At 30.2% G+C, this 144,179-nt stretch overlaps 9 protein-coding genes across 9 annotated transcripts; 4 read left to right on the top strand and 5 right to left on the bottom strand.

The window, feature by feature from the left end:
- The first annotated feature begins 26,951 nt into the window (after positions 1-26,951).
- Positions 26,952-30,835, top strand: CarT (Carcinine transporter). Its single transcript, XM_065500657.1, has 8 exons — positions 26,952-27,299; positions 27,362-27,586; positions 27,775-27,948; positions 28,135-28,393; positions 29,384-29,750; positions 29,817-30,038; positions 30,100-30,319; positions 30,381-30,835. Exons 1-8 carry the CDS (start codon positions 27,216-27,218, stop codon positions 30,813-30,815), a joined length of 1,986 nt encoding a protein of 661 aa, XP_065356729.1. The 5' UTR covers positions 26,952-27,215; the 3' UTR covers positions 30,816-30,835.
- Positions 30,836-34,976: 4,141 nt separating this feature from the next.
- Positions 34,977-40,606, bottom strand: TM9SF2 (transmembrane 9 superfamily protein member 2). The gene is made up of 7 exons (XM_065502300.1): positions 40,449-40,606; positions 40,281-40,384; positions 39,988-40,171; positions 39,465-39,659; positions 37,739-38,727; positions 37,494-37,653; positions 34,977-35,641 (listed from the first exon to the last, which is right to left on the bottom strand). Exons 3-7 carry the CDS (start codon positions 40,159-40,161, stop codon positions 35,138-35,140), a joined length of 2,022 nt encoding a protein of 673 aa, XP_065358372.1. The 5' UTR covers positions 40,162-40,171; positions 40,281-40,384; positions 40,449-40,606; the 3' UTR covers positions 34,977-35,137.
- Positions 40,607-41,474: 868 nt separating this feature from the next.
- LOC135951471 (aquaporin AQPAe.a-like) lies at positions 41,475-42,283 on the bottom strand. The gene has a single exon (XM_065501124.1). It carries the CDS (start codon positions 42,281-42,283, stop codon positions 41,483-41,485), a length of 801 nt encoding a protein of 266 aa, XP_065357196.1. The 3' UTR covers positions 41,475-41,482.
- A 1,584-nt stretch (positions 42,284-43,867) lies between these two features.
- Positions 43,868-49,863, top strand: Fs(2)Ket (Importin subunit beta Fs(2)Ket). The gene is made up of 7 exons (XM_065499480.1): positions 43,868-44,380; positions 44,460-44,558; positions 45,533-45,774; positions 45,837-46,865; positions 46,932-47,858; positions 47,930-48,493; positions 49,657-49,863. Exons 2-6 carry the CDS (start codon positions 44,501-44,503, stop codon positions 48,329-48,331), a joined length of 2,658 nt encoding a protein of 885 aa, XP_065355552.1. The 5' UTR covers positions 43,868-44,380; positions 44,460-44,500; the 3' UTR covers positions 48,332-48,493; positions 49,657-49,863.
- Positions 49,864-58,465: 8,602 nt separating this feature from the next.
- Positions 58,466-60,014, bottom strand: Amacr (Alpha-methylacyl-CoA racemase). The gene is made up of 2 exons (XM_065501341.1): positions 59,787-60,014; positions 58,466-59,699 (listed from the first exon to the last, which is right to left on the bottom strand). Exons 1-2 carry the CDS (start codon positions 59,892-59,894, stop codon positions 58,653-58,655), a joined length of 1,155 nt encoding a protein of 384 aa, XP_065357413.1. The 5' UTR covers positions 59,895-60,014; the 3' UTR covers positions 58,466-58,652.
- A 748-nt stretch (positions 60,015-60,762) lies between these two features.
- On the bottom strand, positions 60,763-62,579 carry JMJD4 (jumonji domain containing 4). The gene is made up of 2 exons (XM_065501555.1): positions 61,908-62,579; positions 60,763-61,786 (listed from the first exon to the last, which is right to left on the bottom strand). The coding sequence occupies exons 1-2, from the start codon at positions 62,546-62,548 to the stop codon at positions 61,018-61,020; spliced, it is 1,410 nt and encodes a 469-aa protein (XP_065357627.1). The 5' UTR covers positions 62,549-62,579; the 3' UTR covers positions 60,763-61,017.
- A 6,560-nt stretch (positions 62,580-69,139) lies between these two features.
- Spn28Dc (Serpin 28Dc) lies at positions 69,140-75,300 on the top strand. The gene is made up of 2 exons (XM_065500882.1): positions 69,140-70,125; positions 73,706-75,300. Exons 1-2 carry the CDS (start codon positions 69,455-69,457, stop codon positions 74,934-74,936), a joined length of 1,902 nt encoding a protein of 633 aa, XP_065356954.1. The 5' UTR covers positions 69,140-69,454; the 3' UTR covers positions 74,937-75,300.
- A 2,698-nt stretch (positions 75,301-77,998) lies between these two features.
- Positions 77,999-102,437, top strand: Wwox (WW domain-containing oxidoreductase). The gene is made up of 7 exons (XM_065499742.1): positions 77,999-78,130; positions 78,198-78,285; positions 78,352-78,861; positions 78,921-79,100; positions 100,358-100,487; positions 101,325-101,453; positions 101,901-102,437. The coding sequence occupies exons 1-7, from the start codon at positions 78,127-78,129 to the stop codon at positions 102,114-102,116; spliced, it is 1,257 nt and encodes a 418-aa protein (XP_065355814.1). The 5' UTR covers positions 77,999-78,126; the 3' UTR covers positions 102,117-102,437.
- A 2,241-nt stretch (positions 102,438-104,678) lies between these two features.
- Positions 104,679-105,723, bottom strand: Sirup (Starvation-upregulated protein). The gene is made up of 2 exons (XM_065501319.1): positions 105,437-105,723; positions 104,679-105,308 (listed from the first exon to the last, which is right to left on the bottom strand). Exons 1-2 carry the CDS (start codon positions 105,498-105,500, stop codon positions 105,031-105,033), a joined length of 342 nt encoding a protein of 113 aa, XP_065357391.1. The 5' UTR covers positions 105,501-105,723; the 3' UTR covers positions 104,679-105,030.
- Positions 105,724-144,179: the final 38,456 nt, after the last annotated feature.

Here is a 144,179-nt window from a genome sequence, read left to right as displayed (position 1 = left end):
GCACGTACAGTAGATTCATTGACAAATTCAACTTTAACCTCTTCTTAAAGAAGATATTTTTGGTTGGGGGGAGAAATTAATTCGTAACTTGTTCATAGATTTATAAAAAAAAACTTGTTAAAGAATCTGTTTTATGATTAGATGCTTTTGAAATATGGAATACTAAATATTTCATGGGCTGATCGAGTTTCGATCGCAGAACTTTTTAGATTTCATGTCAAGTGAACCAACTTTTGAAATCGATGTCTTCCGATCGGAATGAAATTTGCACAGTAATTCAGATACAATTTTTCAACAAGATCGGTGGAGAACTCTCTGAGTTAGAAGGGGTAAAAATTTGACAATTTGGCCAAATAGGTGTTTTTTCACATCTATGTAACTTATTACCTATTGTTCTTAGCAAAATGTGTCCCAACTAAAAAAAAATTAAAAAAAAATTTAATTTTTTTTCCGAAACTAAAAACCTTTTTGACATTTTTTCGAAATGGGCCCTTTTTCTCAAAGTAAAGCTTAGATATTTTCCTTGAAGACCTCTTTGGTCGCTTATAGAGATCCGAGTGGGATATTTATCAAAATTAATATTTTGTAACTCAAGACATACAATTTTTAACTTTTTTTTGCAAAATTGGATTGTAAAATGCTAACTTTGAATAACTGGAGAACTGGATCTGTTATAGTTAGAGTCGTCTAAATTTATTTTTTTTGTTTCGATATGTCGATTTTTTTTAATTTAAAATAAAGTGCGGCTGAAGCACACCGATTGCTTAACAAAGCTTATGGTGAATGTGGTTCATCGGTTTCAACTTGTGAAAGGTGGTTTGTGCGGTTCGCAAGTGGTGATTTTGACACGGAAGACACAGATCGTCCTGGCCAGCGAAACATTATTGAAGACCAAGAGTTAGAAGCATTACTCTAAGAAGTATTCAAAAATTGATATTTAAGTGAAAACAATTTCAAAAGTTATCAACACATCGATTAAAAGTCCTTGCGATCTATATAAGTTCCAATTTTTATTATGATATTTTAATCCGTTCGAATTTTACAATAATTTGAATTTAAAATTTTTCTTCACGAAAAATCACAAAATTATGAAATTTCAGATTTTTATGGTAAATGTTATTCTCAAAATTGATAGGATACATTTTTATCTTTAAAATGTTAATCCTCTAGTCCTAAGGTTTTCAATAATAACAAATACTTGTTCATAGTGCTTATATCAACACATCAGGGGACTCAAAAACCTTGCCTTCCATTTAAATTTTTAATATAAAATTTTACACTTACGTAAATCGGAACCTCCTTTAATCATTGGTTTGATACCCCATGCCATTGTCTGTATGTAAATTCCTAATTTAAAATCTTGGCTCTACCTTTTTCAGAAAATTTTAGATAAATTTGAAATTTTCCTATTGGCCCTATTCCCTTAATTGAATCAATTTATATTTTACACGTATTTACGTTAGGTTTTCTTTCTGCCCGAAGAATTTTGTTTTCTATAAGAGAAATAATATTAAGACATTTTTGAGAAAATATGTCCTATTTTTATACAAATATAAATTTGTCATTCCGTTTGTAATTTCCCCAATATAATTTTCCGACCCTATAAAGTATATATATTCTGGATCCTTATAGATAGCGGTGTCGATTAAGCCATGTCCGTCTGTCTGTTGAAATCAATTTTCTGAAGACCCCAGATATCTTCGGAATCCAAATCTTCAATAATTCTGTCAGACATGCTTTCCAGAAGTTTCCTAATTAAAATCAGCAAAATCGGTTCAGAAATGGCTGAGATATGAGGAAAAAACCATAACAACCTCGATTTTTGACCTACATATATCTGGATCACTAAGACAATATGGATATCTAATGATAGACCATAGTAAGTTGGACCTATATATATTAAGGGTATATATAAGTTTGTCACTCCGTTTGTAATTTCTACATTTTTCATTTGCGACCACACAAAGTATATATATTCTGAATCCTTATAGATAGCGGAGTCGATATAGCCATGTCCGTCTGTGTGTTGAAATCAACTTTCTGAAGCCCCCAAATAACTTACATACACGAATGATACATCAACATCTCCGATATTCTTCCGGCTCGGTTGCTATTTAAAATCGGAAAATCGACAAATTGCTGAGATATAAGGAAAAAACCAGGACAACCTCGATTTTTGACCTATTTTTGACCCATATCTGGATAACTAAATCATTAATGTAGACAATATGGATATCAAATGATAGATATTTCAAAGACATTTGCAACGACGTATATAAGACCATAGTAAGTTGGACCTACAATGGGTCAAAATCGGAAAAAATATTTTTTAACCCGCATTTTTTTTTTCACCACAAACTAAAAAATTTTTTTTTTTAAATTAAGAAAAAAATATTTAAAAAAAAATTAAAAAAACAATTTCGAAAAAACAACTGGAAAAAAATTTAAATTTTGTTTACCTAAATTTGGTGAAGGGTATATAAGATTCGGCACAGCCGAATATAGCTCTCTTGTTTTTTACATGTTTTTTTTTAAATTTAATAATTTTTTTTTTAATTTTAAAATTTTTTTTTGGTTTTCTAAATTTTTTTTTTTTGGTGAAAAAAAAAATCGTGTTAAAAAATATTTTTTCCGATTTTGACCTACATTGCTCACGTGGGAATGAAAAGGATATAAGAAGATTCATCAGTCAAAAAAAAATATCCAAAAAAATAAGTCCTAATAGTGGAAATTAATCAGCTCCACAAACTTTAACGAATCTACTTTTTCCCCATCAAAACAAACTTCAAACAATACATTTTACTAAACCATCAGCACAATAGATCAAAGATGTTGTCAATGTTTATCTTAAAAACTAACGATTTTGTTTGTTTCAAATACTGTCACACAGACAGAGTACAATCCCCTAAACCCATTTCATATATATTTAACAACAATAAACTAGAAAATACCCCCGACCTGATACAAAAACAAAAGCAGCAACATCAAATATATATTGGCTTATAAATAAAAATTTGTAAATATAAGCTGCATGAGAAATACAACAAATAAAATTTTAGGGAACAAAATGTGCAGCGTGTCTAATCACGCCTTTGAATTGTTTAAATTTTATTTCTTCTTCTTCTTTTTGTTTTTTATCTATTTTTAGCAAAACTATGCAGACAAGCCTTAAAAAGAAATACAAAAAAATAAAAAAATATTTATACCTGCCAATACATCTAAAATGATTTTTTAGTTTTATTATTTTATTTATTTAATTTTATTTCAGTTTAAACGTTGACGTTTTTCTATTTACACTAAATCAAACACAGATCATCGCCTCGGAACATTAATGTTGTCGAGCATATAATACAAAAAAAGTAAAAAAAAATCTGCAGCCAACAACTTGAAAATTCCGCTTAAGACTTGTCTAACTATTAACTTAACAATTGGGGGGCGCAACCGCAGCCACATTAAATAACACACAAACAGAATACAGATGAAACAGTGACGTTTTGTTTTTAAAGTCATATTGAATACATTTAAGAAGAAAATATAAAAATATAGTTTTTTTGTGTAATAATATTAGCAAATTTATAATTTCATACCAAAGTAGGCAAACTAAATTAAACAAAAATGTATTGAAATTATCCTAGTGACTGTGGGGGGCAAACTAAGGCCCGGAGAGTAATTTAAACATATGGATTCCGTGCCAAAATAACTTCTCATAACTGCTTCGAGGCTAAGAACGAATCAAGCCAATTTCGGATACTCTATTCTGAAGTGAAGCGTTTCCAGAGAGAGCGTGGGAAGGTCTGGACTATCAGGCGAATGAGGCAAAACTTCCCAACCACTTCTTTTTAAATAGTGTTTAACACACAGAGAAAACAGATTCGTGATAGCAACCGAATTTATTGCCAAACGAATGATTCTACCTTAGTGACCGAATTTTACAGCTGTGGCTACAAAATTTTGGAAAGGACAACAAAAGTTTGGTTGCTTCAACTGACTTTCTGTTGATAGAACTGAAAAATTCGATGTGTGCAACCGAAACATTCGATTGGCAAAAATTCGGTTGCTATCACGAATCTGTTTTCTCTGTGCAGGTATTGCAACATGTGGCCGAGCGTTGTTATGATGGAATATTACAGTTTCATGTCTGGATGTTTTTCGGCCAATGCTGGCTTCAAACGAATCAGTTGCGTTCGGTACAAGTTCCCTATGATGGTCTGGCCAGATTTTAGCAGCTCATAATAGATTGAACCCAAATACAGAGCATTACCTTAGCGCCATGGATATTTCGCTTTGTCGATTCACATACGATCAAGTTGTCGATCAATTTTTCATAGTTCAAGCTGCATTTCGGACATGCAAAATCGTCTTCCCGCATTTTGCGTTCGGTACAGGTTCCCTGTGATGGTCTGGCCAGATTTCAGCAGCTCATAATAGATTGAATCCAAATACAGAGCATTGCCTTAGCGCCATGGATATTTGGCTTTGTCCATTCACATACGATCAGGTTATCGTAACGGATCAATTTTTCATCGTTCTAGCTGCATTTCGGACATGCAAAATCGCATTTCGGACATGCAATTGAGTGATTTCAATACTTTTTGCAGTATTCCAAATGCTTGGTTTGCCTTTTTGATGCGATTTGTATTATTTCAGATAAATATATAGACTATTGTACATCTATTTGGAAATTTTGGTATTTAAACGCAAGACCTTAGTCATTGCTATGTTAACATGTAAGCCAGCATCACTTGCTGTAGTCTAGGTTATCCCAGATACATGTTGAAGACACGGTTTAAATCAATCAATTCATGTGAAACTCCTTTGCACTGTAGCGCTTGCCAAATAGCCTGATGGTGATATTTGAACATCTCTCTATTTTGTGCTAACGCCTTCACTTCTCCCCAACTCTTGCTACTGCTATTATATACTTTGGCCTCATTGTGCCTCCTCCATGTATTAGCTGGACGTTCCCTTCTTCTGTTCCTTTGCGGGTTCCAGTCTATGGCAATTCTAGTGATGTCGTTAGGTTGCCTTCTAAGGCAACCTAACGACTAGTAGCAGCGTTCCAAGTTTCGCAGCCGATTTTACATTGGCATTGAAGATTGCAATTTTCATAGGCAGAGATAAAGATGGTGATCTCCAAATAGGTTTTAGGCGACCAAATCACGTCATTTTGTTCCATTATTAGTGAAATTTATTAGAGCGAACTTTGCCAATGCTGATCCAATAAGGAGAATGTGTATGGAATTTAATAAATTTTACATGTTAATTGATTTTTCATTACCCCCTGTCTATACTTGACAAATTTTTATCATGATAAACGTCAAAATGGTTGTCAAGATAAAAAATTATCAGGTATAGTCTCCATATATTAGTATTATTGCTTCGTTATGACAAAATTGTTAGTGCTTTTGCTAAGACAACTTTGTCTTGACAACAAATGTCATTTATTGTTATGATAAATATTTGTCAAGTATAGACAGGGGGTTAAGTAACAATTGCCCAATTCACAACTGGTGTTGTAGCGTTGTATCGTTGTATGTCGTAAATATTTTTCAAACAAATTTTTCGAAACAAAAACAAAACATTAATAAAAAAAATTACGACATACAACGATACAACGCTACAACACCAGTTGTGAATTGGGCAAATATAATTAAAAACAACATTATTGCTTATTTGAATTCATAATTTTTATAATAAGTTTTTTTATTACATTTATAAAAATAATTGTTAATTGCCTGCAAGGATAATTTTCCATAGGCTAATAAATAATAAACATAAAAAAAAATGTTTGACATGCCTTCTGCAAGCGATTGTCGATGTCTATGATATAGATATAGTGGTGAGTGAGCGCCACTTATAAATTGCGCAAAGTCTATAAATATGCAATATAGGATCGCCATACCACCGATTGTTCGACAATAATACGAAGGCTGTTCACATGATCTGTGCATGAGTTATGTGCCCTAAAACTATCCTGCTCAGATCGAAGTTGGAAAGACAGTTAAGATGATAATATGTCGTGAAGGATATGCGCCAGTACTTTGCAAATCATTGGCAATAAATTTATGCCCCTCCAATTTCGAAATTCCGTCACGTCACTCTTTTTTGGTAGTTCATATATGTACACCAGGGGTTGGCACTCATATCACAACGAGGTCAACTGTTTAAATATATACAATACGAATGGGAGCAAGTATTATTAAAATTATGGAAGGGAAATCAAATTACAGGTTGTGCATAAAAACACAATCAGAAAGTTAATTTTATTCAACATAACAATACAGTGCGGTACGTTCTGTTTGTGACGACCACTGATATACTCCAAAATGTTGCGCGCTACACAAAATTTAAAGGTTGGCTACATTTTGTAAAAGTTTTTTCTTTTGTTTAAAGAGTTATTATTGTTCTGCTAAGTTGTTATTACATTATTAACTAATAGCAAACGACACACTTACAGACCAACAAGCCATCTCAAACATAAAGAAAACCATGATGCTAAACTTATAATATCAACACGAAACACCATCCCCGACATTATTACATCATAATTTTTTTAAAAAAGAAAAAATCCTGGCCAAATACGAAAAAATTGTACTTTTTTTGTGAACATGCAAGAAATTTTTCAATACACGAATTTCATATTTTTGCAGACAATTAAGAAATTTAAACATAATTTCTGTTAACAATATTTTATTTATTTTTTTTTGTACAATGCAATGTAGTCCCTTGAATTTAAGCAAATATTATTAATAAAATTTATACCAGCATGTCTCATCCATCTATCCAAGAGATAACAACAATGTTATGATTAAGGAGCGTTCAGCCAAATACAACAAACAATTGTTATTTGTTTCTAACAAATGTGATTTGTTTGCAAAAGCATTTAGTATGGTCGTTTGCAAGGCATCTTCGCTGATTAGTTTTTAATATTTTTGGAATTTCCCTGCACTTAACAGGTTGTCTGTATGTCTGTCTGTTGTTACCTGGATGCCAGTTTAATTTGTTTCTTTTTCTCATGCAACCACCAACCACAAACATCAAGAACTTAGATGCCGACACTAAGAAATAAAATAAATTAATTGTTTGTAGGGGTATTAGCATTAATTAACCCTTGAAAGGTTGTGGTTTATTTGGGGTGACAATTATAATGAAATTTTTAAAAGTAAACAACTAATCATTTCAAAAATATCAAAAACATAGGCAATTATTAATTAATTTTTATTAAATAAGTTTCAAATAATTTTGATATTGAAGCAATTACTCTGGTATTTGAAAACAAAATTCTATTATACTTATTTATATTTACATTTTGAGTAACTAAATATTCAGTTTTTATCAATTATATATAAAATTTTGTCCATTTGTAGAATTGTAATTCAAACCAGAATTTTGTTCAAAAGGTCTCCATTTCTATAACACTGAGTATAAGGTGCATGTAAGAATACATCACTTTTGAAACAGGTTGACTACCGTTAAGCTATCGTTACCAAAATAAACGCAAAACATACGTTTCCGAAAACATTTAAATTATCGTTACCGTTTTGAAATTTGACAAAAATCTTAAAACATTTCTTTAAAATTTTCAAATATATTCCATTTTAAATCAATTAAAAGCTTTGCACATACATAATTATTATAATTTTTACATTCAGCCTCTCTGCTTAAAAACAATTATCTTTTGCTGTACAGCAGTAATACTTTTTTTAATTTTTGAATTTATTAAATTCAAATTTTGCCCCCCTAGTGGGTTAACATAATTTACGTTGCGGATTTCAAGAAATTATTAACATGTGGTTTTCAATTTATTTGTATGTTACTTGTACTTAAGTTTATGTATGTAATATTTTCATTTAGCCAATTTTAATTACTCACCTTTTTTATTTGTTTTTAATAAATAATTGTTGTTTTTTCTAACATATTTTATTGTTTTTAATATGATGTAAGATGTCATTTATACAGATTTATGTACAATTAAAAGAAACAAATTTAATCAAATGATGATTTTACATATTTTGTAGGAATCTAACGATTTGTTTTATACTACACCGCACATTGGGTAAAATACTAATATGGCATATTATAAAATATTTTAAATTTGGATGATATATTTCATAAGTATAAAACGGCTGGCTTTAGTATAAATGCGATTGTCTTTAGTATAAAGATCACTGTCTTTAGTATAAAGATCACTGTATTTAGCATAACGATCACTTTCTTTAGTATAAATACCACTATCATTAGTATGAAGATCACTGTCATTAGTATGAAGATCACTGTCATTAATATGAAGATCACTATCATTAATATAAATATCACAGTCATTAGTATAAAGATCACTGTCTTTAGTATAAAGATCACTGCCATTAAGTATGAAGATCACTGTCTTTAGTATAAATATCACTGTCTTTAATATAAATATCACTGTCTTTAGTATAAAGATCACTGTCTTTAGTATAAAGATCACTTTAGTATAAAGATCACTGTCTTTAATCACTGTCAAGCTGGATTCTCTAAAAGCATTGAAATTGGGTACCATACGAATTGAAGCCGAGAGACCTTGAAAGGAAATCATTTTTGTACCGAATCATAACTTGCGATGAAAAATGGATCCAATACGATAACCAAAAGCGTAAGAGATCATACGTGAAGACCGGCCAACCAGCCGAATCGACACCAAAGGAAAATATCCATGGCTCCCCATTTGAGGGGGGGGGGGGTAAATAAAAATTTGTTACACATTTTTTTTATATGAAAACTTTTCGGTTTTGCGCTAAGGTAATACTCTGTATTTGATGGAAGCAAATACAGCTGTTATTATGAGCTGCTTAAATCTGTACAGACTATCACATGGAACGTGGACTGAACGCAACTGCTTGAGACCTAAGTGCTTGAGACGAATACTATTTGTAATATAATTTTTTTGGCCCAAGGACGAAACTGGTTGAAATCGGTCCATTATTTCACCTAGCCCCCATACAAATGTCCTCCCGAAATTGGACTTTATCGGTCATAAATGTTTAATTTATACATGTATCTCCACGAAATTCGCTCCAAATAAGTTGTATATATACAAAATTCATGTCACGAAATTTTGTTACGATCGGTCCATAATTAGTCATAGCTCCCATATAGACCCGCTTCCGAAAATCACTTTAACGTGCATAAATCGCTTAAAAATTTTGGTATACACACAAAATTCAACATAGTTAACTTTAATATAGACATAAATCACACAACCTAATTTCATGGTGATCGGTCCATAATTGGTCATAGCCCCCATATAAGGCCCACTTCCGAAAATCACTCAAAAATATAAATTATTGAAATTTTAAAAGAAAAATGTTTTTGCTCTTTTTACATTTCAAAATTTTTTTAAACGAAATTTCAAAAAATTAAAAAAATTATTTACGATTTTATAATTGAAAATGTCTAGAGCATTATTAATTTGTACACTGTAGATATTAGATAAACACATTTCTATATATTTCTTTAACATTTGTCTTAACCAAAAACTTATCCCATTTGTATTACCCACTGTATCTGGAGCCTTTGGCTCAATTAATCTTCCAACAAACTTTATGAAGTTTAATTAGTTGTCTCATCAGCACTTCTGCAGTCATCCATTCTAATCCAATTAAATTGGGTAAAACCGATTTTTTTGAAAATAAAAAACAATAAAAAAATTTTCGAACACCAATAAAAATGACATTTTATTAAAGTTGCAAATACAATCGAATAGGTACATTCGCGAAGTATAAAACAAAACAAAAAAACAGAACAGCACAAAAACAAAATTGCAATTAGATGCGGCTAAGAAGAAAAAAAAATAAAAGCGAAAGAATAATAAAATAATAAATTATTTTAATTAAAATAGCACTACATATAAGCTGAAGTCATAAATTTTCAAATGATTTTAATTTAAAACGAAGAGAAAGAAATAAACGATGACGGCAACAACAGCAACTACAATTTAATGAAGCGCACCTTAAATGCAGTAATAACAACAACAAAAAACGAAACGAACGAAAATCATGAAACAATCGTAAATTCCGAAAACAATAACAAAAAAATCACCGTTACTACATGCAATTGTTGTTATTAAACTCACTTATACTCAGACAATTATGTTTCGTTCCCTTTCAGTTTTATTAGTGGCAATTTTAGTTCTCTTAGGCAGTCATTTTTTTTGCTAATTTTACTTATATTTAGTCACATGTATGGGCCCCTTGTAATGCAAAGAGAAGTCAATACATTACCTTACACATCCCAAGTAATCTAGTGTAGATTAAATTTTTACTAGGGACACTTAGCCCTATTTTCTCAATCTCTGGTTATCGTTTTTCGTAACGATATACCTCTAATTAATATAATTTTTGTATGAGAACTGTCAGTATATCGCTACGATAAAAAATAACTAAGTGTCATTTTGTAACATAGCTAATTCGGTAACCAGTATTGACCCTAAATAGTAGCTAATATCATTAGTTCGGTCCCAGTCTCCAGAACTGCTGGAACAGTTAAGAGATGAACAGTTATACTATGTACAGTTTAGTGCGAAATCGAATTCATATTTATTATCTATTTATATTTGTTTATTTGTGTGAGTAAATTTGTATTGTTTTAAACAAATTATAATGGTTGTTATTGTTTTCATTGTTATGGTTATTGTTGCTGCTGTTAGTGTAGAATTTTGATATCTGTATTAACTACAACAGCAGCAGCAGCAGGAAGCATTTTTCTAAACCAAACAAAGAAATAAACCTACACACAGTCATATACACAAATCCACTCGTATTCGTTTAAACATTTAAACCAATAAGATCATTTTCAATTGTTGTAATACGATGATTATGCTTATTACTGGTATAATAATGTAAATAAACAAATAGACTCATTCATACATAATTTTCAGATTGTTTGTGTTATTTAATTTTAATAAGTATATCGCACAGTGGGTTGCCAAGAATACTGGGGTTTTGTAATTAAATGCAAATATTATTTAAATATGATTTTGATAACATTACAAAATAAACAAGTTAGATTGTTCTATTCGGCTGTGCCGACATGAAACCGTAATATTTAATTAGGACAACCATCGTCCACATGTTGCAATACCTATTTAAAAGTATTTAGAATGAAATGATTGGGACGTTTTGCCTCACTCGCTTTATTGTCCAGTCCGTGTACCGTTCGATCGATGCAGAACGCTCTCTCTGGGATGGAATGATTGTTGCCATTTTCAACAGAGATTGTCCTTTTATTATAGGAAGAATATGTATGTGTAAAATTTCATGGCAATATATTTCAAGAAAATAGCAAAACATTTTTGAAAAATGGTACTACTTAGCCAATTTTGTCCATTATCAATACCAAACATTTCTAAACAACAGAAAATATTTAGAACAAATTTTATTCCCTAAGTCCTTCCCTTAAGCCCTATCGTGCCAACAACAGACGGATGTACATAACTAGATCGTCTTAGAATTTTATAAGTACCAAAAATATAAATACTTTTTGGTTGTACGAGCGATAATTCGATTTGTTACAAACGGAATGACAAAATCATGGTGAATATAAAAATTATTTTTTTTTGTGTTTATTTAAATTTTATACACTGGTTTATTTAATTTTTAACATAGTCCCCTTTGCGCTCTATACACATTGTCCAACGTTCCTCCAGTAAGTAAGATTTGACGATGTCATGAAAATAGGTATTTGTTTGTGAGATGATTTCATCATTGGAATCAAATATTTTTCCGCAGACACATTTCTTGAGGTTTGGAAACAAGAAGTAATCGGTACTGTGAAATAGCTCCCAAATGAAATAACTCCCAATGAAATAACTCCCTATGAAATAGTTCCCATCAAAAATGAAATAATTCCCAAACTTGAAAAATGAAATAACTACCAAAGGGTAAAATGAAATTACTCCCAATAATCGGCGGTTTCATAATTTTAAAAATATTACTCCCAAAAAAGCGAAATAACTCCCAATGAAATAAATCCCAATAGAAATTAAATAATTCCCAATCCGAAGCAATTTATTTATGTAATCTAAAAAAGAAACTTCAAAAGTGAAATTATTCTTCGCTTACCAAACAATTTTTGCATTGCGCAAAGTTTTACTCCTCTGGGATGTGTCAAAAACTGGCTTCACTCAGAAAATTTTTTTTGCATTGTCGGCCTACGGCCGGTCGCTAAGGTTTTCTCCTCTGGGGTGTATCAAAAACTGGCTTCGCTCAGAAAAGTTTTTTGCATTGCCGGCCTTCGGCCGGTCGCTAAGGTTTTCTACTCTGGAGTGTATCAAAAACTGGCTTCGTTCAGAATAGTTTTTTGCATTGCAGAAAGGTTTTATAATATTTCAGAAAGCCGATTTTCATTTCGCAAGAAATGAAAATCGATTAAGAAATCGTTGCAACCTGACAAAGGCTGACGATGTAAAAAGAATCTTTTCTAAGCCGGTTTTTGATTCACCCCAGAGGAGAAAACCTTAGCGACGGGCCAAAGGCCGGCAATGCAAAAAACTTTTTTGAGCGAAGCCAGTTTTTGATACACCCAGAGTAGAAAACCTTAGCGCCCGGCCGAAAGCCGCCAATGCAAAAAACTTTTCTGAGTGAAGCCAGTTTTTGATATTTATGGGTTCTGCTTTTGCAAAGTAGAACCCAACAAAAATTAAATAACTCCCGATACAGAGAAATAACTCCTAATTCTAATAATAAAATTAAATAAAACCCAACAAAAAATCCATTGAAAGTTGTTTCATTGGGAGTTATTGCATTATGAAATAACTCCCAACAAAAAATTATGAAATAACTCCCTGTGCATTAGGAGTTGTTTCATAATGAAATAAGTCCTAATTTGTATGAAAAATTTGTTGGGTGTTATTTCATCTTTTCGTGGGGAGTTATTTCATTTGGGAGTTATTTCACGGTACCGAAGTAATCATTTGGAGGTAAAGCCGTAGCCTAATTCATGGATTTTTGACATGGAAACTGCACATGTGTGGACTCTTGCAATGTCCTGGAGAAGAAGAACTTTTTTCTTGGAAAAATTCATTCGTTAGTTTTTTCAAATCCTCATTAAATAGACCCAATAAGTTGACATAGTATTCGCCATTGATTGTTTTAACCTTTTGAAGGTAGTCAATGTTGATTATAATGTGTGAATCCCAAAAAACAAGCGCCATGACTTTATTGCCTGACAAACCCACCTTGGACTTCTTTGGCGGTGATTCACCCAGAAAAACCCAATAACTCGTCCATATTGCGGTTGAACAACGCCAAAAATTCTTGCGAAATTGTCAGACGATTGCGTTTGAGATCAATTGTGAGCAAACACGGCACAAATCTTGCGGAAAGCTTTGTCACAACCTAGTGCTCATTCATAATTGAAGCCACTGAGTCATGGGAGATTACTATAGCTTCCACAATCCCTTGCACTTTCAATCTCCGATAGTCCAACACCATATCGTGAATTTGTTCAATTGTTTCGGATGTAGAGACCTCAACTGGGCGTCCAGAACGTTCGGCATCTTCCATGCTTGTACAGACACAACGAAATTCTGTAAACCACTTTATTACCATTGAAACTGATGAGGTGTATTAAGAGGCGGGAAAGTCAAAACGTCACGGACTTATTTACAGATACTAGGATCTTTTAAAACGCTTTTTACAACTTTTATGGCAATTTTGAAACTATTTTTTGTATTGTGCATATCTAGAGAAAATAACCTTTTAAACCATATATTAAAACTGTACCACAAAAAAAAAACGTGTGGCCTATTTATATATAAGATTTTACGATGTTACGATTTTCCGAATCGTAGGTTTAATTTATTAATAAATTGTTTTTACGCGATATAATAGCCAAATGAAAAAAATCTGTAAATTTCACTAAACAAAATATTCTTGAATGTTCTGGAAGGTGCTATTCCTAGGACTCTGACATCAAATTAAACCTTTTTGAATTCCAACATTTTTTAAATGCTTATTTATGATCTGTAAAAGAAAACTGCAAAATTATAAAAATTGGTTTAATTTTGGTTTAATTTGTATACCACTGCCAAAATACATTAACATAATTTTATAAAGACTATAAATGTGTCTAAAGTTTAGCTGCTATAATTTATGTTGGATGGAATCTGTAGAGAAAAACTGTGAATACAGATATCAAATACATAAAGTATAGTTTAAGGTATATACTTTGAAAAGCTGATTTAAACAAACTCCGATATTTATAAAGATCCAGAATATATACTTTACGGGGTCGCAAATGAAAAATGGTCGCAAACGGAATGACTGAATGAACTCATATATACCCTTACCACTCATGAAAAAGGTTATAACTAATACAAACTATCGCAAGTTTCAAAGCATATTTTTATACCTACCTTAACAAAAAAAAATATGGGGGCTATATTGTTTTTGTCATTCAGTAAGTAACACATCAAAATATTTGTCGCAGACCCACATTATCCATGGGTCCAAATAAGATTCTAAGGCGATCTAGCTATGTCCGTCCATCAGTCTGTCTGTTGAAAATAAGACATTGCCAAACAAAAGGAGCAAGAGTATTTTCCACAAATACTCGCTGTTGATAAGGTTTGTTTGGTATTGAAAATGAGTAATATCGGTCATTAATTTCACCATGTAAATGTCACCCAGGATTGTTATTGATTATGTGGCAATTCTTATATAATGTTGCACAAAATAGTTCTAAGTACTTTGAAATTATACTGTACAGTATGGCGAAAATCGGGCAACATTAGTCAGAAAATGACTTGAACATTCATAATTGTCTTAAAATAATTAATATCGTGATGAATTTGGACATAAACTAGTTGTGTGTTTGATTTTTTATGTTATATTTAAAAATACTGAGTGACATGTTGAATAATCCTTGGTTATTAAATTTGTGATAAAAAGCTTTTAAAATTCTCATAAGCAGGGCAACCAAAAATATGCAATATCATATTTTTTGCTGTGCGTTGTATAAACATATGAGTTAATTATTTATCCGTTTTAGACAATTTTAAGAATTTTGGCATCGATTTGTTAGTGCATATTTTTGCATATTTAACTCTTTACTGCATATTTTAGCATATTTTGCGTTTTATAGCATATTTTTGCATATTTGACTCATAACTGCATATTTTCGTTGCATATTTTCTTTCTTTTCATTAGTTTGTTCTCTTAATACAATTTTAAAATATACATGGATATCGATAGACGAAGCAATGGATGAGAAAGGAAGAAAAATAGGAAATGTCATGGTATTTTGAGTCCCAATCATAAAATTCCAACAAAAATATTTCTTTAATTGTCACAGTTTTAACTAGAACAAGTAAGAAAGTATGGTCGTTCAAGCCCGACCATATAATACCCTACACTAAGTAAAAGAGCAAAAACATTTTTCTTTTAAAATTTCAATAATTTATATTTTTGAGTGATTTTCGGAAGTGGGACTTATATGGGGGCTATGACCAATTATGGACCGATCACCATGAAATTAGGTCGTCTGATTTATGTCTCTATGAAAGTTTACTATGTTGAATTTTGTGAGTATACCAACATTTTTAAGCGATTTATGCACGTTAAAGTGATTTTCGGAAGCGGGTCTATATGGGAGCTATGACTAATTATGGACCGATCGTAACAAAATTTGGTGACAAGAATTTTGTATATATAAAACTTATTTGGAGCGCAATTTGTGGAGATACATTTATAAATTAAACATTTATGACCGATAAAGTCCAATTTCGGAAGGACATTTGTATGGGGGCTAGATGAAATAATGTATCGATTTCAGCCATTTTCAATAGGCTTGGTCCTTGGGCCGAAAAAATAATATGTACCAAAATTGATCAAAATATCTTCAAAATTGCGACCTGTACTCTGCACACAAGGTTTACATGAACAGCCAGCCAGCCAGCCAACCAGACGGACGGGCGGACATCGTTTAATCGACTCAGAAAGTGATTCTACTTTAAGGTGGGTGTGACTAATATTTTTGGGCGTTACTAACATCTGCACAAACGCATAATACCCTCCCCACTATGGTGGTGTAGGGTATAATGATATAAAAGTGATTTTTATAGCTTTTTGTAGAATAGAAATATTTCGAGAAATTTATCCGAAACATCCGGAACATGGGGCACATGGATTGAGCAAGTAAAATATACCACTACTTACAAAAACAAAGTTTGAAGTATAAGGCAGTTTAAAAGATGAGACAAATTAACTCTACGGAAATCTAAAAAAAGATTCAGTTTGAACATTTAAAACTTAAGAAAACATATAGTAATTTATTGCTAAATATAATAAAATTAATTGAATCAAACTTTCATGTAGTGCAAAAGACAGGACAATCGAAATTTAATCCTATAATAAACAATTTTAATTAATCAGCTCAGTATTTTATTTACTTCTTATATATTTTTTAATAAAACGTTAAAGTCAAAAAGTAACCAACTATTTTTAAGTGCATATTTTTTATATTTTAAGAGCATATTTTTCGTTTATAAGTGCATATTTTATGCGCATAAAACACTTTTTTTAGAGCATATTTTTGGTTGCCCTGCTCATAAGGATAGATTTTTGTATGAATCTATACTGTATATCTTTTACGAATATCTTTTATATTCATGTACTCCACTGTGCATAATTTCGAATACTATTTTAAATAGTAAAAACCAAAATGGGGGCCAACATTTAGGGTTAGTCATACCATTATAATTGAATCACCACAAATCTATGCAAGCTACATAATGGCTAATGGAGAGAAGAAAAAAAAGATGATAATAAAAATAACTAAATAAAAAGATTTAACCTTGTATGTTCCTTAAATGGGTTCATTATTTAAAGAAAAAAATACAAAAAACCATACACACTTACAATTAATGGTAACGCGACATTCTCAAGCGATTAAACACCACAATCTGTACATATGTAAGTCCAATAAACATACTTATGTATTCGCAATACTGAAAAAAACAACACAATAGCATTCGCAAAAATATTAAAAAATCTATATCTAAATACTATTATTTTAATGTTTTTTTTTTTAATTTATTTATTTTTTTGTTTGTTTTGTTTCAACTTAAGGATTGTTTGTTTGTTTGTTACATGTTACCAGCAAGCAACCAACAATTGTTTCTATTCTTTGCGTTCAGAACATTTATTATTTTATAGTTTTTTAATGATCAGGTGTCACATTGATCTACTAGTAGCCATTTATTTTCCAAAACCAAACTATTAGACATTTACGAGTTTGGCCATATTCGCAGCAGTAGGAGAAGATGAAAATGTTTTGGGAAAAAAATAACTGCACACAATGCTGCCATGGTGGCCGAAAGTGAGTGAGTAATTGGCCATTAAAATGCAACAACATAAACATGACACTCAATTCCACTCAATACCAATCTACCGAACTAACCACTGGTCATGTTCGACAACTATATAGAAAAATAGTCGCAACGACACCAAACGACAGACGTACAACAAGAACAATTTATGCAAAATTCAAAAGACAAGTAAAAGTGTTTTGGGAGTTTGGTAACGAATTTGAAGTACTCTATTCAAAATAATAAGATAAATACTTAGTTTTAAGGATGGTTTTAACGGTATCAATTTCTATTTTCGACTATTTTCGGTCTATAAAGTAAAAGTATATTTTTAAACCATTTTAACTAAAAGTACCCTTTTAAACTAAAAGTACCGTTTTAAACTTAAAGTAGAATTTTTAAACTAAAAGTATCTTTTTAAACTGAAAGTACCTTTTTAAACTAAAAGTACCTTTTTAAACTGAAAGTACCTTTTTAAATAAAAGTACCCTTTTAACCTAAAAATACATTTTTCAACTAAAAGTACCTTTTTGAACTAAAAGTATCTTTTTGAACTAAAAGTACCTTCTTGAACTAAAAGTAATTTTCTGAACTAAAAGTAATTTTCTGAACTAAAAGTACCTTTTTAAACTAAAAGTACCTTTTTAAACTAAAAGTACCTTTTTAAACTAAAAGTACCTTTTTAAACTAAAAGTACCTTTTTAAACTAAAAGTACCTTTTTAAACTAAAAGTACCTTTTTAAACAAAAGTACCTTTTTAAACAAAAAGTACATTTTTAAACTAAAAGTACCTTTCTGAACTAAAAGTACCTTTTTTAACTAATAGTACCTTTTTTAACTAATAGTACCTTTTTAAACTAAAAGTACCCTTTTAAACTAAAAGTACCCTTTTTAACTAAAAGTACCTTTTTAAACAAAAAGTACATTTTTAAACTAAAAGTACCTTTTTAAACTAAAAGTACCTTTTTAAACTAAAAGTACCTTTTTAAACTAAAAGTACCTTTTTAAACTAAAAGTACCTTTTTAAACTAAAAGTACCTTTTTAAACTAAAAGTACCTTTTTAAACTAAAAGTATCTTTTTAAACAAAAAGTACATATTTAAACTAAAATAATCTTTTTTAAACTAAAAGTACATATTTAAACTAAAAGAACCTTTTTAAACTAAAAATACCTTTTTGAACTAAAAGTAACTTTTTGAACTAAAAGTACCTTTTTAAACTAAAAGTACCTTTTTAAACTAAAAGTACCTTTTTAAACTAAAAGTACCTTTTTGAACTAAAAGTACCTTTTTAAACAAAAAGAAGCTTTTTAAACTAAAAGTACCTATTTAAACTTATATACTTGGATACTTGGATACCGCAAGTATATATGTAAATAATTGAAAAAAATTATGGTAAACATGTTCAAATATGTTTTCTCTCTGGGTGTACACAAGATTCGGCACAGACGAATAATTCAGAATTAAGATTTTGTTAATTCTGTATTAAGATATTAATGAATTAAGCATAAACTTAAATAATAATAAATTTGAAGCTCTGATTGTTGTTTAAAGTTATTTAATTCTAAATTATCTAAGATAATAAAGAAACAATGAATAATTTGAATTTACATTACAAATCCAATTGCCAATTGACCATTGCCAATTTAACATGACGTAGTGTATATTAACATTATTCAATACTCTATATTTTACAATATTATCGATGGTGTTAGACATACAAGACAAACGTTCTTCTTTTCTAAAATCTACATTTAGTTACTATCTTTATTTTCAGAGTTTTGTTTTGGTTTCATTTCGATTCGCAACACTTCTTATTTGGCCCTGAAAGCATAAAGTCATCGTCGTTTGCCACCATAACTATTATTATTATTATTGTATATGCCGCATCATAAATTAATCAATTAAATGTCTTTACCATTGGTCTAACAAAGTGTTTTTTGCGAAAGAAGAAAAAGCTAAAAAAAAGTGTTTGATGGAGGGGAAGTAATCCTAATAAAATATTGGGTAATGATTTTAAATGATGGGAAGAAAAATAATTATAATATAAGTACATCAAAATTATTGTTAATCTTCTCTATATATAATTAGCTAACTCATCACCCACTAAAAAAAACTCTTACAACTCCCTTTAAAAAATGTTTTTTCCGGAAGAAATTTACCGCTTGACAATTAAAGAGTACCTTGTTATGAGTTCCCACTTCATATATGATTAATATCAGGTTTCTAGGTCTATTATTATACAATTGAAATAAAAAAAGTACTATTAGTTCTAAATTTTTGGTACTTTAATACCATTAAGTCCCCAATTATTGATTCTTACTTCACTCAGATGCATAGTCATAGTCTATTAGAAGCATAGTCAGCTAACTTTTTTTTATCGATCATTTAAATAATTTAAATTAGTAAAAAAAAGTGCCATTAGAAAAAAAAAGTACCAATTTCACTTTTCCCTCTTGAACACCCGTCAAGTTTGAAATATTAAACACAATTATGTCTCAAATCTATGTTCATGTGCTCAAAAAAAATATGTTTTAAAAAAGTACCAAACGGTTTACCAGGATTTGGACAAATTTACACCTTCACACTCGAGTTCCAAATAATAACCTATTAATTAATTTGTGTATGACTGGAAGTACCAATGTTTAAACTTTAAACAACATTGACTTAATAAATTTTAATAAAATATATTTTCCCATTTGTACCCCTAGTTGGTACTTTTTGTTACAAATTTTATTCAAATAAATTTCAGTATCGTGGTGGCAGCTCATAATAAAATATTTATCTGTCTATGAAAATTTATAGAAAAACGTATTTTATGAAACAATTACCAAAAGTAAATACAATTTTTAGACCTTAGGGATTGCCTTTCCAAAAAGTACCAAATCTATAAAATTTATTTATATTTTTATACCCTCACCACCATAGTGGGGAGTATTGAAGTATACCGATCGACTTAGAATCACTTTCTGAGTCGATTAAATGATGTCCGTCCGTCTGGCTGGCTGGTCGGCTGGCTGTCCATGTAAACCTTGTGCGCAGAGTACAGGTCGCAATTTTGAAGATATTTCGATCAAATTTGGTACATATTATTTTTTCGGCCCAAGGACGAAGCCTATTGAAACTGGCTGAAATCGGTCCATTATTTCACCTAGCCCCCATACAAATGTCCTTCCGAAATTGGACTTTATCGGTCATAAATGTTTAATTTATAAATGTATCTCCACAAATTGCGCTCCAAATAAGTTTTATATATACAAAATTCATGTCACTAAATTTTGTTACGATCGGTCCATAATTAGTCATAGCTCCCATATAGACCCGCTTCCGAAAATCACTTTAACGTGCATAAATCGCTTAAAAATGTTGGTATAAACACAAAATTCAACATAGTTAACTGTAATATAGACATAGACAACTCCCATATAAGGCCCACTTCCGAAAATCACTCAAAAATTTATATTATTGAAATTTTAAAAGAAAAATGCTTTTGCTATTTTACTTAGTGTAGTTTATTATATGGTCAGGCTTGACCGACCATACTTTCTTACTTGTTATTAGTATAAATGATACATTGGGTGCTAAAAAAATTAAAAAAACATAATTTTTACACGTTTTCTCTATCTACTAAAATGTTCGAATTTCTGCTAATTTTTTCAATAGATAAATATGCATTTTAAATTTTGTTTGTATCTCTATTAGGTTTGAAGATATACGGTTACCGAATTTTTTCCCCCCCAAACCATAGAATTTCCAAAAATCCCTTCTTTTTGGATCTACATAGGAAGAAGGGAACCTATAGTACAAATTGCATGTCTCTATATTTTAGCGTTTGCCCTGGGCAATGTTTAATCAGTAAGTCAGTTAGTAACGTTACTCTTTTATATACGAGAGCTGGTCAATAAGTCCCTTACTTTTCGAATTTCCCTCCTCTTAACTGAAAGAGCAACACTGCTGCTGTCAATAGTCATCTGTCAAAATTTGAACAATTTGCATCATTTAGTTTGTGTTTGACAGCCATTGACAGCAGTTGTCTGCGTGAATTGAGAAGAACATGGAAAAAAGTGAATTTTTTGCGGAAAAAACTATCAATCAAACCAACGCTAAGCTTGATAAATACTATGGCAACTCTGTACCATCAATTTCAATGGTAAACAAGTGGATTACTGAATTTCGTTGTGGCCGTACAAGCATGGAAGATGCCGAAAGTTCTGGACATCCAGTTGAGGTCTCGATCGGAGATTGAAAGTGCCAGATATTGTGGAAGCCATAGGCATCGCACATGGCTAAGTGGTTTCAATTTTGAATGATCGCTTGGGTATGAGAAAGCTTTCCGCAAGATGCGTGCCGCGTTTACTCACAATCGGGTACACAAAAGAGTGCACACATCTGCAGTTTCCATGAGAATAATCCATGAATTATGCTACGAATTGCTCCCTCATACTCCCTATTCTCGGGATTTAGCCCCAGTGACTATTTCTTATTTCCAAACCTGAAGAAATGGCTCGGCGAAAAGAGATTTGACTCCAACAATTACTATTTTGATGACCTCGACAAATCTTATTTTTAGAAGGGATAAACAAATTGGAGAAACGTTGAACAAAGTGTATAGAACTCAAAGGAGACTATGTTGAAAAATAAAATGAGTTTCTCATCAAAAACCTGTGTCGTATATATTTAGATAGATTTCTAGAGCGTTGTTATGCATATTTGCTTCTTCCAAGAGCTTTTTATCGATCTTCGAAGACCAAGAAAATGGAAATTCGACATACTTATAATTAGAGTTTCGTGTTCGGTTTTAACCGAAACCGCGGTTTTTCAAGGCCTAAAACCGAAACCGACAATTATTCATCGGTTTCCACTTTTAATTTATTTTCAGTAGAAAAATTCAAAATTTAGAAATGAAAAACAAACTTTTTCATTCAATGATTCATCTAATTTCTCTAAAAACAACTCAGTTAAAATATCTTAAGATTTCTTTAAATTTTTTAAATTGTATTACAATAATTGCTTTTGGAAACTCTACTTATAATACTAACTAAATATTATAACTTAATACTTAATTTCGAACAAGTTTAATATATATTTAAAAACATTTCCTGAAATTTTCTGATTTAGTTAACAAACCTTTTTAGTTTTATTTACATTTCTCTCGCCTACTTCCCTCATTTTTTCAATTCACTTCTATTGATCTTGCCTTGCCACCATTAAAATACTATTTGTAGCACATACAGCAAAACAACTAAAACTAAAGAAATAAAGATACAATTTTTACACATGCATGCAGTTTATTTTTCTAGAGCTGGTTCAAAGTCAATGGTTATACAAAAAAAAAAACATCTCAACTAAATGTTAGTAAGTAGTATGTTTGAACATACAAGTACAAGTCCAACTTACTACGTAACCAAGTGTTTGAATTTCTGTTACTCTTTAAATTAAAGTTATCCAGGTGCTGCTAACAGCAAACACACATGTGTTTGCAACTAAATACATATTGAATTATGTAGCAAACAAATACTGTCTACTCTGTAGGCTTTACACTCGTTCATTTATTGAGTCTTTTAACGTTTAGTCATGCTGTTAACGGCTGCTGTAATAGCAATAATATAATGTGTCTTTGTGTATTTCGTATCTTAACAAGGAAATACTACTACATAGTTGTCTTTAGTTTAGTGGATGAGTACATAAATTATATTGAAACCCTTTTGAGGTAGAATTTAGAAATATTGGAGAGGTGAGTAACATGAAAATTTATATTTATTAAAAAATGTTAGGAATTTGTCATTCACTTATACTTTTTTTACTATTTTAAACAAAAAATTGGCATTCACAATTTTTATTTAATTATAAATTAACACTTTACAATTATTGAAAGAAAAAAACAAACAAAAAACTTAAACAGCAAACCTTATTTTCACAAAAAAATATCTGTAGGGTTGTTCGTTAAACTAAAAAGTTCTATCGGATTAGATTCTATCGAGATTCAAAGTTAAAATATTATATAAGAAATAATAGTGCTGTAAAAAGTCGATACTTTTCAAGTATTGAGTAAATACTTAATATTTTAATGTTTACAAGGTTTACATGGACAGCCAGCCAGACGACGGACATCGTTTAATCGATTTTTATATAAGAGGTCGTTAATAAGAGGTCCTAGAGGAAAAACTAGAGGAAAATATTCTGTGATCACTCATATTTCCCACCAAATATCGATTTTTATATGAAAAATATAAAATCACTCATAGATCGGAAATAAGACGTCCAAGAGGAAAAAGGACAATATTCTGTGATCACTCATATTTCCCACCAAATATCGATTTTTATATGAAAATTATAAAATCACTCATAGATCGTTAATAAGAGGTCCTGGAGGAAAATGGGCAATAATCTGTGATCACTCATATTTCCTTCCCACTAAATATAGATTTTTATATCATAGATCTTTAATAAGAGGTCCTAGAGGAAAAACGACAATATTCTGTGATCACTCATATTTGCCACTAAATATCGATTTTTATATGAAAAATATAAAATTACTGATAGACCGTTAATAAGAGGTCCTAGAGGAAAAACGGCAATATTCTGTGATCACTCATAGATCGTTAATTAGATAGAGGAAAAACGGCAATATTCTGTGATCACTCATATTTCCTACCAAATATCGATTTTTATATGAAAAATATAAAATCACTCAAATATCGATTTTTATATGAGAAATCTAAAATCACTCATAGATCGTTAATAAGAGGTCCTAGAGGAAAAACGGCAATATTCTGTGATCACTCATATTTCCCACCAAATATCGATTTTTATATGAAAAATCTAAAATCACTCATAGATCGTTAATAAGAAGTCCTAGAGGAAAAAGGGCAATATTCTGTGATCACTCATTTTCCCACCAAATATCGATTTTTATATGAAAAATCTAAAAACACTCATAGATCGTTAATAAGAGGAAAAACGGCAATAATATTTGATCACTCATATTTCCCACCAAATATCGATTTTTATATGAAAAATTAAAATCACTCATAGATCGTTAATAAGAGTTCCTAGAGGAAAAAGGGCAATAATCTGTGATCAATCATATTTCCCACCAAATATCGATTTTTATATGAAAAATCTAAAATCACTCATAGATCGTTAATAAGAAGTCCTAGAGGAAAAAGGTCAATAATCTGTGATCACTCATATTTCCCACCAAATATCGATTTTTATATGAAAAATCTAAAATCACTCATAGATCGTTAATAAGAGGTCCTAGAAGAAAATGGGCAATAATCTGTGATCACTCATATTTCCCACCAAATATCGATTTTTAAATGAAAAATCTAAAATCGCTTATAGATCGTTAATAAGAGGTCCTAGAGGAAAAAACGGCAATATTCTGTGATCACTCATATTTCCCACCAAATATTGATTTTTATATGAAAAATCTAAAATCACTCATAGATTGTTAATAAGAGGTCCTAGAGGAAAATGGGCAATAATCTGTGATCACTCATATTTCCCACCAAATATCGATTTTTATATGAAAAATCTAAAATCACTCATAAATCGTTAATAAGAGGTCCTAGATGAAAAAGGGCAATAATCAGTGATTACTCATATTTCCCACCAAATATCGATTTTTATATGAAAAATCTAAAATCACTCAAATATTGTTAATAAGAGGTCCTAGAGAAAAATGGGCAATAATCTGTGATCACTCATATTTCCCACCAAATATCGATTTTTATATGAAAAATCTAAAATCACTCATAAATCGTTAATAAGAGGTCCTAGAGGAAAAAGGGCAATAATCTGTGATCACTCATATTTCCCACCAAATATCGATTTTTATATGAAAAATCTAAAATCACTCATAGATCGTTAGTTAGTAAGAGGTCCTAGAGGAAAAAACGAGGATATTCTGTGATCACTCATATTCCCACCAAATATCGATTTTTATATGAAAAATCTAAAATCACTCATAGATCGTCAGTAAAAGGTATTAGAGGAAAAATGACAATATTCTGTGATCATTCACATTTCTCACTCATAGATCGCTAATAAGAGCTCCTAGAGGAAAAAGGGAAATAATCTGTGATCCCTCATATTTCCCACTAAATATCGATTTTTATATGAAAAATATAAAATCACTCATAGACCGTTAATAAGAGGTCCTAGAGAAAAAACGGCAATATTCTGTGATCACTCATATTTCCCACCAAATATCGATTTTTATATGAAAAATCTAAAATCACTCATTGATCGTTAATAATAGGTCCTAAAGGCAAAAAGACAATAATCGGTGATCACTCATATTTCCCATGAAATATCGTTTTTTATATGAAAAATCTAAAATCACTCATAAATCGTTAATAAGAGGTCCTAGAGGAAAAAGGGCAATAATCTGTGATCACTCACATTTCCTCCCGAAATATCGATTTTTATATGAAAAATCTAAAATCACTCATAGATCGCTAATAAGAGCTCCTAGAGGAAAAAGGGAAATAATATGTGATCCCTCATATTTCCCACTAAATATCGATTTTTATATGAAAAATCTAAAATCACTCATAGATCGTTAATAAGAGGTCCTAGAGGAAAAAGGGCAATAATCTGTGATCACTCTATTTCCCACCAAATATCGATTTTTATATGAAAAATATAAAATCACTCATAGATCGTTAATAAGAGCTCCTAGAGGAAAAATGGCAATAATCTGTGATCACTCACATTTCCCACCTAATATCGATTTTTATATGAAAAATATAAAATCACTCATAGATCGTTAATAAGAGGTCCTAGAGGAAAAAGGGCAATAATCTGTAATCACTCATATTTCCCACCAAATATCGGTTTTTATATCTAAAATCACTCATAGATCGTTAATAAGAGGTCCTAGAGGAAAAAGGGCAATAATCTGTGATCAATCATAATTCCCACCAAATATCGATTTTTATATAAAAAATATAAAATCACTCATAGATCGTTAATAACAGGTCCTAAAGGAAAAAGGGCAATAATCTGTGATCACTCATATTTCCCCCGAAATATCGATTTTTATATGAAAAATCTAAAATCACTAATAGATCGTTAATAAGAGGTCCTAGAGGAAAAACGACTATTCTGTGATCACTCATATTTCCCACCAAATATCGATTTTTATATGAAAAATCTAAAATCACTAAAATATCGTTAATAAGAGATCCTAGAGGAAAAAGGGCAATAATCTGTGATCACTCATATTTCCACCAAAATATCGATTTTTATATAAAAAATCTAAAATAACTCGTTAATAAGAAAAATGTAATTTCTTAAACAATTATGCTCGTGTTACTGTAAATGTAGATCGTTACCTCACCATGATCAAATGATATTTGCACAATACGGTGGATATTTCCATACATAATGGCATCGATAGGCATTTCAAACGAATAAACAATTTTGATAATATCTCACACACACTTTGTTTTATTTTAATTTAAAGATAGGAAGCGCTTAGTGAAAGACCCTTTATTAAAATGCCAGTGTTTATTTATGTATATAACTTGTAGGGATTCAACTCCCACATTAATAACACTCTCAAATTACTTTTTCTATAACTTGGATAACTTGCACCCTCCTTTTGCATAGTGTATTCAATTGTTCATTTTAACATCGAAATGCAATGGAATAAACCAAAATAACCATACAGAAATTGCAATTTTAAGCATGTTGCTTCTTTCAGCAAAATGTGGATAAAAGAAAACAGCAGAATATAAACAAGACCTTAAATGTCATTCTGCAGTTATTGGTCTTCCTTGGTTGTCTTTTTCCAACCATGTACAAGACAAATGCCAGTTTTCATTAAATTTTCGTACAAATAAGTTAAAAATTTCAAGTTTGCAATGTCTTTAGAAAATGATAGTGATTATGGAGACGAATCAATGCATAAAAAGCCAGCAGCCAAACCAGTGCAAGATGAGGAAGATGTAAGCCTAAAAGGGTTTAAGAAAATCATATAACATATTGAGTAATAATGGTTGTTTTGTAGGAAACTTTTGATCTGGATGACATACTGCCAACAATTGGAGAATTTGGCAAATATCAGAAGCTATTGGTTTTTGGTATATGCCTGCCTGCTTGTATACCTTGTGGCTTTTGTGCCTTCAATCAACTGTTTATGGCTGATACCCCTGAAGATTATTGGTGTAAAATACCGGAATTACTTAATATATCATTGGAACAAAGAAAACATTTGGCTTTGCCACCAGATATGGTAAAGTGATTCATGGGAAATTTACAAGAAAAAGGAAGCCATAGTTAGAAATTGACATATGTAAATTTTGACATTGACATTGTGTGAATGAACTAGAAAGATACACTAGAAAGTGATAACTATATGCAGTAGTTTTGTTTACAAATTTCAAACTGTTTACATTTTTTTGATATTGTTTTTGTTTACAGGAACATGATACCGGTTTGCATAGCAAGTGTTTTCGCTATGCGGTCAATTGGAGTGAAATACTTGAAAATACCAATATAAAGGACTTGGAACCAAATGCCAGTTGGCCTGTGGAAAAGTGTAAACAAGGTTGGGAGTTTAACACCACGGAAGTGTGGTCTTCCATAGTAATAGATGTATGGAATCTGGTTTTTATTAACAAAACATCATACAAATCATTAACAAACATCTTAGGTAATGCCAGCTAAATATTCATGTAGTTTTTGATTTCGTTCATTCATTTTAAATAGCTTATCTGTTGCCTATTTCAAAGATTTGTTGGATATTTATGTAATTAGCGTAATATATTTCATTTTATTTAGTATGATTTAGTTTGCGATCGGGATATTTATCCCACAATTGGTTTGGCAGCCTTAAATGTTGGCGGTCCTATTGGTGTTTATCTATTTGGCTTGCTAAATGATCGTGCTGGACGGCGTACTTCATATTTTACCTGTTTGGCAACTTTGCTGATCGGCAGCTTGATCACTTCTTTGAGTAAGGATTTTTGGACTTGGGCTGGTAGTCGGGTTATAGTCGGTCTAACCATACCAGCTGTTTATCAAATACCATTTATTATTTGTAAGTATTTATGTTTAAATTCTATACAAAGATACAATTTCGAGTTAAGGGCAAATTTGAGACGATACCAAACCATAAGAGATCTTAGAGCGTCCAATTCATTCCGCAAAAGACAGGTTTGGTGTGGATTGTTTGGTATTTGAGAACGATATTGGCCAGGCATCGATGAGCGCTATAGGTCGATGATTGCCAATTCATTTTGGACTGGATGGACACCTAAGACATGTGTTTCAACAGGACTGCGCTACGTGCTGGACATCTCATGCCACATTGGACATTCTGCACGAGCGATTTGAGAGCATGGTCATTCCACGTGTAGGTGATGTGAACTGGTCTCCGAGATCGCGTGATTTGACCCCGTTACACTTTTACTTGAGGGGTTTATTAAGTTGCTGGTCTGTGCGAATAAGCTACAAACCACAGCGGCACACAAAGCTAACATAACCCATGTCAGCCTGATTTATGCGCCTGAGTCATGGAAAATTTGACATTTCGGAAGCGCACGACCCAGCGACGTCGCGGCGTTCACTTGAACGATGTTATATTCCACACATAATGCCATAGATAGGTCTTTCAAACGGCCCTTTAGTTCTAGAAATGTTATCCGCAGGTCAAATGAGGCCGCTCTTGGAATACTGTTCTCTTTTCGTATGAATCCAAATACAAATTAAGAGGAAGTGGTGGGAGAACAATTGACAACTGAGTTAGGTCTTTGAAAGACGAAATATTTGGATTTAAATTAGAGTAGACTTTTTATGCCTTTTAGAGTTGGAAATTTTTTAAATAAGCCTGGAATTTCTCTATTTTTTTAACATCATAATATATGTATAACCCCCAGTAACACGAAGTCTAGTTATGTATTAACTAATAGTTAAACTGACAGTTTTCATACAAAAATATTTTTAACCGACAGTATTACTATTAGTTAGGCCATAACCAGGCTTCGTGTTAATGGGGGTAATTGAAATTGCATAACTAATTTTATTTTAGCTCTCGAACTGGTTGGCGAAAGTTATCGTTCATTTGTTACCGTTATGACTTGCACCTTCTACACTTCGGGCATTATGTTACTTTCCGTGGTGACCTATTTAGAAAGGGATTGGGTTAAACTCTCCTATTACACCTCCGTGCCTTTCTATATATATTTTTTGTACTTATTTGTAATGCCAGAATCACCAAGATGGTTGCTAATGCGAGGACGGCTAGAGGAGGCTTTAAAGATATTGGAAAATATGGCAAGAGTGAATGGCAATCAGTTTCCGGAAGCAGTTAAAATAAAACTTGAGGCACAAATATCGCGTAATAAACTAAAAGAGAAAAAGAAAACTGTTAATGCAGGTCTAGCTGATTTGTGCAGGTGAGTTTGAGTTTGAAACTTTACTATGTTAAAGAATAAAGGATTTAATTGAAAATTCTTCTTTAGAACTCCAAATATGCGTTTGAAAACCATATTAATAACATTAAGCTGGTTTGCGAATGAAACCGTGTATTTGGGTTTGAGCTATTATGGACCTTCACTGGGCAGCAATCAATATGTCAGCTTCTTTCTATCAGCTGTAGTGGAAATACCAAGTTATTTGGTATGTTGGTATTTAATGGACTGTTGGGGTCGTAGATGGCCTTTAAGTTTATCCATGATATTGGGGTAAGTTTTTGAAATATTTATAAAAAAAAAAACAAAAATAAAATAATTTGTTTCCTTACAGAGGAGTGGCCTGTGTTATAACTGTTATGATACCCGATGATGCTGTCGATGAAACATTAATCTTGTATTTAGTGTCCAAAGCTTTACTTTCCGCTTCATTTTTAATTATATATCCGTTTGCTGGTGAATTGTATCCTACCCAGGTGCGTGGCATAGGCATTGGTGTATCCAGTTATGTGGGAGGTCTGGGTCTTATAGTTATACCATTTGTAACATATTTGGTAAGAGAAATTTAATGAAATTTTACATATGTTACATATTTAATTTGTGTTCTTTTCCTAGGGCAAAGAAAATCTAAAATTACCTTTGGTTATCATGGGCTTTGTTTCCATGCTAGGTGGTATTACTGGTCTTAGATTACCTGAAACTCTGCACCATCGTTTGCCACAAACTATCGAAGAAGGCGAAGAATTTGGCAAAGACTGGAACTTAAATGCCTGCCTTCATTGTCGATCAGCCGAAACTACTGCTTCTCAGCCCTCATCTTATGAAAATCTTGATGTTTTACACTCAAATACCGCCTCAGATGTTGAGCTGGAAATGAATGCATCGACTAGCGGTAGGCGCCAACGACCCAAATCTATTGTAGATGAACGTACACCTTTGGATGGTAGTCGTCCAAGTCGACCATCTATGAGACGCTTGGTACGCCAAATGAGTGTAATGGACACTCAAAGGACAGAAGATGGTACTATGCAGTTAACTCATTGGATTTAAAGGAAGGAAGCGTTTGTAAAGTTAAGCCAATCAAAAATCATCAAGACTAAAAGTCAGTATTGTGTGTATTGTTTAGTTTTAAAGATTCAGTTGTATGTAAATTAGTTGTTAGGTTTTAACTAACCATATACGCGAACAGTTTATTTAAAAAAAATTATATTTAACAACAATTAAAATTAATAAAGAATATGTTTATCAAGAAAATGTGTCTCAAAAAGGCGAAAACTCAAACAATATATGTACAAGAATTTACGTTCTTTATTTTATCAGTTACTTGGTCTTCAATTTGAGAAAAACACCCAATTCTATAACTATTGAACTTTGGTTTTGACATCTCGCCATTATGAATGTTATATAAACCCGGTATTGATTTTGAATCTATAAAAACATGGTCTGTTCGATTGCCTGCTAGTTATTCACTTCTACATAAGATGAAAGATTATATCGTCACCTAAAATGCAAAACAACGTCACAACAAAAATTCCAAAATCTAATGTTTGATAGATAATGATGAATGACATAAAAAATAATAAAAGAAAACTAAATCTTAATTTCAAAATGTATGTCGTTGTGTTTAAAAATTAAATGAGATATTCACCCTTATCGTGGTTGTCGTAAATGTCATACGCCTACGACAGTTTCGTACTAGATTAAAGAAACAGTTTTCATTTTATCTTTAATCTAGTACGAAACAGACGTAGGCGTAAGACGTTTACGCCAACCACGATAAGGGTGATTAAGTTTATATCAGCGATACTTTCCTTTTGCAATGGTTTTTAGCCGATCACTTTAAAAATTTTTTAAATGATGTTACGTTATTTTGCATTTTAGGTGACGATATATAAATTTGATATTCAAAATATTTCAAAACGTTTGCGAACTGCAGGATTCATCCAAAAGCAGGGAAATTTGGTACCATACGAATTGCCATACAAGCCGATTTTGGATTTCCGAAATGATGTTCGAAGGCTATAAAAGAAAATCATTATTGCACCGAATCATTACATGCTATGAAAAATGGATCCATTACGATAACCCGAAGCGTAATAGATCGTATGTGATCGTTCATGGCGCTTAGGTATTTGATGGGACCAAAAGGGTCCTGTCTATTATGAGCCAGACCATCACAGGGAACCTCTACCGAATACAACAGATTCGTTTGAAGTGAGCATTGGCCGAAAAACGCCCAGTGGTTGGGAAGTTTTGCCTCACCCGATTTATATTTTGGACCTTGCCCCGTCCGACTACTACTTGTTTCGATTGGAGCAGAATGCTCTCTCTGGAATACGCTTCACTTTGGAACAGAGTATCCGATATTGGCTTAATTCGTTCTTGCCATCAAAAGAAGAGCAGTTCCATTGGCTCGTAATCCATATGTTGCCAAAAAGATGGGAAAATGTCATAGCTAACAATGACCAATACTTTGAATAAATTTATATCGAACAAATGTATCAAAATAAAAGCTAAAAATTTTAAAAAATACCAATATATTCCGGATTCTTATAGATATGTAAGTTGAAATATCGAAGTATGTACGTCTGCCCATCTGTCCGTATGTTAACTTAAATCTACTTTCCAAAGGCCGCTGATATCTTACAGACTCCGGACCAATATATCATGGGCCAAATTATCGCATTCGTGATCGAATGAGCTATCGTATCGAAAAATGATTTCGATATCAAAATTATGATAAAATGTACTAAATTTCTTGCTGGATATCGAATGCCATAATCTCAAATAAGAAAATTACGATAAATTTTACTCGATATCGAAGGCGGTAATTTGGAACCAGATACATATATGTTCGAGAATGACGGTATTGAAAATCCACAAAATTGGTCCATAAATGGCTGAGATATAAGCAATTGAATATTTATGGATTGTGACCTATTAATTAAATATTTGTAAAAGTTTTCTTTTTATTGTCAACAACTATATATTCTGGATTTGTCTGTTGAAATCAACTTTCCGATATAGAAATTCGGAAAATGTCGAAATCGGAAAAAATTTAAACCGCTTTTTTCACAAAAAATTAGTTTTCTCCAAAACATTTTGATCATCAACACACTTTTTTCAAAATATAAAATGAAAGGCATTCGGACTCATAATGAGCCAATTTCGAGAGGAACAAAAATTCACTAAAAATACACTAGGACATTATCAACCGAATATGTATAACTTTTAAAATTCCCTTATAGATTAGTATTTGTATCAATATTTTATACCCGTTTCTATATCCCAAGCGAGTGTTTCGTGTGAAAATTTATCATGTTTTGTTATTGTAACAATCAAAACTAAATTTGAGAATTGGACGGCTCTTTTTGTCGTGCAATTCTTGATAGAAAGGAACGCTTGTGTTATCATTGAAATTCACAAAAATTCCCCGGGAGTTTTTTCCCTTTTCTCATTTATCCTATTCAAATTCTATGTTAAAAAAACGAGTAAGGGAAAAAACTACCGATGAATTGTTTTTCATAATTAGGCTGATAATAAAAGTAGCAGGCAAACAAACATACTGCTTGTTTCCCCTCTAGCAGAATTTTACTTTTGGCAAAATGACTTGAACAATTTTACCTAATATTATTGAAATTTAATTTATTGTTTATAACAGAGATCGAAAATAACTCGTCCATATACCAAAAAACCCAAATTGTGATTTATATTTTTGTGATAAAAATAAATCACTGAAAATAACAGTTATAAAATTAATTCTATTTAAATGGTTTGGTATGACCTTTATTCGTTTTTGTTGTTTTTTAATGGTTTGGTGTGAGATAAACAATTCATTTGTTCTTGTTCTTAATAACTGTTACTTTCTCTTTTATTTACATACAATAACATACTGTTAGTAATCTTTAACAAATTATGGAAATAATATGATAAGTATGAAGTAATGAAGTCTGAGTAACAGAAATGAGATTTTTTTTTAAATTGGTATTAATCTTTTGATAAATTGTATATATTTAAGCGTTGATTTGCATCAAATGCATTTTTGCGATTTATTTTTCATGTTCGCAAATAAAAGTCACATGCTGACCTTTACGCAAAAAATAAATTATAAATCACTCATCCAGATTATTTGTGTTTGTTTCTTTTCTATTTCTCTCAACCCCAAACCTAAAATATTCTCGAATAAATCACTCTCTCAGTGATATCTCAAAAAAAATTATTTTTAAATGGCTGTGAATGAGAATTTACCATTGAAATGAAAGTGAACCCGTTATTTTCGGTCTCTGGTTTATAATTAAAATAATAATAAAAACAAAACACACCAAATTATTTAATCTATACATTTTTTATTGTTATTAATTTATTATTTATTAAATATAGTTTAAATACTTTAAACTAAATTCCATATGAAATAATTTTAATTATAATGGGACAATAAAACAACGTGGAATATGGTGATTTCTTCAATGCTCCATAGTTAAAATATTCAAAACGAAAATTGAAAGCCAGTTCCAGTTAGAACCAAATTTTCTTTTGCAAATTACAGAATTTTAATTTTTATTAGTTGTTTTTTTTTCTCATTAACAAAATTCAAATTGTTTTATATTTCATTTCACTTGTGGTTTATTATTGTAAATCTTTAATGTTAAATTGTCAATTACAAAACTACATGGTAACCGTTTTTGGTTATTATCAAAAAAATTAATATAAACAGAAAGAGGAATCAAACTACTACATAATTATTGTATCAATTACGCAAGAGCCACTAATTAAAATCATTTTGTAGTTTTTATTGTTAATGTTGAAATACCTTCTTTGTTTTTTTTTTCTCCTGTTTATTTTTTTTATGATATACATATAAAAATATTGACTCAATTATTAGTTTCAAATATTATTTGCAGAATGGGAACTTAAACTAAAAAAGGGGTTTTCTTTCACTTTTTTACTTCAATAAAAATATTTATGTGTATAAGAAAATATGGAAAGTAAATTTTATAAATTATGTGTTAAATTGTTAAATTAATAATAAAGGGATATAATTTATTGCGCGTTTTTTTATGTTAAAGATATGTGTATGTATGACTTTTTATTCATTCTTTCTTTTGTTAAAACTACTATGTATACATATATCATCTGGCCTATTGTTATGTAGTTTCACAATTTCTTTGCAATACATGCTGATGCTGATTTCGTATGACACACATATCTAGGTATTATTATATTTCTTTATTATTTAAAAGTTTTCTAAAGACAAAAAATAAATCACAACTTAATTATAAGTGTATGCTAATTATTCTAAGGTTTCAATCCTTTTGAATATTAGCATAACATAGCTTAGAAGCTATAAAGTAAAGCCATACTTGCATACAAATTTAATCCACTTTGACAACACTGTAAATTTTGCGTATAAACCAAAAGCAGGCAAAGAAGCCAATGGAACCGGTCAGCAAGAAAAACAAAAATACCATTATCGAAGTATATCCAAAGTACAAGAATGTTGAGGCTGCATCCTTTATAGACAATTTCGTTACGAAATAATGACAACAGTATATAAACAGATATACGGCTGTAAAACCCGATGTCAAGAACGATCGCCACCACCAGTGATAATCTTCCGCACACAGATGGAAATAGCACAAGAGGATGGTGGTCTCCGAGCAAGTTATAACCAAAATGACAAAGACCAAGAATAGGAAACCGAACATGTAGTACATTTGATTGGACCAAATCGATGAAAGTATGAAGAACAATTGAATGAAAATACAACCGAAAGGTAAAACGCCTCCCATAATGATGCCGGGCACGGGTTGTGTATAAATCGACTGATCGGGAATTTGACGGGGAATTTGATTAGTACGTACGGGATGTTCCAAAGACTAAGAAATGGGAAGAAATAGAAATAAATGTAAATTAAATAACGTAAACGATATTGAGTTATAAACAGAAAATTTCATAAAAAATTTTGTCTGAAATGAAAAATAATGAAAATTTCATTATTTGCACTAAAAAATTTAATGAAGCGAATTTTTATAGGTGAAATGTTCACATAAATATTGATTTAACTTAATTCCTTAAGTAAAATTTTCACTAAATATTTCGTTAGTGAAATTTAAAAAAAAAATTTCGAAAGCAAAATTTTCACTTAAAAATCCGTTATTGAAATTTTCACAAATAAATTTTAAGAATTTTCAATAAAAATTAGTAAAATTTTCGCAAAAAAAATTAGTTACTGAAATTTTTTCCAAAAAAATATGTTTTAATGAAATTTTTTACCAGTGAAGTTTTTTCCAAAAAATTGATTTTAGTGAATTTTACCAAATTTTTATTTTTGTAAAATTTTCAATAAAAAATTGATTTCAGCAAAAAAAAATATTTAGTGAAATTTCAGAAAAAAATTGATTTCTATAAAATTTTCACCAAAAAATTGATTTTATTTAAATTTTCACCAAAATATTGATTTCACTAAAATTTCACCAAAAAATTGATTATGCGAAAATTAATCAAAAAAAATTGACTTTAAAGAAATTTCACAAAAAAAATGATTTTAGTAAAATTACCAAAACATTGATTTTAGTGAAATTTTAACCAAAAAAAGATTTTGGTGAAATGTTTAACAAATAAATTTACTTTAGTGAAATTTTCACCAAAAATAGATTTCAGTGAGATTTTCACCAAAAAATAGACTTCAGTGAAATTTTCACCAAAAAAATGATTTCAATTAAATTTCACCAAAAATAAATATTTTATACAATTCATACAAGAAATTGATTTTAGTAAAATTTGTGAAATTTTCTCCAAGAATTTAATTAGTAAAATATTCACCAAAAAAAGACTTTAGTGAAATTATTGGCAAGCTAATTTCTTTAATGAAAGTTTTTGTGAAAAATTGATTTACAAAAATAATTTTTTTGGTGAAAATTTAACCAAAAAATTGATTCAGTTAAATTTTCACCAAAAAATATATTACAGTGAACTCGCGATAATATATACTAATTAAAACCAGGACATTCACTTTTTCAGGATTGTTCATATTTGCGAATGGTATCTAATTCCCACCTACAAACATTTTTTCCACACAAATCCCCAAATTATTATGCAATTGAATTAAAATTTAGCCACTACACTATTGATTTAGATTTCAACTCTGTGTAGATAGATAAAAATCCGATAAAGAAACAAAAATATGCTGTTCATATTTTAAAGGTTTTGCAATAAGTTAATATTTTAGAGTAGCCAAGGAAGTAAAAAAGTGTTCATATTTTAAGGTATTATTATCGCGAGTGCACTGTATATTGATATTTCACCATAAAAAAATTATGTTAGTGCAGTTTCACAAAAAAACAATTTTAGTATTTAAAATTACCAAAATATTGATTTTAGTGAAATCTTTTACTTCAGTAAAATTTTCACCAAAAATATACTTCAGAAAAATTTTCACCAAAAAAATTATTTCAGTGAAATTTTTACCAAAAAAAAATTATTTCAATTAAATTTCACCAAAAAAAATTATTTTAATTAAATTTCACCAAAAAAAAATATTGTATAAAATTCGTACAAGAAATTGATTTTAGTAAAATTACTTTGTGAAATTTTCTCCAAGAATTTAATTAGTAAAATATTCACCAAAAAATTCACTGAAATTTTTCACTTTGGTGATAATCAGAAAACAGTTTTTAGTTGTTTGTTATTACAAAAAAAATGTAAAATATAATAAATGTGAAAACTTACCCTCTTACGGAAACCAAAGTAAGCTCCAACAAATGTCAAGGGTACCGAAACACCAAACCACAAGGCCAACAAAGCAATCAATGTACTGAATGGCACAGCACCCGAAGACTGCTCACCCCAAAGTACAAGATTCATAACGAAGAACAAGCAAAATACCACACTAAAACAAAACAAAAAACAGAAAATTAATTACCACACACAGACTGCAAACAAAAAACACATGCATAAAAGCATTATCAACTTACCCTGGACATAGCATAGATGTTAAAATAACATTACTCTTCCATTTGATGCCACCAAAGCTCTTATAAATACGAGCCGAAACATAACCAGCTGGAGTGCCCAAGGCTACATACAATACCATAGAGCAAGTCATTAAAGCACCACGATTGGCAGGGGATAAGAAACCCAAACAGGCAAAGGCCAACGTAATTAGTGTCATGCAGAATACTTGTACACCAGAGCCCAAAAATACTGACAGTAACATGCCTTTACGAGGTGGACGAAATACATCACCATGTACCAATTTCCAACCGAACTCCTCTTGAGCATCTTCACCACTTTCCATTTGATTGTAACGAGCAATATCCTTGTGCAAAGTACGCAACATAATCATGGCAACCATACCGGACAGAAATAGAACAATAACCAAGGAATTTAAAATAGAGAACCATTGGATGTTGGTGTGTGGCATAGATTCCAATATATAATCCCATCTGGATGACCATTTAACAGCATCATTACGTACAAATTCCACACTATAGGTATAAATGATGGATAGTTTTTCGCCGGGTGTTAATGGACTGCCCTTAACAGCCAATGGATCGGTATTCTTACAATCCAATTTATTCGGATCAACATGATTGATAGAGCTGGGCGTTACTTTAACTGAAATAATACGACCGCCATTGGCACGGAAACCAACACCCCACTCCTCGGTTTGTCCACTGTGATAGGTAATTTTCAAATCCACATGATTGAAGGGATAATAGAAGCCACGTCTATTATAGTTGGGATTAATAAGACAACCAGCATCACTATCACTGCGTACCAAACAGCCCATGGGGAAACCAGTACTACAATATTGTTTGTTATTTTCCAGAGGATAACACCAAGTAACCGGCATATTGTCGACAATCCAATGATGTTGATAATTCAAACTGATGCCTTTCTTGAGTACCATCATACGTCTGTCGCTGTCAGATTCGCCACCGATATAGTTTTTAATACAAACCTGTAAGGTAATTTATTAAATTGAAAAACAAATGCAAAATAAAAAGTGTTTCGTAGAAATAATTGAAGCTTCAACTTTTTCAAGCATACTAAATCTAATTTGGCAAGTTTATATTTCATTCTGAAGTTGTAAAGCATGTTTAAGTATACATTTTAAATATGTAAAGGGAAAAGTTCTTTGGGAAAAGGTTTCCTGATGATCTGACCTAAGTAACCAAAATTTAAGGAACTAATCAAGAACAGTTTATATTTTTATAATTTTTTTTCTGTTAATATTCATATTTTCTATATTGCCAGACTTCGGCCGGGCGAAGGGACTTTAAACTCTGGGGTGTATCGATCACCGGCTTCGCTAAAATTACTTTTTCTGAAAATTTTCTGAAGTACTGTCATATAAATTCAAAAAGGAATTTTTGGTTCACAATATTAATAAACAGTTCCATATTATATATCATATTAAAGGTATTTTGAAGCACTATTCAATGATACCCATAATGATCAGATTATTTTCCAAATACATGAGAAATTTACTATTATATATATTGACTTTAAATGCCTATAACTCTTAAACTAAGAGAGAGCAGGCAAAAATTTTAACATTTTTATTAAAATGCAAGCTGTTTCGATGATCTTGATTTATGTCAAATTTACTAAAACGTAAATTTTATATTCCCATAAATAACTTTTGTTTAAAATAAGTTTTCATTAAATATATATTTACAAAAATAAATCACTTACCGGCTTACATTCGACGTCTTCTAAGAAATTAACCTTATAGGGACCGGGACGTATACGTTCTCCAAAGACCACTTGGCCCAGATTTTCAACAGGAGAGTTATTTTCATTGCCAATACAAAAATCGAAATGATGATATTCATAAGGAATAACAGACTCCTCGGTATTCAAACGATTTACGTAAAGAGTAACATTAGACTAAAATTTAAAAAAAATAATAAGAATTAGAAAAATAATAACAATTATTATCAAAACGAGAAATTTATTGCACAAACAAGTAAAAATACTATATGTAGAAATGAATTGTAAGACTATGACGAACCAATCATACAAAACAGTTGTCAAGATAAGAAACATTAGCACATATTTTTTTTTGGATACCAATGTTAGTTTCTAAAGTTCTTACAGCTTTTAAAAAAAAATTACAAGTAAAAGCATCATGTACATAATTTTTATATAAAATTAAAATTCATGACAATTTTCGTATCAATTTAGTATATATTTTGCATTAAGATCCATAACTTACCTTACAATTACTGGATGCATCCGATTTTATGCAATAATTAACTGGGGCCAAACCCGGCAAATAGAATTGCTCACTAACACCAATGCATTGCAACAATAGCAGTAAATTGATTCCCACTATAGCCAAAGAAATATTTGGCTTACGCCAGCCCTTTTGCTGGCTCACACCACACATTTTAGCAAAACTATAGATACAAAACTTCAATTAATTATATTCTTTTGATGACGTTCTGTTTTTCGTTCCAATGTAAAAAAAAAAACAAATATATTATTGATGATTCTATTTATCCATACACTACTATGTTTAATTTCTGCGAATTATTGCTGCCCTCTGCTGGTCTTGCCTTTTTTCCACTTTTTTTCCTCTGCCTTTTATGTTGTGTTTGTTCTTTGTTGGTCTACGTAGACAGAAACGTGTTAATCATCAATTTCTTGATGAAATTCGAACAATTGTTTACATACCAATCAATTATTTTTGTTGTTGTATTATTTTTTAATGTTTTTTATATTTAAAGTTAATTAGATTTACTTATTTTATAAGAAAAACTCGTTTTTAACGTCGTTGAAAATTACTATTTTTTTCTATTCTATACATGTCAGAAACGTCACCAACAGAAAAAAAAATAGTAGAATGCAAAAAACACAGTTGCTATAGCATGGTAGTAAATCGAAAAGGAAGGAAGAAAAAGGTAGTACTATGAGATCGGCTCTATCTGAACAAAACTATTTTTTTTATTATTGTTTTTTTCTTAAATAGAAAAGGGGGTATTCAAAACGGCATAAATCAAGATCATCGAAACAGCTTGCATTTGAATAATTTTTTTGGTGTTTATAGCTCTCATACTTATAAGCACAAAAATGTTAAAATTTTTGTCTGCTCTCTATTAGTTTAATAGTTATATGCATTTAAAGTCAATATATATAATAGTAAATTTCTCATCTATTTGGAATATAATCTGATCATAATGGCTATCATTGAATAGTGCTTCAAAATACCTTTAATATGATATATACGGCAATACGAAAAATATGAATATTAACAAAAAAAAAATTATAAAAATATAAACTGTTGCGGGGATCTTGATTTGTTCCTTCAAAACTATAAGTCCGTTTATGTGTAAAATGTTTAATCGTGAGAAACATGAGACACAGTTTTTCTACTACTAATTTTTACAGCCGTTTAGCTGTGCAGCAGCAGTGCTATTAACAGACCTAGTTTTACAACCCTCGACAGGCGGATCTACGCACCGGAAATTTGAACCCCAATAAAAGATAAACCAAAGCCTATTTAAACTTAAAATTTTGTCAAATGAAGCTCCCTAGTACAACTCAATGTGCAAGTCTACTTTTAAAGAAATTGAATGCGGAAAGAATTTTGAAAAATATACAATTTATTTTTTAAGGTTTACAGTACAAAAAAATTTACAAATTTACACTGTTTAATATATGTATAACTAAACGAACATTTACATTTAATCAACAAATAACATTAAAACTTAAGCAAAATCACCAGATTTTTCGAATTTTTTCATTTCTCTCTCATAAGCGTGGATACGATATTTATCCGATGCCTCCGGAGCTTTTGGAGTTTCAGCTGGTTTTTCCAGTATTTGTGTATACACTAGAGCTGCAACGATACCACCCATAATGGGACCAGCCCAGTAAACCCAATGGGAATCCCAATTATTTGTGGCATAAGCTGTGCCAAATGTACGTGCTGGATTCATACTGGCACCCGTATAACGTATAGTACCCAAATGGCCCAATGTAACCGACATGCCTATAGCAAATGGTGCCGTATACCGCGAGTCCGGTTTATTTGCATCACATGCTCCGAAAACTGTTAGAACCAGAACAAGGCCCAAAAAGAATTCAATTCCAAAACCCTGTAACTCTGATATGTTTTCGGCCAGATTTGTGTGACCCAAGCCATTGTGATAGGCCTCATCGATAAATGCTTTCACAGCACTGGTAGCCACGGCAGCTCCTAGGCACTGGGCAGCAATGTAGAAAAAACTTCGAATGAGGCTTACACGTCCCGTTAGGAGCATAGCTATTGTAACAGCAGGATTCACATGTCCACCACTAAGATGACCCACTATTGTAATGGCCATAAAAACTCCCAAGCCAAAAGCTAAAGACTTAAATGTACCATCTTCAGGTTGAGAACAAGCACCACAGGCAAAGAAATTCAAGATCAAATTGCCAATAAACTCTCCAATTGTAGATTTCCATAAACGCTTTTCTTTGGAGTGTAACTCTTCCAATCCCAAACTATATGTTATGGTGGTGGACATATTTTGTAAGTTCTTTTAAGTGATAATAAAGCTAATTGAAAATCTGTGCAAAAATAATACACGTACACGTTTTCCAAAACAAAAAATAACTAACGGTAATTATTGGAAAGAAGAAAATTCGAAGAAAACACATTGTTACATAAAGTGTTGCCACATTTAAGTTGTATACAACAGGGCAACATGTACATTTTTAATACATGAAACGAAAGGTATAGTTGGCTACACTATTAAAGGTATTACCGTTAATCTAATTTTTACGTAAATTTGTGTTTGTATCTTGATTTATTTATATTAGAAGAAACAAACTTAACAAATTTGAGGAAATTTTATTAAACCCTTTATAAACCTTTAATTTGTAACCACAATTATGAAAATTAGACAGAGAAGTGTATTTTAGTATAATCCACTAAAATATGTACACTAACTAGTGGTATGAAGAGCTTATACTCATTAACCATTTCAATGTTTAAAGTGGATTAATTGATTTTAATTTTTTGGAATCCACTATTAAATGTGAATTCATAAATGATATACATAAAATAATAAATTCACGAAAATAATTTGTTATTGGAAAATATTCGCTTAAAATAGGCTTCAAGAAAATCAAAATATGACATAAACATTTAAAAAATATTAACTTATATTTTTGTGCAGAAACATCACATAAATAACTATGGATCGCTCAAATCCTAAAAATGACACCACATAGCTCCTAACAGATAGGACTCTTCAAATTGTATTAAACATTTTTTTTTAATTATAATTTTTTAATACCAAAATATGGAACAAATCAAGATCCGCGTAACAGTTTTTATTTTCATAATTTTTTTTCTGTTAATATTCACATTTTCTGTATTGCCGGCCTTCGGCCGGGTGAAGGGACTTTTAGTTCTGGGGTGTATCGAACACCGGCTTCGCTAAAATCACTTTTTCTGTATATCAAATTTTTCTGAAGTACTGTCATATAAAATCAAAAAGGAATTTTTGGTTCACAATATTAATAAACTGTACCATATTATATATCATATTAAAGGTATTGTGAAGCACTATTCAATGATACCCATAACGATCAGTTTGTTTTCCAAATATATGAGAAATATACTATTATATGTATTGACTTTAAATTCATATAACTCTTAAACTAAAAGAGAGCAGGGAAAAATATTAACGTTTTTGTGCTTCTAATTATGAGAGCTATCAACACCAAAGAAATTATAAAAATGCAAGCTGTTTCGCTGATCTTGATTTATACCCAAAATATTTATCATGTGTAGACATGGCATAATGGCTTTGTTAAAATTAAAATACATACACATTTTCAATTATAAAATATTTTTTTGTCGAAATTTTCAGTCAGACGGTTAGTATAAACCATAGAGAAACACAAATGTATTTATTTATGGTATAAACTTTATTTAATTCCTAAATAAAATATTTCGAAATCGGACATAGTTATTTGTAAAAGTTTTACTTTTAAATCATCTCCGTTTTCATTTGTGCCTATATAATATCAACCCTGTTGTGTAGACATTTAGCAACGCGGTCTGGCATTACAGCATGTGAAAACGAAAACCGCAAAAAAGTCGTTATTCTACCGAAGTTTCTTAAAATAGTCATTCGTTTTTTTCGCAAACTTCCATGTGGAAGCAAATTCGCAACCGGCCAACGCTCAGCTTGTAGAAAATTTAATAAAAACGTTAAAAATTCATTTATATCAATTTAAATCAAACAAATTATATATTTATTAATATTATTTGTGCTCTCTTCAACACGACAACAGCAAAAATCAATTGGAAATTGCACAAATTTATGTAAAATCTAACAATAAAAGTGACACTGTGAAATATTAAATAAAAAACGAGACTACAGCGAACAATAGAAAAGAAATATAGAAAAAATACAACAACAACATAAAGAAAAAGTAAAGAGGCAGGCAGTGGCGTAAAGAAAAAGGCACGAAAGTAGAAGTAAAAAATCAATCATTGACGGACAAACGAATCATTCGCAGTAATCAACGCAAACACCAGGTTTTAAATTTGTGTGTGTGCAAAAATTAACTAATATTAACAGAATAAAAAAAAAAATAATTTAATAAAGGTAATGCAATCATTAATTTATTATTAACGAACTATATTAATATGTACAACATTGGGTTTTTTCTTTATATAATATACAGATCAAATAAACGTTTTCACATCCGTAAATTGCGAAACTATAATGAATTCACAAATAACCCTACAGTTAATACAGATCTTGGAAAAGACTGTCTCGCCTGGTAAGTTTAACTTGAACAATTTAAGTATTATTTGTTTGTATGTATATATTTTTAAGTGCAGTGTTAATGTCTTAATTTTCTAAAAATTGTTTTAGATACATGTGTCATAAATTTCATTTGGCGCTTGTATACTACAATTTTATTTCTAATTGTATGAGTGAATTTGTTTGTGTAAAATTTTTCTTTGGTCGTTGTTTCCTTTTTTTTGTACACAAAAAGTAGATAAAAAGCATTATAAAGGCAAGCGCGTTATTCAGCATTTTGCTGTGTCAAATACCTCTGCCGCCAAATTTTGGCTGCAACTTCGCTGCTGGCGCAAAAATGCTTCCAACACAACGCCTCATAAATTTTCATTGAGATTTGAGCCAGATTTTAAACCGAGCCCTATAAGTGTTTGTGAATCTTATGGGAAATATACATTGAGTTGGTTGGATCAAGGCGTATTCATTATAAGGTGGTGTCGATAGCACAGCTGGTTATTTTTTCTCTTGTTCAGGGGCTAGAACTGTCAAATTCACCAGTGTTTGTTGTTGCGAATAATACAACAAACGTAAAAGCAACAAAAATAACAGGCATACTTTGACAGTTGCTGCCAACATAAACAAAGAGGGGTAGTTTTAGGTTCATGTGTTGATAAAAAGTGCTTGAAATTTTAAATTAACTGAAAATTTAATTTCAACACATGATGATGTGTATGGTATGTAATAAAAAAGCACAGAATAATGTGGAAAATTTCCTTAATTGGTGTTGCAATAAATATCTATGAATCTATGACCAACATTTATGTTAAAAGAATTAGGAAGACCAATGCAACTCTAAGATGAAAACATAAATAGAAATTCCCTACATCGATATATGACCTATTTTCTTTAATCTATATCTGGATATAATGCCATAGAATATAGGACCGACATTGGCTCAAATTGGGAAAAATATGTTTTAGTAAATTTATTTCATGTTTTCATAAATTTCAGATAAAAATGAACTATTGTCGGCGAAAAACTTTTTGGAACATGCCGCCGAAAATAATTTGCCCGAGTTTCTAAAGGCACTCTCAGATATTCTGGTCACCGTTAACAATAGCCCCGTGGCTCGTATGGCAGCTGGTCTGCAATTAAAAAATCATTTGACCAGTAAAGATGAGACCATCAATTTGCAATATCAACAAAGATGGCATCAATTTCCCGAAGACACAAAGGAGTACATTAAGAAAAATGTAAGTAAATTATCTAAATTATAACAATATTATTAATAACAATATGCCTGTCTGTGTAATAGATTCTCGGCGCTTTGGGTACTGAAAATACTCGACCCTCCTGTGCTGCTCAGTGTGTTGCCTATGTGGCCATCACAGAATTACCCATCAATCGTTGGGGTATCTTAATACAAACCCTTGTCAACAAAGTGGTTACTGAGGGATCCAGCGAAATGGATCGTGAGGCTGCCTTGGAAGCAATCGGTTATATATGCCAGGAAATACGTTATGGCGTGTTGGAAAATCAATCGAATCAAATTTTAACCGCTATCGTCCATGGTATGCGCAAACAGGAACCCAGTAATCATGTACGTTTGGCAGCTACTACAGCATTATTGAATTCGTTGGAATTCACCAAAGCCAATTTCGAGAAGGATGTAGAACGTAATTATATCATGGAAGTGGTGTGCGAAGCTACCCAATCGCCGGACACTCAAGTTTGTGTCGCCGCCTTACAATGTTTGGTTAAAATAATGACACTTTATTATCAATATATGGAGCCGTATATGGCTCAGGCTCTCTTCCCCATTACGTTGGAAGCCATGAAATCCGAAAATGATTCGATTGCATTGCAAGGTGTTGAATTCTGGTCGAACGTAAGCGATGAAGAAATCGATTTGGCCATTGAGAATCAAGAGGCCAATGATGCTGGCCGTGCTCCCACACGCGTTTCTAAACACTATGCTCGTGGTGCTCTGCCATTTTTGGTGCCTGTATTGGTAGAAAAACTTACTAAACAAGACGAAAATGACGAGGACGACATCTGGAGTCCCTCGAAGGCATCATCAGTTTGTTTAATGTTATTGGCCACCTGTTGTGAAGATGAAATCGTGCCTCATGTATTCCCCTTCATCAAGGACAATATTGTGTCGCCAAATTGGCGTTTCCGTGATGCCGCCGTTATGGCGTTCGGCTCAATTCTAAGTGGTATTGAAAATAATACTCTCAAATCGTTGGTGGAACAAGCCATGCCAACTCTTATACGTTTGATGTACGATCAGAGCGTTATTGTTCGTGACACCACCGCTTGGACATTTGGACGTATTTGCGATGTGAGTAATACAAAAAAAAAGGAAAATTATGATATTTTATAACATGTTTAATTAACATTTCTCTAGATAATTCCGGAAGCTGCAATTAACAAAACTTATTTGCAACCCCTGTTGGAGTGCTTTATACAAAGTCTTAAGGCAGAGCCCCGTGTGGCGGCTAATGTTTGCTGGGCTTTTATCGGTTTGTCAGATGCTGCTTATGAATCAGCTGAAGCCACTGATGGTGAAACTCCTGACACTTATTGTCTTTCACCATACTTTGAATACATCATTACACAATTGCTGGAGACAACCGATCGTCAAGATGCCAATCAAGGCAATTTACGTGCCGCTGCTTACGAAGCTCTCATGGATATGATTAAAAACTCACCCTTAGATTGTTATTTGATTGTACAGCGAACAACTATTGTTATTTTGGAACGTCTTAATCAAGTCTTGCAAATGGAATCACACATTGCCAGTCACAATGATCGTCATCAATTCAATGATTTGCAATCTCTTTTGTGTGCCACCTTGCAAAGTGTATTGCGCAAGGTGCGCGAAGATGATGCTCCTCAGATTTCGGATGCTATTATGAATGCTTTGCTTACCATGTTCAATTCGTGTTCGGGCAAATCGGGCGGCGTGCAAGAGGATGCATTTTTGGCCGTCTCTACTTTGGTTGAGTTGTTGGGTTTGAAATTCGTCAAATATATGGATGCTTTTAAGCCATTCCTGTATATGGGCTTGAAGAATCATCAAGAATACCAGGTGTGTTGTGCTGCTGTTGGCCTCACAGGCGATATTTCACGTGCTCTAAAACAACTTATCATACCATATTGTGATGAGATCATGACTCTGTTATTGGCCAATTTGTCGGAGCCCACATTACATCGAAGTGTTAAGCCAGCTATTTTGTCAGCCTTTGGTGATTTGGCTCTCAGTATTGGAGGAGAGTTTGTAAAATATTTAAATGTAGTTTTGGAATTGCTAAGAGCTGCTTCACAGTTGGAGGTAAGTTTTTTATTTTTTTCTATAAAGTGAGAAATATAAAATAAATTGTTTAAATTTTTCTTGTCTTACAGGTTGATCCCAATAGTTATGATATGGTTGAATATCTCAACGAATTGCGCGAAAGCGTTTTAGAAGCCTATACTGGCATTATACAGGGTCTCAAGGGTGTGGAACAAACCCCCAATCAAGATGTTTATCATTTGGAACCTCATCTTGGTCACATCATTATGTTCATTAAACGTATCGCCGTTGAGGGTGATAATTCCGATTCTATGGTGGCCAGTGCTGCTGGTTTCATTGGCGATTTATGTACAGCCTTTGGTCCACGTCTCTTAACATTCGTCGATGATGTTACCATTACACAATTCCTCTCTGAAGGCAAACGTTCAAAAGCCACCCGCACAAAATCTCTCTGCAACTGGGCTACTAAGGAAATTAAAAAATTGCGTGATCATCAAACAATAGCTCAGTAAATCGTTTCTTCATTTTGAATTCTATATAGGGGAGCTTTGAATTTCTAACAACTTTTTTTAAAATTGTGTCTCAACTATAAAATGATATATCGGGAGGAGTTTTTAATTTCATAAAATATTATTTATTTTTTTTTTTAAAAAATTATGTTTCAACTATAAGTGGTAAGTTTGAAAATATTTTTATTTTATTTTTATGTATACATATTTGAGAATTATTAAGTGCTTGTAATTCAGATTGTTATAGATAGAGAATTATATTTAACTTTGCCGGTCATTTAGTGTTTATGTTAGAATTAAAATTAAATTTAAAGTTTATTAATAATGAATTTGTAATAATAGGCCACCAGGGGCAAACTTTACAAAATTTGGGTGAAATTTTTTTTAAAAATTGTTTTTGAATTTTCTTGCAAAATTTTGAATTTCGAATTTTCAAACTAGTAAAATTGAAATAAAAAATTGTATTAATTATTTAATAAGAACATTCTAAAAAGCAGTTTAGAGCCAAAATTAGAATTTCGAAATATGTTAGAAAATATATTTTTTTTTTTTTTTAATTTTAGGTCATAATTTTGATTTTCGAACTTTCAAATCTCATTGAATTGAAAAAAAGTTCAAAATTGCAATAAAGACTTCCTAAATATTATTTTGGACCTTAAATGAAATCTTTACCTTGAAAAACCTTGATTTTTTTTTAACTTTACTACAAAATTTTGAATTTCAAAATCTTTTTAAATTAATGCAAAAATTTTCAAATTTTATAATTATTTTCTATTAAAATTTAACTTGAAAAACTTTGATTTTAAAATTTTACTACAAAATTTTGAATTTCAAAATCTCTAAATAAAAGCAAAAATTTCAAAATTTTATAATTATTTTCTATTCAAATTTACTTTCATATACATATTTTGAAATTCAAAATTTTACTACAAAATTTTGAATTTCAAAATATCTTTAAATAAATGCAAACATTTTATAATTATTTTGGAACAAAAATTCGAATTTCGAAATTAAGTTCGAAAATTTTTGAGAAGGTTAGAGAAGGTTTATATTCCAAACTGTTGAAAATTTCTATAAATTTTCAACTTTAAAATGTTTAATAACTTTAAAAGATGATTTTTTTCATTTCGAAACCTTAAAGAAATACAAGCCATTGAATCAGAATCATTAGGTGGTCACATTAGGGCCTCTGCTTTAATGCATTTGAATGGGATGATAAAAATGGGATAAATTATAAATAGTTTCTTTGTCTTATATTTTAAAATATATATTAGAAAACTTAATTTTCACCAATTTAATTTCAATATTTGTTTTTATTTCTGTTTCAGGTTCCAACTGTAAATTGCATCAATATTTGTTTTATTTAAGGTAAAAAAAAACTCCAGCTTGTACCAAAATTTGTTAAAAAAAAGGTGCATTAATGTTTTTTTTCTTCTTGTAAATTTATGTATAAAAAATATGATTTAAAATTATTTCAAAAAAAAAAATAGAAATCTTTAAATGTAAAAAGCACCTTTTCACTTCCTAATTTAAAACAGTTTTTTTTTTTGTTAATTTCTAATATTTTGTTTTTTCTTTAGTTTCATTCTATTGACATATTTTTTTATGCTATTAGTGTTAATTTATAAAGGTATTTTTCTTCATAATTCAGTTATAACTTTCATTTAACAATACATATTTATTAATTTTCTACAAAAAAAAAAAACAAAAAACCCAACCACAATTTTTAAATTCTTTTCATGTTGAATATAATACATACTTTTCTTTTCTGTGTTATGGATTTATAAAAAAACGAAAGTTATAATGATTATTTCATTGTTATAGCCCACCCACCATTATTAACAAATACAAATAATAATTTATACATACATAACACCCCTCCAAAATAATACATCATTAATTAATTAATTATTAATTTACTTTTAAAATAAATTAATAATTTGTTTTTCATTATATTATTTGACATACAATCTATTTTATTTTTGTCTCCATTTCAAAAAAAAATCAATACCCCCTACATTTCTTAATTAAGAAACAATTAAAAAAATATTGAATTCTAAATTTCATATTTTAGTAAAATTTAAAAATCATTTCATTTCATATAAGACAACTGGTTAAATTGAAATCATTTAGCATCTATCTTAATGAAATGTATTAACCAGTTGTTAGTTTACATTAAAAAAAGAACAAAATTTTCATTTCACTTTGTGTGTGTGAATGTTTATTAAAATTAAATAATTATTGCATTGCAAAAATCCTGTATGTCTGCGAGTGTGGGTGTGTTTCTGTGTTTGAATGGTGTTGTGCATCCTAATAGATTTAAGTGTGCGGTGTGTGTGCTATATAATAGTGTGTTTTGTGTGAATGATTTCGAGTGTTTCTTGCTGGTATGAATGTAATTTTTTGCAAATTTAAAAAAAAAAACCTTTCCGAATGCCTTATATCGGTACAGTTTGTTTTTTTTATTAACAATAAGTGGTCAAGAATTTCGTTAGCGGTTATAAATCTGCTATTATAAATGAATGTTCAGTAGCTCATTTAGAAGTTAAAAAGCGAACCAATTCAGAAGCATTTCTGTTCAACATTCTTCACTCATTAAACACAAATATTGATAATTACTTTATACAAAACAACAGCTCGTTTTGGAGCGACCAGATTGAAACTCTTTCAAAGATTGCCAACTCAGTGACAGTTGTATCAATAAGAAGTTTTTTCTCTAGGGAGGAACTTTGTGCAACTGTAGAACTGTTGCAACAATGGACTGATTTTTGACAAGACAAGAACAAACTTCCAGTTGTGTTTGTACTAATGCTGATAATTGTCCAGTCATACCATGATCCTCAAACAAGCTTTGAATCATAAATTCAAGTGTTTTAAAACTACCTACTCTTGTACAATTTTATACAAAACGACAATTGAATCGTTCAAATATTGTTAACTCAGCGACCGGTAGCCTTTGCTCTAAGGAAGAATAGTGGACAACAGTGGAACTTTTGCAACAGTAAACACACAAGAACAATCAAAATTCTTCTACGTTTTGTACTAAAGGCCTGCAAATGTTAAGTCATGCCGCGTTCTTCAAATATGCAAGCTAAGCTATTCTGATGGATAACCATTAAAACCCTGATAAGATATAACACAAAAAACTTGTGCAGCTTACATATCAAAAATATAAGTTAAAAATGGCAACATTTTAGCCCAGCAATAATAATATTAAGGGCAACATATTGAACTTTTCTTGATTTTAAAAGGTGAAAAGAATATTTTATACCTTCACAGTGTCTCTGAAAGTCATAATTCATACGAAAAGGAACAATTCATTTACAAATCATAAACAAAAGTTGAAAAAGGCAACATTTGCGCACTCCATTATTAATATTGAGGGCAAAGATAAAAGTTTTTATTAACTTTTTTAAATGTCTGCTTTGCCTAATTCGCCCTGAAAGGCATAATATTTTAATTTATATTACTTTTGATCTCATCCGAAGTTCACTCTTCAAGAGTGTAGTAACTAATAAGCAACAGTTTGCGAGATCACAACAAAATATATGAAACTAAGTCACATTTGAGAGCAATCAAAACATCATGGTGAAGAATGGTCCGCACATGGGGTTGCTTTTCATTTATCTTTAAAGACAATCGGAAATGCTCATGTAACATTTCGAATTGAGCCTTCAACGTTGCCCTAATGGCATGTTGGCACAATGAATTGTTTTTTAAAAAATGTCGATCATTAGCTTTAAAGTGATTCGTTCGAAAATAAAAACTGTATGTTTTTACATACATAGACCCAGGGTTGAGCGGTATTAAATTGTCAATTCGCTGCTTAAAAGCTCTATATAAAAATCTCCACCAATATTGACCACCTGCCAACGAAAATAAAATAAACTGTACCCCTAAATTGGTAAAATAAAAATCATAAATAAATTTATTTAAGTTAAAACAAAAACTTCCTTGAATATAAAAAAAAAAATATATAAAAAACAAAATCGTGTGTCTTGTCCAAATTAAGTCTTATTGTCCGCCGCCTTAAATACTACTATTATTTTTTTGTGTGTGTTCGATATATTAATAATGATTTTTATATGATTTCTATTGATTTCTGATTGAAGACTTATTATGCGCGCGTGCGTGCTTGTGTGATATTAATTGTAAGTTTAAATAAATAATAAAAACCTTAGACCATAAGTTTAGTATAGTTAAAACTAAAAAAAACAAGTAAAACTAGCTCAAAATAAAATAAAAAACATCAATAAAGGATTTTAAACGGATTTGAAATTCGCCAACAGAATTATACTCTAGTGAAACTGAAATTAACAAACAAACAAAAAAATATAAATAAAATAAAACAATTTAAACACGACTTAACGAAACGAAACAAACAACAAACTAAACAAGAAATTAAAATAAAACTAAACAAAACAAAATGACTTAAATGACGACTTAATGCCTCGTACAAATTTAGAATTTAGATAATTATAAATGAAAACAAACAAACAAACGTTAAACATTAAACACGGAATTTATACAATTTTTTACACTTTAAGGGACAAAACAAAATGTTTATTAATTATTATTATACATCATACAAAAAAACACTATTGAATATAATAAAAACAAAAAAAAAGCAAATGAAATGAAAGTAATAATGCAATTTACAACTAATTTTTATGTTGTTATAATTATATTAAGTAAACATTATTAAGCCTACAAATATTTAAAAACAAAATATACATTACATAGACGTTAATTGTAACAAATTGAGATAACAACAACTAGAACAACCAATATGGCTTACTAGAAAAGTACAACATTTTTAACAATACCAATACTAATAATGAATTCAAATTTTTCTTTAAATTCTGAACATTTCCTGTATTCATACAATTCTGCAAGTGATCAAATTAAGTACTTGAATGAATGTTCTACTTTTCTTGTTAATGCCAAAGATGACGCTTATACAACTACTTCAACCAACAGCAAATAAGAAAAATAGTTTAACTATGTATTTAAATGTGTTTTTCTTTTGTTTTTAAGTTATTTTCTTATTACCTCAGAAATTGCTAGAAATAACAAATTATAACGCCGCCAATCATACAATTTTTATGTAGTAGTTTCTCAACAATAACAATAAACGGAAATAGGAAAAATTAAAAAAAAAACAAAATCAGTAAGCAATCTTAAATATAACAATCAATTTCAAAATAAACTAAAATGCAATACATTCTTATTATTTGTTCATTTTTAATACAATACAAACAGTGTTTAAGGATTTCAAAATTTTCGATCTCAAAAAAAAAAATTCAAAAAAGATTTACTGCGTTATATTCCTTTTTAAAAAATTAAGGTCCACAAATTCAAATTTTCATTTCAGATTTCAGGGCAAATAACAAAAAATGCAAAAATTGTAATAAAATTTTGATAAAAAAAATTAACGTATTTTCCGAGTTACTTGTAAGGGCATTTGCACAAAATTAAACATTTTTGCTAGGAAGCAAAAGCAGATAATGTTCGAAATGCCAAATAGAGGGCAACAAATTATAAATATTTACCCTTTTGGAGTAATATTTTCCTAAAAGAAAATGTTAACCATTCACAGTGTTTTTAGAAATATCACAGGAATTAAGTTAAAGGGAAAATACAAAAATGAAATATTTTTTTTTTTAAATTTTTCAAAATGCAAAACTAGTGGGACAAAATTATTTGAATTTTAATTGTTTTGTTTTTGAAATTGTCAAATTCAAAAAAAAAATAATAATTAAATATTCACAAGAAAATTTTAAGAACTAGTTCTAGTGCGATTGTAATCATAACCTTTTAAAATTCTATAATGTCTTGGAACTAGTGATGTCGCACTATTGTGATTCTAAAGTCATTCTAGAGATTTCAAGAAACCAGTTCATATTCTATAATGCTTTGCAACTAGTGATGTCCTCCACTAATTCTAGGAACTAATTCCAAAATCTGCAATTTCATAAAAAAATCACTGATGAACTGTAATTTCCATATTTTTCATTTGCGACCCCATATATATTCTGGATTGTTATTAGATAGTGCATTATGTCCGTCTGTCTGTTGAAATCAACTTTCCGAAGCCTCCCAATAATTTAGATCGGGAAAATCGACCAACAATATTGGCTATTGGCTAATATCTCAGCCAATATTAGCATAAACACACGACAACCTCAATTATTTACCTTTTTTCAACAAATTTTTTTGTTTTCGTCAAAAAAAATTCCCCAGAGACATTACTAATGTGTTGAGTTTTATAAGTTAACACAAAAAGTTTCCCTTTTTTGCCGTTTTTTTAATTTTGTCCCTCTAGTTTTCAACTTCGAAATTGTTAAAAATTTCTTTGTCTCATTTCGAAGTTATTTCGTAAATAATTTTCGACCATCAAAAATAAACTTCCTGATTTTTTCTTCTGAACTAAAAAACTGTACAAATCCTTAAACACTTATTCATAAAGAAAAACCAATAACAACTTTTTACACTTACGTACAAACTCACGCGACTTTTAACGAACAAAAACACTACTTTAACACTATGAAAAGAAATAAAGTAATTACAAAAACTAAACAAATGTAATGAAATTTTTATAAAATTGAAAATAAAAAAAATACAACCGTTTAAGATCTTTTACCTACTGTAATAATATAAAAAAAAAATAACTAAATTGTTTAAGTATTGAGTGCATCATAAAACTTTTGAAAGGAAAACTCTTATGATTTTCAGAAACATAAAAAATTAATAATAATAATCGGGAGTTTCCAAATTATGCCCAAAATTTTAAATGAAACAAAATGAATCAAACAAATGTTTCATACAAAAAAAATCAAGAAATTTATTTGTAAGAGTTTTTCCCTTTAAAGTTGTAACAAATAGAAAATTCATGAATGTTTTTATGCCGTAGTATGAAGAATGATAATGATGATGATGATGGTTTGTTGTGAAATGTTGATGATGATAATAATGATGATGTTAATGAGTGTGAAAAAAAACTGTGTGCATGTCTTTTTGAAATTTCTATTTACAGTTTAGATAAGCAACTACTTAATAAATATAATACTAAAATTACATACATAAAAACGTCGAAAGAGAAATAATTCAAGCTGCTAATGGAAAACTTTTATCTATGTACACGTAAAGCAGTATTCCAGTGTGAATGTAAGTTTATTGCAAATTTGTTATAAACAAATAATTTAAAATTTTTTATTTATTTTGTAACTGTGAATTTCATTTGATTTGAATTATTATCAAAGACTTATCTTGTATCGTAACGTATCGTAATCGAGTTGAAACATTGATTGATTTTCGATTAACTTAAAGTTCTTTTATCGAAAGAACTGCCGGTTCCTCTATGTCCAATGATACTTTAGTCGAATAAGTCGGAGGGAAATTTTTCGGTTTCAGTAACGGTTGCCAATATTAAACGGTATTCAGTCGGTGGTCAGCCAAGCAAAAACTTTTTTTGAAAATCTCAAATTTTTTAAGTTACAAAATAAATAAAAATGTTAAGCTTATTTTCAAAATAACTATACACACTATTTACACTAAATACTTATTAAATATTATACTTTTACATTTTGCAGGTGTCTGAAAGAATGTTGTATTCATTTTTCATTAATGTGAGTGTTGTGACGGATGATTTTGAAGAATTTGAAAGTCATAAATAAAAACTATACTTTCTTGAAATTGAATGAATGAAGGCTGTATGATGAGATGATGATGGTGATTGGTTTCATTCATATATACCCTAAAAAAATAAAACTTAAAACATAAATGATGTACCTATACACTTATTGAAACCCAAATGTGTGAGAGATTGTGCAAAATATTATTACATAGTGTTTCCCCCCTTTACAATTAAGTATAAATGATGATATGATGATGCTTCTTAAAAATCATAAGTGCGGGTGCTGATCATTCCATGTGTGTAGTATTATAAAACAAAAACAAAACTTAAAAGTATGAATATTTTATGAATCTTATAAAACTATAAATGATAATAATAATAATGAATGATTTTGTGAATCTTCTTTAGTAGTAAATAGTACGAATCTATAGTATATATGTATGTGTATGCGTTATGTATGTGTGCGTATGTGTATGTATGTGTGTTAACATGACAGCAGACATTTACAAACAAATACAATAAATACGAAAGACTTAAATAATTACAAACAAATTTAAAAACAAACAACAACCTAACGGACCAATGATTAAATGGTTAAAAACTTGACACTAAAACAAACGACTGAATATAAAATTACAAAACAACAATAGCAACGAATTAACTAACTATGTACTCAAATAAATTAGACGACAAACCTAATAAAACCAACATTTTTTTTAAGAAAATAAATTGTTTCCAACTTTCAGTTTGCATTTGACAACGTCTTCAACAACAATTACAGACTTCAAATTTCTCAATTTATATTTCAAATCTTTAATGAACTAATTTGACTATTGTTAAAGTTTAATTTGTATGTTTCCCCCCAAATATCTATCTATCTTCGTACTAACTTTTGACTGTTTATTAATAGATAGAATATTAAAATCAAAGTTCGAATGTATTCGCTTGTATTTTGTTTTCTTTGTAGCTGCTTTCAACTCATTTACATAGTTTTGTGTGACTCTGTGTGTGTTCTGAGTTGTGATTGTTCTATATCATAATTAATTTTAAATCTAATATAAAAGACAGTGTTTTAATATTAAAAAAAAACTTATTCTTACTACATCCCTTAACCATTAAATTCTTTGACTTTCTAAATCTAACTCTCTCTCTCCCACATATCTTTCTCCTGTAGTAGTTGTATAAAAATTAGTAGAATTATTCAAATTTTTCTTATGTAAATGTAAATGTATATTTAAATTAAAATCTCAAAACTCATCTTGATTTCAGTACTTTTTTAATAATAATTTAATTTTCAAAAAAATAAAAACTAATATTAATGAAAAAAAAAAATTATTACATTTAAGATAAAAAAAATTATTGTAATTTGTATGACTGATAGTTTGTACGTTTAAAATTTATGCGTGTGAAAATAAAGATTCTTATTGTTTTCTTTCGACGAAAAAAATTTAAAATTTGTTTTATTTAAAATAAAAATACAGTGAAAAATCTTTGAAATGAGGGTCATTTTGCATATGATTTTTCTTGGTACAGGGTTATGACAAAAGGATAACAAAGTATTCGAGCTGCTTGTTCGATATTTGTTATACCCTTCACTGTGAGTGGTAATTTTTACGATATACATACAAATTCGAACGAATTTCTTTTCGAAACGAGTTACATACAGGCCTGTCACAGAATTCCATTCCGATCGAAAGTGGAATTTATTCCGTTTTTTGCTTCTTCAGAAAAAGTAAAACGAAAATTTCTTTCGGAATGAAACCACTCCGTTTCCAATGTGGAATCGATATTTGTTTTTTTTTTAACATTTTTAATCAATCTCTGTACCAAAAACTTCACTTCATTATCAGCCTAATTATGAATAAAAAATTCCCCGGGAGTTTGTTCCCTGGGAGTTTTTTCCCATTGAATTTGAATAGGAAAAATGAGAAAAGGGAAAAAACTCCCGGGGAGTTTTTATTCATAATTGGGCTGTATATCAGATAGACTCAATAAAAAAGATACTGAAAAAGTAGAATTTAAACGAAGAGTTTTATTTTTTTTGACGAGAAAAATAAAACTCCTCCAATGACTTTTATTTTATGACGGAAAAAACTAAACACCTCAAATGAGTTTTTTTTTGACGGGAAAGTTTTTTATCACCACAAATGCTGAAAGAGCACTATTGGTTTATAACAGTATAGATCTCCTTTGACTCTAACATAGAGAATTTTTGATTTCAAATTATCTGGATAACCCTTATTTTCGGTTAAGCAATTTGAATTAATATGGATTAGATTTGAATTAACAAAAATTTACCCATTCAAAGGTTAAACGAATTTTATTATACTTAATTCATCAAAATAATTAATTAATTTTCATTAAAATAAAAACATTTAAATGAAACTAAAGAATTTCTATTGTAGAAAATGATTCTGTGGAATAAACTGCTGAATTTTTTTATCCTGAATTAAGATTTAAGTGAATAAAGCTTAAATTGGATTAATTCGAAACTCAGCATGTGATTTTTAAATATATACATTTATTTATATGTAAATTATAAACAAAGATTATAATCTAAATTACTACCTTGTTATAAAGATTATTTCCCATACAATTGCAACAATACATACATATTTATTATATCTTATCACAAAATAAAAAAGCTAAATCTAAAAAAAATCCATTTTTCTTAAATAATAAATTTATTTACAATTTCGCTGATGGCTGTGGCAAAATCAACACTCGATCATTTACCAATTCTTCTAATTCAACCGGACTAAGTTTTAAATCTCCTAAAACATTGGCCGCTTCCTCTATGGCTTCCGGTGAGTTACTTGAACGAGTGCTTAATTTACCCGGACTACGACTTAGACGTGGTGCCGGTTTTGGAGCTATAAGATTATCATCTAACTTTACAAAAGATTCACGCATCTTGTTATGATCATGTTGCATAACGTCACGCCAATCTAAAATAGGATACACACAAGCATCTATATCTTCAAACATGGCAGTCCATTCCGATTGAGTTTTTTGCAGAAAAGCCGCTGTAATGTCAGCCTTTGCTGCCTCCTTCTCCTGGTCTTGGCTGACAAACTGTGAAAGTTTAGGTAGACCCAAGTGTTTTTTAAAAAGCTCGAAGAATTGAGGTTCTAAAGCACCCACCGACATATATTTGCCATCTTTAGTTTCATAGGTATCATAGTAAAAAGCGCCACCATCCAGCCAATTAGTGCCACGTTCTTTACCCTCCCATACTGCCGGTATATTCCGCGACAAATACAACCAACTTGCTACATAGGCTGCACCATCAACCATGGCGGAGTCAACAATTTGACCACGTCCAGAACGATGACGTTCCAGCAAAGCTAAACAAATACCAAAGGCACACATTAAACTGCCACCAGCAAAGTCGGCAAGAATGTTAATGGGTGGTAAAGGTTTTTCACCTTTACGACCCAACATAGACAGTACTCCCGAGATGGCAGCATAATTAATATCATGGCCAGCACGAGGTGCCAAACGTCCAGTTTGTCCAAAACCTGTTAAGCGGGCATATATCAGACCAGGATTATCTTTGCATAAAATTTCTGGTCCCAAGTTCATTTTTTCCATAACGCCCGGTCGAAATGGTTCTATAAGAACATCTTGGGTTTTACACAATTTCCTAGCCAAGTTTTGACCTTGTGGCTTTTTAAGATTAATAGCTAAAACACGTTTGCCATGGTTCATGCAATTAAATTGATTGTCGGGAACCTGTTTAACAAAAAAAAGGAAATTAAATACATAATTAATAATCACAATATTTTAGGTTGTTTTTAATTTTATTCTGGTGTCACTTACCCTATCAATAACTGTGACCTTTGCTCCGAAGTCTGCTAAAATTTTTCCACAAAATGGTGCTGGTGCCAAACCAGCAAATTCCAATACTTTTATCCCCTTCAAAGGCATGTTTCTTGAATTATTATTTCGTACTTACTAATTAATATTCCGTATGGTCTTCTATTTAGTAGAATACATTGGTTTTCAGTTTCTTTAAACTATGATAAGTTATATTTTATTATAAAGCTCATAGTCTTTTGTTTTTGATAATTTATTCACTCTCTTAATGTTGAATTTAGTACGTGTATTTATTATTTTTGTTTGTTTTTAATCTCTGGTAAATTTAACGAACAGCGTAGCAAAACAAAAACAAAGTGCAAAAAAGTAAATAAACAATATTTTACAAAAGAAACATAAACTAAAGAGTGTTGCCAATCACAAACATAACCGTTAAAAATTAATAAATTAAATAAATTTTACACAAGTAATTAAAAAGAAAAATAAATAGTGTGCGGCGTGAATATGAATTAATATACTTGTGTTAATGGGAAGTAAAATGTCAGGTCTGTCACAGAATTTTTACAAATGTGGAAATAATCGTAAGCTCCAATTCGTAACGTTTTGCGACTGGTAATCGAACACTGGCAGCTTAATGATCCAACATGCTAACTAATTAAGCTACAGCACCCTTCTAAATGTTTTGAAGTGACCTGATCAATTGCCAGATCTCATTCCCAAAGAAAAACCATGGGAAATTGCAAATTATAGGCGATTATAGGAGATTGGTAGAATATTTCAAAGAAGACGATTGAATCTTTAATTGGTTCAATGAATCGTCGCTGTGAAGCAGCAATCAAAAATACTTAGTCATTAAGAGGGCCAACAAATTGTTGTAAAACTAAAATCTAAGCTTCCATATAAAGCCGTGTCACTGTAACTCTAATTTATCGAGTTTCTAATACATACACTTAATTCTCCCCCAAATTTTTTAAAAACATTTTATTGGTATAAAAATATTTGCATTTTTATTGATTTTAAATTATTTACTTACTTAATTTTAAACTATAGAAATGTACCCATTACTAAAAATTACATTTTTAATTAATAAATAATTTATAATTTTATAAAAAACTACATATAATGTAAAACATATATTTTTACAAAATATTTAGTAATGGGTAGCAAAGTCACAATAAAAGTTAATAAATAAAAATAGTCTTATGAAAACTACTTAATATCAAGCATTCCCTGACTATGATGATATATTTTTTTCATTCAGACTTAATGATAATGCCGATGATACTAATTCCCTTAAATGTATACATTTACGATATAAAACTGTACGATCGTCACAAATTGTTGAATCCTGCAACATTAATTCAATTACTTGCGAAATTCGCTCTAAATCATGATGTACGTGATAATCATTGGGTGTAAAATTATCAAAAAATATTAGATGGGAAGACGTTGCCGTATCGAATGAACACATTGTTTGTGGTGATGATGTTGATGACAATGAGGACATGGTTATGGCAGTATTGTTATTAAATTTGCTTAAACGTCTTTTTGCTATACATTCCAATAGTTGTAAAAAGTCGAGGTAGTTCAGACCAAAACTGGCACGCAACATCATTTGACAGTGTTCCATAAAATTGTCCATTTGCCGGCAATCATCGATTTCTTTGACAACTTTCTCCATTTGATGGTTGAGATTGTTCCAAATACGTTGTAGATTACAGGCATTGAACCAATTATGATTTACTGATATGGTATCGGTTACATTCCATACTTGGTGATACCATCCACTGGGCACAAATAAAGATTCGTTTTCTTTTTGCATTAACGTAAAATATTTAACATATTTATGTTCTAGCATATCCTCGTTAATGACAAACGGTAAGTTGCCCAGAGAATCGGAGAGTTTTAGTTCTTCTCCGGGAGGTAGGAGTAACCATTTCTTAATGCCCATTATATTTGTAGACCAGCTAAATGAGCCAAAAACATCGGAGTGAAAAGGCGTCCTAGAAAATAAACAAAAGTGGATATTTCAAAATCTAAGGGAATTTATTTATATCCTCTACGAAGCATAACATAAATGTATGCCACATTATTGAACAGCTCCTTAATGTTTTCATTCCTTACCATGTATCTTTTGGTCCCATATAAACAAAACGATAATCATCACTTTCTGTCGCCATCAAATGTTCATTTAACCAATCGGAGGCAAAATATTTAGGAACTTTATAAAAATCATAGTCAGCATTTTGAGCCTTCAAATGCCAATCCTTGAGGTAGAGTAATTCTCCGGTGGTTTTAGTCTTATTATCAATATTACTTAATTCCGTCGATGTTTTTTCATCAGCCAACAAGTCTCCTTGCCTTTCTTGCCAGTACTGGAGAAAATCATAAAATGACATTTCACACTTGGCATGGCTATCAAAGTATTCTCGATTGCAATTTGCCACGGGTACTTGACAATTGCCAATTTTTTCCCTGAGGTAGTCATAGTTAATTGTATTGGCAGCTGCTGTAGGTGGTACAAATTGATTATCGATGTTATTTGTTAGTGTTAACTCTTGTGTAATGTCTTTAATCCAATTACGACGGCATTCCCATTGTGTTGAAACATCCGTTAGTATAACTGGATAATTTCTTTCCATATATTGCCAATAGAAATCATTGTAAGATAAGTCATTTATATTAAAGCGTTTAATATCATAATTATTTGCAGTGCAAGTAGTAGGTGGCTTTAACTCGAGCACTTCCAAATCTCTACTGGCCATAACACAAACCCACCCACACTCAGTCACATCTACAAGTTAATGTTTCTTTCCACCGAAATATTTGTTCCCTGATTTCAATCTCATTAGTTTGTCAAATATGTAAATTACATAAATAAATTAATGCAAAATTAACAAAAAAATAAACAAATTGAACACAATCTAAGCAAAAAATTTTGTATAAACAAAGGAAATTTTATTGCTCTCACTGAATGTACTCTTTGTGTTTGGCTTTTGTTGTTTTTGTTTTTCAAACAGCTGTTGTATTTTTCATGAACAGGGTGAGTCAAAATAAATATTTTGTATAGGGCAGATATCTATATTAACGTTAAATGTACTTTTTGCTGTAGATTTAATAATAACGTATTTTTTAAATAGGAAGTAGTTCAGAGTCAGTAATTCTCAATAAAATACATTCTTAAATTCGAATACATTTAGAGCTTAGAAATTATATTTAAAACTGTTTTCAACTGTGATCTAAGAATTTTAATATTATTCGATTATCCGGCAACATCAATTATCCGTGAAAGAAAAAGAAACAAATTTTGGATCGATTTCAACTTTTTGCATCGATTAACCGTAATTAGCTCAATTATCCGGGATTATAAGCTAAATTATTTGCGATTATTTTTGAACAACAAACACAATGTGAATAAAACGAAAAAGAGGAATTCCCCATTTGAAACTGAAAATATTTAAAGACAGCTGACGAACCAAAAGTTCTGGATTAATAGTGAATGAAAAGCCTAAAATATTCCATTCAAAATTAAACAAAAAAGCGACATGGAATTCACAAACTGAGGACAAAAATCTTCAGCTGATTATATAGCTGCCACAATTCATATCAATAGAATAGAAAAACTCAGCAATGAACAATTTATACAATTTTCCACCAAATGTGACGTCTTTGATCAAACCGATGGATCAGGGTGCAATATGGAGATTTAAATGTCATTATCGTCAATAGATAAGAATTTCAGAAAGCGTTTAACATCAAGTAAGCACTGTTGTCAATTAATAATGCTTGGAACGCTGTTACTTCTGCAGTTTTGAAAAATGCGTGGAACAACTTACTCTGCCCAGAAAATGAAATGCTGTGGGCATATGTCCGAAATTTAATAAAATCCTTATATTATTTAAACATTTACATAAAATCCTTTAAAAAACTACTCAAAATTGGTACTCAATTAACCGGGAAAATTGATTATCCAGAATGCTTCCGGTCCCGAGCAATACGGATAATCGAGGTCCCACTGTATTAGGATGGACCCTAATACATATGTACATCTGGGTGTCCCCGTTGTTATGACAACTAAAATTAAAGTTTTTTTTAAAGATATCTTTTAATTTTTTAGTAGCGCTATCTGCAATCAGCAAAGTAAATAAAAAATGCACTACAAAATTAAAAATATTTTTAAAAAAATAAATTTTTAGAGAATTATAGTCTGGAAATAGAAAAATATGCATTACAAAATTTTTAATTTTTTTATAACACTATTATTTAGTGAAAGATGTAAAGATAAATATCATTATGAAAATTACGAAATAAATTTTAAATTGAAATTTAAATTATTTAACTGTCTATTACAGTTTTTATACACTTTAAACAATTAAAAAAATGCAAATGCTATCATATGATTTGGAAACGTGTTTGGTCAAAATTTAATTTTGAGTTACGGACTACAAACGTGTATAAACATAAAAAAATTAAAATCGGAGTACCGCTTAATATATTCAAAGCACACACAATATTTAAATATGTAAATAAAAAAAATAAGTTAACAATCGGATGTTAAATATCTCGGTAAATGTACACCTCGATCGTCACCTTATATGGATATGGCATATAGATGTTAATTTTACACAAATGAAATCAAAAGCCATTTAAATAAATTCGCTCATTTACATGCATAAATTCTATTTTTTTGCTCTATATAAAACCAATACGATTTATCTCAAGCATCAAACGTCATAACAATATTCTTCGGATTTTAAATGTACACAATGTTATAAACGTGCCTTTAGTAAAATGTTAGATTAAAAAGACGAAGGTTCAAACCATAGATTAATCACATAGATTGGAAACTCAGATGTCAAAGATCTAACTCAGCTGTGTTTTTTGTGGTGGTTTTTGTTTTCACATAGTTTTTTCTACTAATACATTCTCACCACTTAGGTTTCTGACAACTGAGTTATGTCTTTGATATGAGAGTTACCGCTCTACATATGTCTATTCTCTATGGTTCAAACCATAGAGGAACATAGAGCGGAAACTATAAAAAAACTCAAACAAAAATATTACACAAAATAATCACACATACGAGTGTGGTTTTTTGATTTCACATAGTTTTTTCTACTAATATATTCTCACCACTTAGGTTTCTGACAGCTGAGTTAGGTCTTTGACAGGAGAGTTTCCGATCAATGCATATTCTTTATGGTACAAACCTTACATTTGAACATTATATTGAAAACCATGATACAGCAATTGTAGAAGGTAGAATCACTAGGGAGAGTTTTCAATATTTACCTCTATAACGTTTGATTTTGATTTTTTGTCATATTTTCTTTTGTTTAATTGTATAATTGAATTGTTTAATTAGAATTGTATAATTGAGAATTTATTTTCTACTGAGTGTACCTTATATTGTTGTGTCATGCTGAAAACAACAAAATTTATTTACCATACGACCATACCATTCGAATTGAATCCGAGAGACCGCGAAAGTAAGATTTTTTACTTTAAATTCCCCACTGCCCATTTAGATGCATTTCTTTGTATGCATTCTCTCCATCTTCACGTCTTTAACAGTTACTGTACATAAAACGTAAATTTGATTACATTTAATGAACTCATATATATACTCTTCATAAATAGATCATCGCTTGATGATCATTGCCAAAGTTGTATTTATCTACCACAAATTGGTTTTACCCATAAAATAAGGAACCGGTTTCTTTATTTTTAAATCTATTTGGAATACCAGCCATAAAAGAATATTACGAATAATTATTTATGACAACGAACACCAGCAGAAATTTTTAAATTATGATCACGTGTGAAAAATACCATACGAGAACAAAAACAATCAACTCTTTGTGGAACCGCATTCAAAGCTTGGAAACTCATACAAAATATTTGTAATCTTTATACATATTGGAAAAACCAGGCTTTGTATTTAGTAGATAAACAAAATGTAGAATAATTAAGAGCACTTAGTACGTAGTACATCATAAACAAGGGTTCAAAAGAGTCATATTACAATATTTTTTTTTTGCAAAATTTATAAATTTCTTGCAAAAAAAAACACACATAAAAATGTAGTTAAAAGAAAACCGATTTCAATGAATTTATCTGTTAACAATTTGACGTCATGGCCAGGCATATTTAAAATTCATTATCACTTCGAGTACGTAAAAAATTTGTAAATTTTGTTTAATGTATGAATGATGATAAGTTGTTTATAAAGGGAATAACATATTTGTTATTAAACATAACAATTGTTAAGTACATATTATTTTGCTTGGATTTTCTGGGGGATTTACTCTTTACTTATCGATGATGTTCAACACAAAAAACTGTGCATGAGTCAAAGAGAGTGTTTTCATGTTAAAACCGGGCTTGATTAATGATAAAAGAGATAGTAAGAGAGTCTTTTTTTCAAATACACTGTATACAGGTTAAATAGGGTTACTAACATGATTTAAATAATTTCCATGATGGGATATCTTTATTCTGTGCAAGGATTAGCCCTGAAGTTTCCATTGACTGTGAACTGAAGCAAGCTCTCACTGGCTTTTTATAATTCTTACAAAATTTTAAAAATTCTTAGTTTTTTTACTGAAATAACCATATTTGTTAGATTTCTGGTTCCTGAGGAAAAATGTGAAGTCAGATTTTGCAATTTCAATAAGGATCCAATATGTATATAGGTTACAAGTTACCAATTAAGAATCTGAAATAAATTTCAAATTTGTATTTAATATAATGTTGGAATTGTAGTCGGTGAATACTAATATACAATTATACTGAGGTACTGCAAAAACTCAACATTTGAAGGAAGACCTCGTAAAACTAATCTGAGACAAAATAATTCAATACATAACAAGAGATTTTAAGATATTCTCAAAAATTACTGCCCAGGAGGTTATCAATAATGTAAAATTGAAAATTAGTTGTCATTTAGCGCTGGTGGTGAAAATGAGGCTGGTCTTGTTTGCTATATCCCTATAAAACACTTATTTCGAAAAAACGTATACAATTTACCAAAGCACATTAAAACTGGTCCGGGCAGCCGCGGAAACCGACAAGTTTTAATATAAAAAAAGGAAAAATGTAAAATAAATTTTACTTTATTTGACATAATTCCAAAATGCTGTATTATTTTCCTCTTATTTTTGAAATCTATCGTCTTAAATCTTACGTAGTATAAATGGGTGATATTTAAATGGTACTATTAGCTAATGTTTCGATCATAGCTCTGAAATGTATAAATCAAAAATCTAGATAGAAGAGATCTCAGGGAAATTGTTATTATAACACTGCTATTGGCATTTTTGAAGTCTGGATATTTTTATACCCCTCACCTTCGTGAGAAGGGTATATATAAGTTTGTAATTTCCACAATATAATTTTCCGACCCTATAAAGTATATATGTATGTCATGTCCGTCTGTCTGTTGAAATAACTTTCCGAAGCCCCCAAATAACTTACACGATTCATACATCAATATCTCCGGAATACTTCGGTCCACAAATGGCTGAGATATAAGAAAAAAACCAGGACAACGTCGATTTTTGATATATTTTTGACCTATATCTGGATTACTAAGTCATTAATATAGACAATATGGACATCTAATGATAGATATTTCAAAGACCTTTGCAACGACGTATATAAGACCACAGTAAGTTGGACCTACAACGGGTCAAAATCGGAAAAATATTTTTTAACTCGATTTTTTTTCGCTAAATATAAAAAAAAATTGAAAAAACAAAAAAAAAAATTAAAATTTAAAAGAAAATTATTTTTTAAAATTTAAAAAAACAATCCAAAAATTTTTTTTCCAAAAATTTAAAAAAAACAATTGGAAAAATTTTTTTTAAAAAAAATTAAAAAAAAAAATTATTTACTGCCGAATATCATTTAGGGTGGGAGCTAGTTACTTCAATAGCCACGTGACTAGTCATTTTAACACTTTCATGTCCTAGGCAGGGGGTCAATTGTCTCTTTTTGATTACAATGGGACTGTCTAATAGCTGGTCCAAAGTAGGCAAAGCATTGGATTCACATACTGGTTACATAGTGTCAGTTACCTTACTAGCTTTGTAACTGGTTACTTGATCAGCTACTTACTAGTTATTTTAACATTTCATGTCCTAAGCAGGGGGTCAATTGACCCTTTTGATTACAATGTAACTATCTGATAGCTGATCGAAAGTAATCAACGCTTCTGTTGGGTAAAATAAAGTTCAGTACAAAAAAAGTTTGAAGTGACTTCACCATAGATTACTAAGAGACACTAAAGTGACTATTGACTTCAGCTATCCCAGCAGTTCTAGGAGACAGTACCGAACTAGGGATTTTACCCATCATTTAGGGTGGGAGCTAGTTACTTCAATAGTCACGTGACTAGTCATTTTAATACGGGCATGTCCTAGGCACAGGGTCAATTGTCTCTTTTTGATTACAATGGGACTGTCTAATAGCTGGTCCAAAGTAGGCAACGCATTGGATTCACACATTGGTTACATAGCGTCAGTTACCTTGCTAGCTTTGTAACTGGTTACTTGATCAGCTACTTGACTAGTTATTTTAACACTTGTATGTCCTAAGCAGGGGGTCAATTGACCCTTTTGATTACAATGTGACTATCGGATAGCTGATCGAAAGTAGTCAACGCTTCTGGTGGGTAAAATAAAGTGCAGTACAAAAAAAAGTTTGAAGTGACTTCACCATAGGTTACTAAGAGACACTGACTTCATGCTATGTTACATGGGATATCAGTATACTTAAGCAAAAATAAAAATAAACTGTATGAGAATTATATTAACACAATTTGTAAAAAACCAGTTTGTACGAATTACTCACAAAACGTTTATAGTGACTACACTCTAGATTACTTAGAGACACTTAAGTGACAATTGTCTTCACGCTAGATTACTTGGGATGCATAAAGTAACCAATTGTCTTCTCTCTGCACTACAAAGTGCAAACACGTGTCAAATGACCAAAATATATAAAATGGAGTCAGCCAAGTGATAAGACATTTGTGACAATTACTGTCTTTAAGGGATACATTGACTACTTGCTTAACTGCTGGGGTTATTTTAACAATACCCCCATAATGATCAAATCGTTCTGTCTGGCAATACACAAAATATTTGTATTACAATTTGCAAATTACCTATGTTGAGAAAAATCACAGAGAAAATACAAAAATACCACAACCTGCTCTTTAAAACTAAGTTCAAGTTTCTACATTCTGAAAAATCCAGTATTAGTAACGGTTCTCATTCATAAAAAAACCAAAAACAATAAGCTTAACAAAAACACTGACTTTAAATACACAAAGCTAGAATTGTAATACGATCAGTTGGATGAATCGTTTGATGAGTATCGGTTCGATTGTGCGAGTTAATAAGTGAATCGTTTCGCGGTTAAAAACCATAATAAAATAAAAAACAAAACACAAAACAAGAGTATCGCAAAAATACTAAGTAACAAAAAGTATCTACAGAGTATAAACAGAACTAGTCAAAAAAACAAGTCAACAGTTTAGTAGTTTATAAACATTGTGTGAGCTGGTTGCTGGACATACGGGTTTAAGCACAAGTTTAATTCGTTGTATTTTAGAATACATACTTATAAAAATTTAAATTAATATATAAATTAAATTAAAACAAGTGATGAGAATTCTTAATAATTTCATGCATCCATTAACGTTGACACTTTTGGCTGTTGTCATTCACTTGTCATGGACAGTGGATCTTAAGACAAACGACCATTTAATAAGGGATATACTAGTGCCAAATCATGAAAAACGCTGGAAAACCCCATCAGACGGTGTGCGTCATACAAATCCTTTGTTATCGAAATTTTCACGCACTACTAATAAACAAGTAGATGAGAGGATTTCTGATATTATTGCCGAAAATGTTTTGCATTTTGGTCATAGTCTGGGCTTAGAGTTGGCTGCTTTGGATCCCTACGCCACCAGAAGTGAAATCTTCTCACCTCTGAGTATTATGGGCGCATTATCACTGTTAACATTGGGTGCTAAGGGCAGAAGTTATCAGGAATTAAAACAATTGCTTGGCCTTGATTCTGATAGTGAACTCATTCAAAATCCCAGTAAATATCACGAAGAATTTGGTCTAATGCTAAATGACATGCAGCATACAAACGTGAATATCGGTGGTGTTAATAAGCGTCCAAATGCCAATTGGCGTTTTACTACACTGAAAACGGCACCGGTACGTGCGTCCTCAAATCGTGTTAAACCGCCCGTGGAGCATATCATCAAAGTGGCAAATGGTTTATTTGTACAAAGCGGTTATACATTAAATCCCGATTATAGGTGAGTAGTAAGGAAATTAAGAGTTAAAAATATTGGCTACACCATTTCCATTTTTTAATAAAATATTTAATGGAAATAAAATAATGAATTGGATGAAAAAAAAAGAATTTATAAGAACAGATTAATTAAATTCAGAGCTTCGAATTAATTCAATTTAAGTTTAATTCAGAATCAAAAAATGTCAGAAATTCTTATCATAATACCATTCCCCACAAACTAATTATTATGCTTTATTCAAAGGCTTTTATTTGAAAAGAATTCATTAATTATTGAATTTATTCATAATGTTGTTAATTCATTATTAAATTTGTTCATTCTTGGAATGGTTCCATATTTGTTAATTCAAATCTAATCCAAATTGAATAAAAATATTTGTTCTTTATTCAATTTGTTTTATACAATGAATTAAAAAAAATAGTTTAAAGCCTATTTGTAATGGATTTGAACTGAAGAAAAATTTAATATTCAATAAATTCTATTTTGTAATGGATTTCTGTTAAAGAAAACTTGGGTGATTTAATTATGAAAGAATTCGCAAAGGAATCAATTTGATATACATATTTGAAGATTTGAGCAATTCGGCATACGAATTAATTCGTAATAAATAAAGAGATCAAATTTAATTTGATTTTGAAAATTGAATAAAGAATTTTTTCTTTCCTAACTTTTATTAAAGGTCATTAAGATAAATATTAATAAATATGTAGTTAAATATTTATTTTTTTGCAACTAGGGCATTGCTACACGTTTGTTATATTTTGGCTACAATTATATTAAACACCTTTGAAATTTCCATTATATATTTTAATAAATCGTCCATTTATTCTAAGACATCAAATACCTCTTAAAACAAGTGTAAAATACTAAAGTTGTAGTACCATTTCTGGGTAGGGAAGTTTATAATTGCCTGACATAAATGTTTGCCAAATTTTACAGATATGAATCAATCAGCAATAGAAAACAAACAAAAGATAATGTCGAAATGGTTGTGTTTGGAAAGAGGTCACATACGTTGCCTATTGAAAATGTTAGTTTTTCTCTCGATCTGCAAACTACAACCATTAAAAAATGTTTGTGATCGTCAAAATAACCATACGGTTCGATATTACTTTTTTGACAACTGTCATTTGCTGCATATCTGTAAAATCTGAGGTAACACTATGGATATACCTGATAAATTTTTGTCATGATAAACGTCAAAATGGTTGTCAAGATAAAAAATTACCAGGTATATATAGTCTCCATTTATTAGCATTATTGCTTCGTTATGACAAAATTATTAGTGCTTTCGCTCAGACAAATTTGTCTTGACAACAAATGTCAGTAATTGTTAAATAAATATTTATCAAGTATAGATATTCCAGTACTCGAACTTTTCTTTATGATTCAATTATACCATTTCAATTGAATGCCATTTAATGTTTTTAAAACATTTATATTATTGGATGTACTTGGATTTTGTATATGAAATATATTTTCTTATTTACATATAGTATGGAGTCTTATCTTTCAAAAAAGTTGCCCAATATAGAAATTGAATAATTAAATTTAATTGAATACTTAATAAATAATAAATTTAATTAAAAACAAACCATATTTTTTAAATGTTGATTAAAGATTAGGAAACCTATATTTGTTTGGATTCGATTGTTTTTAAAAAAATCTCTGTCCGTAAATTGCTGCAACCTATTGAATTTTGAGGTTCAGTTTTATAATCAACGACTCTAAAAACCCTACAAGATTCAACGACAATATAGCTAAAAACTTGTTTTTTGAGTGTTTACAATCCATTGAGGTAAGAGTTTTGAAGGCCGCCCAAACGTCAGATCCCAATGCCATAAAAAAACTATAGGAAATTCGCAAAATATGGACTAATAATTTTACCACGAAGGAAGCTTTTTCAGATGTGATTATAAGGGAATGGAAAATATTTTGAAGGAGGCTAATTTATTGATTTAATGTAAAATACTGAGTCACTAAAAAATAATAATTTAAAAATATTTTTTTTTTATTAGTTAAATATTTGGAAAAGTTTCCATTGCATTTTCAGCCAAAAAATGTGATCCATTCTTAAACGATTTGTAAATTAATAGCCGCCAAATTTATACTAATCTCAATTCAAGATCAATTTATGAACAAGCTTAAAAATCTGAATTATACACGACAATTTTAATTTCCCTATTCAAAAAAGTGCCACAACTTTCTAATTTGACAATAAATTAAAGTGAAAAATTGGTAATTTTATTGTGAAAAAGGCTTTAAAAAAATATATGTATGTATACATTTTTGTATAGAAATGTTTTCAATATAACACAAAGCTAGCTAACCATTGAATCTTTGTTTTTCAACTTATCAATTCAATTATTTCATACGTAATTAATTTAACGCTAAAACTTTGCCATCCATAAAATTCTTAAATTTTATATTTATAACTACATATGTATGTACATACGTTTATAAAATCATAGTCCACTCATATTTTACAAAACACATAATGCCTTCATATGTATTTTAATTTTCTCACCATTTCAATTATCAGTTTTAATATTTATTTGTATAAAAAGTTTGTGAAAGTTTTTTTTTATTCATCTACTTTTTTTGTTATTACTAAAACAAATAAATATAATACATATAATTGATTAAAAAAACTTGATATTCGTGCCAAAATTTAAACATTTATTTTAAAATCTTAATTTAAATTTGTATTAACAATAGATTTCCGTTAGTTTTTGTTTACACATTTTTGTTGATACGATGACAAATGATTATTTTAATTATTTTTAGAGTGACAAATGAATTTAGTTTTGAAATTATTATAAATAGTTATTTTAATTGTTTAAAGGGATAACCTTGATTTTTTTTTAATGTTATGAAAAGAATAGGGTTTATATTCTTAATTTAGAACTAACATTGTAAGTCTGCAAACTGAAGCAACCAAAGGTCAAGAGTTTAAGAAGTACCTATAGAATATTCAATAAATAGGCCAAAATCCAATCCGTTAATCCATTATTTTGGAAAAAATTATGAAAGTAGATTTTAAAAATTAAATAAATATTGAAATAATGGTAGAATGTGATGCTTTTTACATAGTTGTCTTACATATTTTTTTTGGTTTAGTCTGTCTCTAGAAGTTTAAAAGTTTCCATTGTTTTGGTTTTGAATTTGATAAAACTTATATGATATTAAACAAGCTATATTCGGCTGTGCCGAACCTTATATACCCTTCACCAAATTATACTTCAAAATAAAAATTTTCAATATTTAATATAACAAAATTAATTTTTTTAATTTTTTGGAAAATTTTTTTTCGAATTGTTTTCTTTTTTTAAATTTAAATTTTTTTTTTGTTTTTTAAATTTTTTTAATATGTATTTAGGCAAAAAAAATTTTTTTGCGAAAAAAAAATTCGGGTTAAAAAATATTTTTTCCGATTTTGACCCATTGTAGGTCCAACTTACTATGGTCTTATATACGTCGTTGCAAAGGTCATCTTTAATGTATAAAATCTGACCATTAAAATACAAAATTTATTATTTACTTAGTTTTATCACAATTTTTTTCCTTCTTTCTTTATTTTTAGTCAAGTCCTACAATCCATATACGAATCGGAATTGCAACAATTAGACTTTCAGACTAGAAGCAGAGAGGCTCGCGATCATATTAATGCCTGGGTCGATAAAGCTACTTTTGGAAAAATTCCCCAAGTTATTACTGGCGAAATAGAGAAATCAACAAACATAATTCTTGCCTCTGTTTTGTACTTTAAGGCATTTTGGGAGACTTCATTCTTTCCCAGAGCGACACAGGAAGATTATTTCTATCCCGATGGTGTACACAATCCACCCATTAAAGTACAAATGATGCCCACCGGAGGTATATTTCCCTTTTATGATGCCAAAGAATATGATTGTCGTATTATAGGTCTACCCTATAAGGGCAATGAAACTACCATGTATGTAATACAACCCAATAATTCCACCCGCCAAAGACTACGAGAATTGCAGTATACTTTAAATGCTCACAAAATAAATGGTATGATTGATAATATGGAACGTAAGACTACGGTAATGGTCTTTCCCAAAATGCATTTTACCCGCACTATGAACATGAAAGCTATATTAAAAAATATGGATGTCCGTGATATATTTATAAATGGTTATAGTGATTTGTCATTGATTGGTGGTAGATCCAGTTATGCATCGCCACCTTCTCTTCCAATTCCAGCACAAGCAGCAGCACCAGTTTTTGGAAAATTTGCCCCACCAAGAATTGGTGGTGTATCATTTGAGTCCATAGATAGAAAAAAACCGGTTTATCAAAGCCACAATGTTTTGGATAGATTTGCTGAACCGGGTCTTATTTTTTCCTCCAGATTTGGTGAAAATGGGGAAACTAGCAACAATACTATGGCTGCAACTCATAATAAAACCATGACAGAGTCCATGGAAATGTCCTCTACAACTGAAAAGCCTTCAACTACAGTTACTACAAAATCGTCTGAGAAACGGGAAAAACGTCAAGTTCCTAATTATTATCGTGATCCTGCTACAGCCGCGCTATTCAATTTAGAAGCAGAGCGCCTAAAACCCGATTCATATCGGGCCGATCTTTTTGTGGATGACATTATACATAAAGTCGATTTTTCTGTTGATGAAGAGGGTACTGAAGCGGCCGCTGCCACTCTCACCTATTTACATCGTTCTGGTACAGATGTAGTTTTTCGTGGTGACACACCGTTCCTAATTCTCATTCGTCACGATCCCACAAAATTACCTCTATTCTATGGTATAATTAATAAACCGGAATTGTAAATAAGCAGTGAATGTGTGGAAAAAACACACATTTAGAGAAGACTTGATTGATTTATTTTTTTTTTGTGATGCAGAGATACAATTTTTTATATTATTTCTATTGTTGATGACTATATTAGTAGCATTTATTATAATAATTTAAGTAATGTGTACACAAAATATTGTTTTTGGTACTATATATATTGTATAACAATATTTTTTATAAACCTAAGTAATTTTAATGTGCATTAAATTAAAAAATATATATATAATTAATAACGCGAAACAATTTGTGAATTTTAGTAATTATTAACGAACAGTGGAGCAAATTGGAAAATAAATGACAATTACAACAGCGTTACTATTGGTACGACTGGATTAAGAATTTTGTGGTTTTAATTGAGCTTCAGTAGAAGTTAGTATTGAAAATTATTTCCAAGATAGGTACGCAGAATTCAAATCTCAGGTACGACAAATTATAAGAGTCTATTTCTTTGTCATTTATTATCTTAGATGTTCTTAACAAAACTTAAACTTTTCGAATTAACAAAATGTTCAAAAATTTTAAAAAATATCGAGCCATAACCGTCAAAAAGACGTCGATTTTCGATTTACGTGATTTTCGAAATGCGTATTTTAAAATTGAGGAACTGTGGAAAGTCCTTGAGTTCAATTGCTAAAATTGATGGACGTGTCAAGTCTATAGTGCAGACTGTATAAAAACTGTGTCCGAGTCTAATCCCTTGCAAGCAATCCATAAACTGGACGGCCAACCAAAATTTCCTTACGATTTGAGCGATTTATAAAAAGTGTAAAAATCCGTGAAAATTCGAAACACTTTGAATGAGCACAATATTAATGTTCGTTCAGAAATAGTGCTAAGTATTTTGCGAAAAAGCGGATTACATAGCTACGTACCAGGAAAAAAACCATTAATAAGATAAAGAAACAGAAAAAAGCGACTCTACTTCGCACTTAAGAATTCCGACAAATCAAAAGATTTCTGGGCCAATGTGCTCTTTAGTGATGAAAGCAAGTACAATTTATTCGGTTGTGAAGATAACAAAAAAATTGCCGCAACCTAATGATTTTGCCTAATGAAGTTGCCACAAACGGCCCTATGCTCCTTATAGGAACCACAGGAATTAATATATATACATATGTATATAATGAAGAGCTGCATCCGAAGAACCTCATTTCAACACTTAAGCATGGTGGTGGTTTGCATATCATCAAATGGAGTTGGAAAACTGCGATTTGTGGAAACAAATATGGACCGATTTCTTTATTTAAACATTTTGAAAAGCAATTTGAAAGATTCCGCAATTATTTTGGGTCTTAGTGGCGCCTGGTATTTCCAGCAGGACAACGACCCCAAGCACACTTCTCAAAATCACACAAAAACTTAAAAACTAAAAACCAAAAATACGCAATTAGTCCCAGCTTATTTCAAACAGCAACTTAAAAAAACTTGTTTATGTCTAACATACAAGGTCTCAGCGAAAAATGAAGACCAATTTCCGCCATACTTCACAGTAGAATTTCAGAGTACCTAGAATTAATTTGTGCAAAATTTTATCAGGATTGCCGCATAATCAACATATTTATGGCTGCTCAAACAGTATTCCGGGGGACATTTGTACGGGTGCTAGTTGACCGATATTGCCCATTTTCCAACAGCCAACTCGGTATTTTCCTTTTGACCCTATAGTGTTTTCAACAGACGGACGGATATAGATATATCGTCTTAGAATCTTATGAGGACCCAAGGCTATCAGGGCAAAAGTGGTGTAATCCCAAAACTATTTACTTAGAGGTAAGGGTAATTTACACCACTTTTGCTATATCACTTTGCTATATTATGATCTTTGTAAAAACAATTTTTTCAGCACCATCTGCGTTTGAATACAAAAAGGTGGCTTACTCCACTTTGTATTGATAGTGGGTAATGTAAGGAATGTATCTATGTATCTATGTAACACCTAACACAGCAACCAATAAAAATTGTGGGTTACACCAATTTTGCACTGATGGGGCCATACATACTTTTTGGTTCTACGTCCAATATTTCGATATTTTACAAACGGAATGACATAATCAATATACCCGCCATCTTTTTGTTAATACCATAATAATGAATAGTTTTCCCATTTTCAGAATTTAATTAATTATGTTCTTATTTTTTTGTTTTTAATATAAGTTAATAAAAGTATATTGTAATGAAATACTAAAAAAATCCTAGTTTCTTAAGATGTTAAGATTGTAACCTATTATTTGAATATTTGGAAAAGTATGACGAAGTATGACGTCCTAGCATTTTTCAATCCAAACTTTTCAGATTTAGAATATTTTTTATTTGTAATTACCAACAGTTTAATGAGTTTTGTGTCAATTTCTTTAATTTTCAAGATTGTCTATCGATTCGAAAAGTTTAAAAGATAACGGTAATGCTAATTTAGTTGCGCAAGTCTCTTGTGTTTGTAGATACCCGAGGTAATGTCGGGTTAAGGAGAAGAAAATTTTACATGCTGTTTTGTTGTTGGGCAAGAGACTTGCGCAACTAAATTGGATAGTGTGAAAGGGGTCTAAATTATTGACATAAAATGTTTTTAAAAACTTATATTACACTAGCTGTCCCGGCCAAAGTTGTTCTGCCATAGCTGACACAAACTTTGAAGACTCCCACTATAATAGTACTCCACGTATGCAATAATAAATTTTTACTTTGTATGGGAGGTGCCATGCCCATTGTTCCTATATAGGTCAATTCTGAATCTAAACCATCCAGGGACCCACTCAAACACACAACAAATTTCATAGAAATCGGCCCAGCCGTTAAGGAGGAGTTTAGTTACTAACACACTTACAGAAGAATTATATATATGAAGAAGATAACTTGACATTATTTTTCATAGACTAAAGTTCAGTAACACCTTCAAGACTTCATTTAATATTAAAATACAGTTATGACAACGCACTCACTATCACAATATATTAAAAATTTAACATTTCCTTCCCTGTATGTAAAAAATAAAATTATATCAAACACCCTGTTGTCCAGCTGGTCAATTTTGCAAATTGCTAAAAATTACTACGAAACAAAAAAACAACAAAATCATTCATTTAAATTGCGTTTGTTATTAAATTGAAGCAAATAAACTTTTTGTGAATAAAATTCCCTAATTATAAGCCAGTTCTGCAATTAAAGAAAATGAGTAAGTAGAAATTTAAATTAGATTCGCTTATTACGAGTAGGATTAATAAAAATGTTATAACTTTTAGGTTTTATGCCCGATTCTGATAGTGAAGATGAATTGCCGCCAGGCTGGGAAGAACAAGCCACTGATGAGGGTTTAGTTTGCTATGTTAAGTAGGTAGTTTGTTTTTATAAAAAAAATACATTACATTATTTCTTTTTCAACATTTTAAAACGCAGCCAACAAACAAAAACGACACAAATGACACACCCTCGCACCGGGCGCTCAAAACGTTTAAATCGTGAATTACCAATTGGTTGGGAAAAGCGTTATGACGAACAAACTAAAAAACAAGTATTCTTTAACAATTTAACCCAACAAACTACGAATATAGATCCACGTTTGGCTTTTGCCGCCGAGGAGCCGCCCATGAATATTGCCCAAGTACGACAACGTTATGATGGCAGCACAACTGCTTTGCAGATTTTACATGGCAAAGATTTGCATGGTCGTTTAGCGGTGGTGACGGGTGCTAATTGTGGTATTGGATATGAGACCGCACGTTCCTTGGCATTTCATGGCTGTGAAGTTATATTTGCTTGCCGTAGTCGATCATCAACTGAGACCGCTATAGAAAGTATAATTAAGGAACGTCCTGCGTGTCGTAATCGTTTAAAGTGGTTGGAATTGGATTTGGCTTCCTTCAAGTCGGTGTGCAATTTTGTTGAGGAAGTGAAAAGCAGTGTAAAGTAAGTGTATTCGATGTAATATTTTTGATTTTAAGTTAATCATATTGATTTTTTTGCAGACACATCGATTACTTAATCCTAAATGCTGGTGTCTTTGCTTTACCTTATAGCGTGACCGAAAATGGCATTGAAACTACATTCCAAGTTAGTCATTTATCACATTTTTATATAACTTTACAATTGGAATCGTTATTTGATCATAATACACGCATTGTGGTGCTTTCATCGGAGTCTCATAGGTAAGTGTTTGAAATTGTAACAGTAAAAAAAAAATCATTGAAAATTGAAGCATACCTTAGGGAGCTAGAAAATGACAGTGGCATGATTAAATGCTTGAATGTATCTAAATTTCGCAAAATATTAAAGTTTTAAATTTTGGTGTTTTTAAATATTTAGCTGATATGAAAATTGTTGTTCTGTGAGGGAGTATTTTACTTAATGAATGCACTTATAAATTTCTTGCGAAATTTATTAACAGTTTGCAAATTGAGTGAACTTTTAACGTGTGTTTTGTGATTTCCAAAAAATTCTCTGTTGCTATTTAAATCATGATAATCGGTCTGAAAATAAATGGCTGATACATCGATTATTCCAACTATTTTTCGCAAATTTTTTCAATAAAATTTAGTTTCAGCAAAATTTTCTGGAAAATAAACTATTTCACATTTTAAATATATTCGAATGTTTAATCATTTTTATATTAAGAGATAAACCGTTTCTGTCAAATTTGGTGCAATATTTGCCACTATTTGTTCAGGAAACTAAAATTCGTTAATGGGTTCAATTAGGTGGTCCGAATTTGAACTAAATGATTATTGCTGGAGTATCATTATTTTCATTAATTACCTCTTAAAAGTCTACTAGTTAAAAAATATTTTGCCAATGGATGAAGAGTTAAATAAGAAATATCTGTGCCAAACAGATAAACGATTGATTATAATTATGTCCGTTTTTGGCCTCTTATTAAATTAAAAAAAAAAAAAATATGTAGCCTTTAGTTCCTTCCAAGCTAAGGACCTAAGTTCAAAATTTCATTCGGATCGGTTAAGAGGTTTAGGCGTGGTTGCGTCGCAAACAAACCAACAGTTTATATTATAATATTTATATGAATGATCATTAGTTTAATCAATAAAAATATTGCATATGGGGATATTCTTAACTTAATAATTGCAATATTTTTTTTTTTTTTATAAAAAACACTTAAATAAAACACAAAGTGAACCTTGAAATCAGATACTTAATTACGATTCTTTCCGCTTTCTGGAATTGTCGACTAACAGCACACATACATATTTTAAACTTCATTTAATATTTGCGATGGGAAGTAGGAAAAAGTAAATTCGATTTTTTTATTTTTTTTTGTTGAAAGCTAAATTATCAATTACCGGCTACAATAAAAGTAAACAATCAATAAGCAATAAAAATATATAAATATGCGTACATATGGACTTATTTGTTTTGTCTACTCTGAGTCTACTAATAATGTACTGTATGTATTAGGGTTGCAAACGTTATTATTTTGTTATTGAAAAGTAAGTTATAATAATAAATCAAGAATTTTAAAAAAGTAATTGCATGTCATTAACAAGTTTTTTGCTGGATTATAAAGAAATTCCCGAAATTGTATAAAAAAATATTCTGGGGAATTCCTTGGACATTTTTTTCCTTTGGAACCCTATTATTTATACAACATACATAACATTGATCTATAAGTAGGGCTTTGAAACAAATGAGTAATACTGCTATTTATTCAATAATAAATCAAGAATTTTAAAAGCAATGATAAATAAATATATAAGTGCTTTTTGTCGATGTTTATCAATATTGTGCAAACAATTTTAAAATATAGTTCCTAACAGTTTATTTGATCTTTGGATTCATCTAGCTATAAACTTTAAAGTCTCGTGATGAATTTAATTATTTTTGTTTTAATTTTGAGAACACATTTACATTGTTTTTTTTTAATTTAATGTATTTTTATCTTAATTAAAAGTATTTACATTCAACGGCATTGAAATACGAGTTAAAATGTTATTAGCTTTTGAGAGCGAGGTTCACACTGAAAGTTTTTAACATATAAGTTGAAACCGAGTAACGATTTTTAAACGTGTTTTGCTAATACATTTTGGATATTTGGCAAACGCCCATGTTCTGGAAAACGCAGAGTTTTCAAATCGTTTACGATTTGAAAAACGCAACACATGTTCTGAAAACCGTTTTCGTTTCAAATTGATAACGCAAATTTTAAGCAATATGCGCTTTTCAGAACATGGGTTGAACCTGTGAAAAATATCCGGTTGTTCCTGAAAAACTTTATTCGGTCAAAATGACTTTAAATGAAACCCTCGTAAATAACATTAATTTGTATAGGCAAAACCAGCAAATATTAACTTACTTACGAGATATTTTGTTTATCATTTTACTGACCTATTTATTATTCTTAAATATTTTTTTTAACTTACATACATAGGTATGCATGATTTTGATCACGTTCTATTGTGACCTTTAAACATTTGTTATTAGAGAAAGAGAGAGTATGAGTAATTTTAATCTTGAAAAACGTTTGAAAATGACTAAGAAAACGTCATTCTTTATTTAAACAGTATTAATCATTTTCAATTTTTCATGATCTAGTTTTAAAAATTTGGGTGATTATTTGAAAGTAATTAATTTCTAATCAGACATACTCGAATAATTTGAAATTGGAGCAATTATTTTCATTTAACAGGGTGCTTGAAAAAGAGTCAAAATCTATACATATTAGATATGTATTAGGCCATAAATCGGCAATAAAAGATAATAAGAATGGAACTTACAGTGGTCGACATAAGTCTACGTACGACCACAATTTTTGCCACTTTATGAGAGAAAATCCGGTAAATAAAAAATGTAATAATGCAGTTTTGTTTGAAATCTATTTTTATTGCTATGCACCAAAAAAAATGTTGTTGCAATGTAAACATGCAAAATTATTCATAAAAAACAATAAAAAAAATTGATGTCCTGTTTTTTTTTAACAGATAAGCAATGCAATTTATTAAGTCTACAGATCAAGAATGAAGAACTCGCAACAAGATCAGAATATATTGTTTATTCACGAACAATTCAAAGAACCTTAAATAATAATGGTAATAAAAGCAGAAATCCTAGTAAATTAGCGAACGGATCGCAAACTTCGTTTGGAATTCGCTCAAAAGCACTTTGAAAAGGACATGGAATTGATGGGTGAGATAAAGTATGGCGCAAAACAAATACAGCAATGGATCCGAAAAACTTACTTGCTACAGTTAAGCATGGTGTTGGCAGTGTGATGGTTTGGGGTACTGTCGCTGCTTCTGGAGTGGGAAAGTTAGTGTTTATTGAGGATAATATGGATCGTAATCAGTACAAATCCATTTTGGAACAAAATTTGAGAGCATCCGTTCATATTTTAACTCTTGGTTAAAGTTGGATTTTTCAGCAAGATAACGATCCGAAACATTGGTCTCAAATTGTCAAAGATTGGCTACTCTACCATGCCCCATGGCAATTGTACACACCACCTCAAAGCCCGGACTTAAATGTTATTGAGCACGTGTGGGAAATTCTACAACGGAAGATCCGAAAACTTCTTATTACTTGTGCACCAATGTTAAAGGAGAACCTTCCAGAAGAATGGCAAAATATAACGTCTGCAGAACTGGAAAATTTAGTTGCTTCGATGCCCAGACGTTTGTAGATGCCCGTGGTTGCCCAACGAAATATTGAATTTAATGAAAATTTGTATTCGCTTTTGTAGACTTTTGTCAACATATTTTTTTAATTTTTTGTGAATAAAAGTTAAATTAATTATAAATTTAGCGATATTTTTTTTTTATATTAATAAAAATGCATTTGAAATAAAACTGCATCATTACTTTTAATTATTATGGTTTAGAAGTCCGCGAGAAAATAATGGTCGTACGTAGACTTTTGTCAGTCAATGTATGTATGTATAACCATTTGTACAACTTATTTGTGTGATAAATCACATGACATTCTTTTAACATGATGACTACCTTGAAATCCAATTTTCTTTCTGTTAAATAAAGCTTTACGAAATTCGTTCTTAAGGTACCGACGACCATGATTGAATAGGGAAAAGTAGCAAACTACGTTCGAAACGATTGCTGTTTTATTGAAATTCTCATAGAGCTCGTTAAGAGTAGTGATTATCGTTCAAGTCCTGATTGCTAAACAAAATGTTTCAGTTCTAGTACATTTCTAATGCAGTTCTTCTTCTTATTGGGTTGCTCATCCGATTATCGGTAATAACTCCAAATAGCATTTGAATGACTGAAATGTTCATTGTATGTAAAGTACAAGTGCGGGTCAATAGGTCTGTGAATTTTTGAATTTCCCGTCTCTTAACTGCCTGTTCACTGATCCTGTGAACAGGCACCTGCCAGTTGACTCCTGTCAAAATTATAATAAGCTGCGTCAAAGAGGAGAAAAAACGAGAATTTCGTGTGGAAATTCTGCACCATCAATTTCAATGGTCAAAAAGTGGTTTACAGGCATCTCACATTGCTCAGTGGTTTCAATTTCGTATGATCACTTGGGTATGTGAAAGCTTTCCGCAAGATGAGTTTGCTCACAATCGACCACAAACGCAATCGTAACCATAGACGAAAAGTGGATCCATCACAACACACCACCGACCAAACAGCAGATACAAAACAGTGGGTTTCTCGGAGTGAATAAAGTCATGACGACCGTTTTATGAGATGCAAGCGGTATAATCCACATTGACTACCTTCAAAAGGGTAAAACAATCAATATTAGACCAACTTATTGGGTCGATTTAATGAGGATATGAAAAAACGACCACATTTGGCCTAGATAAAAGTTCTTTTTTACAAGGACAATACAGGAGTGCAGTTTCAATGGCAAAAATCCATAAATTGGCTACGAATTGCTTCCTCATCCGCCCTATTCTCCGGATTAATCCCCAAGTGACCATTTATTCTATCCAAAATGGCTCGCGGAGAGAGAATTGACTTCAACAATGAAATCATCTCACAAACAAATACCTATGCATTTGGATGAACTTGGCAAATCTTATTTTTTGGAAGAGATAAAAAAAATGAAGAAACGTTGGATAAAGTGTTTAGAGATCAAAGGATATTGTGTTGAAAAAACCTGTGTTTCATTCAAAAAACATAATTGCAAATAGTATCTCCTTTTTTCATACCCTATACATATTTGCACTTGTTTTAAAAATTAATAAACTTTAGCAGTAATAAAGTTATAAACATGTTGTCTAGTGTGCCAAAGAGCTGATGATGTTGACGATGACTAATTCACTCACGTTTCATGATTATATTGACGACTGCGAAATTATCATAGGTCAGTAAAATTTAAATAATATCTCGACAGCTACGAGTAGACTGTATAGTAGCTACATGATTTTTAGCTTTCAGTTTTCAATAATTGTTTATATATTTTATTTTTTTTATTTTTTCCCAGAATTGACAATAAGTTGTTGTTTCGTTTTGTGAAATTAGTAACAATTTAGCGCACTGGCGTACGTGCATCTCTCAACGAATCCGCAAACAATTTGCGATCGATGACGATGTTGCTTTGCTGTCTTATTGTTTTTTATACTTCTTTGAAAACAAAAAATGCTTTTGGTAACAAACTTTTATTAATTTTTTTTTAGCTGTACAGCAAATTATCCAAATCTTTTTTTGTGTATACATATGACGAAAGAAGAGATTCTTGATAATAAAAGTAACAAAACAAGAAATAACTAAAGAAACAGCAATAAAAAGGGTGGTTTGATACATAAATATTGTATCTATGTATCTAAATATTTACTGCAAACACCAAAAGAATGTTTGATAAATATGTGCTTCTTGCTGTACTTTGTTTATATGATTTTTTCTTGTATGGTTATTTTTTGTTTGCTGCTTTTTGTATTCCACAAAATTCAAGAGCAACACCACCATCACCACCACCACCGATATGGCCATACAATACAGTACACAGCACTTGGTGGAGCTACGTGAGTAATACAACGTTCCTCCCCAAGTAGTACAACATTAAACAGCAAACAAATTCGGCGCTGTGTTTGTTTATATGGAACGTACTCTGACAAACAAAAAAAGTAATACATCTTTCTAGAGAAGTCAAAATATGTATATAAAAAAAACTCATTCACCAACAATTGCGTTGTACTTTTATGTTGTTTTTTTAAACATAATTTATTTGTGTACATTAGGGTGGCACCAATAAAAGTTTTCTAAGATATCGTTTCTCAAAATGTTTGTCCTGAGTTCAGTATTTGGTGAGCTGGATCAAAGTTTAAAAAGGTGCTTTCTTAAGGATTTTTCATATTTCTCGCAAAATACACATATGTATGAAATGCATTTTCAATCCCGTATCTCTTGAGGTCAAGAACGAATCAAGCCAATATAAGATACTCTGTTCCAAAGTGAATCGTATCCAAGAGATAGCGTTCTGCAATGACCGAAACAAATGGTATTCGGACAAGGCGGGTGAGCAAAACTTTCCAACCACTTCTTTCTAAATAGTTTTTAACAGATATTGCAACATGTTGCCGAATATTACGGTTTCATGTCTGGCCGAATATTCAGTGCGTTCTTTGGCCAATAATCCCTTCAAACGAATCTGTTGTGTTCGGTACATGTTTCTGTGGTGGTCTGACCAGATATACAGAGCGTTACCTTAGCGCCATGAATATTAGGCTTTTATGTCGATTCGGCTGGTTGCTCTGGCTTCACTTACGATCTCTTACGTTTCGGGTTATTATCCATTTTTCATCGCAAGTTGAGAATGATGATTTTCTTTTATAACGTTCAAGTATCATTTCAGTATTTCAAGGTCTCTCGGTTTCAATTCGTATGGTACCCAATTTCCCTGCTTTTGGATGAATCCTGACGCTCGCAAACGTTTTGAAATTGCTGATTGACAATTCACATGATACAAAATTTTGAGTTAAACTTTGATATTAGTTGGGAACATCGACACCTTGTTTATCCTCCATACAAACGGGGCCACCCCCAATGTACAAACATATGTGACTACACATATTAGGGCAACTTTATTTTTATACCCAACATTAAAAATATGTGGGTGATTTTAGATTTTGTCAAATCATTTGACACATAAATTGGTCACGTGCACAAATCCACTGGTTGTGGTGAGAAGCTACTTTTCCTCGGATAGACTAATGTCAACTGGCAATCAAAGTTTCAAAAAATTATTGTTTTGAGCGTTTAATTTGTCGTAAAATTAGACGAAAATCCCCTGTAGTATAAATCAAATGAGGACACTTTATTTTTGTCTATATTATTAAAGATTTTTCCAAGTGGAACCTGGTAAAATCAGTGCCAAAAAATGATTTATTCAAAATAAGGCTAATCGCAACACTGGGTCAACTACTTCTGATCAAATGTGGTCTCTTTCGTTGAGTGATACCCAAAGCTTTCTAAAAGCAGCCTTAAGGATCGTTACAGGGTACATGCGAATTATCTCAGAATACAATCTGCATGAGGTAACGAAGGTTCTTCGATCATGGACTATAATTTCATCTGAACTTAGTAGTTCATCCTGGAATATCATGGGAGGAGTCATCCTAACTACAGCGCAATATAGTTGGAGTCTCCACCGAAGCATATCAGGAAGAACCTTCGAATGTACCAAAAGAACATACGGAGCTGGAACCACTGGATCGTACCACTCTACACGAAATACGAAGAGAGGTCGTAAATTCATACTTTGAGGCCGCCCATTGCACATACGGAAAAGAAGATGCTCCGGAAAACAACAGTAGTTGTGGCACAACGTTTACATAATCGGCCGAAATTTAATAGGTGTTCTCGCGAACGAACTTCATTGTGGATGCAATGTAGTTTCTTGAAGCACGCGTGGATTTGTTACTGCTTATTGGCAGACCCATTAAGCCAAAAATTAGCTTCATCGTTTAAGATGGAATTCGAGCGCCGAGAAGTTTCGGCGCTTCATGTAATCAAGCAGCTTTAGTTGTGGAGTTAATTTGATATTGTAATGGTTTGGGTCAAGATCTTTAAGTAAATTTCAGCACAATGTAGACTGGCGGATTTCAAATTCCTGCGTACGATGTGTAATCGACAGATTTGTTGAGTTTGACAACAATCCTTATGTAGTAATGCATCCAATTCTTGGTATTTTCTGGCTGGCGTGGGCGATCTTTGTCTTCCGTGTCAAAATCACCACTTCCAAACCGAACAAGCCATCTCTCGCACGTTGAAACCGATGGAACACATTCACCATAAGGTGTGCTTAAGCGGCACTTTTTTTTAAATTAAGAAGTTAAGCAAAACTTCCCGCATATGACGCTTAGTTGGCAGAAAATTCGACAATGTTGAATAACTATGTTATTAAAACCAAAAACCGCGTTCAAAAGACAAGCCATCTATTGTAAATCCCACATTTTTAAGTCATACATCCAATAGATATATTCTGGATCATTGTAGATAGCGGAGTCGATATCAACTTTCAAAGCCCCTAAATAACTTATAAACACGATTGATACACCAAATTTATGGGATATAGTCCTGGTTCGGTTACTATTTAAAATCGGGAAAATAGTCCCGGAAAATGTCTGAGATATAACGATTATTAAGTCATTAAGCATTTCAAAGTCCTTAACAATCTTCATTTTGGATTATTGATAAAATGCTAACGTAATGTAAATACATAAAGATACAAATGTTTGCCTCTAAACGTATTTTCCAGAGTATAGTAAACCCATAAACTACTAATGTAAATACATATGTCCATAAATATTCATCGACATATTCCAAACACATTTATCAGTTTTTGGAATAACCAAAATACATATAACACTTCACTTGAAATCACACAATTTTCAATTTTCAGTACTCAGTCTCAAATTTACCACCAACAAAAAAGAGGATATTCAAACTCACAATGCATTTTAAACTAATAAAATTCTCTTCATCTTTAAATATTTATCAAACATACAAAAACAAATTTGATAAGTTTACATTGTGTATTCATAAATATATACAAAAACAAAAAAAAAAAAACAATATTGTGCGCACATCCAAACTAACTGTATATACTCAAACGTTACACAGATACACAGATTGCATTACAAATTTCGTAATGCAATCTGTTCGATGTGACTTGTACTTGTGTATGAGTTTGGTTTTAATACTCTTTTCGTATACATAGATACTTTTTATTAATTGTGCGTAGTAGTGCGTACTTGCAAAGAAACATACATTAGTACATTATTTTTTATTTATTTGTCCATTTGTTTTCATTTATAAAAACTTATTATACACACTCACGTACTGCTGATGCATATAGCTTGAAACGTTATCACGTTACTATCACGTGATGTGTAAAACAACACATACATTTGACAAACTTCGCATTACAAAGAAGAAACAGATATGAAAAGCGACAACAACAGAACTGAAAATAAACGAAAATCATTTGACAGGTATTGAAAACGAAAAAAAAAGAAAAATTTCATTAAGTTTAAGTACTGTTATGGATGTCGAAATATGGTCACCACTTTAATTACGATTATTTTTAACACTTTTTCCATTTATGAACTCGACATATGACATTTATTAGACATTTAGGTAACATTTTTGGAAAAAATTTATTAAAAGTAGCGAAATTTCGAATTTCATAAAATTTCGGTGGGGTTTGAATAAATTTTAGTAACACGTTTTTCGTTATTTTGGCAGCACATTAATTGCATGGAGAGATATTTAAATGATCTGGTTTTCAACTTAAATAAATTTTGTTATACATTTGTATTGATTTTTGCATATTTTGCGTTTATTACAACAACAATTTCCAAAACAATATCAACTTTTTTTTACATGTATAAAATTTTGAAATCTCGAATAAAAAGTTGAAATGATAGACTACAAAAGAAGTGTGAATAAAAAGAGTAGTAGTTGATTTTAATTAAACTTTATGTTTAAGTCTTTCCTCTCCCAATTCTAAAGGGCCTGATTCGGAAACACAAATAGAAAATATTTTTTACAAATTTAAATGCAAATCAAAAGACTTTCTCAAATGAAAAAGTCTGTGGAAATGATGGCTTTCTCAATTGTTTTTTAAAGATTTGATGAGAGGTTTGTAATTACACTCAATAAATGAAAAAAACTATAATTTTCAATCTTTTAAATGCTGAAATAACCAAAATTGATACAACTTTGATATCAATTACATTCCAAAATACTTGAGCAATTAAACATACAATAAGTAAAGGGTTTATAAAAAAAGACATCCTTCAAGGTTTCATTCATTAATATGGTGAAGTTTACAAACGAGAAACGATTGGGAATTACTAAAAAATATTGCTGTATTTCTGGTTATAAGAGGACTGACCGAAGTAATAAAAAATATCGTAGCCGTTAGTGATCAATGAATAAACCATTTACAGAAATTGGAACGAATTTAGCTTAACGATCTAGGCCTTCACCCTTACATGATAAAATTAACTCAACTACTAAAGCCTCTCTTAATCATTTTAAACTTCTCCGATTGGACTCTACAAATGTTTAAAGAAAATACTGTTTGATGAAAATCCATTAAGCACAATATGCAGTATTGGATAGTAACAAATTCACACGGGCTTCAAGAAACTCCATTGCAACTACAAGAAGTGTGATTGGACCGTATTTTTTCAACAATAAATATGTTGTTAAAAAACTATATTTGACTAGAGTTCGAAGGTATTGTGGTACAGTGATATATGATTCAAAAATTCCACACATCTGGTCACATAATGGATCTATTAAATATAAAATTCGGTAATCATGTAATCTTGAGAAATGGTCCGTTGCTATGGCCACTTCGCTTTTGATACTGGCGTACATTTTATTTTTAAAAGGTTACGTTAAGCTCTTGGTATAAGCCAACTAGCCCATAATACTAGAAGAACTCTGGAACAATGTCGATTGAAAAATAACCAACGGTGCTGCAAATTTACTGCCCCAAGGCAGTATCCGGGGCCTTTTTTATATTCGATATATTCGTCTGATATGCCAACTTACAATCGCACTCATACATCAACATTTGCTGATGATACTGCTATTCTAAGCATTCATGAAAACCCTCAAGAAGCGTCTCGTTACTTACAAAATCACATATTTGAATTAGAAAAATGGTTAAAACAATGGAAAATTAAAGTTAACGAGCAAAAATGTACACACATATTTACATTGCGTAGAGAATCATGCCCCCCTATTCATATCAATAACCAAACAATAATTCAACAATGGGAAGTGAAATATCTCGGAATACATCTCGATCGTCGCCTTACATGGAAAAGTCATATAGATGCAAAGTTGACTGAAATAAAATTGAAATCAATTCAAATTAATTGTCTTATTGGCAGAAACTCTACGCTTAGTTTAGATTGTAAACTTCTACTTTATAACATGATCACAAAACCGATATGGTGTTATGGCATACAGTTATGGGGCACGGCCTCAGCGTCAAATGTAGAAAAGATCCAAAGACGCCAAAACAATTTTCTAAGAATGATCACAGTTGCCCCCTGGTATATAAAAAATGCGAATATACACAAAAATCTAAAGGTGCCCCTTGTAAAAACTGAGATCACGAAGAATGCTGAACAATATTTAAAAAAGTTTGAAATTCACCCAAACCCATTGGCTCGCAACATATTAGTTAACCGTGGCCATATTATGCCAATTTAACCAAAACAACCATGATTACAAAATTTTTCGTCCGGCACTGGCTGGACTTATTAAATAATAATTATTAGATATATGATTTGTACCACTTATTGTTAGTTCATTAAATAATGAAGATACAATAAAAAATTTGTGAAAGAACGTTGCTCATCTGGACTAGATCGAACAATGTTTTATGATCGAAGCAGATAAAAAATATTAAATGATGGGATCCCATTTCGATCTCCGCTAATTTTATATCCCTATAGAACGAACTTTCAGATTGTCAACAGCTGTCGCTGAGTTAACAATTTTTTGCCATGCGAGACTCGGATCGTTCCGGAACGTAAATCCAACAGTCGCGAGAACGTCTTGATTTGATAGTTTCTTACGGTGTTCCAATACATTTCTAAGATTTCACCTTTCCACCATGGCATGGATCTTTTTATTTTTTATCAGACGGCCTTTTTTGAATATAAATTTAACTATTTTCCCATTTCAAAATTTGACATCATGGTCCGGTTTTAGTTCTTAAAGTTATCTTTGGATGTACAGAAAACATTTCAAAATAATTATTTAAAACATAGCTGATGGAAGTTCATGGTACTAGACATCGTAGCTTTAGGTATTTCGCTATAAAATGTATTGGTCGTTTGATATTTTCCACCCATTTGTTGATGTTTAGTTAGTTTATGGTTCTTTTCTTGGTTCATTAATTTACAATTATTCAATATACTTGAATACTGAAAACAAAAGTTCGAAAGAATTAATACTTAATTCAATTTTCCAAATCAAATTAAATTAGAATTCATTATGAATTTATTCATAGTCTTAATTCCTTAATACTTTAGAATTTATTATTTATAGAATAAATTGCTTTATAGAATAAATTGCTTATTGAATTATTGAGTCCATAACTGGCTGAGATATGCGGAAAAAACCAGGACAACCTAGATTTTTGACCTATTTTTAACCTATATCTGGATTACTAAGACATTTAAGACATTAATATAGACAATATGGATATCTAATGATAGATATTTCAAAGACATTTGCAACGACGTATATAAGACCATAGTAAGTTGGACCTACAATGGGTCAAAATCCAAAAAATATTTTTTAACCCGATTGAAATTGAAAAAACAAAAAAAAAATTTCAAAAAAAAAAATTTAAAATTTAAAAAAAAAATTTAAAATTTAAAAAAAAAATTTTAATTTTTTTTGCAAAAAATTAAAAAACAGCTTGGCACAGCCGAATATAGCACACTTACTTACTTGTTTTAATTCAAATCCATTACAAAATTGCTTTATAAAATTAAAGGTTGGGTAACGAATCAAAACGGTTAATTTAAATTATTTATAGAATATCGGTAACGGTTTTCAGTGGTAACGGTAATTGAGCTGAAAGGGATTTTTTACGGTAACGGTAGCTTAGCGGTAACCGTAGCAAACCTTGATAAAATTGTTCTTTAATTGAAATATATTACAAATACGATTTATAATTTTTTTTAAAATAATTTTGTAAATGATTAAAAAGAAAAAGTTTTGGAACTGCTTTGTGATTTTTAGATTTGGTCTAGAAGCTACGTGTAACTAGTTTTAAACAACCGTTGTTTCTATTAACTTTAATAAAAGCAGTTTAGAATCACAATATTATTGGACATAACGGGTTTTGGAAATATTGGTTTTACTTCCAGAGATTTCATTAAAGAATTTGATGAGGTGGTGATTATAACCGCTCTAGTCTTGTTTAAACATTTCCCTGCAGTGTCTCTATTTTGTTTATTTAAATTTTATTGAACATTTTTAATTAACCCTAAAAACACAGAACTGACAAAACAATTCATAATACTAGCAACAATTTGTTTGAGAATTTCAAAAGAGCACGTGATGGATGAATTTTATGAAGGTCATATAAAAAAGTATCTGTTGTTCCAGAAATAGTTGATGGTGTGGACAGTTCTATTGAAATAGATAAACATGTGACATACATACATATGTATTCAGAAAATAGGCAATGTTAAGACTAAGACTCATATACAAACAAATGTGCAACGTATTAGAAACAAATGTATGCAGTATGTTTTTATTTATAAATGCTAATGATAACAATTGTTTAGCTGATTTAATTAGTGACCTCTAGAACATTCACAAGATAAAATATAAATTGTTTGGAGCCCTCTGAATAGTAAACCATATATTGTTAGATTTATAGGTATTTAAGAAAGATTTATAGATAATATTTGTATAGTTTCCAATCCAAGTTTAAGCTTTACATTATATTTTAATTGCTTTCCAAATAACTTTATTTTTTGATACATTTTATTTTTCTAAAATTCCATCACCATTTAATAATTTAATAAAAATCATATGAAATTGAAAATAAATAACAAACTTCAAAATAGTCAACCATGAAGTCATCATAACATTTCAATTAGTTGTTATTCTTATTTTTTTTTCTTAGCTAATTATGCATAATTTTGTAATAAAAAATAAAAATTCTAGAGAAATGTTTGCTATTTTACGCAAATTGTTTACTTAAACAATAATATGTTTAGCGTTATTTTTTTTTGTTTACAAAATAGAATTCTATCAATAAATTCTGTTTTGATATGATTTACATTAAGTATTATTTACTTTTACGTTGTAGAATTAGCAAAGGCGCTATTTACAATAAATAAGGAACAAGTTTACATATTGATAATAATATGTTTTATACATATTTGTTTTACACATTAACATATTTACACTTGTACGAGTTTAGGCGTACATTGGAGTATTTGTGTATTTTAGATTAACTTTTGCAATAACACAAATATTAGTTCATATAAATATTCTATAATTAAACAAATTGATAAGTAATGAACGACCTCATAATGTAAATGAATTTATAAATGTGTTTTATTCATACAAAATAGTTTTATATTGCAACAACACACTATTTCCTCAAAAAATTTCCTATGTTTTTTATTAGTATTTATTTAATTTTTAAAAAAAAAAATTGTTTTTAGACCTACCTCACACGAATGTGTATTGGTTTGTTTATTTAATTGTAAATATTTATTTATTATATCAGTATCAGAAACTGTGTAAAATGACTTAATAGTCCGAATGATATATTCATTCGAGACTTCGAGACAAAAACCTAGAAAAATATTTGTGTATGATGAAAATGATGTCATTATATATCCATTACCATGAGTCCCGCTTAGGTTGCTATCTTAAATCGGCCGCCAAATAACTTACATACCGATGACTTAATATAAAAAGGCCCTAACTCGTGTTTTTTTAAGTCGAGATTATTTTTGACTAATTATGATATATGATCGGACCATTTATCGAAATAAACGAATTCCTAGACTTCAAAAAAAAAAAAACACGAGTTAGGGCCATAGATCTTTTCAACGATGTATATAACGCCGGAAATTGATCAGAAAAATATTTTTTATCCCAAATTATTTTATGCATATTTTTAGTTTTTAATTAAGTATTTTTATTGGGTGTATTAGGGTTTTATGTGGGATGGCGTATCTTTTGAAAGCGGTATTTGTTTTAAATAATTTATATTTCACATATCTTTCTTTATACTGTAAAATATCGAAGACAAAGATCGCACAGGCCAGCCAAAAAAGTTTGAAGACCAAGAATTGGGGACATTACTCCATAAAGATTGTTGTAAAACTCAACAAGAGCTTTCAAAATAATTGGGAGCTACTCAAGCAGCAATTTGCGAGCAGCAGGATTCATCTAAAAGCGGGGAAATTGGGTACCATACGAATTGAAGCTTCAATGCTATAAAAGAAAATAATTTTTGCAAACGAATCATTACTTGCGATGAAAAGTGGATCCATTAGCGAAGCGTACCAGATCGTATGTGAAGCCCAGTCAACCAGCCGAAACGACACAAACCCAAATATCCATGGCAATAAAGGTAATTCTCTGTGGGAGCTAAAGAGTCTTATCTATTATGAGCTGCTGAAATCTGATTAGACCATCACAGGGAAGGAACCTTTACCGAAGCAACTGATTCGCTTGAAGCGAGCATTTTCAGCCAGACATGAAACCGTAATATTCCATCATGACAACGTTCGGCGACATATTGCAATACCTGTTAAAAACCATTTAGAATGAAGTGGTTGGAAAGTTTTGCCTCAACTGCTTTATAGTCCAGACCGTGCCCCATCCGATTACTATTTGTACCTATTCGTTAGTTTCGTATAGTGTTTATAAAACACCGGTTTGCCGGTTAACCGAAAATTGGCCTTTTTAGAAAATCGGGTTTAAAAAAAACGGTTTAACCAGTTAACCGACATTGAAAGGAATTATTTTAAAAGCTTTTTAAAAATGATCGTCTCTTTGATTTGAGTTGCCTCCTTAACAGTAGGAAGGAGGGATTATTTGGCCTCGAAATATTCATAACGCCATAACGAATTACAGCTTATGCCTAAAAATAGCCTCTTCCAAGAACTGCCAATTCGATCTATATTATACGAAGCCGAAACTCTGGAACTCAACTCCTAAGTTTTAAGGTCTCCACAAAAATCCAAATTGAGTTATGTTTGGTACTCCACCATCAATGTAAAAGTTATTTTAACTAAACCGATACCAATGCGAGAGTGAGACGAAAACCTCTCGAAGACAGCGAAAAATAGACGCCCTGATTAGCCTTAAGAGATCATGACAATGACGCACGAGTTCATTCTCCACCCTGAGCTGAATTACGACTGGAGCGTAATTTGTCGGATCTAGGGGATCTTTGAATCTCATTTCCGTATTTTAAACTACTTTTCATTTCTAAGCTTCTATAGAATTAATTTTTTTTTGTTTCTGGAAACTGTGTACAATTCCAAATCAAAATATGTCATTCTTTAAACTGCGTCAAACGCTTTGAACTTGCCATTTTAGTAGATTTCACAGAATTTTGTGTGTATATGGAAATCAAAACAAATGCAAAGTCCAAGCTTAACGAAATTACTGGTTATATTCATGAATTAATACCACGTCTAGCTTTTATGTCTTCATTCATTATTATTTTTAATTATTGTTTATTATTGTGCTTATTGTACCGCTGTTATTATTATTTTATTTACATATTGTACATAAGTATATTTTTCTCTCAATTTGTTTATTTCTTTTTTATTGTGATTGTGGTTTTCATCCTATAATTTGTTTTTATTTTACATTTCTATATTTTTTACACAGATACTAACCTATACACATTTGCAAACATTTTACTTTTGTGTACTGTTTATGTATCTTTATCTGTACTGAATTCCAATAGCGTACATTGAACGTTGTCTTTACTCAATGCACTGCGTCCAAAGTCCAGTTGAAAGAAGTTGCTGCTGGTGGGCTTACGAGGCGTGCGACTAAAAACGAGACACAACCGGCGTTTTTTTTTTTTATTAGTTTTCTTTAAAATTCAGCTGCTTTTATAAACAGCAGATACTCGCATGCATGTGCCTAATAAATTTTTACTCTATGTTCATTGTTTTGTTTTTCTTTACTTTACGTTTAACGAAAATGACAACATACTTGTAGATTTTTGCACAATGCAGAGATTTCAAAGAGTTGTTAATGTAATTGGATCTAGGTTTTACATATTCAAGATTTTTTAAGTGGCTTGTGTATAGATATTTTGTAAAGTCTCCAAAATTGTATTGATTTGAAGAATTATTCCGGTAATTGACTCATCCATCAAGTCAAGTACTTACCCAATTGGTTTTTAGTAAGTCATTACTTTGATAACACTAGCACTACTTACATGTAACGCAAGAAAACATAGAAGCTACCATCACCATGCAACAAATGACTACAAAATTTCCAATTGAAATTCTCAAGTTTCGAATTTTATTTTAGAAAATTCTAATTGAATTTCAGAAATTTCCAATTATATTTTTATACCCATCACCTTCGTCCGTCTGTCTGTCTGTTGAAATCAATTTTCTGAAGACCCCAAATATTTTCGGGATCCAAATCTTCAATAATTCGGTCAGCCATGCTTTCGAAATGTTTCCTATCTAAAATCAGCAAAATCGGTCCACAAATGGCTGAGATATGAGGAAAAAACCAGGACAACCTAGATTTTTGACCTATATCTGGATTACTTAGTCATTAATATAGACAATATGGATATATAATGACGTATATAAGACCATAGTAAGTTGGGCCTACCAAGGGTCAAAATCAGAAAAAATATTTTTTAACCCGAATTTTTTCACCAAAAAAAAAAATTTTAAATTTCAAACAAAAAATTTTAAAATAGCAATTCCAAAATTTTTTTTTCCAAAATATTAAAAAAACAACTTTGTAAAAAAATAAATTATGTTTACCTAAAAATATTTAAAATTTGTATTTTGAAGTATAATTTGGTGAAGGGTATATAAGATTCGGCATAGCCGAATATGATCGCTCTCTTACTTGTTAAATTTTCTAATTGGAATTGTGTAGTAAATAAGCAGTTATATTTCAGATACTAAACAAGTCATTCTTCGGCTACTTCTAAGTAATGCAGACGTTAAAAAACTCATTAAAAATTAAATTATTCAACAACTGCAATTTCTTCCAAGATTCCATACCTTTGCCTCCTCTGCTACAACTGATACAAATGAACAAATAATAAAATTGAGCACACATTCATTTGGCTAACTGACTGCGTCTTAAAATAAACTTCAGTACATATAAAACAACAATAACAGGCAAAAAGTTGTTTTTTACTAAAGTTGGACAAAAGATTGCGATTAATATTTGTAAGGGGCCTTTTTTGCACAAAAAAAAGATCACGAAATTATACAATTATTGATAATAATTGAGATTTAATTGTTTTATAAAATGTTTGCAATATTTACTTTAATAATCAATCACATACATACCGGAACAGAAAAGTATGGAAAATGATAAGGAGCAGCAGCATACAAATATAAGAATGCTTTAGGCCAGATGCTATTAAAAATATCAATGATGTTATTGATTTGTTGATTGTTACTTATAGTACCGGTTACAGTCTGGTTTTTAGCAGGCACGTGATCAATTGCTGCAAACAAATTTACTAAAATGTAAATTAAGTTTAAGCGAACCAAAAGATAAAATTAAGGATACTAACGTGCATAGTCGCCATGAAACAAACCAATGAAATGAGCTGCGATTTTAGTTTCATCCGCAATATTTGGGTTACACTATTCCTGTTTTCCAATCTACATGAAATGAGTTTTTTAATCGTATTGATTGGCAATGTTAATCAATTGGTAGAAGTTTTGAATAATGATTTTGAGTTAAAAGAAGTCAATGGAATACTTGTATGAAACCAAACCCAGATTTCTTTCGCTCAGAAAACAAACGATATCGCGGTAGGGTCATTAAGAAAAAAAATAATTTTTGGCTAATACAAAATGCCTTAAAACGTATATGCTTTTTGGAAGATTCTTTAACTTTTGTAAATTGCGGAAACTGTCAGTTTTGTTTTGATATTTGTGAAGTAAACAGACTCAGCTATGGACAATAGCGGGAATACTCGTGATTACTATTTTACCGGAAAAATTCAATCGAAATGTATCATGGTCGAGAATGACCCTTTTCATTTGAACAGATGCATAAATAACTAAATTTGCACTTCAGTTTTTTCAGGTTTTTATAGACGCAGTGTCCGACAAGAATGTTCAATTTAAATGCTTGACTTTTCTTTCTTTAGGTTTTTTCAAAGTCACATGTGTGTGAACAAGCCGCAGACTATATGGTTTCTCTTAGAGAATATCCGACTTATTTCCGTAAGTCGTCGTTAATTCTTAATGCTATAAAAAGAGCATTTGAGGCCATCAGTGCAATAGTGGTGTAACCCAAAATTTTTGTTGGTTGCAGTTTTGGTGTTACATACATTCCTTACATTACCAACTATTAATATAATGTGGAGTAAGCCACCTTTTGGTACTCAAAACCAGATGGAGCTGAAAAAATTGTTTTTGGAGAGCAAAATTGGTGTAAGTTACCCCTACGTCTAAGTAAATAGTTTGGGGTTACACCACTTTTGCGCTGATAGCCTCAAATATGGTTTTTCTTGTACCAGCTAAATCTTTACAGGGGTTTAACATCGAGGTCAAGGCCAAGGAATTGTACTACTGCTGGTCAGTTTAATATGTGGGGGTGTCATAGCAACATTCCCATAAACTGGTCATAAATTAGTAACGCCATAGTCTATTCAGCGCAGAAGAAGAAGTTGCTCCCGACCTCAGTTGTATCAAAATTATTCTTATTTTTCTCTGTATCAACTATGGGCCAAACACAACATTCATGCGGGGTCCTTCGACCGTTTTGTTGATGGAGTCTCTATAAATGTCGTTGAAAACAAGCTGCCTTATACGGATCCAATTGATCAAATTACCTCGTATACTAGAAGGTCCATCCTGACATGCTTCGGGGCAAACTCTAGCTGTGAGATGTTTCTGTTAGGGTGACTCCATCGATGGCGTTATGTACCATGATTGGGAGAACTTTCGTTTCCTCGTGTAGATGGTGTTCTGAATTTATTTGCATGCAAGTGGCAGTCCTTAAGTCGAGACATTTGACAGCTTTTAATATTTATCATAGAGTATCACCACACTAGAGCAGCGTAATTGACCACTGACCAACCAATGGTCTTGTAGGTAGCTAACTATCCATGTCCCAAGAGGCGGTCAAAGAAGGAATTTGGACTCCATCGACTACGTCGCCAATATAAAGCGGGCAAGTATTGAAGAGCGTTCCCGAAGACCTCAGTGGGAGTTTTAGGTAACGCGCAGTTGTTTAAAGAACTAAAGGGTATCCCAAAATTAAACAGGATTTTGAAGGATTTTCTTTAGATTGTTATTTTTTTTGGAAAATTATGCTTCATTACTTAGGTTGGTTTTCATTATTTTTCAAAAATAGTTCAACAATGAACACGCTTTGTTTCTGGTGTACTACTCCATTTTTACTAAACCTAAACTGTAATTTTTTTGAGTTGCGGCGAATTCAAATCTTGAGTAAATTTCGGGAGAGTATTGGCATTTCAGGCTTGATTTTCATCTTATTTATTGTGCAACAACGTCTCCAAATTATCCAGCTCTATTACGAAAATCTGCATTCTTTGAGATGCTGTTCGTGTACTCATTGGGTGATATCACACCTCTGCATTTTTTTTTTAGGGGATTGTGTGAATTAAAAAGTCTTCGTCGATAAACCAGCTATGATTATTGTCTTGAAAGACATTACTCTCGTAATTCGCTATATATCGGTAACAATATTAGAAAAGGGTTTTAAAATTGGACCTTGAAATTTGTTAAGAATTGCATGCTGAAGTCAACATCCCGTATAAATAACCAGTTCTAACTAATTTATTATTGTCTCAAAACTTTTAAAAAATTACTAAATATAACTAGTTCGCACTGCGACTTCAACTCCAGTTTAAAGGCCCTTTTATCTTTCAATTCCCTAGCCGGCCTGTTTAAAACGTGACTTTATGTACAGAGCCTAACCACACGATCATCGCCAACATGTGATTTAAACTGCGTATATATTCTTATATACAAACATATTTCTCGTTTTTTTTTTTTGTTTGGTTTTTTTCTCATATGCAAATTTATTTTAATTTATGTATTTTTATTGGCGCTGTTTGGTTTTAATTATTATTATTTATAAAATTTATGTGGCATTTTCAATAATAATTGTTTTATTTTTGTTAAATGCGTTTTATTGCAACTAAAACGAGTTGAATTGACTTGATTTCTATTTGATATTTTACTATATTTGACTATATTTTCTATCTATTTTAGATTTAGCAAATTGCCAACGGACAATTTAACCCCACAACATTTATCACCACCTCCGGACAAATACTGGAGTATGACGGCCTACAATAATGCTAAATTGTGTAATGTTTTATTTGCGTCAAAGTTGGCTAAGGTAAGTTGTTGGATGAGAGAGAGAAGGTCAATGAACTTAATATTAAATTTTGCTTAATATCTAGTTTCTTATCAGATATTATAGGTTGGGAATATTAACTAAATGGAATTTGAAATGGAGATAATTAGATCTAATTTTTTTTAAGATTTCTTCCAAGGATTTTGAAGCTTAAAATCCTTTCTTCTTCATCTTTATTTGTCTATTCGTTTTTTGAATTTTGGCTACCAATGCAAATTCTATCTTATTAGTATTCAATATATAATGTATTTGCATTAGTCCTTTATCAATCTTAATTCCTAAATTCAGCCCATTTATGGGGGCATGGTTTTGATAATATAGTGAAGTTTTAACAAATTTCGTTAGGAGTAACTTTATTTTATAACAAATTGAAATGTAGATAATAATAAAATTTCTCTAAGATTTATAAAAGATTTCGAAGCATTCAAATCCTTTAGCAATCTTAATTCCTAAATTCAGCCCATTTATGTGGGCGTGGTTTTGAAAATGTATTTTTAAAAGTGAAGTTTTAACAAATTTCGTTAGGAGTAAATTTATTTTATAACAACTTGAAATGTATGTAGATACATAATTAGATAAAATTTCTGACTGACATTCAAATCCTTTAGCAATCTTAATTCCTAAATTCTGCCCCTTTTAAGGAGGCATGGTTTTGAAAATATAGCCTATTTATAAGAGGATTTTGAACAAATTTCTTTAATATTTTATAACAACAGTAGATTTTAAATTCTTTCAAAATAACTAAACAACCAATTTGTAATTATAGCTAATTGAATTAATACCGCTATTTTTTGTTTGTTTATTTTTTTATATTTTTAGCTTTGGAAGCATCGTGGTATATCCGTGTTTTCAGTACACCCTGGTAATTTAGTTTCCACAAATATATCGCGTAATTGGTGGTTCTACCGTTTACTGTTTGCCCTAGTACGACCATTTACAAAATCTCTGGTAAATATCAATATTTAAATAATGTTCTTTGTTTTTGTTTTCCAAGTTAATTGAATTGATTCAATGCTAAATTGCTGTTGTTTTGTTTGCGGTGAGGCTGATGGTTAAATTGACATTAATTTAAACACTTGTTTTGCTGAGAAAAACACTAAACCAAGAACTGGCTATTTAATTTTTGCTTTACAAACATTTCAACTCATAAGTTTGAATAGCAGATATTCAAGAACAAAGTCAAGTTGCATGATGACAAAAAAAAAACACAAAGCCGAACAAAACAACAATATTTGAATCATCTTTGTGAAAAAAAATTAAAAGAAAACAAAACAAATCTGTGCCATATGTTAATTATCATTGTATTCCTTATTACTTTCCCATTGTCTTTCAATATTTTTTCCGCATTTTTCTTTTTTTTTTATTGTATTTTTTTTTCTGTTTTAATTTTTGTAGCAACAGGCTGCTGCCACTACCATTTATTGTGCTACTGCCAATGAACTAACTGGCCTTACAGGGCTTTACTTTAATAATTGCTATTTCTGTGAGCCCAGCAAACTTTCACAAAACGAAATGCTACAAAACCAGCTATGGTCTGTTACGGAAGGAATGCTGTCCGTTTTAAAGGAATCATTGGCCAATAAACTAACTGCCGGAGAGTTTTTATATTAAACACAAAGAAAGTTGCAAATATTTTAAAAATAATATTCAACTGTTTGCAATTGGAAATGGATTACAAATTTTGGTGGGTTTTAGTTTAATGGGACTTTCTTATTAAATTCCTATTCGAAAGTGTTTTATTATTCAGAAAAATATGGATTTTTGAATTGGAATACCTAGTATTTATTTACATTACCAAATATAATTGTTTTTAAGGTGATAGTGACTTTAATGATGTTAAGTTTTCGAAAATTTAATTGCAAGTTGATTCGGAAAAGAAGAAAACAGCAAATAAAATGATATTTTTTTTTTAATTTTCAAACTCTAAAATAATTTTTCTTATTATGATGTTAATTCGAAATTGTTGAAATCAGCTGGTGATTTTTTAATGTGAAACAAATTTGGATTTTTTAAAAATGTTCGAATTCGAAAATGATTTTTATAAAGCGATTTTTAATTAATTTTCAAAACATTTTCGAATTCGAAAGTTATAAAAAAAAGTATTTTAGGGCCTGGCTCACTAAATGCGAACGAACATTTTCTTTCTTATGTTATATTGAAAACAATAAAAATAAGAAAGGAAATGTTCGTTCGCATTTAGCCCTTAATTAACTTTCGAATAATTCTCATTCGAAAATTTCCCAAACACTTTTAAAAATTATAGATTTTTGTGAAATGTTCGAATTCGAAAATGATTTTTAATTAACTTGTATTATTATTCTAATGTTAATTATAAAAAATAAATTAATTCAAGAATTTCGAAAAAATCGAATTTTTCAATTCGGTTTTTTATATATTCGAATATTTGAATGAGAAGCAGGAAATGAAGCTGAAATTTGGATTTTTGAAAAATTTTCAAATTCGAAATGATATTTATAAAAAGAGTATTAAACACATAATTTTCGAATTCGAAAATTATTTTTAATTCATTTTCGAAAATGTTTAAATCAAAAATAAAAAACGTTGATTCACAAAATTACAAAAACATTCAAAATTATCCTGGAATTTGGATTTTTAAAAATTTTCGAATTCGAAATTGATTTTTATAAAATGCGTTTTGATTTAATTTTGAACATGAATTTTTATTATTATTCTGATGATTTCTAGAATTTCGAAAAATATTTGAATTTTTGAATACACCTGTTTTGGATTTTTAAGAGTTTTAATTCATTTTCGAAAAATTTTCAAAATCTAAAAAATCGAATTTTGGAATTTTGAGTTTTTTAAAAAAAAAATATTAAAAATCGAAAATAATTTTTATAGAGTTTTAAAAAAATTTTAAAAAGTAACAAAAATTGTTTGGAAGATGAAGGCGGAAATTAATAATTTTTATTATAATCTGATGTTAATAAAATTAATATTTAAATTTTCTAAGGGGTGATTTTGAAAAATTTTAATATTTAAAAATTTTTAATTAGTTAATTATAAAAACAATGAATTCCAGAATTTCGAAAAATATTCCAATTTTTAAAAGTAGATTTTGAAAAATTTGGATTTTTGAACAAAAAATCGAATTTGAAAATGTTTTATTAATTACAAAAAACAAAAATTTTTGAAAAATATTCGATTTTAATGTTGATTTTGAAAAGTTTTAATTCGAAAATGAATTTTATTTTTGCGATTTTAACTATAAATGACTGTGATTTCGAAATCACTATATTATATTCTGATGTTAATTGTAAAAGACAATGATTACAAGAATTTCAAAAAATATTCAAATTTTTAAATGTAGATTTTAAAAAATCTGAGTTTTTGAAAACTTTTGGAATTCGAAAATGATGTTAACTATAAAAGACGGTGATTTCGAGAATTTCGAAAAATTTTCAAATTCGAAAATAAATTTTTATTTTGATTATTTCAAGAATTTCGAAAAAAAATCGAATTTGAAGTCAAAATTTGTGAGTTTAGCAAGAACATACACATTTATTGGTTAAAAATCTAAAAATTTTCGAAATTCTAAATTAAATTTAAAAAATTTATAATCAAATGTTTTCTAAAAATACATAACTGAGAAACGTTTGAATTATTTGATAAGTATTTCAGAAGATATTAAAGTTTTTCTTGCAATTAATTCAAATGTTTGATCAATTAATTGCAAATTTGCTATATTATTAAATTTACTTTAAGAGTTTTTTCACTATTTGAAAACATTTCCAACGGAAGTTACAATAGTTGGAAATTTACTTTTTTATTAAAAATGTTTATGTGTAATTTGGAAATATGACGGTTTTAATTTCTTATTAGAAGTTGTACTAAGAACCATAACATTGCTATTTTCCAATTAATGTTTTTCAACAAACATTTTATTTAGTTCGAATTTTTTTTAAACGAAATAAAATTTTTCACCCTAATTGTTGAAATTAATTAATTTTACTTTGAAATGAGTTGTACTAAGAATTTAGCTTTGTTTTAACTTAAAGTAAAAACTTCATAATAATGAAATTCAGCAAACATTTTTAGTTCGAATTTTTTTTAATCCCAATCATTATTTTCCACTGAACCTATTAGATAGATTTTTTTCCAATTCCAATTAAATTCTTCCCAAATTGAAGTGCAATAATAAGACATAGAAGATTAATTTTCATAAATTTTTAAATATTTATTTTATTTTTTAAAAATTTTTTTCTTCATTTTTTTTGGTTTCTTTTCATATTTTCGAGTTAAGTTTTCTTTAATTATTTTTAGTATACAGTCTAATAAAATGTTGTAAAAAAACAACAAAACAAGCAAAAATCATTAACCTAATGCAAAAGCTTACTTCTCTTTAAGGTCAATTAATTAATTATCTAATAAACCGAAAAGATATATGAAGAAGCCTTGCAAATCTTATATACTAATAATTTTCTTTTTTAATTTTTGTACAAACTAACAGTTAAAAAGTGCCTCTAAAGTCTAGTATGGTATGGTTTAAAGCTATGCGTTTAGACTAGAAATCAGAAACGCGACCCTTGCGTTCCCAGTCACCATAACGAGTGGGTTCGGGACCAGCAGGGCCACCAATTTCTCCAGTATGTGGGTTGACATTGTTGGGCCAGGGTCTCAAGGGCTCGACTTCTTGGAAGGGATGACGTGAGAATTCATCAAGTTTGCCCAAGGGAGTCTTGGCTCTCAGTTTCTTTTGGAATTCAACAAAACGGGCACTTTTGGGTTTCAATTCACCTTTGAATTCTTGCTGACAGGCCGAGGAGGTGGAAAAGCAGGCAACTGTAAGTAAATTAATAAATAAAGTAAAACAATTAATTTGTGTTCTCAATACATTCCGAAATACAGATTTTTATTTATTGATTTTGTAATTTATTTGATTTTAATGTTTTTTTTTTTTGGAAACTTACCTTGTTTAGTAACTTGAGGCACCAAACGGCTGGTTTGTTTAGCGATATTCACAATTTGACTCATTTTGTTTAGATATTTAGGAATACTTGGTTTTGTTAGAAATTTTAAATATTTTTCACTATACTTTTTTCAACTTGAAAAATTATATTTGATTTTTTCACTATTTGATTGAAATTCTTATATTTTTTTTTTTGACAATTACACAATTTTCTTGTGTTCTTTGCTTTGTTTAGTATTTTCTGTGACTGACGTATGAATCAGTTGATTGCTTTCGAACGAATAATTGCAATTCCTCATCTACATCGTGTTTTTATACTCGTTGTTCTCTCATCTAGCACATACAACAACCACTGCTATGTGCTCTTTGTGTGTATATTCGTTAATTTATGTTGTTGTTGGTTTTGTTATCAATTTACTTCGTAAAAAGACGCGAAAATCAAACACAAAATGTATGTGAAACAAAAACAGAAAAACACCACTTCCTCTTCTTCGAATCCATCCACGAACGAACAGCTAGTTTCTTGAGTTTTATTTACTTTTTCTATATTTTCTGTTTATAATTTTATGCTGTGCTGTCTATACTACACTTATGTATATACAACTTGTTTGCTCTTCTTGTCAAGAAATGTGTATTCAACAAAATGAGTTTACGTCCTTTAATGCACGTACACACAAGTACGTACAATTTACCACCAGTTGCCGGCATTCGACCCAATTTACTCGCAATTATATTTCTTGTCTGTATTTATCTTTTTGTTTACTTGTATATCACGTTTTGTGGGGTGTTATTGCCCATTGCTCACGTTCTCCAAATCGTCATATGGTTGTTGGATGTCGTTTCGTTGTTGTTGTAACCAGACCACCACTGAAAATGCTTTAAAAAAGAATTGGAAAAAAATTTGTGTTGGTTTTATCAGCTGGTATTTGTTTACATGTTTTATCAGCACAGAGTTGTTAAACTGTACCGATTTAACCCTAGTCGGGCGAAGGTACAGAAATGGCCTATTTGTTGGTTTAAAATACATTTTATTTTTGGTAAGTTACAGTGTTAAAATCGAACAACGTGAGCAAATACACACTTGTAGGTCTATTTATCGGAGATTTGCATATGGAAAACCCATAATGGAAACTACTGTGTGAGAAAGGCAAATAATTTTGCAGACTTTGCTTTAAATTCAACAATGTCAATGGTCAAAATTCATAAATAAAGTGGAACTTATTCAAGTTTTGGTCTAAATTGGTCGTATTTTGAAAATACTACTTCCTGACTCCTAAATAAGGGAGCATACACTTGGCGTGCCCTTCCTCTCGTGCTTGTCGAGGATGAATCTTACATCTATTCCTTCCTCAGAAAATGTGGTTTTTAGTTCACTATGGAAACAACGAGGGTTTATCACAATGGGATCAGTTGTATCACAATGGGATCAGTTGTATCAAAATGAGATCAGTTTTTGGATGGACCCGATTGAGCTGATAACGACAAATGTGTTGTATTTAACGGTTTTTAATGCGTATTTCTGTATTTCGTAGTCGTTGTACTCACCAATTTGATTAAAGAAATAAAATTACACCAGAATTTTTTCACTTTTATCTCTCCTATTCCAAAAGCAATTTAAGCAAGTAAGAGAGCTATTTTTGGCAGTGCCGAATCTTATATGCTCTTCACCAAATTATACATCAAAATAAAAATTTAAATATTTTTAGGTAAATAAATTTTTGTTTTTGAAAGTTGTCTTTTTCATTTTTTGGGAAAAATATTTTTTCCGATTTTGACCCATTGTAGGTCCAACTTACTATGGTCTTATATACGTCGTTTCAAAGGTCTTTGAAATATCTATCATTAGATATCCATATTGGGTGTGTTCGTAAATGCAGTAAATTTGTGCATCACTGATGCCACGACCTGCAAACTTTTGCAACATATAACTTAATGATGCATTGCTTGCACAGATTTGCGGCATCACTGCCAACAATTTGCATTAAAAAACGTTTGACTTAAAGCAATAATCGCAAATATGCTTTTTCGAACGCTAAACTTTTAATTTGCTGCAGTGATGCAATGATACTGAATTTACGAACACACCCATTGTCTATATTAATGACTTAGTAATCCAGATATAGGTCAAAAATCGATGTTGTCCTGGTTTTTTCCTTATATCTCAGCCATTTGTGGACCGAATTTCTCGATTTTAAATAGCAAGAATTCCGGAGATATTGTTGTATGTATGAATCGTGTATGTAGTTATTTGGGGGCTTCGGAAAGTTGATTCCAACAGACAGACAGACAGACGGACATGGCTTAATCGACTCCGCTATCTATAAGGATCCAGAATATATATACTTTATAGGGTCAGAAAATTATATTGTGGAAATTACAAACGGAATGACAAACTTATATATACCCATCTCACGATGGTGAAGGGTATAAAAAGGGAAAAATTACCCTAGGAAGTAGTTAGGAATATTAAAGCTTATTTCATGTCAAAAGTACAAATAAACTTCAACGGCTACACAAATATTCGAACAACTTCTGTAAGCACTTTACAGAAAGTGGGCTGAGCCTAAACAACGTCGCTGTCCTTTCCTACACCTGTCTGATACCTGCCTTCTGCAAAGAACCGCAAAGCTTACTTACACCAGATGTATATTTTGACGGCTGTGAATGCAATGTCAGCATTTGCAGTAAATACACAAAATCAGATTTGTTAACACGGTAATATTATTCGAACCTAAACGAAAAACATAGTTAAATGCTTCAAAAGAAAAGCTTCACGCTTCATCTTTCTCCTTGCAAGTCCTTGAATATTTATTTTATTTTGTTCCTTATCATTTAATTCTTTAAGCAGTCCTAGTAGACTGTCTCGAACTAGTGATTTTACTTATCATTTAGGGTGACAACTAGTTACATAAGAGACTGTCTGATACCTGGTCGAAAATAGTCAACGCGTTGGATTCTCATACCATTTACAAAGAGCCAGTTACCTTACTAACTACCTAACTGGTTACTTGATTTGTTACATCAACATTATTTATATAAAAATTCATTACACAATTATCGTTTAAAGTGGTTACATTCTAGATTACTTAGCGACACTTAAGTGACAATTGTATTCACGGTATAATTGATTTCCCTATGCACTAAAAAGTACACATACGTGTCAAATGACCCCAGTGACAATTACTGTATATAAGTTTATTGCTTAACTGCAGGGTTAATTTAAAAAATAAAAAACAAAAAAAAATTATTTTTTTATTTTTGAAAACCTAGTTTGTACGAAATAAAATGTCAAAATCAAAACAGCGGATTATGATTTATTCGCTCCCTTTTTTCTTAAAAATATTGTTCTCAAAATTGGCTGATTGTCGAAACCAAGGCAAATTTATTTACAGGTATACCCAATTCTACAACAAATACAACTTTACCAAAAACAACATGTACTTTGTTTTTGTAAAATTATTTGCTAGCTGTCAAACAGCTAAACAACACCAGACTGTAAAAATTTCAATAAGTACTCCATTCACTTTTATATTATCAGTTATTCACTTTTCTATTATTTTATATTTTTTATTAAAAGAAACAAAAACGTTAATTTAAATTAATAAAGAAATGTAAACAAACTTTGACAGCTAGAAGTGAAAAAACAAATCGAGCAAAAAATAGTCAGCTGGCTTTTCGACGTCACCTTATTAGATACGCCTTGGTCGAAACAATCTTCTATTTGCTTTATGCTTCGTTGGATAGTACTTTAAAATAAATTTCCTTTATATACAAAATTTGCAAATATATTTTTTATTGTAATCAAAACTAAACCTATGTAATTGGAGTAATGCTTTCCAATTTCCAATTCGTTGCGTTCCTAAAACGAATTCACATATTTTTGTAGTCTTTCTATTAAATCCACATGATTACTTGGTTTTACTTTCGAGTAAACAAAGCTCTTACAATGTACAAAGTAATGTGATTTTCCGAACTTCAATTTGTTTTTGAAATCACTCGATTTACAGAATAATATGAAACATTTTACAAGAACTTTAACCCGGTTTTCGCTTTTATCTCGGTCATTTATTCGAAAATTCCTTCAACATTTGTTCCTAGATCTATTTACTTTATGGAAGCTTCCAAATTTGTGTGTATACATTTTGGATAAATTTTGTATTTATTGATGACAGAATCAATTTTTTTTACCTTGAAAATTAAGAGGTGTGTTATTTGTTATAGAGCCCAATTATGAATAAAAATACCCCGGGAGTTTTTTCCCTTTTCTATTATTAAAATTGAATTTGAATAATAAAAATGGGATAATCGAATAAAAAAATCAGCCAAATCGCTCCAGCCGTTCTCACGTGATGCCATTACATACCTGGACCATTTAATTTTTCTATATATAGATTGGGCAGATATTGAATAGATTTTTATAAAAGTTGACCAAATAATAATGTAATATCGCATTTGTTGACTTATTTAAAATTGTATAAATTTAATTAACAACATAAGTCATTCCAATATTATCGTTATCATTCAACTACCGTTAATACTAAATTACCGCTACCGAAATATGCCAAAATACCGTTACCGAAATTAATGTTACCTCTTAATCGTTACGATTAGGTAGCCAAGCTTGATTTTTATAGAATTTAAAATTCTACGTCTTGCTTTTCAGAAAAAAATTACCTATAGATAGGGAACCCATGACTTTAGAAAATATATAACACTGTTTTATTAATTCCGGTTTGTGTATTCGATAAATAACATGAAAAGTATTGCCATTTACCAATGTGTCTTAACTACTTCATTATTCACATCTAGAGGTCGCCAATGGCTGGTACAGTAATACAAAACACCGCTAAAGCAAAGACCCACAAATAAAGACGTTATTTGAAAACTACAATAACACAGTGAAGGCAATTTAATATTTTTATACTATTTATACCCTACACCACCATAGTGGGGAGGGTATTATGCGTTTGTGCAGATGTTTGTAACGCCCAAAACTATTAGTCTAACACCCACCTTAAAGTATACCGATCGACTTAGAATCACTTTCTGAGTCGATTAAACGATGTCCGTCCGTCCGTCCGTCCGTCTGGTTGGCTGGCTGGCTGGCTGGCTGGCTGTCCATGTAAACCTTGTGCGCAGAGTACAGGTCGCAATTTTGAAGATATTTCGATCAAATTTGGTACATATTACTTTTTCGGCCCAAGGACCAAGCCTATTGAAACTGGCTGAAATCGGTTCATTATTTCACCTAGCCCCCATACAAATGTCCCCTCGAAATTGAACTTTATCGGTCATAAATGTTTAATTTATCTATGTATCTACACAAATTTCGCTCCAAATAAGTTTTATATATACAAAATTCATGTCACCAAATTTTATTACGATCGGTCCATAATTAGTCATAGCTCCCATATAGACCCGCTTCCGAAAATCACTTTAACGTGCATAAATCGCTAAAAATGTTGGTATACACACAAAATTCAACATAGTTAACTTTAATATAGACATAAATCACACGACCTAATTTTATGGTGATCGGTCCATAATTGGTCATAGCTCCCATATAAGGCCCACTTCCGAAAATCACTCAAAAATATAAATTATTGATATTTTAAAAGAAAAATATTTTTACTCATTTACTTGGTGTAGGGTATTATATGGTCGGGCTTGACCGACCATACTTTCTTACTTGTTTTAATATTTCTTTTTTTTTCTTACATTTTTTACCGATTACATCAGAGATAAGAAATTAAACTACATATTGTCATGGTCTATTGAGCACCAAATGAAGTCAAATGTTTTGTTAAGCTGCATATTATTATTTTTATATTTCCAAGTTAGTTTTAAAGAAAATAAGAGTTCGGTTGCAAGTTCAACGTTTCTTGGGGCAAATACAAAATTTCATTGATCATGAGCTTAAGATCAATTTGAAAACTTAATTGTAAATAGTAGTTTACGGTCGTTGGGCGAGTTGGAATGAAAATATATAAATTAAGAAAATAAACATATGTGATAGGTTTTACAAATAATTGTGATATAATAGCTAGCTAATTCGGTGCTCTTCGCCGATCAATCGTAGTGAAGTGAAAATGAACTGAAACATAAACGTTGCTAGAAAAAGGATCACTTATAATCAAGCAAATATCGATATTTCAAAAGAAAATTAGCTGAAACATAAAAGTGGCTATAAGTCGCTAAATAGTGATTCAAATAGAAAAATTTTGTTAATATAAAGTATTCAGCCCAATTATGAATAAAAATTCCCCGGGAGTTTATTCCCTTTTCTCATTTTTCCTATTCAAATTCAATGGGAAAAAACTCATGCGGAATTTTTTATTCATAATTGGGCTGATTAAAAAAGTACTATTAGAATAATGAAAAAGTACCTTTAAAACCCTTTGTAAGTTCCAATTATACTCAGCTTAGAATAAAGAAAAAGTACCATTAATTCCCTTAATTTAATGTTTCTCAATTCATAAATATGGAAAATTCAAAAAGTACCATTAAAAATAAGAAAAAGTTCCCTTTGCTCTCTCTTTGTCCTTAATAACTTTAAGCAGTTCCCTGGGCTAAATTCTTACACCACTCAGAAGTATATCAGCTAACTTTTATGTCGATAAGTTAAATAATTTAAAATATTAACAAGTAAGACAGCTATATTCGGCTGTGCCGAATCTTATATACCCTTCACCAAATTATACATCAAAACAAAAATTTTAAATATTTTTAGGTAAACAAAATTTATTTTTTTTTCCAAAGTTGTTTTTTAATTTTTTGGAATTGATTTTTTAAATTTTTAAAAAAAAAAAAATTTTTCTTTTTAAATTTTTTTTTGTATTGATTTTTCAATTTTATTTTTTTAATATTTAGCGAAAAAAACTTGGTGAAAAAAAAAATTCGGGTTAAAAAATATTTTTTCCGATTTTGACCCATTGTAGGTCCAACTTATATACGTCGTTGTAAAGGTCTTTGAAATATCTATCATTGTCCTATATTAATGGCTTAATAATCCAGATATAGGTAAAAAATCGTGGTTGTCCTGGTTTTTTCCTTATATCTCAGCCATTTGTGGACCGATTTTAAATAGCAACCGAGCCGGAAGAATTTCGAAGATATTGTAAGTAATTTGGGGTCTTCGGAAAGTTGATTTCAACACACAGAAGGACAGACGGACATGGCTATATCGACTCCGCTATCTATAACGATTCAGAATATATATATTTTGTGGGGTCTTGAATGAAAAATGTAGAAATTACTAACGGAATGACAAACTTATATATACCCTTGCCACTAAGGTTGAAGGGTATAAAAAAGTACCATTAGAAGAAAACGTACCAATTTCACTTTTCCCTCTTGAACACATGTCAAGGTTGAAATTTCAAAATACTTAAGTTTGCTGATTTTTTTTGTGATTTAATCAACTCTTAAACGATTCAAATCTGTGTTCTAGTGCCAAAGAAAACAATTTGTTTTAAAAAAGTATCAAACTGTTTACATGGATTTGGACCTATCTACACAATTGAGTTCCAATAACATCCTGTTAGTTAATTTTTGTATGACTGGATGAACCAATATTTATAATTTTATCACACTAGGCTCAATAATTTCCCGTTTTAACACATTTTTGGTACTATTATGTCCGCATTGAGATGATACAAATTGTATTCAAATAAAAAAAATTAGTATCGTAGTAGGAGCTCATAATAAGATATCCATATGTCTATGTCCATTTATAGAAAATCAAAGTACCAACAATAAATGCAATTTTTAACCCTTAACTGTTCGAATTTCCAAAAAGTACCAAATTTATATTTTTTTATGTTACGATAAGTAAAGAATTCGATTTAAAATTTATTTATACTTTTATTGGATAAAGAATACATAGGGTGCCATAAAAGTACCAAAACATAGTTTTACCCGTTTTCTCCCCTAAAGGGTTCGTATTTCACCTAAAGTACTAAATTTATAAGTAGATGAAGATGTATTTCAAATGTTTTTGTAATCTGTATTAGTTTAGAAGTTACATGGTTACTCGTTTTTACCCCCTAAACCTTTGAATTTCCAAACCCCCTTTATTGGTTCTATATAGGGAAACCCAGAATTTGCTGCACTTTAAATTTAAAGCTACGCTTTCTATAAATCAAGGATTAATTTTATTCTAAAAAATACTGTATCTCTCCAACAGACACTACATACAAACATTTTCTAAATTTAAATGTTGATATTTTACTCAAAAAACTATTAATTGCATGCCATGTGAAAATATATTTATTTGCATTTATGAATATAAATAATAGTTTTGTTTTTTTTTTTGGTTATTTGTTGGTTTTGTTGTCTTTGTTTTTTAAGTACATATTTGAAACAAATTTGAAATTCTGTTTAGTAGTTTTCCGTTAGCAGTTACTAACTTTAAGCGCAATGCGTATTAAAATAATAAATTTTAAAGATTTATGAGTTTTGTGTGAAGAGAATGAATGCATCACAACAAACAGAAGCCAGCAACAAATTTGCAAAAATTTGTTTTTTTAAATAAATAGTTAAAGTAATGTTGCGATCAAAGACGAATATGTTTTACTCTACAGTAAAATAAAGTAACTCATTTTAGAAAACGAAACAAATAGAAAATATTCAAGTTTCAAACCATTTTCCAATTTTCTTCATGTGAATTTCTTACGTTTCAAAACGTTTCGTTTTATAAAATGAGGTCCAACGTTTCATGTTGTTTCCTATAGCTTTAATTTTTTTCGCATTAATATAGAGCCATAATCCAAAAGTTATATCAACATTTCAAAAAGGTTATTTAAGTGGGAAGATTCTCCCGATTTTAAAGGCCTATAAACACTATTTTAGACCTATTAATTTGTATAGTTAATGGGATTTTCCAAAAATATAAATTGAAAGCTTCAAACTCTCTTTTCTACGACCATTGCTTTGTTAAATAGTATTGAAATTAATAAAACAACAAATGCAATTGTAAACATGAGTACAATAAATCAAATTAAATGAAACAATGAGAGCTGCTCCAACAACAATAACAAAAACAACAAATCTAACAAACAAACAAAACAATTTAAATCACCCGACAACAAACAATTCAAACCAAATATAAAAAATAACAACAAACAAATGAAATTATTTTTTTTTTCATTCTCTTTTATTCAGGGAAGGAAAATTCAGTAGTATTGCAGTTTGTTCAGTACTTTTTAGATTATCCAAAACCGAAACCGAAAACCGCTCAACCGGTTTTTTCATCTTTGTAAACTCCACCGGTTTCGGTTTTTGTAATGAAATATATTTTCTAAAGCACATTTATGAAAAACTTTGATACCATTTTTAAAAATATTGATTTATTTTATAGAAAATTGTAACAACATTTGGTAAAGGATATAAAATAATTGCATAAAGATAGATTTAATATAAACCGGTTAACCGGTTTTTTTGAAGACAAAAACCGAAACCGTTTAACCGGTTTTTTAAAAGACAATAATAAAAACCGGTTTTTTCAAAAACACACTTTCGGTTAAACCGGAAACCGGTTTTTCAAATTTGCCGGTTTTTTGGACACTCTAGTACTTTTTGACATTTTCCGATTCCGAGCCAAAAGAACTGTTCATCTTTTGAGGCCAAGAACGAATCAAGCCAATTTCGGATACTCTGTTCTGAAGTGAAGCGTAACCCAGATATAGCGTTCTGCATCCATCGAAACAAATAGCAGTCGGGCGGGGCAAGATCTGGACTATAAGGCTGGTGAGGCAAAACTTCCCAACCACATCTTTCCAAATAGTTTTTAGCAGATATTTCAACATGTTGCCTAGCACATGTGTGATGATATGGTCAGATTTCAGCAGATCATAATCCAGAGCATTACCTTAGTGCCATGGATATTTGTCTTTGGTGTCAATTCGGCTGGTTGCCGGGCTTCACATGCGATCTCTTACGCTTCGGGTTATCGTAATGGATCCAGTTTTCACAGCAAGTAATGATTCGGAGCAAAAATTATTTTCTATTATAGCATTCAAGCAGCAATTCGGACATGCAAAAGTTCTCTTGGCTTCAAATCATATGGCACCCAATTTCCCTGCATTTTGAATGAATCCTTCTGCTCGCAAACGTTTTGAAATTACTGCTTGAGTAGTTCCCAATGATTTTGCATGCTCTTGTTGAGTTTGACAACAATCTTCATATAAGAAATGCCTCCAATTCTTGGTCTTCGCACATTTTTGGATGGTCAAGGTGATCTTTCTCTTCCGTGTCAAAATCACCACTTTTGAGCCGCACAAACCATCTCTTGCATATTGATACCGATGGATCGCATTCACCATAAGCTTCGGTGACCAATCGGTGTGATTCAGCGGAACTTTAATTCAAATTAAAGAAGTAAAGCAAAACTTCTCGCATATGACGCTATGTTAGCGCAAAATTCGATATTTTCGAAGCAAAAAAAACTTTGTCATTTATACTATAATGTTCAATAACTAATTGAGAATAAATTACAAAATGACGTATAAGTTATTAAAAACTGAAATCGCGTTCAAAATATACACCCAAGTTATACAACCAATATCTTTTAAATTTTCAACTTTCCTACACCTTTTATTAAATTTGCCGTTAAGATTGATTTATTTTTTATACCTTCGTGAGAAGGGTATATATAAGTTTGTCATTCCGTTTGAAATTTCCACAATATAATTTTCGGAACCTATAAAGTATATATATTCTGGATCCTTATAGATAGCGGAGTCGATTAAGCCATGTCCGTCTGTCTGTCTGTTGAAATCAATATTCCGAAGCCCCCAAATAACTTAAGTTGCTACTTAAAATCGTGAAAATTGGTCCACAAATGGCTGAGATATAAGGATAAACCAGGACAACCTCGATTTTTGATCTATGTCTGGATTACTAAGTCATTAATATAGACAATATGGATCAATATGAAGACTTTGCAACGACGTATATAAGACCATAGTAAGTTGGACCTAGAATGGGCCAAAATCGGAACAAAATTTTTTTAACTCAAATTTTTTTCACCAAAAGTTTTTTTTCGCTAAATATTAAAAAAAAACATTTTAAATTTTAAAACAAAAATTTAAAAAAAAAAAATTTAAATTTAAAAAAACAATTGGAAATTTTTTTTTTCGCTAAATAATAGAAAAAAATTTAAAAAAAACTATTCGAAAAAATTTTTTTTCCAAAAAATGAAAAAAATAACTGAAAAAAAAAAAAATTTGTTTAGCTAAAAATATTTCAAATTGTTATTTTGTAGTATAATTTGGTGAAGGGTATATAAGATTCGGCACAGCCGAATATAGCTCTCTTACTTGTTTTGTTTTAAATTCCCATCTTTGTATATCATCTGACCAATACAAAATCTTCATATTCCATCCCTGCTTTTTACTACTTCTTGTTTTAGTTGTTGTATCTGCATTAAATTGCATTGAGTTAAAATAATTTAAATTATTAACACTCACTTGTACTAGGGGAGCAGAACAAAACAGAAAAAATTATAATCAAAATCATTTGAGTTGAGAAATGAGAACAACATGAGTTTTTGTATAAGGGGGGATATTAAAAATCATTAAATTTGTTTTTGTTCACGATACAAATAGCAATAAAAAAAATTTAGCTTTGGAATTAAATTTTTTGTTTATTATTTAATACATTCCCGATCATTTATTTTATCATTGATTCATTTATTCTTTTGTTTTATTATTATTTTTTTTTTGTTTGATTTGTCATATTATTGAATTTCAATTAGTGGATAAATAAATAAATACATATTTATCCATGCTATTTATTTAGCAATATTATGATGCAGTATGTATGTATGTTTTTGTTGTTTTTCAATTTCTTTTAAATATTAATTAAATAATAATGTCAGTGTGTTTATGATGGCAAATTAATGATATCAATATTTAAATGAATTTGTGGCATTTTCATAAATTTTTGGAATTTTTTTTTTTGCTACAATATGATGGGTTAGTAGTAGTAGTAGGTTAACCTCAGAAACGAATGCAATTGCCCTACTAACCCATTATATTGAAGCAAAAAAATTCCAAAAATTTATGAAAATGACACAAATTCATTTACAACTACCATAAAAAATCTGTAATTTCTAAATGAATAGCCCGATTTAAATATTTAATATTAAATTAATAATTTAAAGGAAAATCTGTGATCATATTTTCCAACTTTTTTCCAAACAACTCGTAAACTACAGTGTTTAGTTTAAATTTAAGCCACCTCAAAAGTAGCGCCATTTTGTCTATTTATTCCGACAATTTTGCTATGTATGTATTTTAATATTGTAAAATACAATTTTAAATAATTATTATTTTTTCTGAACTAAATGGCATGAATACATTTTATATTTATTAATTAATTTCAGTTTGGATGATTTATATGCGTTTTCTTTACAATAACTATAAATTAATTGCTAAATAGTCAGCAAGTATGAGTGTTACATTTGAATATTTAATTTATAAAAACATTTTAATAATATAAAGTAAATTTATGGCACAAGCCTTAAATTATTTGTATTTTGTTCAGAATATGCATTCAAATATTAATAACAATAATAGTAAAAAATTAAAAAAAAAAAATTATTTTTCTCGTTTGGAATAACGTAACACTTGGTGTAAAACGGCAACGTTGTAACTCAGGGACAAATCGAATCGGTTCTGAAAAATTTGTCAGCTATTTTTGTGGCCTTAATTAATTACAGCGAAAACGGTTGGGCCGATTTAATGATTTTTTTTGATTTCACCTTTGGAAAACTTCATTAACATTTTACATAGAGTAAGTTCGGGTAATGTGGTATAGGCGGGTAATATGGTATAGCAGCTTTTCTCTAAAACTAAGAGCATAGGAAGTAGCGGTACCAAGCTTAAGAGTTTTATGATCTCAGAAAATTCACATTGGGTGAGTGTACTTCATTTTTGCAGGTCATGGAAATAGTCAGTTGTAAAAAATCAGCATTATCTTATGGTAGACTTTTTTTTGTGATCTGTTAAAAATTAATTTTTTTTCTACAATCACGTGTTTTAAACTTTATTAATTTAATTTTAAAGTCAAATGGGAGTATTTTGCTATTGAAGAACATATGAATGGCTTAATATAAAAAAGCCCAAACTCGTGTTTTTTTAAGTCGAGATTTTTTTTGGCTAATTGTGATATATGATCGGACCATTTATCGAAATAAACGGAAATCTAGACTTACAAAAAAACACGAGCTAGGGCCTTTTTATATTAAGCCATCGATATGTTCTTCAATAGCTAATGTGGTATAGCTAAAGAATTTCAAGCACATAATATGCCAAAGAAATGTGAAGTATGAAAATGGGCAGCGGAAGATTTGAAGAACGCTATCTGAGCTATTAGAAACAACAAATGGAAATTTTTTTCGCATCAGTCATTCAATGTCTCCTACGAAGCGAATAATGTATTGAGGAGATTCTGGTAAGCTTGGTCATCCGCCAACTTTAATCGCATCCATTAAAGATGATTTTAATAAAACGCAACTCATTTACAAATTAAAATACTATGTATCGGTTATGCGGTTTGGTTTATTGTATACCAAACCGCATAACATAGTGTACCACATTACCCGCCAATTTTTTCAATGGCTTGTTTATGGGAGTTTTCTCTTTTTCCCAAATTTCTCTGAAACTTGAACTTAAAAGACTTTTTTACTTTCATGGATGTAAACCTAACACTTGTAGTAAAACACCAGCTGAAAACTGTTCTAATCGAATTAAGATTAAAAAAATTATAGTCAAATAAAAAATAGGTATATCACATTACCCGAACTTACTCTACAATAACTCTCTAAAGTAAGAGACGAAATTGGGTTGTTCGTGTTTTTATTTAGTAGAGGCAAACTGCGTTAAACGTTTTATTATTGAAGTCTTGAGTTTAATCCTAACAGTGGCATACAACTCGTATGTCATTTCAGTTTACTGTTTCATCAAAATATTCGTTACTGTATCCCAAATATTATTTAAAGTTTTTGAAAAAATGATTCCCAACAATATAAACGGTCCTCCGAACTTTGACAGTTGATAGCGGCCATATTATTGAATTCACATCTGTCGAATTAGCTGTAATTTATTGAAATCAATTTCAATATTTTTATTCAATATGTACAAATTTAATTCCATGTGTAATTTCATTGCTCTCATATCGAAATTATCGTAAGCGACAAAACACAAATTTTACAGGTGAAGGTTTTTTTGATTATTTTGAAATTTATACATAGAATTAAAAATGTTATGATGCGATGCGACTTTTTTTTCTGTCAAGAGGGGCACCCAGCGGCTTAAACTAATTCGGGTACGCTGAATTCAGTAGTGCTAACCGTTTTTTTAGCTTAGCTCGTATTTTCGAGATATACCTTTATTTCGAAAATGGAGGAGGTTGCACAACATATATTCGCGTAACTCAAAAGCCGTTTAGTTTACTGAAACTGAAAAAAAAACGAAATTCCGCAATGAAATTACCTTCAAGTAAAGCTTAACATCTTTGCAATCTCGCAGTCGTTTTAGAAATATAAATTTGGCAAAAAAAATATTTTTTTAGAAAAATGTCAATTGGAGGTGACATATCGATGTCTACCCTAAGATCCGAAATCCCAGCAGGGATGCTATCCTGACCTACCCGCTATGGTCTTACCAGAGAAGACTCAAAGAGTCTATGCAAATTCCTAGTGGCCACACTTGCCACATATTTCTCAATTGGCAGTAAGTTAAGGATTATATCCAATGCTGCTTGAGGGGTGCAACAGATGGCACCAGTGATGCCAATGAAGGCACATCTCTGAACTTAACTGAGTATCTTCCTATAATTACTTTTTATCATTGCCTCCCACCAAACTGTACAACCATAAGTAATCACAAGTAGTCCTCAATTTTTAACAACAGAGTTCCCGCAGGTGTAGTATGCATGAGGCGTTTTTAAGCCTATACTGAGTATTCTTCTTCCATGATAATTTGTTAACAAGGAAGGTCCCTAAATACTTTTCTCCATTTGATAGCGTAAGCCCAACGCCGTCTATTTGTACTTATTCAGACTGTGAAACATTTTCAGCAAAACATTTGAGTTTGTTGATGAAAGGGGAAGAGGGAATGGAAAAGGGTACTCTGTTTCATGTACATGAAGTTTTTGTTGAGTTCTGTACAGAAATGTCAAAAACTGAAAAGCAAAAACATCATTGTGTCGACACGAATGCAGTTTCAAAAGAGAATTTAAAAATGTTTTGCAGCAAATGTTTAGCAGTGTGGACCGGGATTTTCCGGCAATTTAAAACTCCCATATTTCCTGATAAAGAGTACTAACTCTATTTTCGTTGGGTTTACACCCAGCCCCTTTGCCTTGGTCCAGGTTGAGAGATCGCATTGAGCCGCCTGCATGATTTCGCTGATTTCCGAAAGAAACCTTTCCTTCATCAGAATCACAACTATCTTCCTACTCTTAGATTCAAATATCTTGAGAATAGAGTTCGCCGCTAGTAACTATAACAGGCGAAACAATAGTCCATCCTGGGAATTGCTAGAGTTGATAATCCTGCTACCAAGCATCGAAACTATCCAACTCACCAGAAAGTCCTTAACCCCGAGTTCAACTATCGACTCTCTTATTGCCTCGATTATAATGTTATTAAAGTCTCTCTCTATATCAAAAAACGCAGTTAAAGTATAATCCCTATGCTCTAAGACATGCTCATTGCAATCCACAACCTCATGCAGTACACTCTCCACAGGCTTTCCCTTGAGATAGGCGTGCTGAGCGTTGCTATCTATATTGCTTCTAAGATGAAGATCTATCAGTCGCTCAAGAGTATTTAACGAAACAGACTACAGGCTGATAGGTATAAAATCCTTTGGCTTCGAATGCCTTACCAGTTTTGAGTATAAAGATCAGCCAATATAAATAATGCGTCCTATGGAATATTCCCCAATGACTAATTCCTGTGTCGTGCAGTGTCCACCTCGTCCCGAATTGATTGTAACTACGTTATTAAATATATAATAGCGTCAGACTTGTGTTAATTATTGGTTTATTCATTAATTTCAATCATAAAACATAAACCATATATTGTTGAAGGAAATATTGGATCATTTTGAAATTTATTATCATCTCGCTTACTGATATCAAAAAATGTTATCCATCTCCTTTTGAGAGCAACTTTAGTGACAATAGAGTTAAAACTATAGAGAATAGACATAGAGCGGAAACTCTCCTGTCAAAGACCTAACTCAGTTGTCAAAAACCTAAGTGATGAGAATGTATTATTAGAAAAAACTATTAGTAGAAAATATTACTTAAAATAATCACACATACGAGTGTTGTTTTGTTTTGACAGGAGAGTTTCCGCTTAAACCATAGACAACGTAGAGAGGAAACTAAAATAAAACTCAAACAAAAAAATTACTCAAAATAATCACACGTACGAGTGTTGCTTTTGTTTCCACATAGTTTTTTTACTAATACATTCTCACCACATAGGTTACGTGACAACTGAGTTAGGTTTTTAACAGGAGAGTTTCCGCTCCATGTGTATTCTCTATGTTTAAAACGTTAAAAATATAAAAAAAAAATGTTATAAGAAAATGTACCCACTAAACCAAAAACAAGCATTACTTCTAAATTACCATTATAAATCCTACCAAATAAGCAATAGAACTGCATTGATTGGTTGCAAAACTATTTAAAACCAAGGATTTCAGGGGGTCGAACCGCAGTCGAACACTATCGAATATTTATTCGTACGTGCCTGTTTTTATTTTTGGGATTCTCTTAAACGATATCGAATAAAATGTGTAGAGAATAATAATTATTGTGCTCCACAACAAACGAGTTTTTACTCGAACACTAATAAGCGTTCCAAATTTATTTCGATTACGATTACGAGAATTTGCCCTCAGAACCATTTTTGTGTCTATTGTAAAATTTATGAAAAGGGATACATTAAATATTTTATACTGCATTAAACAATTTTTCTATTTTATTTAAAATTTTATCAAAAATATCACTGATATTTTTAACAAATTTTCGAAATCAATGTATGTCACATCAAAAACAAAAAAAGTAGATACAAATAGGTGACCACCTTTAGGGGCCGCTCAGTAGCCCCCATTCCAACTAAAAGTCCATATATGTACAAATCGACTTAGCAATATTTACATAAACTCTGGCTGTTTTAAATTTAATTAAGATATCTCTAACCGTTTACGAGATAACGAATTATTTCCAAAATATGTTTCTAAAATACTTTGCGTTCGAGACTGTTTAATTTTAACAACATTCTGGACAGAAATTGTAATAAGTTAAGCATGTAGAAGGGAATGATGCAAAGAATGTCCAAATGATATTTAAAGACTAGTTAAAGTTTTAGATCTGGCACATTTGCATTTGTTATTAAATTTCAGTTCTATAAGTGCTGAAATATTCATTAAATATTAGCTATTTTTAAGAAAGGAAGTTAATTTTCTAATTGCCCGTAGTCGGACCAATACAATCATAATGAAAATAACTTCCTGTTTTAGTACGAACACTTTCATTCTTATTTTATATTGAAAACATCAACAAAATTTAATTTTTGTTTTCAATATAAAATAAGAATGAAAATGTTCGTACTAAAACAGAAAATTATTTTAATTATGAATGTATTTAATAACTTTCAATTAGTACGACTAGTGAAACAGGCAATAAATATTTAGTAATTTGCTTAAACAATAATTTAATAAAATAAATGATCGATTGTATTCGTAATTGCTTATTAAACAAGTCAAACAGAAACTCCCTGGCGTATGAGTAATAAAAATATGAATAAAAAAATTTAAAAATACAAAAACTATCTTTATATCGTTAATTACTAAAGTATATTAAAAAATATGTTTATAAGGCACTGTATAAAACTCGGTTTATTTAAATAGAATTTAAAAAAATTTAAATTTATATTCATTCAATTAAATATTTAATATATTTTGTTGTTTGCAGACACACTGACAAACAAATGCAAACTAGTGGGCGTAATTTGTGTATGTTTGAGTATGAGTGTATTAATGTTTATTTTAAATTTTAATTTTAATCTCGGAATTGCAATTTATTTTTATTTCATTTTCCACATTTGTTGTTATAGTTTTTTGTAGTTGTCTTGCCATTGTGTTTGTTTTTGCTGTTGTTGAAATTGCCGTATTTTAATGAAATAATAACCATTTATTTATTTGTATTTCTTTTTTTAATTTCCACTTTTTTTTAATCAGCTAAAAGGTTAAAGATCAGTTCAATTTTTTTTAAAAGAAAATTTAACGCTCGAGTGAGTTATTAAAATAGTAAAATAAGGCAAGAAATATTTACTTAATACTAAATATTTAATACTAAATGTCATTGATATTGCTAGACTTTATTAAAAATTATAGATTTTATTAAGATTTTTAACTAGTTTGGTTGTTATTTGTCCTTAAAATTAAAATTATTTGTTTGGTATTTTATGGTCGGGTGTTCTCATGTGTGTTTTTTCATTACTTAAATACATACAACAAATACTTAATGTAAATATATTTACATATTTACATATTTACGCATTTTACTTACATTAACTGTGTTCGTTTACACACAATTTTTTGATAGTTTTAATGTTTCTACTTCAAAATTTTTCATTGAAATGGATTCCATATGAAAATGAGAATCTAAAATTTAGAAAATTCCAAATAAAATTGACAATTTAAAATTGAAATTGGGAAAATTCCAAATAAAATAGAGAATTTCAATTTTAAATTGAGAAAATTGCAAATAAAAATTAAAAATTTCAATTCTAAATTGAGAAAATTCTAAATGAAATTGAGAATTTAATATTAAAATTGGCAAAATTCCAAATAAAATAGAGAATTTAAATTGAGAAAATTCTAAACTAAATTTAGAATTTCAATTCTATATTGAGAAAATTCCAAATAAAATTGAGAATTTAAAATTTAAATTGAGAAAATTCCAAATAAATTTTAGAATTTCAAATTGAAATTGAGATAATTCTAAATTAAATTAAGAATTTCAATTTTAAATTGAGAAAATTGCAAATGATAATAAAAATTTCTTAATTTAAAATTTTTTTTCTTATTTCAATTGGTATTTTCCCAATTTCAAATTGAAAATCTCAATATGATTGGATTTTTTTTGCAATTTTAAAAAGAAATTCTGAATTTTATTTGGAATTTTCTCAATTTAAAATTGAAATTCACAAGCATAGATAAATTGAAAACTCTGCTGTCATAAACCTAACTCAGATTTCAAAAACCAATGTGGTGAGAAATGTAGTAGTAAAAAAACGATGTGAAATTAAAAACAAATAAGAAAGCTATATTCGGCTGTGCCGAATCTCTTCACCAAAAAAAATACAAATTTTAAATATTTTTACAAAATTTTAAAATTTTTTTTTTAATTTTTTTTTTATTTTTTTGTTTTAATTTATTAGTGAAAAAAAATTTTTGGTACAAAAAAAGTTCGGTTTAAAACATTTTTTTTTCGATTTGGACCCATTGTAGTTCCAAATTGAGGTCCACAATTTTTTAAATAGCAACCGAGCCGGGAGAATTCCCGGTATATTGATGTATCAATCATGTTTGTAAGTTATTTGGGGCTACGGAAAGTTGATTTTAACATACAGACGGACATTGCCATATAGACTTCGCTATTTATAACGATCCATAATACACCGTACGACACTCATTATTAGACACGAACCGGATGATATACGCCTGAAACAATAAATTAAATGGAGAAAAACTGCGTTTTCAGTTTTTCATTTCGTGATCCTGTGTCATTTTTTAAGGACTTCAAAGTTTCAAAGAAGTACATTTTTCAAAAAATATTTAAAAATACACCTGCTATTCCAACAATGACAAATTGTATTGTATGTAGAGATGCTAATCGGGACTGATTTTTGAAAATCCCGGGGATCGGGATTTGGTAAAGAATCCCGAAATCCCGAACCGGGTTTTCGGGATTTTCGGGAAATCTAAAATCCCGAAAATTATAAGAAAGAAACGTACATAATTATGTCTTTACAATTGAAAGTAAATTTTTTATTTAGCAATTAATTTTTATTAGACACTAAAAAGCATACTATTGCATCTATGGTTTCGTCAGCCTTTCTGGAACGAATTTTGTTTCCGACATATGCTGCTGCCGAAAATCATCTTTCATATTGGCAAAACCGTTTGCAAATACTTATAACAAATCTGCAAGTATTTTCCTCTTGTTCCTTCAGAAATAAAGTGATCTATTTCTTTTGCAAGTTGCAAATCTACATTATAACTTGGTTTCGTTATTGTTATTTGGGTTTTTTACATTTATTAATAATATCTTTTAGCCTTTGAGCAATCGAAATATTTTCATTTTGTTCGAGCTCCTCATCTGAGATAAAATCAATTTTGTTTGAAGAGGATTTAAATTGAGTTTTGTTAGATAACTTACAAATAAATGTGAAGAATTCATTTTCCAGAGTAACACATTTTCACCACTTTGGTTTTTAACAACTGAGTTAGGTCTTTGGCAGGAGAGTTTTTTCAGTTTAATGTATACTGCATAGAGAAATACACATAGAACGGAAACTAGAAATAAACTCAATCAAAAAAGTTACACATATGTATGAGTGTTGTTTTTGTTTTCACATTTACTAATACATTCTCACCACTTAGGTTTTTGTACAACTGAGTTAGGTCTTTGACAGGAGAATCCACCACTTAGGTTTTTGACAACAGAATTAGGCCTTTGTGTTTCCGATCTATGTCTATTTATCTATGGTATAATGTTCTCAATTTCAATTAAAAATGGTATAGTTCTTTAAAATATCAGTTTTTGTACACACAAAATAGTAAAATCAGGCAGGCATTTCGAAAGAAAATATATTTCTTTTTTACTAATTTTTAATTAAAAAAAATTTCCTATTTTTTTTTTTTTGAAAAAAATAAATACAATTTGTTTTTTACTTTTATAAATAACTAGCTGTCCCGGCAAACGTTGTTCTGCCATAGCTCATACAAAGTTTGAAGACTGCCACTATAATAGTACTCCAGATATGCAATAATAAATTTGTATTTTGTATGGGAGGTGCCACGCCCATTGTACCTATATAGGTAAATTGTGAATCTAAACCATCCAGGGACACACTCAAACAAAAAATTTCATCGAAATCGGCTCAGCCGTTACGGAGGAGTTCAGTTACTAACACTCGTACAGAGGAATGCCATATCTCCGGAACTACTATGCCGATTTCGTGAAAACTTCACATAAACCATCTACAGACAATCCCCAACGTACCCTGAAATTTTGGTTGAAATCGGTCGACCCATTTTCGCAGTTAGTGGTGACATCAAAATGTACATTTCTTTTTATATATAAGATGACAAAATTGTCTTGGATTTCGTTCGCTTACTTTTTATATTTTTAAGAATATTTTTTATATTTCTTTATAAGTTTTACTAGAAATGTATTGGAACAAAGCTATTGTTTATAAATGTTTTACGAAGGCATTTGTGTCTGTGTATTACTTTGTTTGCCGTTTTTTATATGGTAAGCCTGTATTTGTATGAGCATGACGCCTTTTCAGGCTGGTATTTTTAAAAAGGGCGTGTCATTTGTTAATTACACAATACACAGATCCTCACTTACAGACGCGTTTTTAAATGTATTAAGTCTGGCATACAAACCATACAGTTTGCACTTATTACTTTTTGGCGTGTTTGTTTTAGTGGCATAAATATGTGAATGTAAATATACACAGAAACTTGCCCTCATGCATATGAACAAAAATATATAAAACATATTCGTATTTTGTTAAATTATTTTATAAATAAATTGGCAAGTGTATAAAGTGCGTTAATGAGTTTGTGAAATATTGTAAAAAGGGTTTTATTTGGGCATCCATTTTCTAAATAGCTGCACCAAAATTTTGAAATTTTCAAAATCTAACCACTGCACAGTGGATCCGCCCATAGGCCAAAAATAAATAAAACGATGACAAAATATTTAGACAAAATGCATAAAAATTGTCTCTTAGATATCCAATCTTTTAAATGGCAAACCGGTTTTTGCTGGAAATCTAACGGGACTTTTTAAAAATAAAATTAAAAGCATGAGCAAATATTCATTTGCAAAGCGCAGCTGAACGCTGGATTTGCAAACGTGCACTTCAAAACGGTCTTGCAATTGCTGTAGTCTACAAAATTAAATTATTTTCAATGAATTTTGAAGTTAAAGGTATTTATTTTATCTTTAGAAAATAATAAAACTAACTTGTGTTGTAATTCTTGTGAAATTAATGTTTTAGTTAACCTATATATTTGTTACTTTTTTGTATAACTTCATTATGTTTACTTAAAGTTTTAGATGTGTTCCCCCAATATTCCCCCGTAGGGTTTTTTTCATTGTATTTATCAGATTCTTAAGATAATAAAAGTGCTGAAGTTAGTTGCGGAAATTTGCGGATGGGCTTGTAATCTTTAATATACTAACTCACCCCACAGAGGGATGGCTTCATACATTTTTTTTGCAAAAATTATAAGCTGTGGTCGTAGAGCGCTGATATTTGGCACAGAGAATTATATGGACTAAGTTAAGAAAAAAATGAAATTTTATCAAAATCGTCCACGCCCAACGCCCACTGCCCATACAATCCAAATTGATTTTTTCGCATAAAATTGTTTATATCCAAGCAAAAGTCTAGAAATTTGGTACATACATTTACTGAAACCAAAAAGGAACTCATGCTGAGTTTCAATAAAATCGGTCACGCCCACCGCCCATGAAACTCATTCATAGATTAGAATTTTTTGGATATTTCGTTTATTATTCGACAAAAAGTGTCGAAACAAGACACTCCCACCTTTCATTTTATTAAAAAAAGAGCTTGGGGGAAAGTGGGGCTACATTTTTTTTCTCCATGGAAAATCAAAAATACAATAATTATTAGACTTATAGATTTGGGCATATCTTCTTAACTGTTATGGTATCCCCATAATTTTTTTTTTATTGATGTGGAAATGTTATATTTTTCAAATATGTTAAAGGTAAATGGTATATAAACCACTGAATTGCGTGAAAATATAAGTAAATTTTTGCTTAACACCCTTGCAAGGACTTTACTAGCGTGGACTTTTTTAAAAATAAAATAAATTTTTTCTTAAAACTATAAGTGTACATTTCATCTTTAAACATTTCTCTACAAAACTGCATCATTTGATTGTTGAAATTAAGTGTTTGAAAAATTGACTTTTTGACACTAAAATCCCTCTGTGCGCCGTCTTATTTTTGCATCGGTACATAAAAATCTGATCCATGGAGCTGAGGTAAGCAAGCATGTAGTAGTGTCAATAGGTGAATTGTCGGAGGAAGATGCTGAAGCGAAAAATAAGCATATAAAACAGTTTAGATTGCAACATACCCGAAAAATATCTCGCATATAACTTTGTATAACTTTTTAATTTAGTTTTTTTTTCAGTGTATAATTCAAATGAATTAAAATGGAATAAAAATTAACTAAAATTGTTTAAAACAAACGAATTTTCATACTGAAATATTTTATTTCAAAAATTCATAAAACAAATCTAAAAGCCAATTAACCCTTGAAAAATCAAAGTTGTTAATATTTTTTCTAAAAAATTTGCGGACTTTAAGTTTTTCGGGCATGCTATGAGGTGATAAATTTTGAAGACCCTACCTTTTTTAGTTTTGAAGATATTGATTATTGACCGCTTGTTCATATAAGGGAAACCACTGTGCACTGCTGTTTTTTAAGGAGATATTAAATGTGTATCCTTCTTTAGTCTGCTCATCTGTCTACTCATTTCCGTATAAACCTCTCTATAGAGTTCCTTGTCTGTACAGTTCTTCCTTACACCAGTGCTACCACACAAGTTCGCCATGATATCTTTGATGAGGCACAATATAGTTGGTTACTCGTACCGACTTTCTCCACAGCAAGTTCAATAAACTTCGTTGACATTCGTGTTTTTTATATGTAAATAACCAATCATAGTTGGCCCCTGGTGGCTATGAGTGCCGACGACTGCTTTTAAATCATTTCTTTAAAAATTATGAAATTTTTTTTATGTAGCAGCTCAAATCAAATTCGTTTATACTTTAAATATTTACATAAATAAATTATATAAAGTAATAGCTCTATAAAATGCTTTGTCCACAAAAAAATCCTACAATATTGCACATTTACGCATCATATAAAATCATAAATTTCCCTGTAACTTTATCTATGTTTTCATTGTATTTTTTCCATTACTTCTGTGTTAATTGTACAAATAACTATTAACAGCAGAAAGATGGAAAAAAACAGCTTGACTTCAAATACAAATATTTACACAGGCAGGCGTATGTCATTTGAATTAAATTACAACTAAAATAAGTCAAATATTAAAAAAAAATTACGTACTGAATTTAAGCAAATACATTAAAATTATTAATCTTCTCTATTTTATTTTTCCAGTTGCCTGCTTACTTATTTATATCAAAATTTCAGGTAAGTGCTGTAACTTTTGATATTTTCATAAATCATATTATTCTACCTTTTTTATGGAATTTTTTAAATAATTGCCCCTAAGTGCCTTAAACATATGTATGAATGTACTTGATATAAGTCAATTGTTTATTGCATGAATTCGCCCTTAATGAGCCATTTATTAATCGCTATCAGAAAATCCCTCTATATTTTAAAAGTTCAGTAAATGTTACAAACAAAAAACAGTTAATTCACTCCTGGGATTAAAAAATATTCATACGTATTTAATTGTGTAAATAAAAATGAAATGGAATTATGATAAAACAAAAAAAGGATGTGACTTATTTACATTTAAATATACACATATTGACAATGAAATCTGTTTGAAAATATAACTTAACAATTTATTTTATTGCTATTTCATAATTTAAAAGCCAAGATTGAGACGAATCTTGACAAGCCTGTACCCATAGAGAAACAACAAAAGCGGAAACTAGAAAAAAACTCAAACAAACATTTTACTCAAAATAATCACACATATAAGTGTTGTTTTTGATTTCACATAATTTTATTTACTTAGGTATTTGACAACTGAGTTAGGTATTTGACAGGAGAGTTTCCGCTCTATGTATATTTATCTATGCCTGTGCCTGCAAGTAGAAGCGATATATAAATACATATAGATCGAAAACTCTCCTGTCAAAGACCTAACTCAGTTGTCAAATACCTAAGTAAATAAAACTATGTGAAAACATGTGAGATTATTTTGAGCAAAATTTTTGTTTGAGTTTTTTTCTAGTTTCCGCTCTATGAGTATTTCTCTATTGTAGAAGACATAGAGAATACACATAGAATTCTCCTGTAAAAGACCTAACTCAGTTGTCAAAAACCTAAGTGGTGAGAATTATTTAGTAAAAAAAACTATATGAAAACTACACCATTTCCAATTGTATTTCAGAAGTTTCTAATTGTATTTCAGAAATTTCCAATTGAATTTCAGAAATTTCTAATTATATTTCAGAAAATTCCAATTCAATTTCAGAAATTTCTATTTATATTTCAGAAATTTCCATTTATATTTCAGAAATTTCCAATTATATTTCAGAAATTTCTAATTATATTTCAGAATTTTCTAATTATATTTCAGAATATTCCAATTATATTTCAGAACTTTCTAATTGTATTTCAGAATTTTCTAATTGTATTTCAGAATTTTCCAATTGTATTTCAGAAATTTCCATTTGTATTTCAGAATTTTTAATTTATATTTAAAATGTTTCTAATTGTATTTCAGAATTTTCCAATTGTATTTCAGAATTTTCTATTTGTATTTCAGAAATATCCATTGGTATTGCTATTAGAATTTTCTGAAATACAAATGGATATTTCTGAAATACAATTGGAAAATTCTGAAATACAATTGGAAACTTTTTAAGTATAAAATAAAAATTCTGAAATACAAATGGAAATTTCTGAAATACAATTGGAAAATTCTGAAATACAATTGGAAATTTCTGAAATACAATTAGAAATTTCTGAAATATAAATGGAAAATTCTGAAATATAATTAGAAAATTCTGAAATATAATTAGAAATTTCTGAAATATAATTGGAAATTTCTGAAATATAAATGGAAATTTCTGAAATATAAATGGAAATTTCTGAAATTGAATTGGAATTTTCTGAAATATAATTAGAAATTTCGGAAATTCAATTGGAAATTTCTGAAATACAATTAGAAACTTCTGAAATACAATTGGAAATGGTGTAAAACAATACTCGTATGTTTATTTAGAGTCACAAAGTAACGACGTTTTTCCATTAAGATTATCAAAAATTGCTGGGTGTATGATTTAAAAATGCGAGATTTACAATAGCTGGCGTATCTTTTGAACGCGGTTTTTGATTTTAATAACTTATATGTCATTTTTAAGGGTACATATCTATAATTTATTCTCACTTAGATATTGAACATAACAGTGTAAACAACGTTTTTTTTTTTTCATTCGAAAATGTCGAACTTTTTACCAACATAGCGTCATATGCGGGAATGCTTTACATCTTTAATTTGAAAAAGTAAGAGAGCTATATTAGGCTGTGCCGAATCTTATATACCCTTCACCAAATTATACTTTAAAATACAAATTATAAATATTTTTAGGTAAAGTAAATTTATTTTTTTTAATTTTTTGGAAAAATTTTTTATTTTTCAAAAAAATTTTTTGTTTTTAAATTTTATAAAAAAATTTTTTGTTTTTAAATTTTAAAAAAAAATTTTTGTTCTTAAATTTTTAAAAAAATTTTTTGTTTTTTAATTTTTTTTTGGGTAAAAAAAAAAATCGGGTTAAAACATATTTTTTCCGATTTTGACCCATTGTAGGTTCAACTTACGTCGTTGCAAAGGTCAGATATAGGTCAAAAATGGAGGTTGTCCTGGTTTTTTCCTCATATCTCAGGCATTTGTGGACCGATTTTGCTGACTTTGAATAGGAAACTTTTCGAAAGCATGTCTGACAGAATTATTGAAGATTTGGAACCCGAAGATTTCTGGGGTCTTCAGAAAATTGATTTCAACAGACAGACAGACAGACAGACAGATGGACATGGCTTAATCGACTCCGCTATCTATAAGGATCCAGAATATATATACTTTATAGGGTCACCAAATTATACTTCAAAATTTTAAATATTGTTAGGTAAACAAAATTTAATTTTTTTTCCAGTTGTTTTTTGTCATTTTAAATTTTTTTTTTTTAAAAAAAATTTTTTTTTTTTTCAATCCTCATATCTCAGCCATTTGTGGACCGATTTAGCTGATAGCATCGAAAGCATGTCTGACAGATTTATTGAAGATTTGGATCCCGAAGATATCTGGGGTCTTCAGAAAATTGATTTCCACAGACAGACAGACGGACAAGGCTTAATCGACTCCGCTATATATAAGGATTCAGAATATATATACTTTATAGGGTCGGAAATGAAAAATGTAGAAATTACAAACGGAATGACAAACTTATATATACCCTTCTCACGAAGGTGAAAGGTATAAAAAGAAAAAAAAATCATTTTTGCACCGAATCATTACTTGCGATGAAAACTGGATCCATTACGAAGACCCAAAGCATAAGAGATCGTATGTGAAGACCAGCCGAATCGACAACAAATCCAAGTATCCATGGCGATGAAGTAATTCTCTGTATTTGGTAAAAGCAAAAGGGTCCTATCTATTATACTGATTCGTTTGAAGAGAGCATTGGACGAACCGTACCGTTCGCCCGGTACGTCCGACTATTATTTGTATCGATCGATGCAGAACTCTCTCTGGGATACGCTTCACTTCAGAACAGAGTATCCGATATTGGCTTGATTCGTTCTTGGCCTCAAAAGATGAGCAGTTATTTTGTCTCTAAATCCATATGTTGCCAGAAAGATGGGAAATATTATTGCTAACAATGGCCAATACTTTGAATAAATTTATATTGTACAAATGCTTCAAAATTAAAACTAAATATTAAAAAAAATCCCGCATTTTTAAGTTATACACCCAATAAAAATCACGTTATACTGACTCACAATTCGCTGTTACTATTTATATACAGAGCGCCATCTTCTAGAAGTCTCATGAATAAACTAACGTAAAAAAGTAGAATGTTCTATTTCCACAATGATCACCTACAACAATGAATTTTAGTTGGTGGTTTTCCGATGAAAAAGTCATTGATTTGATTAACCCTTTGGAACCATAATATGTTTTGTAAAGTTGTCAAATATCAGTTTTCTGTCCGTTTTGATATGGATCCTTCTACTGGTATTTTCTGGTAAGAGAAGTGTTTTATATTTAATTTAAATCTTGTGTAAATTTTGGTACACCCTTGACATTAAAGTAAAAAAAGCGTAGCAATCAAAATATTTCTGTTGCACGCAAAGAAAAAACATAATTAATTGATTGGTTTTATTATCATGACAAACATGTAAAATATTTCACAATAAGGAACATAATATGATTCTTAGAAGTTATCATAATATAGAGCCTATGTAATTATAACATGATTCTCACAATAAAATGGTCAAAACCATCATAATATGGTTTTATTTTTATAATAATTTGATACATGTATAATGAGATTTGCATATCAATATTTCAAAATGGATTCATTACTTAGTAATGTTGCCAATAATGATTTTCCTATAATCTTATTTTATTTGCTTATTTACTTAAGCATTGAAGAATATTTTCGATATTACTTTTTATTATTATTTAGACTTATACGAGTAATAGTTATTTAAATTATTTATGAAACATGACATTTAACATTTCAATGCTTTGGAAAATATGTAATAATAATTTGATAATACAAAAAAAAAAAAATAAAAAATAGGAAAGAAATCATGATTATGACTGATGATGACAACGTCAAACCGTTTGTATGGTTTAAAACAACCTCAATAAGTGATGAAATTTGTTATCAATGATCTATGAACAGTAGGGAGGTAAAAGTTGCTGTAAATAATTTTAAAAATTGTTTAAAATTAAATAAAATTTTATATGAAAAACTAATTTTTTGAGTGGATAGAACTGTGATTTAGATGGATTTAAATTAATTTATAATTTTAATGTTGAGCGTAGGGTGTATGTCTAAATATTTTTAGATTTTGTAATATATTCTAAGAATTCGTTAAAAAATTTTTAGGAATTGAGAATTTTTTACAACTATACGATTTATTAGCATCGTAATAAACATTCAAATTCATTTAAAACGATATAGAGATTGTTAAATTATATACATTCAAATTCAGTAATACAGTGAGTGAGAATACAATGGAAACTATATTTCGTAATTTAAGTTTTCAAAAACATAACCTATTATAAGGGTATTTTTTAAGCCAAATAGAACTTGAAATTGTAAAAATATCACAAAAAAAGGAAATTTTTTAAAAAAAAAAATTATTTTTTCCGAAGTATCAATACATTAACATTTGAAAATGTTTCAGGCATAAGGTCACTGCGGCTGTTCTTGATGAAGCACATTCTTAAAGTCCAATTTTGGGCCACATTGCTGTCCGTTTGTCACGAATAACACGAACAATGTTGGTCTCCAAGACGCCAATTTATCAGCATAAACCTGTGACTTCACATGGCGCCATAGAAAATAATCGAGAGATGTCAAAACACACAACTTTGGAGGCCAATTGACAGTTCCATTTCTCGAAATCAAGTTAGCACTAAATTTTGATTTCATAAATCAATTATTGCTGTCGCCGTATGGCACATAGCGCCATCCTTTTGAAACCAGATCTCCGGATCAATGTCATTCTTATGACGGCCTCATCACTGAACACATAACACATCGGATCAATTTTCAACTGCTCTAGAGCCCAATCGGCGAAAGAAAGACGCATATGATGGTTCTTATACCGGTGTAGGCCTAGGTTAGGTTCCATCGTCAAGCAGCTAACTTGGGTCCATTCAAAACTGATCCCATTGTGATACCCAAAAAGTAAACAGCAGAATATTTATAATACGTCCTTTGTTTCCATTGCGAACCAACCTGTTTCTCTGATGAAGGAGTGTACACGTCTTAGAATCCTTGATAGCTCTTCTAAACACGATAGCAATGTGGTTCTAAGGATATGTTCCCTCAAGTTTGCCAAAGCTGGGCATTGGCAGAATAGGTGGGACACAGTGTCATCCTTTTCTTCGTTTCGACAGCTTCTACATTAATCGTTGTACCGTAGGCCCACTCCTCCAGCATGTGCTCCAACTACACAGTGTCCAGTAATAAAACAAACAATTAGCCTCATTTCCTGACGACGGAATTCCATAAGTAGATTCGTCCTGCCGGCATGCTATACGGGCCAAGTCGACCTCCCGATAACACAGGTGGGTTCATTAGTCCAACTGTTCTGTGCAATTTCATATAGTCTCTGCTGCACAACCATCTTACATTTTGTAAGGGAAATACCAGAAAAGGGATCAATCGCCTCCTCATCCATCATCGCACCCCTTTTGGTCAATTCGTCAGCTATACAATTACCCTGATTTCCATCGTGACCAGATACCGAAATAAGCGTTATCCTAGAATATCTCGCTATCTCATTTAGGGATATCCGGCATTCCTCGGTTAACCTAGATGAGATGAAGATGCCCGCTATTCCGTTAACAGCAGCCTTGCTATCAGTAAATATACTTACATATATCTCCAGATTTTCGATAATACCTCAGCCAATTGGATTCAAGTTTTATGGCAGTAATTTCCATCTGAAGAGCAGTACAGAAGTTATGTGGTCTGAAGTAGGATTATGCCTCATAGTTCTCAATAAAGAAACGTCCACCTACGCTAATACCCCTTTTAGAGACGCCAGTGTCGTCAGGAGGTACAGTCCGCGCAGCCATATATCCCTCTTCGGGATTATAATATGGAAATGCATATCAAAAAATGGTTTTGCGAAGTGGTGATAGTATACCTCCCTGCGGGGTTTCACGATTAGCCACTTTCGTGACACTAATGCCACCTAACGTAGCACATATGACCGAGTATCTTTTCGACTATTCGGCGTATAAATAGATCAATCCCAAGTCCATCCATCCCAAATAGGATAGCATCGGAAATGACATTTTAAAATCACCTTCTATATCAAGGTAGGCAAAAAATGAATACTATTTATGTGAATGGAACCAACTAGCGAATGTAAAGCTGTTACCATAGATCTACCCTTGGTATAGGCATGTTGGGATTTAAGGATGAGTTCCGTCGGAATAGTCATTCTCAAATGTACATCAATCACCCTTTCTAGGTTTTTCAGCAGAAAGGATGCAAGACTAATCGGTCTACAATCCTTTGGTTTGGTGTGAGTTGCCTTGCTTCCTTTCGGAATCAAGACGACTCTACACCAAGGTCTTTGCGAAAAATTGTTCACGTGCTGGACGGAGAGAGGCCCAATTCCTGCGACCGACGACAAATCGATAAATTTAGATCTTCTGGCACATTTTCGTTTACTGCGGCGATGTTCTCTTTATTTATAAAGTATGTGGTTCGACGGATGGCATTCTCAGACTGGCGATTAAGTGCGCAATAAAAATCACGAGTCGTCTTTAAGTTGCGCGATGAATGATTTTCAAAGTAAATTTGGATAATTTGTTTGCTTGTTTAAGCGTCCATCTATTCATGATGATTTGCAGGGTATACTGATCATAAATGTCAAAAAGTAAGCAGTATGAGAGTTCGTTTGACAGTTAAGCCCTTCGTAAGTTCTATCGGGCTTAAAAAATATACTATAAATTTCATAAGAATTTTTTTTAGGATTTTGATGTATTATTTAAATATTTGTAAAAGTTTCCATTGTATTGCCAATCACTGTATATTCATACATAAATAGTAACCATAGATGGAAACTGAAGGAAAATAAAATTGTATAGATTTGCTAAAGTAAAATACGTATGTATGTATTTGCCACAATGCCAGTAACACAAACTGGAAGCAGTAAAGCTTCAATAATACATACGCGACTACGAGTAGCATATCAAATTTGTAAATTTGAATGTATGCGTGAATTTGCAACATTATGCGAATATGTATGTATGTGAGAATCTATGAATGTACATTAAATGAATATGTATACGTGCGTATGAAAGCAAGTATAAATGTATCTGTGTGTGTTTTTTGAGAATTTGTATCTATTTGTTTGTATGTATGGCACAATACAATACATTTATTGAAAATGTTAAAAGGCAACAGCAAAAATTTACATCGACAACATTTTGCTAAAAATTGCTGACACGCAAAAAAAAAAAATTTACAAAAAAAATAAAAAAAATTATTGACAATTTGTTTGATCCATTTCACCCGACTGTCAATTTATCATGACAAACTGGCAGCTGGCAGGGGGCACATATCCACAACACTCACTCACACACACTCTCACTCCTATATTCACAATTATAATGGGCGACACAAGTACTGAATGTATAAAATGCACGCATCTTTGTGTGCTTGTATCTATATCTGAGTGTACAAATTACAGCTTTAGCTACGATACCAGCTTATCTATGAAATTTTCTGTTCTCTATGCTAAAACTATGTTGAAAGGCAGGGGAATGATTTAACAACCAAAAAAAAAAAAGTATTTCATCAGATGCTGATGATGATTCGATTTGAAATCGATGCACAATGGTTACATATGTGTATGTATGAGTATGAGGGAATAGAAGCGCTGGGAATGCACAGTGTTACTACTGTTAATACGACGAACAGAAGAGACATGTTGTTGCCAACATGCACATGCTTGCCATTACGTTTGAATGCTGCTGCTGCTGACATTACGAAAACCCCTAGACTTTTTTTATGGCTTAGACTTGTGGTGGGTTGATTGTCATAGTTCCCATTTAACATGCAAATACTTGCATGCATGCATGTATTTTTTATTGCGAATAAGAAAAATATAAATAGTGCAGCGAATAAAAGTTTGTCAGCATTGCATATTTGTTATTAAGTTTGTAACATAAGAATATTTTTAGTTTGATCTATGTTAATTCTATGATGTGACCTCGCTATCTTATTTATAATAACGTGTTTGCTATAAAGAAACCATTGACTTTTACCGCCTAAACAAGTGAGAAAAAATCACATACAAATGATAAACGAGGTCCAACACTTTCTTCCGATTAATTTTGTATAGAAAATTTTATTCAGATACAAATTTCTATAGAAAATTTATTCGGATACAAATTTTCATAGAATAACTTGGTCGGATACAAATGTCTATAGAAAATTTTATTCGAATACAAATTTGTTATTATTCGGATAGAAATTTCTATAGAAAATTTAATTCGGATACAAATTTCTATAGAAAATTTTATTCGGATGCAATTGAAAATTTTATACGTATACAAATTTTTATAGAATGTTTTACAAATTGCTATACAAAATTTTATTAGATACAAATTTCTATAAATAAATTTTATTCGGATAAAAATTTCTTATGAAATTTTTATTAGGATACATATTTTGATAGAAAATCTTATCCGGATACAAATTTGTATAGGAAATTTTATTCGGATACAAATTTCTATGGGAAATACAAATTTTGATAGAAAATCTTGGTCGGATACAAATTTCTATAGAAAATTTTATTCGGATACAAATTTCTATAGAAAAATTTATTCGAATACAAATTTGTTATTATCCGAATAGATATTTCAATAGAAAGTTTTATTCGAATACAAATTTCTATAGAAAATTTTATTCGGATACAAATTTCTATGGACAATTTTATTCGGATACAAATTTCTATGGACAATTTTATTCGGATACAAATTTCTATGGACAATTTTATTCGGATACAAATTTCTATAGAAAATTTTATTCGGATACAAATTTCTATAGAAAATTTTATTCGGATACAAATTTCTATAGAAAATTTTATTCGGATACAAATTTCTATAGAAAATTTTATTCGGATACAAATTTCTATAGAAAATTTTATTCGGATACAAATTTATATAGAAAATTTTATTCGGATACAAATTTATATAGAAAATTTTATTCGGATACAAATTTCTATAGAAAATATTATTTGGATACATATTTCTATAGCAAATTTTATTCGGATACAAATTTCTATAGAAAATATTATTTGGATACATATTTCTATAGCAAATTTTATTCGGATGTAAATTTTTATAGAAAATTTTATTCGGATGTAAATTTTTATAGAAAATTTTATTCGGATATAAATTTTTATAGAAAATTTTATTCGGATGTAAATTTTTATAGAAAATTTTATTCGGATGTAAATTTTTATAGAAAATTTTATTCGGATGTAAATTTTTATAGAAAATTTTATTCGGATGTAAATTTTTATAGAAAATTTTATTCGGATGTAAATTTTTATAGAAAATTTTATTCTGATGTAAATTTTTATATAAAATTTTATTCGGATACAAATTTTTATAGAAAATTTTATTCGGATGTAAATTTCTATAGAAAATTTTATTTGGATACAAATTTCTAGAAAATTTTATTCGGATGTAAATTTTTATAGAAAATTTTATTCGGATGTAAATTTTTATAGAAAATTTTATTCGGATGTAAATTATTATAGAAAATTTTATTCGGATACAAATTTTAATAGAAAATTTTATTCGGATGTAAATTTCTATAGAAAATTTTATTTGGATACAAATTTCTATAGAAAATTTTATTCGAATACAAATTTGTATAGAAAATTTTATTCGGATACAAATTTGTATATAAAATTTTATTCGAATACAAATTTCTATAAAAAATTTTATTCGGATACAAATTTATATTGAAAATTTTATTCGGATAGACCTTTCTATAGAAAATATTATTCGGATAGACCTTTCTATAGAAAATATTATTCGGATACAAATTTCTATAGAAAATATTATTCGGATACAATTTTCTATAGCTAATTTTATTTGGATGTAAATTTTTATAGGCAATTTTATTCGGATACAAATTTTGATAGAAAATATTATTCTAATGTAAATTTCTATAGAAAATTTTATTCGGATACACATTTCTGTAGAAAATTTTATTAGGAAAACAATTTCTATAGAAAATTTTATTTGGCTACAAATTTTTATAGAAAATCTTGATGGATACAAATTTGTATTGAAAATTTTATTCGGATACAAATTTCAATATAAAATTTTATTCGGATAAAACATTTCTATAGAAAATTTTATTCGAATATAAATTTCTATAGAAAAGTTTATTCGAATACAAATTTGTTATTATCCGAATACAAATTTCTATAGAATATTTCATCCGAATACAAATTTGTATCGAAAATTTTAATCGGATACAAATTTCTATCGGTTAAAGATTTCCAAGAAAGTTTTATTCGGATACAACTTTATCGAATAAAAAATTTCTTTTGAAAATTTTAATAGAATTATGAAATGTCAATTCAAAATTTTAATCGAATACAATTTTTCTATTGAATATTTTAATAGAATGTAATATTTTTATGGGAAATTTTATTCCGATACACATTTCATCGATTTCTATTCGTATACAAATTTATATTAACAATTTTGTTCAGATACAAATTTCCATATACATTTTTATTCGAATAAATTTTTATATTGAACTTTTTAATAGAATGAATAATTACTATACAACATTTTCTAATCGAAAATTTTATTCGGTATTAAATTTCTAAAGATAATTTTATTAGGATATAATTTTCTAAAACTTTTATTTTGAAAATTAAATTGATTCAAAAATGTCTCTAAAAAAATATATTCGAATACAAATTTTTATAGAAAATTTAAGCGAAATAAAAAATTATATTAAAAATTTTTACAATAAAAAAAAAAAAATTATTGAATATTTTAACCAAATAAAAATTATTTATTGGAAATTTTATTCGATAGAAAATTTAACACAGTTTGAAACCCTGCTGAAACAACAATTTATTGCTCCTATGTATGAACATCACTTACTGGATAACATTTTGGAAGACATATTGTAATGTAAGACATTTTGGTATTAACATAAAAATCATAAAAAATTATTTCCATCACATTTTTTTCTGTATATGTGTGAATATTTTCCGGTAGGGCATTTTTAAGTTTAATTCGTATAGCTCACAATATTTTTTCACTTTCTTAAATTCAAAATAATTTATCTATCAATCGAATGGAATGTAGTCGTAGATATCCGTGTATGTACAATTCTGTAGCTGTAGTATCGTTGTCATTTTAGTTGATTTGATTTTCGATTGAAAATTAATATCGCATTTTCAAAAATATTCTCGTAATACATTTAGGATTTTTTTTCTTACAACTATGTATGTTGTATGGCAAACGACGATACAAAAATGTAAATCTTTTTTCAACAGACACATGTAAAATTTTAGAGAGAGAGACACACACATCACCCACACATCTATCTAACCATTCATTTATCCATCCATCTTACTGTTGTTATTTGTGCTATTTAATGTTTCCGCTTCCGTTGTAGTAAAATTTACGTATTTTTTTTTACCCGGTTACTTCTACGGGTAGACATTTTTGCATGCACTTGCACTACACACCACATCACCCACCCACACATTTATTCATTCAATTTATTGAAATTTGATTTTTTCTGCAATTTTTTTTTTCGTTCTTTCGTTGTCATCCATCCTTCTCTCACAGTTGATGTCATTTGCGTGGTATTTCTGTAATTTGATGCAAAATGCAACAACCACATGTGAATTTTAATTTTATTTTTCGCAATTCATTTCAAAATTATTCTGTATATATTTTTTTTCAACATTTCAAGCTTTAGAGGTTTAGATTTTTTTTGTGTTCGTTTGCACAAATAAGCATTTCTTGTTGTATAATTTAAATTTTTTATAATTTTATATGAGAAAATGTGCATGTGAAAGTGGGGGAATTTTCCATTGTACTTGTTATTAGCGAGAGTAGAATATGTATGTATTTATATTTTTCCATTTCTTTAGAATGAAAGAAAGAATTTTTAATTAATTTAGAGATAAATACAAAGTATGTCAAACAATTCTTTTATTAATCTGTTTAGAGGTGGAATGTTATTTAATGTGACCCACATATGTATGTACGAATACGTAGGTACATACATTGTCATTGAGAGTCATTGTGGTAAGAAGGAAAAGGTGTCCTTGTTTAATGTTTCATTTGGTACTGTATAATTTTTTTCATATATTTTTAATTCAAATTTAAGGCGATTAAGTCTGTGTTCAGTCATGTTATTCCCTGTATCATAGAAACCATGTCCAAAAATTTACGGGAGTTTTTAATTAGATATTGTTCTTTAGATTGTTATTTTTTATTGAATCATTAGTCCGATTTTTGTATAAAAATATGTATCCGAATAAAATTTTGTATAGAATTTTCTATCTGAATAAAATTTTGTATAGAAATTTGTGTCCGAGTTTTTTTTAGATACATATTTGTATCCGATTAAATTTTCTATAAAAATTTATATCCGAATATAATTTACCATAAAAATGTGTATCCGAATAAAATTTTCTATATAAATTTGTGTCCGAATATTTTTTTTTAGAGAAATATGTAACCGAATAACATTTTCTATTAAAAATTGTATCCGAATAAAATTTTATTTAGAAATGTGTATCCGAATAAAATTTTCTATTGAATTTGTATCCGAATAAATTTTTTTATAGAATTTTGTAAAACATAAAATTTTCAATAGAAGTTTGTATCTGAATAAAATTTTCTATTCAAATTTGTACCCGAATAAAATTTTCTATAGAAATTTGTAGCCGAATAAAATTTTCTATAGAAAATTGTATCCGAATAAAATTTTCTATAGAAATTTGTAGCCGAATAAATTTTATATTGAATTTGTATCCGAATAAAATTGTCTATAGAAATAATTTTCGAATAAAATTTTCTATAAAAATTTTTATCAGAAAAAAATTATAAAAATCCAAATAAAATTTTGTGTAGAAATTTATAGAATTTTGTATCCGAATAAAATTTTAATGTTTCCGATTAAAATCCGAATAAAATTTGTACCCGAATAAAATTTTCTATAGAAATATGTAGCCGAATAAAATTTTTTATAAAAATTTCTATCCGAATTAAATTTTTTATTGTATCCGTAAAAAATTCCCTGTAGTAACTTGTAACCGAATAAAATTTGTTTATAGACATTTTTAATCGAATAAAATTATTATAGAAACTTGTATTCGAATTAAAATGTTCTATTAAAATTTGTATCCGAACAGAAAATCTGTATTCGAATTAAAATTTTCTATACAAATTTCTATCCAAATAAAATTTTCTATAGAAATTTGTAACCGAATAAAATATAAATTTGTAACCGAATAAAATTTTCTATTAAAATTTGTATCCGAATAAAATTTTGTATATAATTTTCTATCTGAATAAAATTTTGATTAGAAATTTGTGTCCGAGTAAAATTTTTTATAGATACATACATATTTGTATCCGAATAAAATTTATATCCGAATATAATTTACCATAAAAATGTGTATCCAAATAAAATTTTCTATAGAAATTTGTATCCGAATAATTTTTTTAGAGAAATATGTAACCGAATAACATTTTCTATTAAAATTAGTATCCGAATAAAATTTTATTTAGAAATTTGTATCCGAATAAAATTTTCTATTGAATTTGTATCCGAATAAAATTTTTTATAGAATTTTGTATCCGAATAAAATTGTCTAGTGAAATATGTAATCGAATAAAATTTTCTAT

Source organism: Calliphora vicina, chromosome 2 (genome assembly GCF_958450345.1).
Source record: "Calliphora vicina chromosome 2, idCalVici1.1, whole genome shotgun sequence".
NCBI lineage: Eukaryota > Metazoa > Arthropoda > Insecta > Diptera > Calliphoridae > Calliphora > Calliphora vicina.
The sequence above is the reverse complement of the archived record's forward strand: the minus strand, read 5'-3'. Positions and strand labels throughout refer to the sequence as shown.

Excerpts from the sequence above, each read along its gene's own strand:
- Sirup (XM_065501319.1), bottom strand. The coding sequence starts at position 105,500 with ATGAGTCAAATTGTGAATATCGCTAAACAAACCAGCCGTTTGGTGCCT. Across the intron at positions 105,309-105,436 it reads GCCTCAAGTTACTAAACAAG|TTGCCTGCTTTTCCACCTCC; the intron begins GTAAGTTTCCAA and ends ATTTACTTACAG.
- Spn28Dc (XM_065500882.1), top strand. The coding sequence starts at position 69,455 with ATGAGAATTCTTAATAATTTCATGCATCCATTAACGTTGACACTTTTG. Across the intron at positions 70,126-73,705 it reads ACATTAAATCCCGATTATAG|TCAAGTCCTACAATCCATAT; the intron begins GTGAGTAGTAAG and ends CTTTATTTTTAG.
- TM9SF2 (XM_065502300.1), bottom strand. The coding sequence starts at position 40,161 with ATGTGTGGTGTGAGCCAGCAAAAGGGCTGGCGTAAGCCAAATATTTCT. Across the intron at positions 38,728-39,464 it reads AAGACGTCGAATGTAAGCCG|GTTTGTATTAAAAACTATAT; the intron begins GTAAGTGATTTA and ends ATTACCTTACAG. Across the intron at positions 37,654-37,738 it reads ACATCTATGCTATGTCCAGG|TGTGGTATTTTGCTTGTTCT; the intron begins GTAAGTTGATAA and ends GTTTTGTTTTAG.
- Wwox (XM_065499742.1), top strand. Across the intron at positions 79,101-100,357 it reads CTTTCATCGGAGTCTCATAG|ATTTAGCAAATTGCCAACGG; the intron begins GTAAGTGTTTGA and ends TATCTATTTTAG. Across the intron at positions 101,454-101,900 it reads GACCATTTACAAAATCTCTG|CAACAGGCTGCTGCCACTAC; the intron begins GTAAATATCAAT and ends TAATTTTTGTAG.
- CarT (XM_065500657.1), top strand. The coding sequence starts at position 27,216 with ATGTCTTTAGAAAATGATAGTGATTATGGAGACGAATCAATGCATAAA. Across the intron at positions 27,300-27,361 it reads CAGTGCAAGATGAGGAAGAT|GAAACTTTTGATCTGGATGA; the intron begins GTAAGCCTAAAA and ends GTTGTTTTGTAG. Across the intron at positions 30,039-30,099 it reads AGTTTATCCATGATATTGGG|AGGAGTGGCCTGTGTTATAA; the intron begins GTAAGTTTTTGA and ends GTTTCCTTACAG.
- JMJD4 (XM_065501555.1), bottom strand. The coding sequence starts at position 62,548 with ATGGCCAGTAGAGATTTGGAAGTGCTCGAGTTAAAGCCACCTACTACT. Across the intron at positions 61,787-61,907 it reads ATGGGACCAAAAGATACATG|GACGCCTTTTCACTCCGATG; the intron begins GTAAGGAATGAA and ends TTTATTTTCTAG.
- LOC135951471 (XM_065501124.1), bottom strand. The coding sequence starts at position 42,283 with ATGTCCACCACCATAACATATAGTTTGGGATTGGAAGAGTTACACTCC.
- Amacr (XM_065501341.1), bottom strand. The coding sequence starts at position 59,894 with ATGCCTTTGAAGGGGATAAAAGTATTGGAATTTGCTGGTTTGGCACCA. Across the intron at positions 59,700-59,786 it reads AGGTCACAGTTATTGATAGG|GTTCCCGACAATCAATTTAA; the intron begins GTAAGTGACACC and ends TTTGTTAAACAG.